The sequence below is a fragment of the Phaethon aethereus genome (genome assembly GCF_964289735.1).
Source record: "Phaethon aethereus genome assembly, chromosome: 5".
Lineage (NCBI taxonomy): Eukaryota > Metazoa > Chordata > Aves > Phaethontiformes > Phaethontidae > Phaethon > Phaethon aethereus.
Window position 1 is genome coordinate 26,887,521 of NC_138579.1, and position 139,174 is coordinate 27,026,694.

The 139,174-nt window shown below is 49.9% G+C and overlaps 4 protein-coding genes across 4 annotated transcripts; 1 reads left to right on the forward strand and 3 right to left on the reverse strand.

Moving 5' to 3' along the window:
* Nucleotides 1–233: 233 nt before the first annotated feature.
* ERG28 (ergosterol biosynthesis 28 homolog) lies at nt 234–2,277 on the forward strand (the record flags this gene model as incomplete). The annotated part of the gene is made up of 4 exons (XM_082000549.1): nt 234–366; nt 550–640; nt 1,904–2,022; nt 2,198–2,277. The coding sequence occupies 4 exons, from the start codon at nt 234–236 to the stop codon at nt 2,275–2,277; spliced, it is 423 nt and encodes a 140-aa protein (XP_081856675.1).
* Nucleotides 2,278–12,357: 10,080 nt separating this feature from the next.
* FLVCR2 (FLVCR choline and putative heme transporter 2) lies at nt 12,358–44,122 on the reverse strand (the record flags this gene model as incomplete). Its single annotated transcript, XM_082000035.1, has 10 exons — nt 12,358–12,441; nt 14,683–14,738; nt 15,167–15,278; nt 15,732–15,837; nt 16,431–16,541; nt 22,929–23,032; nt 23,754–23,821; nt 28,546–28,686; nt 29,946–30,087; nt 43,616–44,122. The coding sequence occupies 10 exons, from the start codon at nt 44,120–44,122 to the stop codon at nt 12,358–12,360; spliced, it is 1,431 nt and encodes a 476-aa protein (XP_081856161.1).
* An 11,443-nt stretch (nt 44,123–55,565) lies between these two features.
* BATF (basic leucine zipper ATF-like transcription factor) lies at nt 55,566–61,906 on the reverse strand. Its single transcript, XM_082000877.1, has 3 exons — nt 60,865–61,906; nt 58,941–59,045; nt 55,566–56,102 (listed from the first exon to the last, which is right to left on the reverse strand). Exons 1-3 carry the CDS (start codon nt 60,928–60,930, stop codon nt 55,896–55,898), a joined length of 378 nt encoding a protein of 125 aa, XP_081857003.1. The 5' UTR covers nt 60,931–61,906; the 3' UTR covers nt 55,566–55,895.
* A 15,531-nt stretch (nt 61,907–77,437) lies between these two features.
* JDP2 (Jun dimerization protein 2) lies at nt 77,438–83,665 on the reverse strand. Its single transcript, XM_082000713.1, has 3 exons — nt 83,453–83,665; nt 78,645–78,749; nt 77,438–77,791 (listed from the first exon to the last, which is right to left on the reverse strand). The coding sequence occupies exons 1-3, from the start codon at nt 83,651–83,653 to the stop codon at nt 77,606–77,608; spliced, it is 492 nt and encodes a 163-aa protein (XP_081856839.1). The 5' UTR covers nt 83,654–83,665; the 3' UTR covers nt 77,438–77,605.
* Between the last annotated feature and the right edge of the window lie 55,509 nt (nt 83,666–139,174).

The following is a 139,174-nucleotide window of genomic DNA, read 5'->3' on the forward strand; positions in this document are numbered from 1 at the left end:
GGCGGGGCCAAGGAGGGGCGGGACCGCCTCCCGGGCGGCGAGGGATTCGATTGGCGGTAGAGGCCGTTACCGTCAGCGTAGTACGTGATGGAGCGGCGCGCGCGCGGCCAATTGTCGTGGCAGGCAGCGGCTTCGCTGCGGCAGCGGGAGGGGCGCCGGTGAGAGAGCGCGGGCGACGCCGGGCGGTGACCGCGGACCGGTCCTTGCGGGCAGGTTTCGTGCCGGCCGGGAGGATGAGCCGGTTCCTGAACGTGCTGCGCAGCTGGCTGGTGATGGTGTCGGTCATCGCCGCTGGGAACACCCTGCAGAGCTTCCGCGACTACAGCTTCCTCTCGGATAAGCTGTACACCGCCAGCCCTGGCCTCGGTAAGGGTCGCGTCGGCCGCCCCGAGGCCTTGGAGGGTCGCTTTCCAGCCATGGGCCTTGGGCCCTCCTCGGGGCCCCGCCTCAGCGGCTGCTCTCGGGCCCGGGAGCCGCCTGCAGCCCCGGGGGGGGGGTGGTAAGCGGGGCTGTGTGTGGTCTCCATGTGCTCCTCCCTTCTTTGCGCAGTGAACGGGCTCCAGGCTCGGACCTTTGGCGTCTGGACCCTGCTGTCATCAGTGATCCGCTGTCTCTGCGCCATCGACATCCGCAATAGGACGTACGTAAAGGAGCACTGGAGAAATCCTTCTCTTTGCTTGCTAGTCACAACCTGAGCAGCTAGCTTAGAGGGCAGTGCGGAGGAGGTGGGGAATCAAAAACTGTTCCTGAAGTTTCTATAGGGTTGAAAGCATTTCCCCAAAAAAGCTTAAATGGCAGTGCAGGATTTGTGTGTTAACTGCTGCTCCCTTCTGCCTCTGTGGGGAGAGCCTGTGCATTTGAGTTCTGTTTCTTAGCTCAGGCAGAAATTGGTAAGATCTGAGAACTTCTTATGTCACAAGTTTCTGAGCTTCAGCTTGGAAAGCATCTTCTGATGGTGTTGCCGCTTTGTTGACATGAAGCAATTGCTAATGCTGTGGTCTGACTGATGCTGGGTACGTCTTTTCCTCTGACAGCTCAGCTAAAGGCTGTGGCAGGTTGAGAGGCCCCTTGCAGTGGTCTTAACCTGCTACCTTCTTCCATACGCTCTTCTCTGGGACTGAGGACAAGGCCTGAGGTGCAGCCTGATGCTGTGGTGAGAGGCAGGCCATTTCTCCCTGTGGCAACAGAGGTATTTCTGAGAGGGATTTCCAAGCAGGCTGACTCTGGGTCTGTGCTAGACAAAGCCTGTGTTGGAAGTTGCTAGAACTCACTCTTTTGTCACCGCCTGCTCCAGCCCTACAGCAGAAGTCACTGTTCACCTGGCAGCATGTCCTTGGATTGCCTAGGCTTGTCTGTGGTAGAGAGGTGCAGGGATTCAATTAGCTGTTTTTAGGGGGTGGTATCAATGCCTATTATCATAAAGCCAGTTGTTTCTTAGAAGATTTTTTATCTTGCATCTCTTGGACCTGCTCCCTTTCCACAGCTGTGGCCCCTAGAGGGTAGCAGAGCACGGGTGAGAAGATGTATTGGGTGATGCAGCCTGGAGTTAGGCAAGTCCTGTCACCCTAATTCTCAGCTCATCCCCAGTTCTTGCCCTCTTTTTGGGTGTGCACGTGCTTCTCACTTCACCGGTGCCCTACCCATGCTCTCTCCTCTTCACCTGCGTTCAGGCCAGATAGTGCCTGTGACTTTCAATGCACCATTTGAACACCCTGCCCCATTCTCCTCTCAGCTCGTGCCCAGGGAGCTTTTGCACCTCACTAGGTAAGGGACCAAGTGCCCTCTGTGCTGCCACAGTAAGGACAGACAGGACAGCATGCAGATTTGCCTCTTTTCCACTCAGCCATGTTCGTGCCCATACTATGGGCTATATGATAACCTGCTTCTTTCTGCTCTCCAACAGCCTGTATTATATCACGCTCTTCACCTTCTTTTTGGCCCTTATTCACTTCCTCTCTGAGGTCTTCATTTACCACACTGCAGCTTTGACAATTGGAGTTATGGCACCCCTCATGGTAGCAAGTAAGTAGAGCTTTGCATCTTCCCCCTCTGCATCCCCCTTGGAGCTATGACCCCCCCAGAAAAACTCTCCATGGGGCTCTGTGCTAAGGGCAGGGAGGGAATGGTGGGAGGGAAGGTCTCATCTCCTGTCCAGCATTTTCTACACAACCTGTCCTGTATCTCAAATCAATCACAGGTTTCTCCATCTTGGGGATGTTGATTGGGCTGCAGTACCTGGAGGTAGAAGCACTGTCACAAAACAAGAAGAAAAACTGAAGCTCAGGGCCCTGTGTAGGTCAGCATTGTCTCCCGTCTTCACTGCCAAACTTCCACTAAACCTTGGCTGAACTTCTCCAGGACACTATTTCTACGGTGGATCAGTGTTGGACTCCATCAGTCATTCTTCATTAGCAAGTGTGTTTTCTTGTCCAGGCAACACTTAACTGTCTGATGTCAAAGACCAAGTCCCAGAGGAGTTTGTGTCAAAGCTTGCTGGGGTCAGTTGGTGACTGCTTCCCTGGAGGATAGCAGGCAATGTCTCAGGTGTGAACAGTGCACTAAGGACTTCTCTCCCAGTGTACCTGTGAGGAGGAGGTATACAGCTACCCAGGATCCACTGAACACTTTGGACCAGAGAGAACGTGTGCTGCCCCTGGCACTGCTGTGTAACTTGCATGTGTGTGTTCCTCAGGGGCCATTTCTAATAAATGACAGAAAATGGCAGGGTGCTATGTCTGTCTTTCTGCTACACAGCAGTGGGTAGAGGATGTACCTTAGAGCAAACAGCAGTTTCTGTTGTGTGTTGCAGGATAAATCATTTCTCTCTACAGCAAACCCACCTTTCCCTGACTCCTTCCCACAGAGTTCCAGGTCTGACAGCTCACACAGTATGCGTTGTTGCAGCTCTTGCTTCCGCAGCAAACTGCATGCATCTATGAGTGAGGACTGAGCTACCTTTGCAGTGAGCTGTAACTTCAGAAGATGGGGAAAACAGGAAGAGGTTGTTTAGACCTAGATGAAATAAGGCCCAAAACAGATGGGCAGTGCACAGAAGGGAGGAAGGAACCAGCAGGATGTCCTAACTAGGAAGACTGCATGTGCAGAAGAAAAATACAGAAGGAAAAGAGCACAACAGTAGCACTGGGGAGAAAGATGACTTTTTCCATTTTAAAAGAGCCAGATGTAGACTGTTTTAACCATTTAATATTAAAGTCTCAGGTTTCACTGTACACTTCAAATGTTTTTATTTTACATAAAAACTTGTATTGAAAAGCCATTTTAGACCCCCATCCTCAATCCTAAACTATCAAAGATAGGACTTGAATTTTTGAATGTGTCAAAAGACTGTATAATTTCACCCAAAAATGTTGTCAAAAATGGTATGTCAGAGAGGACTATTTTTATCCATTCCACCTAGTTGTGGGTTTTCTCCCTCCCTGCCCCCCTCCCCCCCAAATGATCTATGCATAACTGCACCATTTAAGGAGTATAAGGACACTTGATGTCTCTACCAGTGGAGCGATACTGGAAAGAAGGATAAGGGATATAAGGATCTACAATTGTATTTAGAAGATAAACAGCAGCATAGAGAGTGTCTACGAGACACAAATGCTGGTAAGAGGGCTTCTCCTCCTGTCCTCTGTTAATAAAATGGAAAGCTTCCACACTGGCACAAGTCTGGATTCCCATCATACTCAAACCCCTCCCTGTGAAGAGCAACAGAGCCTTGCTTGGTTATCTCAATATAATACTTCACAAAGTTTTTATCTAGTGTTGAAGCATGCAAAAGGCACTTTATCATTAAGAAAGAAAACACAGTCAGCCGAGGGAGCTTGTGGTTTGACTCACTCCTGTTGCTAGTGTAGTGATAAACTGGGCTTAGGCTGTAGCTTCAACATAAGCTGCAGAACTAGTGCTTGCCTCCAGGTAGAAGGAGGCATATTGGTATCTCTCAATAACTCCTAATATATAGGAACATAAGGGCAACCTCAGTGAATCGAAGTAGAGGTTCATCCACAGATTAAGTGCTTCACCTGGGACAGCCGGCACTTGCTGGTGATATGCTGAGGCTTCTACCATCACCTGTGCAACACACAGCATCATGGGCACTGAGGCAGAGCAATCCCTCTTCCCAAGAGCCATCTGAAAGCTCTTCCAGAGCTGCTCACAGAGTAAACATGGTCCAGCTTCTGCATTTCATGTCACAGCTTGCCTGTGAGAGGAGACACAGCCACGTGCAGGGTGCTACCCTCATGTGCTCATGGCTAGCCCAGGACTATGGCTTTTCTCAGTATATGTGCTTTTTCAAGCATACATGGTGGGGTGTTGGGGAGCAGTAGGTTTTCCCTGCTTTTCCTCCCAAGCAGCAAAGTCTCCAAAACAGCAAGATGTAGAGGTATAAATGAAGAGAACAACTCCCTTAATTGTTTTGCTCTTTAACACTCTCCACAAGCAGTTCAGCGGGCTCCTGCCCCGCGGCTGCCCACCCTGCCATGGTGCACATACAATAGGAGGATGGTGTAGGTAGCAAAGATGGGAATGAGGGGGGGCTGCATCTCCCAGCTCTGCCACCCCTCCATTTCACAGCTTTGATTCCTCAAGGACTATGGGATCAGTGCAGGCTTCTGGAATCGCTTTCTGCAAGTCAGACAGAGAAAAACAATATGGTTAGGATCCTGGGTGGCCAGACCCAGGCTTCAGAGAGACCAGCTGGCCAGAGGCTGGCTAATTTGCAGCTCCCTGCTAGTGTGCAGAAACCCCCAAAGAAGAATCAGCATCCTCAGAGAGTGCGCCTTGTTCCCTCCTCCCTCTCCAGACCCTTCTACTGCCCAGACTAGGGGCACTGAGGCAGCAGGGCAGAGCAAGAGTCACACTTCCCTTAAGCTACTTGCTGTAGTCGTCAGACCACAGTTAATTCACAGATGCTGTACAGGCCCAGGTATCAGACCCACAGCCAGCTCACTGAAGACATACTGTGACACAAGATCAGCCTTGAAGTGGTGAAGCAGCAGGGCCAGTTCTCTAGGCAAGGGAAGGAACTGGGAACTCCTCCTTCATGCCATAGGGCAGCACAGTGTCTGTGCAAGTACTGGAGAGAAAGCGCATCCTGTGCACCCTCAGGAGGTCCAGCACAGTGACTAGCTCCTCTCTGTCCTTGCTCTCTCATGTCTGAGGGCCCCTTCAACTCCCAGATAGATTGCTGGTTCTGCTCATCTTCAAGTCTTTTCATCCCCAGTCCTTATTCACAGCTGGCACCCTGTGCCTCACTTCTTCCCTGTCCCCAGCTTGGACTTACAGCTGGGATAATTCTACAGAGTGGTACACGTAAGGCCTTCTTTGAAGTTCATTACTCATATCTTAAAGAGCCATAAGAAATGGGGCAAACATACACAACCTGTTTTCTGCATAAAAATCCTATAGAAGAATTAGCCTGATTACTTGAAGCCTCCTACAATTTCTTCCCTTAAGATGGGGGGAACTGTAGAGTCATTTCCCACAGGAAAAGCAAGGAAAACTAAGAGTGCTGCCCAGTTACCACCCTATCTTGGGCTGCATGAAGCAGTCAAATTTTTGCAATTCCAGTTTGGTCCTCCTGTGTGGAGCTTGATGAACTCCTCTGCTGAGCCTTTCTGGGGTGTGTTAGGATTAGACCCAAGACTTCTTCCCCCAGGGGATTTCAAATAATTCTTCTCAAGTTCTGACTGCTTACAGTGAGACACCCCAGTTGTCACCGATTCAGAAGACAGCATGCAGACTTGTAAGGGTAAATGCGGAGTCTCCCACAGCCTGGGCTCTGAGTTAAGTCACTGTGGGGCAAGATTGACATCTGAGGCAGGAGTCAGAGGTGCACGGGAAGAGAGGTTCACATCCCCAGTGCAGTTCAAGAGAAGTCCAGGCAGCATGGAAGCAAGAGATATGAAACAGTTTCATTTTGAGTAGCCTCTTATACAAACTGCAGGTGAAAAGTTTTTAGAGAGGTCAGCAGCAATTTCCCAAAGCAGAGGAGCGACATCAGGAAAGCTTCAAAGAGATGCCTGGAAGCAGAAGCCAGGATGAGGGGTAGGGCAGTACATGAAGTAGTGCCAGAGGTAGGAGTAAGGGAAAAGCTGCATTTAGGCTTGGGAAACCCCACCATAATGCATCATGGAAACATGCCGGCAACTCTGAACAGGCTCCCTAGGCACCTCTGGGGTCTGAACACCACTCACCTGCTGTGGAGCTACAGTAACAGAAGTTTAGGAGATCAGCCAGCCTGCAGGGCTCCACCGTCTTGGGGAAGGGAGGTTGCTCTCACAGCTGGGAGGCACAGTACTGGGAAAGGGCATGCAGGCGGCTTGCCCATGGCTTTGGTATAGGAGGAGAAGGCTGCTTTGCCACACAGCTAGCACAGAAAGGGAGCAGGGAAGTTTGGGAAGCAGGGGAGGGGGTACACACCATTTGTGCCTACCATGCAAAATACCAGCAGGGTGGGTTTGGGGTTTTTTTGTGGGTTTTTTTTTTTTATTGGCAGTATTTCACTAGACAGTAAGCATGCTATGGCTTGCAAGGGACTCCAGTAAGCTACTGAGGTTGGATGCTTGCCCTAATGCCCTAAGCCAGCCTCTAAATCACACTGGTCTTGGGAGGAAAAAAAAATACCTAAAACATGCTTTTGGGTATTCCACCGAGATCCATCTGATGCATCTTTGATCCAGGCAAACACAGAACCAGCGAAAAAAGGTACTTGGCTCTGAGTCCTGACTTATCCACGACATGGTTTGAAGACACAGCAGAACTTCAGTCCTGTTTTAAACAAATCCTTTGCTGTGGCTGTACCCCTTGAGCAGGTCACTGGTCATCCAAAATCATCCACTCAGCAATGCTTAACCCTGCCAGTAGCATAACACTCTAGACAAATTTTAATTTTATTACAATTCAAAAACCAGGACGAAGTCTGAAACCGCTTCACTGCCTACTTCCTGCTATCAAGAATAGGTGCTTCACGCACAGACACAAATTCAGTTTATCTACCACTATATAAGACCTGAAGTGCCCTGAACACACATTAATCAAATTTCCAAGTTTCAAAGAGGCCTAGCAAAGGCCAGTTTGAACAAAAAGACAGTCCTGCCATTTTGGAATTCTGCACTCTATATGATAGCTACTTTCTTAAAAACCCACAAAAGCTTAAAAGTATTTCCAAAGAAATGTTTGCTAAGACTTTTCTTGAACAATTCACTCCTGAGTCAAAACAAACCATGGAAAATCAGCAAAGATGCTTATTTCATAATGCAAAGAAACAATGCAGGAAAGTTTGCATAGATGCTGGAAACCAGGAGAAGATGAGCACAAGCTGTACACAGCATATACATGAGCATAACGTGTATGCTGAATCAACTGACACTACTATGAAACCTTAAGGCACAATGTTGGAATGGCTTCAGATGCACTTACAAAGGCAGCCCACAAAGAGACTCATTATCATGTAAAATGGGCATTTGATCCAAGTGTCCTGAGATACAGAAAGCTAACCCTGCTGGCACTCTGGGAATTGAGGCAGACAGTAGTAGGAGGATTGTTGGAACCACACTACAGTTTTATTAATAGAGGAGAAGGTGCACAATGCCATTAAGCTAATTCAGTTCCCACTACAAGTTCTACTAATTGCAATGTCTGTTTAATTATAACTGTAAACAGATAAGGGCACTGACAGAAGACAAACTGCTTGTGAACACAAGGCAGGTCTTGTAGGAAGACGGGAAAACATCCTGCAGTGTGGACACAGTGGACAAAAGTTCTGACAAGTAGCTGCTGAAAGGCTGTGATTCCTGGGCAGAGAGTCAAGGATGATAAATGCTGACTCTTGTCACTGAAGCTGTGGCTTTATACATTGCTCTTCTCTCTGCGAAATCAACAGCTCAGCCAGATTCTAGGCTTTCTATTTCATCACCAGGAGCCACTACTAGGTGAAAATGGAAGATCTTTCCCTGTGAGAATCAGCATGTGGCTTTTTCCCTTGTGTGTTTCTTAGTACACTGGGAAATCAGGCTGTTCCACAGTCCTACCCTGCACCAAAGCCACTCAACAGGTGAACATCCAGCTAAAGGTTTTCACAGTTTTCCATCAGATCATTTCTATGTCTACATCAGGAAGAATCACACCTTGTTAGGCCAATACCCCCAGAGAAAGAATAAGCCAGCTGCCTACCTCCACCATGGGACTGCACCTCCATTGGGTCAAGACAGGGGAAGACCTATGTCATCAAAAGGACTACACAGCCAATGGTATAGTGTTTCAGTGGCAAGTGAGGCCTGCGCAACTCCACAGCTCTGCATCCTCTGGAAGCTCACATCTGACTCTGAGTGGCAGTCTTCTTGGAGGAGCCATAGAGTCATAGAATCATTTAGTTTGGAAAAGACCTTTAAGAACATCGAGTCCAACCGTTAACCTAACACTGTCAAGTCCACCACTAAACCATGTCCCTAAGCACCACATCTACAGTCTTTTAAATACCCCCAGGGATGGTGACTCAACCACTTCCCTGGACAGCCTGCCTCAATGCTTCACAACCCCTTCGGTGAAGAAATTTTTCCTAATACCCAATCTAAACTTCCCCTGGCGCAACTTGAGGCCGTTTTCTCTTGTCCCATTTCTTGTTACTTGGGAGAAGAGACCAACACCCACCTCACCACAGCCTCCTTTCAGGGGGTTGTAGAGAGCAATAAGGTCTCCCCTCAGCCTCCTCTTCTCCAGACGAGACAACCCAGTTCCCTCAGCCGTTCCTCATAAGACTTGTGCTCTAGACACTTCACTAGCTGCATTGCTCTTCTTTGGACACACTCCAGCACCTCAATGTCTTTCTTGTAGTAAAAGGCCCAAAACTGAACACAATATTCGAGGTGCGGCCTCACCAATGCTGAGTACAGGGGAGCAATCACTTCTCCTGCTGGCCACACTGTTTCTGATACAAGCCAGGATGCAATTGGCCTTCTTGGACACCTGGGCACACTGTTGGCTCACATTCAGCTGGCTGTTGACCAACACCCCCAGGTCCTTTTCTGCTGGGCAGTTTTCCAGCCACTCCTCCCCAAGCCTGTAGCATTGCATGGGGTTGTTGTGATCCAAGTGCCAGACACAGCACTTGGCCTTGTTGAACCTCATACAACTGGCCTCGGCCCATGGATCCAGCCTGTCCCAGATTGCTCTGTGAAGCCTTCGTATGCTCCAGCAGATCAACACTCCCACCCAACTTGGTGTCATCTGTAAACTTACTGAGGGGACTGGGTACCCAGAGAACTGGTCTTACTATTAAAGACTGAGGCAAAAGCGGCATTAAGTAACTCAGCCTTTTCCTCATCCTTTGCCATTATGTTTCTCCCTGCATCCAATAAAGGATGGAGATTCTCCTTAGCCCTCCTTTTGTTGCTAATGTATTTATAGAAACATTTTTAATTGTCTTTTATGGCAGTAACCAGATTAAGTTCTAGCTGGGCTTTGGCCCTTCTAATTTTCTCCCTGCATAACCTCACAACATCCTTGTAGTCCTGAGTTGCCTGCCCCTTCTTCCAAAGGTCATAAACTCCTTTTTTCCCTAAGTTCCAGCCAAAGCTCTCTGTTCAGCCAGTCTGGTGGTCTTCCCCACCAGCTCATCTTTTGGCACAGCAGGGGACAGTCTGTCTGTCTTCAAGAAAGAAAGATTTCTTTCTTGAAGAATGTCCAGCTTTCCTGGACTCCTTTGCCCTTCAGGACTGCCTCTCAAGGGACTTTGTCAACCAGGCTCCTAAACAGGCCAAAGTGTGCCCTCCAGAAGTCCAAGGTGGCAGTTCTATGCCCCTCCTTACTTCTCCAAGAACTGAAAATTTATCATTTCATGATTGCTATGCCCAAGATGGCCTCCAACCATCACATCACCCACAAGTCATTCTCGCTCTGCAAACAACAGGTCCTGCAAGGCACCTTCCCTAGTTGGCTTGCTCACCAGCTGCGTCAGGAAGTTATCTTCTGCATGCTCCAGGCACCTCCTCAGACTGTTTCCTCCCTGTTGTATTGTAATTCCAACAGACATCTGATAAATTGAAGTCCCCCACAAGAAGAAGGGCTAGCAATCGTGAGACTTCTCCCAGCTGCTTATAGAATATTTCATCTGCCTCTGCATCATGGTTGGGTGATCTATAACAGATTCCCACCATATCTGCCTTGTTGGACTTCCCCCTGATTCTCACCCATAAACACTCAACTCTATCATCATCATGAAGCTCTAGACAGTCAAAACACTCCCTAACATACAGGGCTACACCATTGCCTCTCCCTCCTTGCCTATCCCTTCTGAAGCGTTTATAGCCATCCATTGCAGCACTCCAGTTGTGTGAGTCATCCCACCATGTTTCCATGAGGGCAACTGTATCACCTTTTTCCTGATGCACAATGGCTTCCAGCTCCTCCTGTTCATTGCAAATTCTGCATGCACTTGTGTAAACCACTTCATTTGGGCTATTGATCCTACCACCTTTTTGGGGAGAAGCCCCAATTCCTACATGACCATCCTCAGGCGCTTCTGTGGTTTCTAACACATCAATAAGTCTTGCATCTTTGCTGCTGCATGGATCTCCATCCCCTACCTCCACTGAGATGACAGACCAAAAGACCTTGTTAGCACACCATCCCTCAATCAGTGGCATGCCACCCCCAGGCTCTAGTGAGCCTGGTTTTATCCGTTTCCCCCTTCAAATCTTGTTTAAAGCTCTTTCGATAAGCCCTGCTAACCCCTGTAAAAAGATCCTTTTCCTTCTTTGAGACAGGTGTATCCCATCTGTTGGCAGCAGACCTGGTCTCATGTAAACCGACCCATGATCAAAAAACCCAAAATTCTGCCAGTGTCGCCAGGCTCAGAGACAGGTGTTGATCAGCCGCTCTTCCTGTTTCTTCCCTCATCATTCCCTGCAACTGGAATGATAGAAGAGGACACTACTTGTGCTCCTGATCCCTTAACCAGTTGTCCCAAGACCCTGAAGTCTCTCTTGATTGCCCTCAGACTTCTTGCTGCAACTTCATGGCTGCCTACCTGAAAAATCAATAATAAATAATAATCTGAGGGCCCTACCAGGGTAGGAAGCTTTCTCTTCACATCTTTAACCAGGCCCCACAGAAGCAGCAGATTTCTCTAAGAAGTGGGTCTGGTCTCCATATTGGGCCTTCTGTTCCCTTCAGAAGGGAGTCTCCTATGACAATGACCTGTCTCTTTTTTTTTTTATGGAAGCAGTTTTGATGCAGGGTGTATACAGCAACATGCCTGAGCCTCACAGTGTCTATTTTGCAACTGGGATGTCTGTGGTAACGCTAGCAGTTGTACCAAGCTAGGTCCTCTAACAAAGGCAATGATATAAACTCCAGCCACCAAAAAAGTACCAGTATACCCCAAGCAGGCTTGCCCAGCTCATGCAGCTACAGCTTCTCAACTACTTCGTCCCAAATCAACACCACACATGTACCCTGCTAAAATTGCCACAGACTGCAGCGCAGAGACAGCTTCAGAACCACTCAGCCTGGAGTTAAATCTTTCCCTGCCCATGGGACTCTTCATCACGCTTGCATCAAAGTGTGGCAGCTTCATGCTCCCTGTACACACGCTCTACTCTTAGCAGGATTAAAGCTGTTTTTCCCAATGGACTCACTCTGCTTTAGCCCATTTGTCTTGTTGTCTGTGGCACTATGTGATACACACACCAGATTAACACCTTGAAAAGCAAAGGGTAGCATGGTTAACTTGCCAGATCAGCCAGTCAGTGCAAAGCAGAGGACAGTAAGTAATAAAGCATCACACTCTGAGCAACAGCTGAAAAAATGCCAAGTGCCATACAGATTCACAGATCAGCACGCACAGAGCTTTACGATTTTCAGGCATTCTTATACCAAAAGGCACCAACCCAATGACCCTGTTATTGCTAGATGTTTGAAGTTGGCCATGCATCCTGGCTGTGATCAAAGCCAACTCTTCTACAGGGCTCCTGGTATCACTTCCAGCCAAGAATCTGCTCTGTAAAAGCAATGTCAGAGAAGAGCCTCCAAATGCCTGCACCTCCTCTCCCTAATAACTTACTGACAATTCAGTTCTCCATCTGCTCCAGCACCAGGCTTTGCCTTGTTGCACCTAGTTGAATCCTTATGCCCCTATCTGATGTGAGTCTGGTGGGATCTCCACTCTGTTCTTGAAAGCGGTCTTGTCTTTCCTCTGGGGCAGGTACCCCAGAAGGCCAGAAAGATTCTCAGTACTCTACGGCCATTGCTGTCACCCCGGAAGTGCCATTGGCTTGGTGCCTGTGCCACCCGTGAGTGTTCAGAGAAGCAAATTAGTGCAGTTCTCCTACCTTTGTTTATGAGCTAGTGAGCAGGAATGGGAATTGATGGGGTTAGGGTTACAATTACAGTCCCGTAATCCATGATCTGATTGTTGCCTTGGAGTCTCTGTAACAACAGCCACAAGTCACCATCCCAGAAAAGATGGAGGCAAGTAGGGAGGGACATGAAAGGAGGTAAAATAAAAAAGAGGAACAGGCAAAGGAAGAAACCAGTAAAATCACCAAAGCATGTGTAAGGCCACTGTGCCATGTAGAAAAGCTCCAGTACCTGACTCCGTCAGAGGCCTCCACAAAGGCTGCACACAATGCCCAAGCCCAGCTGGCTGCTTCCCTGAGGCATTCATGTTAGTGCAGAACACCAGGTTCAGCCCACCTTCAGTTGGTCATGCGCCTGGGGTTGTTTGTTAAGCTTGAGAAGTACCCAGGTGAGCTCAGCCATGTGGAAGCCACATTTGGGGGTGTGGTGGGGTGTCCATCATGACTTTCTCAGAGCATGACTCCTCAGGGGGAAGGAGCTGCCAGTGAAGTTTTTGACTGACTGAGACCTATTACTTCACACACATCCCTCTGGTTCTTAGTGCAGTCAGTTCTGGATGCTATTAGGATTATAGAAATGGCACGTGTACCACTTTGCTCTGGACTCAACACACTCCCCCCTCCAGCAGGAAGCTCTTACAATTGTATTGATACTAAAAGGATTTATGCTAAAAATGGCTTAAGCAAAAGTGTACAATTCATCTGTCAAGAGAAGTGTCTGACAAAAGGAAAGGACCTTACTACTACTAGGCACCATGTTAGCTGCCAAATGACCTTGATATTTCTTGGGTCTTCCACATGTGTTATGCATTAACTCACAGTGCCACCAGCACACCCCTCATTACAACCCTGTTGCCTCAGGGCTTGCGGAGGATGATTTGGCCTTACAATTCATCTTCTGCCTTTGACTTCAGCACTGTTAATTGAGGGATACAAGCAGTTTGGTGTATATCAAAAGAGACTAGTCTTTACCCCAGCTCAGCTTAGCTAAGTGTGTTCCAGTTAGCCCCATTCACACCAGGATTCTGGGAGAGCAGCTGTCTTCTAGCTTGGTCCTGTAGACCATGATACTCACCACTGCTAAAATCAGCCAAAGTTGTAAGCCTCAGAGCAGAAAGAAAAGCAGGAATTCTTTTAAAGTTATGACAGTGAGGGGGTACCCCTTGACCCAAACTAGATAAATTGTACAGCCCTCCACCCTGCATCCAGTCTAGAATTATATTTGCAAGAACTACCCAAGGCAGCATCAACTCCTGTTACTTATCCTACCCTCTACATTTGTGCTCAAATAGTTCAGTAAAAATAAATAAAAAATAAAATAAAAATAAAAAAGCATATAATTTGTAATTGAAAATCCACCTTCCTGAGCAGCCGGTCAGAGCAGAGCTGCTTCTTGGACCTTCTGGTCTCTGTCCAGATCAGACTGGTTAGATTATCTGGAGGAAGGCAGCACTGTCTTCTGAAAAGAGCTGACTCGAGCCAGCAGAGAACTGAGCTTATGCACTTTGCTAGTCATGGTCGTTGATGGCTTCATGAACGTTGAGTGGACGTCTCTGCTAACGTCCTAGAAGAGGAGCCCAGAGCAATAAGGACAAGAGCCTCAAAAAAACACCAGTCCCCTCCTTTTCCCTGCTTCTAAGAGTATCCACTGCAGTTAGTCCACCAGAGGCCCTCTCCCACATGCAAACAACTGCATTTATTGCACAGTATGCCACAGGGACATCATACCTCAAGCTCTGGTGTGCACACATGAACTAGCAGCCTTGTCTGCAGCACTGCGCAATGTGTGGGGAGCCAGGCTGCTCAGGCCCTCATTTGGGCTTTGCCACCTAGCTTCCTCCAGTCTGAAACACTGGACCACACCTGGCAGCTGAGGACAGGGAATAAGAGGAATAACCTGCCTCCCTAGGGGCCTGGAATAATAGTTACCCAGCTCTAAACAAGGGCAAAGCACTACATTATCAGAGGAGAGAAGCAAGCACAGCATTGCCCTACATCTGTCCTTATCCAAAACGAAGATGTGTGAAGCCCTGCAGACTCCCAGAGGACCAGAGCCTACACATTCTGTGCAACATTAACAGTAAACAAACAGAGGCCCCAGTGGCTGGCAGAGCTAGGATTACAGCCACCCGTCTGAAAATGCCAACAAGGAGCTTCCCCACAGGCTGGGCAAGAAGTAGTGGGATAAAAGAGAATCACAGCTGCAGTCATAACTCAAAGGGCCAGCCCCATTCCTAGAAAGGAGAGGGGTTAGGTGTTGTCCTGAGCTAATAGCAGGGGCACAGCAGGGATTGAAGAGGGGTTTACTCACTGTCTGTTCATTATCCAAATTGGCCTGCTGTCTTCGGAGATCAGCCTTAATGAATGCTGGGACAGAGGGAGGAAGAGAGATGTGAAGGCAGTTAAGTCACCATGCAGAGCCCAAATCAATTTCCCTGAGACTCAAAGGGGCAGTAGAGGCCCCAGAGGAGACAGGAACGCGTTACGGTGAGCACGGGAAACTGCTCTCTTGGATGAGGCAGAGAGCACTTCTGAAACAGGCAGGATAGAGACTCCTTATTGCAGCATGTAGAAAGTGCATCTTTGAGACCCCAGCCAGCAGCCAGGGCAAGAAGCCTTGGATCTTCTTTGTAACACAGGCCAGATGGTTAAAGAAGCACAGCAGCAATTTTATGGGACTAGTTTATGGGTCCTGTCCTTTCCTGCAGGCACCACTACATGCAAGAGCCCTTCCATTCATATGGCAAGCCCAAGGGTAAGAGTCACAGCAGAGGAACAAAGAAAAATTTAATTACCTGTCATAATGGTCCCCAGGAACAGGAAGGAACAAAGAAAGAGGTTTCCTGCCTTTGTCCCAAAGCGATCCATGATTTGTCCTTGGCCAATGGTGAAGGCAATACCAAAAATCTACAAACAAAGGCAGTGTCAAACTATGTTGTTATTATAAAGGAGCCCAAACAGCTTCCCAGCTTTACTGAAGTATCAGAGCATACAGGCCAGCCAAGCTGTTGGGCTAGCAAGGCTAAAATTTGGCTATAAACACATCCAGAGGCACCTCCTTGCAGCTGATGGGAAGAGAGATGACCCTTAAGGCTGGAATCCCATTTCTCACTGGAGAAGAGCCAGGTCCTAGGCTGTTAGAAGCAATGTTGGAAAAGGCAAGGATGACTGGCATCCTGATGGATCTTCCTAAGCAGAAACAGAATGGGTGCCACTAAAGAAATGCCATGAGGAACACCATTCAAAAAAACAGGTCCTGGGGTGCTTAGATCTGCAGTACATTACAATAATCATGGACAAGAAATAGGAATTTAATCTCTGCCTATAAAGAGGCAAGCAAAGGGAAAACAGCACACCTACCTGTGCTGAGACATTAAGTAGTCCTGATGATGTTCCTTCTGATTCCGGGTATGTCAACTCTGCAGCAAACTCAAAGCCCAGGGGAAGGTATCCTGTCATGAAAAACCTGTAAAGAAACACACAGAAAGGAAGACTCAGCAACTGCCCATATCCCTTGTGGGATGCTTCACTGACTGCACAGGATGTTTCCCCTTGCATTGTCACAGCCCAGGCAGCTGACTCCCTCACCATGGCACAGGTCTTCCTCCTACCCAGAAATATCTTTGCCTACAGCCTCAAGGCACAGGGAGCTGCTGGTTGCTACAAGAACAAGGCATTAAAAGCAGCATCTCCCACAAGTAACTGTTAGGGGTATCATCCCCAACACGGTCAAACAGCCACCCAGGCCCACACGCTTTTCATTCCTGCCCATTGGTCATCTGTGGGGTTGTGGTACTACTCACTTCCCAAATGCTTTCACTTGATTACCTGGAGCATTTAAGGCAGCTGAGGCTGAGCAGGGCCATGCTAATGTCCCTGACTCTAATGAAATACGTACAAGAGAGATATGGGAAGAGCAGATCATTTTGTCCTTAAACCACACAGGAGCCACACACAGGCTACAGCTCTCCCCAATCCCTCCTGTGCCATGAGCTCTGCCTCCCTGCTTATCCCATAGCAGCTCTCATGTAGAGGAAAGCAGCCTACACATGAACTTACCCCAGCATGCCTGCAGTCACAAAGACCACCCAGAGGTGGCCTAGGCTCAGAGTGAAGGTGTAGGCTATCATTCCCACCAGAGACATGATATAGACAACTAGTGTTGTCTGTCTGCAAGGAAAAACAGAGTCAGGGTTTTATTTAATCCAGTGCTCCTTTTTGCCCACAGATCTTGGTATAGTTTGCAGCACATGGTTAAAAAAAATTTATTTTTTTTTAAAGTTGCACAACCAACACCCTTACCCCAGACAGAGGAACTGTACTGACAGAGACCACGGAAGGGCCTACACAAACAGTAGGGCAGCAAGAGAAGCAAGAACAGGATCTAGGAGTTTTCACATCCCTACCTCATGACCAGGGGCTTTGCTCCATGTGGGATCAGGGCATCACATCTATAAGGAGGCACCTATGAGGCAGCGAAGAAGCTCAGATCTCCCTGGTACATACCTCTTGAGGGGGAGAACAAGAGCCAAATAAAGAGATCATTAACCTCTCTCAGGCACTCTCTGTACTATAGCCAGTTGGACACATTTACTTATAAGTGGGAGCTGAGGGGATTTTCCCAAGCAGGAAAGCAAAGGGAAGAGGTGACAACACTGCTACAGTATTATGGGCCTGTATTTTTCAGTGCTATCCAAAACACCTTTCGTTGCTGCTCCTTTCTACTTGGAGAGGAGACATGCAAGCCAGGTTGCCCTCACAGCCTCACCCTTAAGCCATGGGAGTATTGAGCAGGGCTAGTGCCAGCTCCGTGGCCAACAATGGTTGAGCCATGATGTCTCATCTCTGAGCAGAGGCGACAAAGAGACACCATGCCCAGGAAGGACACCGGGCAAATCCTGGGAACAGCCAGACCTGCAGCCTGTCAATGCTGAGGAACATCAGTGGGATCAGTACTGCAGCTTTACCAGAACTGAAACAGTTCCAGGACAGATGGACAGAAGGAAGGGCAAATCCTTTACCTGACTGAAATTCCACCAGGATCTTGAAAGCAGAACAGTTACCAGAGTTGACAAAACTTTTTGGCCATTGTCATTCAGAAGTTAAATGTATAACCAGGAGCTACTTGTGTATTTTCTGCCAAATTTTAGTCTTAATTCACTAAAGAATCAGTTCCTAGCATTCTACTAAAGAAACTAAACCTCAAACTATTTCAACTTTTTTTTTCCCCTTTTTAATGCAAATTACCACTGTCAAAAATCCAACCCCAAACAGGCAGCCAGTATTATATTGTGTAGTAAAATGTTTCCAGTACTGAATTACTATAGATAAAACCAGAATGTTCCATCTAAGGTTCTGTCCTCCCTCACTGCTGCAATGACTAAAATCAGTGAGACTCATGCTCATACATCAATTCTTATCCAAATACAGACTTGAGAAGCTAATTTCAGACTTCAACTATCAATCCGTGCTTACAAAAGTTCACCAGATACATTTAATGTACTGAAAGGCTAAACAGTATTTTGCTGTGATAAGTAATTTTGGTTTGTATCAAAGGGGTAAGCAAATCCCTTAACCACCAATGCTGTATCACTTCTAGAATATGTTCTTTCCGATGTTTTCAGGCAGGAAAAAAAGTCATCTGTGAAGGCAGCGTAAAGGCTGCTTACTTCTGCTATAAGCCATTATAGAGAGCTGCTACATGGCCGGCACACAGCCTGGAGGCTGCAGAAGAAGAGCTGAAAGACTGACAGAGGAGTTAGAGAGCAGCCCCAGAAAGAGAAGCAGGTAAAAGCCTTTTTCTGCTCAATACAGGTTCCTCAGATATCTCCCATGATATTCTCCCCACAGCCAGTATTGGTCTCAGTGCACAGCTCTTAGGATAGTCCCACAAAATCTCATGCAGTTTCCTAGGCTTATGGTTCAAGTATTCTAAGTAGTTTGTATCTGATTCACTCTGTCGTGACAGTTGCCAACAGTTGCACTTTGCCCCTCACCTCCAAGCAAAGGTGATTAATGAGTTAGTGACCAGATGTGGTCAGGACTTTGTTTCACATTGATGCTATATCATTAATCAAGCCACAAGAAAAGTTCACAGAACATGCATCCACCCCACTGAGAAACTAGAGCAGGCAGGCTCATACAAGCAGTCAGCTCTTTAAGGTGATCTCCATTGGAATTGCAGAACTGAATGGGGGACAAAAATGGAGAAAACTGTTTTGGTACTTGCCATGGGTACCTCATCTACCCCACATAGTCTCCTAGAGCCAGCTAACGAGATTTCCTCTTTCACTTACCTCCTTGAATCATTAAGCTCCAGCAGGACAAAACAAATTGACAAATCCTTGTGAAAGAACAAGACCGCAGAGTTGAGCGCTGTGGAAATCTCACAGCAAGCAGTAAACTGCCCTGAAGCCATGCACTGAGTGGCTGCATACTCGCCACAGTCCCTAACTGGGACTTGAACAGACAGTCCTGAATGTAACTCCTGCTGCAGGAAACAGCCTCAAGCACACAAGCAGACTTCTGCTAAACTAGCCTTTAGCAAGACCCTGCTCCCCTGAGCATACCACTGATGACAAAAAAGGAGATTTGGTGCCCAGCAGTCCAAGCAAAACCCAAAATTTTGAAAAGGCTTTAACAGAGACACAGGTAGATGCTGGTGCATAGGGAAACAAAGAAACCCCTGGGGAAAGACACTGGTGCATGGCATTTCTCAGGAAGTGGCCTTTGTCACTATGTTCACTAGAGGACAAGAAGAATGATCTGTGGCACCAGGGCATAGAAGAATGCCCAGTTTTACTTGATAAGCCTCTTATAATAGCCATAAATATCTTATGGGAGAGAAAAAAAAATAAGCAGGAGAAGCAGATTCACAGAGGACATTCGCACAGCATTCTGGTGTTTTTAGCAACCTGTTCCCATGATGGCCCTACAGAGACTGATAATTACCAGTCTGGAACAGGTACCACCAATCTCTTTAACAGGCTGAGTAGCGCAGCAAGGGCAAGCTGGAAGTTACGGACTGGAAGTTACACATCCCACTACATCACCTTAGGACAACTGAGGTTAGCCTACCTCTGTGCTCTGGGGTGTGGGAAGGAAGCCCAGTGCACTGATGTGGAAGCAGTGCTACGAAGGCACCAGCTGCCAAGTCTCTGTGGCAGGCCAGAGTGAGAGCTGTGAAGGAGCTGACATGCTTGTCACTTAGGTGAACCTAAGCTGCCCTGACATTCATCTGCCCTCCCAGCCACATCCCCTACGCTTCTGAAGAGGCAGATTGAAGAGCTCAAACAAGGGACTGTGAGAAAAGAGAGACCTTGGGGAAAAAAGCCAGCCAGAGCCAGCACCAGCAGGGAACAGGACTGAAATGGAGAGCACAACTCCTGCTGTTCAGCCAACTCCAGAGAAAGCCCTAGAGTAAGGAACAGGCATGGCCCAGCCTAGCCATGTCTCACAAGGTCACTTGGACAAGGACCAGACTCACAGGGGATTGGAGCTGCAAAAACACTAGTCAAGCAACATCTGAAACAACAAATGAACAAGGGATGGGGGGGAAGGCCACAGCCACATGCCACAGCTTTAGCTGCTCACTGGGATGTTGTGTGCAGCTCCAGAGCTTTTTGTTGTACAGACTGGGGATGACAGATGGTCTCCACATGCTTTGCCATGAGGACGGCACATTCCAGGCTGTGCAAGACCAAAGGCTTTGTCCCTGTACTCCCAGAAGGATCTCACTGCTGAAGACACTGAAGTGTCAGATGCTGAAGAAGGGAAGAATTGGAGAGGGCTGGTTTGGTTTTCACCCCACCCCCATCCTTTGGCACTCAATTTTATGACACTTTCTTCCTGGATGAAGGTCACAAAAAAGGACAGCCTTGGTAAATCATTTATACAATATATGGCAGGACAGGGTGAAGGCATATCCACTACACAAGGACTAACCTGGAAGAGGGCTACAAGAAGAACACCCAACTTGCAGGCCAGGCTAGGCTGAGAGAACATTCATCTTTCAGTGGAAGAGACCCAAGTGCCCCATTCTCCAATATCCAAATCTTTCCTCCCTCCCCCAGATTTTAACGCACTTTGGGCCTGTACAGACCTAAGATTAAATCATCACTTGGGGTCCTCTGCCCAGTCAATGAAGAGAGATGGACATTTCTGACATCTTGCCTTACAGAGATGCAGCGATGACAGCAGAGCGCTGTCTGGAACCAGCTGAACCCAAGGCCATGCAAACACTGCCCTTAAAAGCAAAGCATGGCCAAAGAGAAGTGCTGATTAATCCAGTCCCCAAATCCCTGATTCTGAGCCAGACTCCCCTACAATACCAATACACCCAGCACTCTCCAGGTGTCACAATCCCATCTCTCCTCTGAGCCAGGAACCTGAAAGATGTACATGGAGCTTCGTTTAACTTGATGTCAAAAACATGTTCTTTCAAAGAGGTGGGCTGTTCTCAACAAGCCATCCCGTTAGAGGCAGCCGCAATTCTGGGACCGCTTGCTCATCACAACGTAACTTGTGTATTTGTATGGGCCAAATCTGCGCCTGCTAATTCCAAAAATAAGAACATCACAGGGGCTGCTGCAGGGACTTGCCTGCCAAATAAAAGCAAGAATGCAAGGCCATTTGGTGCCTGAGCATGACAGATGGGGAAAGCCTGACTTAGCACAGCCTCACCCTTTCAAGGAACTGCTGATGGGACAGTAAAGATCAAACATGCATGTACAGCTCTGCAATTCCTTCTGTTGTTCACCTCCCCCTGCTCGCCTCAATCACAGCTGGATCCCATTCATCTGCTTCCCTCTATCTGAGGGACTGAAAAAGCTGACTGAAAAAAGGACTTGACATCTTTCCTTCCTGATTTTCATGAGCTTACCAGTTTGTTCCTGACACTATCTGAGCAGCGGAGGGAAGGGGGAGGGTACCTACCTAGAACATCTGGCATCTTGACAGTTTTTTTTAAATAGACTTTTAAATGGGGCTAAATAAAGACTCTGTAGCACTCAGAAAAATTTTGCTAGTTCCACAGAAATCCACTTTGTGGGCTGCAATGAAGAACAAATTCCTAGCAGGCTCACCTAAGGCTAAATCTATCCCCAGACAGTCCCTGGGGTCTGTAGGATAAATTCCATGGGTGGCATAGTCCTATTTTTCTGCACTCTCAGACAGTTCTGCCCACTTACGTGGTCCCTCCAAGGAAGCAGGGACCTTTTTTTCCCCTCTCCCATTCTGCCAAATTTCAAGTCCCAGCTCTGCCTGGTGAGCCACAAAGCTCTTTATCCTTCATGCTGCAACCTAGCTCCACTTTGGGAGCATCAGGAAGACCATCCAGCCTAGCAGGGGCAGTTGAGGCTACCTTACCGGTAGCCCCAGGCTCGAAAGAGACACAAGTTACACTGCACAGTTAGCTAGTGCAGTTCATAACAGCTGTGTTTCCATTTCCCAGGACCACCAAATGAGAACTACTCAGTGGCACATAATGATTTGGAAACAGCAACAAGGGACCTGCCAGTCTCTGTATTAGTCATCTGCTCCTCTTTCCCAGCATCCCCAGGAGACCTCAGCTACCATTCTTTCTTGTTAGAGGAGCCCATTTCCTCTCCATTTTTGATCCCTGTACTTGACAGCTAAGGCCAGAGGCCACTTCAGAAGCTGCAAGCCCACAGCTAGCCAGATTCATCTAAGCTGCCCACAATGAGAACATGCCTTTCTGGCCCAAGATACCAGGTAGGATAATGGCAGTGGTATTCCCGCAGGTGAAAAGCTGCTGCAGGGAAAAGAACTCTGAAGTTGCCTTCAGCTCATCACCAGCACACCACCAGTAAAGTCCCCTCTCACCCAACCTGCTCAGACAACAGGTTATAGCACAGTTCTCAAAGCCAGCAGGGAAACTGAAAAGCCGATTACACAAACCCCAACATAAGACAGGGGAGGCACTCTTCATCCCCCAGGACACCCTACAAAGGTCTATCAGTGAGATCCGTGTTCCTGAGGACCGGGAGCTGCAGGATACCCAAAGACTCTTAGCTATGCCTTTGCGGATGACAGGGTATGCTGGCCAGATCTTCCTTCTCAACCTACCAGGCAGCAAACCCAGAATCATCCACCCACAACTCCAATACCCCTTATGCCTGCCCTAAATATAGAAACATGCCCTCACACAATGCCTCTGTGCACTGGATTCAATGCACCTTTCATTAAGCCAGACAAAGATTCACAGAAGCTGGTTTGTAAGGGCTGAGAAATGGTCTGGTACAGTCTTGATTCTGCTTGTGCCAAGAACTCCCTCATACCTGACAAAGCAGCTGCTGGGCCATCTCATCCTCCCCGTATGCCTCCCTAGGGACCCCTAAAACCAGACCTTGTATGGGCCCAGTGCAGACTAACACACAGCTCCAAACTTCACTTTAGACTAACTGGATTTTGAAGAACCATATTTTTTTCCTACAAACCCTCCCAATGATTCAGTCCCTGGACTGCCATGTTGCAACTGCACAGGGTTGCTCCTTGCACAGTATGGGGGAAGAGCACAGTGGCAAGCAAGGGACTTACTTGTAGGTTTTGGTTCTGTCCAACCAGATGCCGGAGACCAGAGCCCCAACCATCCCCGACAGTATAATGGTGAGTCCAATCCTGCCAGCATTCACCTCCTCCCCCTGTGGTGAGACACACACACACACTCACACAAATGTAGGAGCCAAGTCATAGGCAACAAGAAGCAAAGTGTGCAGAACCCAGAGAGAACTAGCTTTTGCAAGAACACTTTTGGGCCCAGTATGAGCCAATGCAGTGCCCTATTCTGGCCCGTGAAGAAAAGTGGTTTGGCACTTCTCTCTGAGCCAGCCCAGAGAAAAAAGTGAGCGTTGGTCAGCATGAACAGACACTCTCAGAGAAGTCAGCATAAACCCTATGAAGCTTGCTGTCCAGTATTAGGATTTGGGCCAGATCGACCAGGAAATATTGGGCCCCACTATATGGCAGCACGGGAAGGAGCTGTCTGGCGCACAGCCCCAGCAGCAAGCTCTACAGTAGCTCAGCTATTGAGGCACCCCACCCTTCTGCCACCAGAGCACGGTGTGGGTAGCGTCCTGGTACAGATGTCCCAGTAGAAATCACTGCCAGGAACAGAGTGGAGGCAATCACTGGAGGAATTTCACAGAAGAAAATGCTGTCATTTAGAGTGTAAAGCAGCTGTCTTTGCTAGAGCTCACCAGCTTTTGCACGGCATGGTGTAAAGAACTAAAGGAACCAATGCTCTCCTGCCAGCCAGCCAATTTGTGCCAGAGCCAGCCGTTGCTTTTCTCACAGACTCTCCTTTGGCAGCCAGCGCCAGACAACTGCAAGTATCAGAGGACCATGAGGGTTGGATGCACTTACTGGGTAGTGATGGATGACCATCCGGTTCAGCAGAGTGGACAGGGCGTAGAAGCAACCTGTATTCAGACCTGAGAGGAGGATAAAAATGCAGCACATTCAGAGCCTGCTACTCTCCTGCTGGGTAGTGAAAAGGTAGAAATGCAGAGAGAGATATCTTTGGGAGCAGCGATCCATAGCAAGGCTGGCAAGTCTCAGGAGAGCCAGCTGGACCGGCTAGACACAGGTTACTGAAAAAAAAAGCAGACCAAGGACAGCCAGATCTCAGCATGCAGGAGGAAGCACCCTGCAGTTTCAGGATGGTTCTTACTTTAGCAGCTAAAGGAAGGGCTGTGCACAGAAAGAAAGGTCTTGCAAGTCCTTCAGAGGGTCTCAACCCGCCCTCACAGCCAGATCCATCTTTAGCATTGGAGCTTTCCCCTCCCGACAGCCAGATAAAAACACTAGAAAGGCACCTGCCTCAGCATTACACCTTTAACAATGACCTGGGATTCAATTAACACCAGTGACATTGACCTGTGTGGTTTCCTCCCAGAGAAGAGCCTGATAGCACTCTCCCTGCTGAGAGCCAGTAAAAAACATCATCTCCAAGCCAAGAAACAACAGAAGGCAAGCATCAGAGCCGATGGTGAAGCACAGACAGCACTTCCCCCAGGCACCTGGTGTGTCTGCATGGGAAAAATCTTGCATTTTAAAAGATATCACTGAAGCCTAAAAAAAAAAAAAAACAAACCTCAACTGTGAAAGTAATTGTCTTTCTGAAAGGGAAGTTAGATTAACTGTTACAGGCATCAGCCACCTGGTAAAGGTTTCTCAGCATCACCCAAGGTGAGAATGGAAACTGTTGGGGTGATACTGGTCAAGCCCCATTCAGACACTCTGCTCCACCTTACATGCAACTCTGGTTGAGTTAAACACCTTCCCAAAGGGCACAAAACCCAAGAGTTTTGCTTAGAGTAGACAAGAACAGCCCCATGGGCGCTGGACCAGCAGTACCACAACGGCTACACTCACCTTGGGTGATACTGAGAAACCCTCCCCAGGTGGATGAGGTCTGTAACAGTCAGTGCAACTTTCTTCTCAGAAAGTCATTTACATTTGCAGTTAGTTTCTCTTCAAGGCTTCAGTGATCCTGATGGGGGAGGGATGGGGACACAGATTTCATCACTGCAGCTCACGCATCTATAGGCTCCATAAGGAGGCATGGGTTTAAAAATTCTGGCACAGATGCCTGAAATCCTGACAGAACAGATACGTGTCAAGTTCCCACTTCCTACTTTTCTTCTTTCAGCCCCAGCTAAAAGCAGAAACGTCACAATACATGATAGAGAAGTGCAGTTTGGCAGGCAGGGCTTTGACAAAAGGAACAAAACCCTGAGCTCCCCTAACCCTGAAGTCCTCCAGCTCCCCTGTCCCCGAAGTACTCTGCGATCCTGCGCCTAGCCCACTCCTCCACTGGGACACTGGATACTTGTTGCCCTACACAAGCACTCTGAGGAGCCACGAGATTGGCAGCTGGAGGGGACATCACACTTCCTTCACACACCATCTCTGACAACATTAAGCAGAGCTCCCTCCACAGCTTCACAGCACAGAGAACAGATGAAGAATCTTATGCAAGTGATCCCAAATAAGCCAATTGCCTGTGACAACCCTGCTCCAAAAGCATGTGTCAGGAGGTTACAGGAGAGGCTAGTAAGCTGAGTGATGTGCTCTTTCGGCACGAGGAATCCACCCAATCCTTTCCAAGAGTTACTCAGAAAGGCTGAACTCCAGCAGGGCCAGCAGCCAGAGAGCAGGGAGAACAACTGGGGATCCCACAGCAAGGAGGCACCCTCCAGCCTCGAAAGCTGTCTCTTTGCAAGGCCTGGCCATGGAAAAACAGCCCACCAGACCCTAATTCAGCTTCATCCAATCTCCACCTCTGGAGCACCCTGCTCACTAGGAGACACCACAAACTGCAGTGCCAGGACATGGGAGTGTGGCAGATCAGCACCATCCCTCTATCTGCTACTGCTTCACTTCAAAGCTGGGCATAACATAGACCCGTCATTTGTGTACCTCTACTTCGCACCCAGCCAAGAGAGCAGCTTTGTGGGGACAGCTCGACGCTGCTCTAGCTCTGTGATGCATGTGATTTCCAAGAGAGAGAAGGGCCCCTGCTCCCAAGCTGGGCAGAAAGCGATGCAGAGTTGGCAGCAACACTTGGCACCAGAGTCAGGCAAAATATTCTAAGAATCAAGACAATATGCCAAATTTGCATTTGTGAGGGCTGGCAAAAATTGTAGGCATTTCACATGTCACAGTTGCTCAGTGCAAATGCCCATAAAACAGACAAGGGTTGTTTACAATGGGGCATAGCCCATTTGCCCATGCAGATAAAGCAAACCAGAACTAGTAGCTGGAAGCAGGAGACCTGAAGCTCCCAGCCCCACCCGATTCATTAGCTAGTTACCATGGTTTGCTTGTAATGTGCTGCAGAAGAACAGTTTGGAGACCTCACGGTGTCTCCTATTTTACAGAGGCCAGAAAGGAGAAGCTTATTGCCTATGGTTCCAAAAGAGGCCCTTATTAAGCCTCAGACTAGAACCCAAGTCTTCTGTAACTAAGCAGTCTATTGCCTACATGCCAGACTATTGGCCTCCCTCTGCCTCATCCTCCAGTACAATAGTTTCTTATGCAGACATCACTGCCCTGCCTTCTCCTCACTGCCACATAGGCTTTCCAAATGCTGATTCTTTGGGGCTGTCTCATCGCTCCCACTTTACCAGCCTTCCCCAGGTTTTCCCACCCTTTTCCTGCCTACTGCCTCCCAGTAGCAACGTGCAGTTGCTCTCCAGGGCAGAGCCCAACCCAATAAACTCAGAGTTTCTTAATGCCCACTCCATGTTATGCCTCAGTTTTACAGAAGCAACATCAGCAGCCTTTGGGAAAAGGCTGTCTGAAGGTTTTCCTGAAAAACAGTTCACTAGCACTAACATAGCTGCAGTACCACCAATGTTTCCAGCACTGCAAGTCTTACCACAGGAAAGGAGTTGGCAGCTGCTGGTAATATCAAGACCTTAGAGATCTGCAGATCTGTTCTGACCTGGCATCATGTAAGGGTTCCCATTCTTTCTACAGCCAGGGGAGATGAACAAGCAGCAGGTTTCCCCCTCTCTCTCCTGACACACACTGTGCTAACACAAAAGCTAAGAGAGGCTGCAGATATCTTTGTGTTAGGCTAGGGAGGATGACTCAGTTGCACTCACGTGGCTGCAGATGTCTTAAATCTTGGCCAACATAACTTTTGACTTGAGTAGGAAAAACTGTCCTCGTTCTAAAGAAACTATTTTAAAAAAAAAGAAGTTTCACTGCATAGTTCTCTCTCTGAGTAACAGTCACCATCTCAAGTCAAGCTGGAGATTGTCATGAGGCTGACACAGAGAGGAACAGAATAAATGCACAGACCAGCAGGAAGAGAAACAGAACTATGAGCCACTAAATAGCCTTTCCATGTTGTTTGTGACTACCAGAAGGATATTATCCCAGGGAGGTCAGATTCTAAACATGCTCTTCATACTGAGAGCTCTCCTCTCTCCTCTAGGACTTGTTTACACATATTAGAACAAATGCCTTCCCCTGTCTTTTCACTGAAGGGTAAGTGTGAACTGAGCAGATGACACAATCCAACTTTTAGAAAAAACTGTGAGGCAGACTGTCTATTTCCACTTTCTGACAGGACATCGTATACTGGGGGGAAGGGGGGGGGGGGGGGGGGGGGCAGGGAACCAACCAGTAGCTGCAATGCAAACCAGCACAGCTTAAGGGTGATCTGAGAGGGGCACTTCTAGAAGACTGCTACACTGAGAAGGGAGAAGAGATTTCAACAACTCCAAAGACCATTAGCACCCTCGGCAGGTACAAAGCCACCACTTCACTCTCTCCAACCTAGCTACTCATCCACCAGGTCCTTTAGGCACAACTGCTGGCAGAATGGCAGAACTTGCAACATTACTTAACTTTCCTCCTGAAGAGCTTCTTCAGCAAGCTGGTAGGAAGTGAGGACAGAACACCCTGCAGACTAGTTGTCTACAGTATATCCTATTAAGCAGCTAGGCACAGACTGCAACGGCCTTACTGCTAAAGAGAAAAATACCTTTCCATATGATAATTCAGCATCAGGAACAGATTCAACACATCACACTGCCCTCTGAGAAACAGACCAAGACTGCTGAAGAGAAGCAAGCAGCAAACCCCGTGTGCAATGACAGACGGCCAAAAAAGATGTTCTCCAATCCTTCCTTCCACTTGCTTCATAGGGACTGCCAAGGAAGCTGATGCAGTCTGCACAGCTGCATGCTCCACATGACCTCCATCGGGATGCCTGGCAGCCATGCCCTTGTCTTGGGAAATAACTTTCACTCAGTGCTGTGACTTGCACTCAAACACAGCTCCATGTATTTCTTAGGTAAGCACTTAGATTAGTTCTAAATGCAAGTAACTAACTGACTAGAAAAAAAGACAACAGGATAAGGAAATCTTCTGAACAGAAAACAAAGACTGGGAGAACAGTAGTGGAGGCACATTGTCCTCTGTGTGCTTGCCTTGGTTTTGTTCTTCCCCAGGCATTTGCTTGTAACCACTGCTTGAGATTACTGGGCTAGAAAGACTCCTGGTCCATGGCAGCACAGCTATCCTTATGCTCCCCTAAAACAACTCAGGCCAGTTACCGCCTCAGTAGAGCAGGGAGAGGGAGGGAGAAGTTAAGCATGTCTAGCAGTGATAGCTGCAGAGAAGAAAGGCCAGACCTTACCATAAGTGACCACAAGCAGCAAAAAGTTGGCATTGCGGAGTAGACGGAAGATTGACTGCATGTAGGAATACTCCTCTGTCGGTCTTGACTGGATCAAGGCCTGAGCTCGGCTCGGAGGGTGTGGAGGCTTCTCCTTGAAGACTGAAACCAGACACAAAGTACACCTGTTTGTAACAGTGCAATCAGGGAGCCTGAGCACACACTGTGGGTAAGAGCCATTTGAGGGACAGCAGAGGGGCTAGTAAAACCAAGTGTACGAAACACACCATTGTCCTTAAGCTGTGATCTCCGTGCATGAATTTATGCAGGAGCAGGAGAGAACAGGGCCTCTCCAATAATAACTCCTGCCACTGGGGAAACACCTTGCCTTCAATTAACTTTTTGTGTAGGCAGTGTCTGGCAGCAACAAAAAGAGTTCTGAGAAGTAATAATGCCTTTGTCTCCAGCAGGATGGCCAGCCAGCTGCAAAGCGCACTGCGTGGAGTTACAAATGCGAAAGTGGAATGGGAAAAGCCACCTGGTAAAGGTGGCCTGGTGCTCTGCTGTGCCCAGGGAGCAATGATGTATGCTAGGTTTTATTTCAGGCCTGGCACTTCTTAGGCTGGCCAAGCCATGTGCTGTCCCCAACTAGCATTAAAGTAGCATCCAGGAATCCCGGTCGCCGGTGATACTGCTGCACCAGGTGCTAGACAGTCATTTTTGTACCTTGTCTGTTCCCTGCCCCAGATTCTTTATAGTCTACAACTGATTCAGCCACCAGGGAACATGAACAAGCTGTCAAGAGGAACCTAGTGGGAAAAAAAAAAAAAAAGTACATGGAGTTCAGCAGACAAGCTCTGCTCTCCAGTGAACATGCCAATCTTTCACACTAAAGATCTGGCTCCCACTTTACATGTTAAGTGGAGGAATTGCACCTCTGGTGTCCTGCTACTGCCCTTAATGCTTCCTTCTCTCCACTCATAACTGGTTACCTTTTTCTCCTGGGAACAGCTTGTTCCTGTCATGCCATATAACCTGCCTCTTGCTCCCTACCCTTAAGAGGTACTTGGGTCCAAGACACAACCCAAGGCCCAGCATCCTGTTTGCAGGCAAGATGACTGTGAAAGATTTCTGCTGGTTTTTAAAGGACTTACTCATGCCAAGGTTTTATCATGCAGACAAAGGATGAAATGAACAACTTGGCAGGCTCACTCACAATGTCTTGTACTCCCTTTTACAGGTGCTATTCATTAAGGGCTTGAAGCAGCAAGATATGGTATTGCATGACCCTGTCAGCTGTGTACTAGGACACATCCCCAGATGACCTCCCCAACCCATTTGCTAGCACGCAGACCCCTCACCCACACTGGCTTATCTTCTCAGTCCCACCTGGTTTCATGTGCACGCTCCCACTCCCTTACCTATGAAGACCAGGATGAATAGGGCTGTTGCCACGCCTGCAGTCATGAAGAACATGATACTGATGTGGTAGGCCAGCTTCTCCACATCCTCCACATTGGGAACCAGAACTGGAGGGACCAGAAAGCCCACAGCAATGCCAAGCTGAGCAGGAGAGAGGACACACACAGAGGTATAACATGGAACCACAATACTGCCACCACCCCACAGCTCAGCCCCCTGATGCCCAGTAAGGGCTCAACTGAGCCTAATGCAATTTCACAGCCAAGGTGAAAACCTTGTTTACAACCTAACAATTAAGAGGTAAAACCCAGATACCCATTGCAGTTAGGCCATAAGAGAGGTCCCCCCAGTGCACTCACAACTGTCAGGATACTCAAGACAAGGTTTTACAACAGAATTGAGCAGAATTAATACCTGCCTCCATCAAAGTGGAGGTTTTGCTTCCCCCGTCCTCCCCCATTCATGTATGTTCCTGTCCATACACACACATCCCACTCCTCATCTTGCACCTGCTCTGGTGCTGGCCTGGTAATCCAATTTGGCTCATGCAAAATGGCAGAAAACAAGACCATCAAAACCCACCAATTCACTGCTAGGTTAATAGTTGAACCCATTTATTTTCCAGCCAGACAAGTGCAAAGGCCAAGACAGAAACCTGCCCACTCCTAATGAGTGAGATATGAATCTGTCTCAGCCACTTTATGACGCTGTTTCCTAATGAGCCCCCTCGGCTCACCCTATGGCCACCAAGAAAACCTAGAAAAAGGTCAAGGTTGAGAGTGAAGGAAGTGCTAACAGCACGTACCCTAAACATCAAGGCTGTGTGATGGGGCTTGGTAACTGCCCCTGGATAAAATGCTTGGCTCTGAAGGGCTGCAAGAACAAACCCCTGCAGCTCTGGCCTCTACTGTGCCAAGAGCCGCAAACGTCCAGCTGAGGAGCTCCTACTGTGGCAGCACACACTTTAGTGAGGACTGTAGAGCTTTTAACTCCACAGCTATTTCTCCAGGACAGCAACAAGGAGCTGTAGCAGCACAAGCTTTGCCACACTGATAAGCAGGACTTACAGTAGCACAGACCTTCAGTGCCACCCTCAAATGGGAGAGAGAAGAAATAGCTGCTTTGGTGCTTAGGAGCACACTCTTCCTAAAGTCGGAGCCAAAGTGCACTCAGCACATTTTTGAGTACTCTGAATACAAGAGGAGCCTCAAAAGCCACTTTTTCCCCCTCTTTGTGTTTCACTGTTTGTGGCTGTATTTCAATCGCTGTTTGGTTCCCAAGTGTTGTGTACTTACCTGCTCCTCTGGCTCTTCCCAGCACTTGCAACCCCCTCAGACATCAGAAAAAGAGCCATGCTCAAGCTCAGCTCTTGCTTGCTCTCAAGCCTCTGCACACTCACCCCTGCTTGGGGCAAAAGCAATTTTTTGTTTAGCAACACCATCCTTTTTGCTATTTCCTGATTTAAGCCTGTTTGCTGTTATGGACAGTGACAAAGCACACACAAGAGTCTCCAATAGATGGAACAACTGAGAAAGCACCCAAGAAAGAGACATGCCAAGTGGCCATGCAGCCATTCTAATCCTTGCTTGAAACAGAGATTTCCAATCTCTTTTTCAGGCTGTACCATTTGCCTGAAGACAGGAAAGCACCAGCAGTACCAGAACAGTGCCAATTGAACCAATATAGACTAGCAGCATAAAAAAAATTCCCACCCACAGTAGTTATTCATGCTACTCCAATACAGCCTTTATAGAACCACTGCCCTCATCACACTAAGAGGAGGCAGGAGTATGCAAAACATGAAAATGATGATATTATGAGAAATGCAATTAAGCCCATTACATTTACTGTTTCCTTATAGGAAACATTACATCAATAGGAATCAATTAGCACCTCCATGACCTGTTGTCCCAGGATAATGGACTGGAGAGGATACCGTTTATGCCTCACTGGTGACTAAACAGCAGCAAGACAGCACCACTAGCCAACTGCTGCCCTGCAGAAGGATTCTGCAATCCTCAACGTCTTCATAGTCCCTGAAAAGGGTCTATTACTATACAGGTATGGAAAGCAAGGACTAAGAAAGGCGAGGACTATGCTGCCCACAAACCACATCCAAGCATGTCAGCATACAGAGAACAACCCAGGAGCCCTGTAACCTGGGCATGAGCTCAGACATGTTGCCTGGGCTGCCTTCTAGCAAAAACTCCTTGTGCTTTCTGCATTCTTTCTCCGTCATATCTCCATGTTTCTGGAATGGAAATGGACTCATTTTGGAAGACCCACTCACTGGCCAGGATCAAGATCACAGAACAAATACATTTTAGGTGCCATATCTGGTAGTTGGGATAAAAATCAGCTTGTACCATCCAGCCCCAGAAAACTCTCCACAAACTCCCTCCTTCCTCCATCCAGCTGGTGGATTTCTGAGACAGAAAGAATGCTTATGTTTCAAACAGAGCTATCTGCTAGACTCAGACACCCTATTTAGCTTACAAACATGTAACTTTCAACCATGGCTCACCAAACCTCCTGTGTCAAACAGTGCCCTCCACTGGGACCTGGAATAGCCTAGGTCAGGATCAGCAGCAGACATCTGTGCCAAGTTCATTCTTGGTGCTGGGACATTACAGGGAGCTGGTGGGAAGAGTCACCAAGAGATTACGGATGCGGCCCACCAGTTCAGGGCACTGTCAGGAATGAGGACATTCAGGGGTTGGTTAAATAGACTAAAGACAGACACAAGTTGTGCTGTCCCAGATAGCAAGTCAAGGACTGAAAGACCTTAGGAGGAAACTTAAGAGGCCATTAGGAAGGTTAAAACTTCCTAACACCCACACAGCACCAGCAGCCTCTGACACAGGACTAAACTTGCCAGAGCTCAACTTTGTTCAGACATGGCCTTTCCCCAGCCTTTGGTCACAGTGGGTCAGGTTTGCTCTCCTACCGCCCACTGACCCCTGAGACTCACTGACTACCAGCGAGCACAACTATCAGCTGGCTTAGAGGCTTCAAGCTCTGATCTTCATTAAATTGCATGCCTTCCCCTTCTCTGCACAAGAGAAACAAGCCTGTAGCTGCACAGAAAAGGCAACTGCACTGAATACAGATGCTCACAGAGATCGCTCCTAGAGGGCAGAAGCCTGTTTTGTCTCTGCAGCATGTTTATTTTGCCCTGCTTGTGGCCAAAGTGCAGACTTGTGGCTCCAGCATGCCTGATTAGGCCAGGACACAGCCACACTGGGCTTCACTTCTATCTCCTTAGCACTCCCAAAGGTTCAAGCTTTGAAGAAAAGACTCTCAACATTGCTCCTTTCCAGTCGAGGCAAGAGTCCCATGTGCCCCTCCACCCTTTACAAAACGAGGTCTATAAACACCTTCCTGGAAATTGCTCCTTTGTCTTATCACCGTTTCATCCTTGGAAGAACGGTGCTCCATTCCTGTACTAGGTGCTTCTTGGCTTCCTGCTTTCTACAATCACATCACATGCTAGTCCCATGAGCTGCTGAACCACAGCAAAACAAAAACAGGAAAGGAGGAGATAGCCATGCTTTATTCTGACCTCTGACTTCAGTTTCTCCAGGACCAGTGTCAAGATTCATTCTTTTCAGGTCTCCCTTTAGCTTCTCCCTCCTGAAAAAGGATCTATCTGATGTATCTAGCAGAGAGGGCATTGAGAACCTGTTTCACAAATTGTTCAGGAATCATTTACTGGGAAGTCCTATAGTCATCGCTTACTCAGATTTCTTGGACAGTGCGCTTGTCTTTTCAGAAGACCTGAACAATTTTTCTAACTATAAATGGATGTTTTGTCTCCTCTCTCCGCTCCCCAAAAAAGGAACCACTTTATCCACTAGGAGTTTTTTAAACCTTTAAGAAAGCCTAGGTGGTAGAAAGGGGGGTGGGGGGCGGAATCCCAGCAATCATAGCAATAGGAGCTACATTTTATATTTCAGAGCAACATAGAATGTTATTAATCCTATGAAGATGAAGCTCCTTGACTTGAGTAAAACTGCAGATTTCCTGGAGGATACTCACAGACCTTGGATTATTCATACCATTTTTAGCAACAAAGACAAGCTCTCAACAACACAATGAGTATTATACAGCACATACTTTACCTTTCACAAGAAGATTTTTAGCCTGGTTCTCAGCAGGCCGACGCCCACATCACCATCAGCCCAACAGACAACACTGTAACAGGTTAACCAGAAAATTTAAAGATGCTTTAGCAAAGGAAAAAAATAACTTTTCTCCTTTCTCCACACCTCTCACATCAGGGCTGGGAAAATAAAGCAATGTAAAAACAAGTTTAGTTCTGCAACAGTCTGTGCTACTCTCCTTACAGAGACCATCAATCATTAGGGTTCATGTGCAGTCCATCTCACCAGCATACAAATTAGCATCTCCAAACTTTGTAAAGGCAGAAAGGTCTCCAAGACGCATATAGATAGGCTCTAGTTCCCAAAATTCAGCACATCATTCAGCACCCCCACATCCAAAACACACAACACTGTCATGATCTTCAAGAATCTCTCCCCAGGAACCAGGTTGCTGGCACTTTATTTCAAGAAGGCTTTGGGGTAATTTTTAAACAGAATACCAGGGGAGTCAACAACTACAGCAGAGTGCACTGTTCAGATGACTTATTCTTTAAAGGATAGAAGCAATGTATTTCCTACCTGAATTTTGTCAGGGACCAGTCCCAACAACAACATGTTCAAAATTCAAGTGTATACAAGAACAGGCAACAAAACCAAGAGCAAGTGGCTAATAAGATGGTATAAATGTACCCGAAGTCTTGAAATGGAAAATGGGATGTCAAATTTAAGTTCAGCTGTTTGTATACTAGAGGTCTGCTGAAGGAAGATAATCAGTGTGGTATCAGCATAAAAACTGTAAATTAATGATCAGTGGAGGAGTGGGTCTCCACATTAAAGAAAACTAAGAGTCAGCAACAGGAATACAGAAGCCCTATAAAATTCCATAAGTAAGCACAAATATTGACAGAGGAGACCACCAAACCCAGAAGGTCAATTAAAGCATTAAAAGATAGAAACAGAGAGATGCTGCAAAGGCAGAAAAAATACAACAGTGAGAAACTTTGACAATACCCTTGCAGTCTAAATAAGCGTCATGACAGGGATGATGCAGAGACTGCATTTTTTGATTCCATAAATACTCTTTTGTAAGGAGAACCTATAAGAGGCAGCACAATTTGTGATTTAGACCTAGAGCAGCACAGTGTGACCACAATCAATATTACAGAATGGTTCTGCACTGTACTCAAATTCAGCTTCCTTGCAGCAGCGACAAAAAAAACACCCTCCAAAGCACTATGGCAATATTTAACTTGCAAAAGGGAGCTGCCTAAAAGTAAAGAAGCTTGTTAAAAGGAAATTAAAAAGAAAAGCCAAAGAAATTAAATGCTTGCAAGTGGTATTAAGACTGTGTACAGACACTGCATCAGAGGCTCAGTGTAAGCCTAGAAAATATTAGAAAAAGATTTTAGAGAGGAGGAAAAAGGAGGAGGAAAAAGGAGGAGGAAAAAGGAGGAGGAAAAAGGAGGAGGAAAAAGGAGGAGGAAAAAGGAGGAGGAAAAAGGAGGAGGAAAAAGGAGGAGGAAAAAGGAGGAGGAAAAAGGAGGAGGAAAAAGGAGGAGGAAAAAGGAGGAGGAAAAAGGAGGAGGAAAAAGGAGGAGGAAAAAGGAGGAGGAAAAAGGAGGAGGAAAAAGGAGGAGGAAAAAGGAGGAGGAAAAAGGAGGAGGAAAAAGGAGGAGGAAAAAGGAGGAGGAAAAAGGAGGAGGAAAAAGGAGGAGGAAAAAGGAGGAGGAAAAAGGAGGAGGAAAAAGGAGGAGGAAAAAGGAGGAGGAAAAAGGAGGAGGAAAAAGGAGGAGGAAAAAGGAGGAGGAAAAAGGAGGAGGAAAAAGGAGGAGGAAAAAGGAGGAGGAAAAAGGAGGAGGAAAAAGGAGGAGGAACTGCTAACTCCACTTTGTTACTAAATACTCAAATCAGGAATGGAGGAAGGAAAAAGTGATGTGAATTTTTAAGGGGCCCAGCACAGGCAGGAGTCCCAGGAAACCCTAAGGCCAGATGGCCAAATGGGCAGAAACTGTAGCAATCAAAAAATTGAAGTTTAATTGTTGATAAACACCAATACAACAGGCTTTTCATACACTATGATTTCAACACCATCTCAGCAAGTTCCCAAGACAAAACTTCAGGAGTTAGGAGGGTACACTCCTTTTTTACTGTCTTTCCTGTAGCACTTCTCACTGACTGGCCTGGGGCTGCCTGACAAATTTGGCCTGACCTAGGCCAGATGCTCCTCTGTTCTGATGTATTGTACCTTTCCAACGGAAAGGCTTTTGGGAAAAAAAATAAAATAAAATAAAGGTCTTCACCTGCTCTCAGCAAAAAGAGCTCATTCCATTTGTCAATGCACCATTTGAGCTACTCTATTTTTCCACTCCCAGAAGAGTGACTTTTAACAAGGCCACCCCAGATCAGCCTGGAGAACAGAAATAGGAGAATCTAACGACTCACTGCAGACCTCTCTTTGAGACACGTTTTTGAAACTCTACCAAATTCAATGTTTTAAAGCATGAATAAAACCAGAACTTCACCTGTGCCAGAGACTTCCCTCCTGGCAGCCTTACGCTAAGCCACCCACACAGTGCCACTGCCAGGAGCCTTCTGAGGGTCGCACCAACCCAATTCCCTCCAGAGCCACCTCTCCATTTCCAACGGAGCCTCCTCCACTGCCTCTGAAAGCAGGGGAGCAGAAAAGATTCGTGTAACTGCTGGGGAGATGCAATATCAGTCTTGAACCACTTATTTACAACGCACAGCACTACCTCTAATCCTTAACATCCACATCAATCAAGGAACATGGAGATGAGGAATCCTCTAGAAAACCAGAGGGACTACCATGCTTTGGAATAAAACAGCTGATATTTCATTTGTTTTAACAAGTCAGCCCTGCTGTATGCACCGATTTACTTGTTTGGTGACAGATCTGTTTAAGATGTTTGTATTTTCAAGATGATGTTCTCCAGACATCTACTATTGTAGAAATGGTTTTGGGGTTTTGTTTTGGGTTTTTTTAAATTATACTTGATTCCAATACAAGTGGCTTCAGCTACCGAGAGCTTACAAACAAATCCTGTGAGATTCCCCAAATGAACCATGAGAACTGACTCGACAAGATTATCACCAGGGAAGCCAAGGTTCTCGGTGAAAAGTCAAAGCAAGCCTGCACACTGCAACTGTTGTTCTTCTAGAAACCCCCATCTCGGATAACCACCACGACAGTAGGTTGTCTCTCCAAAAATCTTACAGACAAAACACACAAGGCACATACAGCAACAACCATGCTGTTCAGTAACAGATGAGACTAGACCAGGCTGTCACGTAGCCCGCACCAGCTACCTTGTAGTGCAAACCAGTGCAAAGACACAGAACGTAACTGGTAGTGGCAAAAGGACACACCTGACAGGTAGGAGGAGGGGAAAGTCACAGTTTGCTGGATCTGAACAATGTGCCTCTTGTTGCAGTAGGAAAACCCTTATGAAGGGGAACAGAAGGGCTCTCCTTCTCACTACATTGCTTTTACGTGTATAAGAGACAGGAGCTTTGAACCAAGCTCAATATATACAGGACCCATGCCAGACGCCTCTCTGGCTGTTCTGCCAACATAATTAAATGCATCAGACCTGGATTTCCATTCACGCAGGGAACCCCTTTGAGGAGGTACCTATTCCAAAGCCCTAGGCAACACAGCCTTTTCCTCTACTCTAGTGTCAAAGCTCTGCCCTTTTCTAACTACAGGTGCCTCCCATGCTATAACCGTGACATTTCACAGGAGCAGCTAAACTTTCTGACCCTACAATTCACATATCTCAATCTGCAGAGAGCGGACAGCCACCCCTTTCTCACACCCTGTGACTCCTACTATGCATCATCTTCCCAATCCTTTGCTATCAGCACAGCTCCCAGCTGCCTTCCTATACAAAAGGCTACAGTAGAATTGAAAATACCCAGCTGAAGAGCTGTGTAAAGCAGAAGCTGACAGTTCCTACCTAGTATACTTTTGTATGGATTGCTGTCCAGAATATGCTTCCTCCATACCATTGCAGCAAAACTAAAAGAGCCTGTTGAAAGCCAGAGAGTCAGAAAAAGTCAACACGCATAAATGTTTGCAAATCACAGCTAAGTCACCTTTCTTGCAGTGTTTTAAGGAGCAAAAACCACCCAAGTTGTGAAAGGAAAAACTGTAATCCAGGCCTTGTGATAGGATAGGGCTTTTTTACTCTCCCACTGATGTGGGAGATAATGTATTTTTTCAAAATGCACTTGCACAACCAAAGCTCTTCTGGAAGCAAAGCAAACTCCCTTCCTCATCACACTTCTGCTTGTCTGGCAACCTCTCATACTGCTTAATATGATGCAATGCCGTATGATGAAAACTACTTGTCTATGCAAGTCATTCAGGGCCTCTCAGCCTTGAATGCACCTTCCCCCAGTTTACTGGGAAAGAAACGCAACGCAGCAAAACAACAGCAGTAGATAAGAGAGGGTAAAGCAGAAGAGCACTTTCAGCTCTGACAGCTACCTCAGCTGCTGCTGGAACCCTCAGCTGGGATATAATACTGTGGTCAAGTACCTACTACAGTTACCTAAGATAGCCAGCCCCTGCAGGGCAAGTGCTGGGGGTGCCATAGGGCAGCCGCTCCCAGCAGTCATTCATTTATTTCCCATGCATCGTCCACAGAACATAACCCAAAAGCCAACTGCTTCTGTGAGGAAGAAGCGGGACGTGCCTTTGGTGTCTGGCTGGGAAGGAAGCACTGGATGAAATGGGTAGAAAAAGTTCATTTCAGGCTCCAATGTCCATTTATAGAAACTTAGGCATTCCTGGGAAAACCACGTTGCTATTTGGTCAGCACACCCTCCCACACTGAGCCATGTCCAGGATCTCGGAGAGCTGGCCACATAGCACTCCTTGTGATCCAAGTGCTCTGATCCACCCTGCCCTTCTTTACAGGGGGAGAAAGGAGTCAGGGCTGGAGAATGTCAACCATTAACTACTGCCAGCTCCTCTCGGTTCCTTGCTAAAAATCTTCTCTATTCTCATAGCTAAAACCCTGGGAGGTACAGGACCAAGCTACAGAGGGGTGTGAGGCAGACCACCACCTGCCCCTATTTCTAACAGGGATCAAATCTCATCTGAAGAGATGGGGAGCCTCCAGCAGGGACAGAATAGCCAAAGAGATCTAGAAGTCCACTCGAAGACAGGAATTCCACAGGACATGCTCCATTTCCACAAGGCTTCTTAGACTTTCAGATGCTGCCTTCCCTGAAAGGTGAAAGGTATGGAGCAGTTATCGGTGAGACATCAAACAGCAGCACATGTGCAGCACAAACAGCACTGCAGGCTCACCAGCACAAAAGCAACTGCCATTCAGATGTTGCAGACTCGATTATTCGGCAACACCCAGCCCACCCACTACTCCATGCAGACTCTTTCCCCCAATTCAGAACAAGAGGAAAGGACCCACCAGGAGAGAAGAGAGCATTTCCCTGAATTTCATTCACAGCTTATCACCCAGTTTGTCCACTTCAAAAGCCATCACCTAATCACTGCTAGACTGGCACTCCCAGCAGTCTGCAGATAACGCCTAAAAGCTCTGCCTCAGGCAGTTTCTGTTATGGAAGCCCTAAATCTCTGAAGTCACATGCCAGCTGCATCAGAACAAGGACAGACCCCACCTGAAGATCAGCAAGGTGCTGGATCATTGTTCACCAGAGGCAGAAATTAATGTGAAGCTGAAGTTTTCTTTCCTCCCAAACCGCATGAACACCTTTTATCAACGCCTGCTAAAAAATGAAGAGGCAAAATTACAGCAGAAAGTTCATCTGACACGCCTGCATCCTCACTCCCAAGCCCATTAGCTGCTTGTTCTTCTTCATCAGAATGGCAAGAGCTGGGAACAAGGTTTATTTCAATCCTAAAAATTAACACCACCAGTGGCAAAGCAATACAAAGTCACAAACTCAAATGTTTCATTGCCCCTGTGGAACAGTTACATGCTTCTCTGCATGCTGCCCATGTCCCTTGCTCATCAGGTGACAACAGGGAGATACAGCAATGAGATACACCTAAAACCAACATGCCTGGAGAAGCATGGCCCAAGCACAGCAGTCCAGCACACACCATGGCAGCTGAAGCAGAGAGCTGGTCCCAGGCCGCCAGGCTCCAGCTTCTGAATCTCAAAAAGCCACAAGAATTTTACTTGTTACCTAAACATCCCCGCCACTGTCTTGGTTCTGTCACACCACAGCACCGTGTTTCCTCATCCCCAAAAGACAGCAGAGCAAGTATGTTAAAAGAAGGGGCAAGGCCCGCTGCGCCAGTAAGCACATACGCCTGCAAATGCTAGTATCTCCGGAGAGCATTTCTTCCCACTGTGGTCCTGTCACCAGAGAGAATGAGGGGACAGTCTCCCTCCGACGTAGAAATCAGAAGCCCGTTTGCTGCAACCTGTCAGGTCTGAACCACAGCCCCAAACAGGGAACCGGCTGATGAATAAATACACCAAAACGGAAGCAGCACAGCCTTATGCAAACTGCTCTCTCCCACCCACCCACCCTTGATATCCAGCGCCGAGCTCATCCACAAGTGACACTGCCGACAACGTAGCAGGCATGCTACTGACAGCTGTGTTTCATAAGCATGTCAGACACATTCCTCCTGATGATACTCGAATGCATCTGAAGGACACCTGTGAACTCTCCAAAACACTTCTGCTTCCTTACCCCAAAACTTCCGCCTGACGAAGAGTCCCCACATAGATTTTCTTCCTAGTCTTTTAAGCAATGAGATGCTAGTAACATTTCAATAACACTAATATTTTAACGCCAAAGTATCCAACAGGCAAGTAAACCCCATTCTACACCTCTCTACACATGCACTTGCAGGGACAAGGAAAGAGAATGGAAAAACTTATGCATCTCCCTGTTAAAATAGAGAAAAGTAAAGTAAAACATCACGAAAACCAGCAGTGGGTAAACAAGAGAATGTGATCGCCTCCTCTAAAGGTGTCTACACTTCTAGAAGCTCTCCAGCATTGATTCAGGAGTGCTCAATCTAACCCTTCTTTGCACTTCAGATACCATAGCCAACCCATGACCAGAAACAACTGACAAGAATCAAATACTCTACTATGTTTGTTTGTTTTTTAAAAGATATTTAATACCCAGTCTGACTGATTCAATGATTTATTGTTCAGGGCTAAATTTGAACCTGAAGGTTACCATTGCTCAGCAAGCAGCCGTGGTGTCCTGAGCAGGCGTCACCCTGGCAGACCTAGATGACCCAGCAGGCAGGGTTCTTCTCAGGACAGAACTGCTTAAGGGCTGCCTAAGGCCAAGAGGATAGGAGCAGAAAAAGGACAGGCATATCAAAGAAGCAGTGACATTGCCCCGCTCCTCCACGTAGTTGGTTGCAATTCTTGATGGACGTCAATGCTTGGCATTCAATAATAATAATTAGGAGAACAACTCATGACAGAGTTTTCCACCTTGAGGATCTGTAATTAAGTGACGTGGCAAGGAAAGGAAAACCATACAGTTTTAGAGGACTTAGCATAGGGAATAATTTGCCACACTGGCATACTGCAATTACAAACCCGCTGTATTATACCCTTTTTTACACTCCCTAAAACACAGTCTTTAACTGCAGAGTCAGGAAAAAAAGATGCCTCTGTTTATTCCCCCTGCCCGACATCACCAGTGAACAAAATCACTACTTTTCACTCACTGTGATTATACACCTCAGGAGCTTGCCTAAGGAAATTAATAGATCCTCCCTATGGAGTATTACTCCTTGCCTTTAATCATTGCCATTTCTGACTTCTCTGATTCTCTAAAAGGAAAGTCTGGGCTTACAAAGCAAAGGCTATGTACTGAGCTGAGGTCTCGTTGACATGCCAGTTCAACCCCCAGAGCAGTGTGGAGCACCAGAAGCATAGCCAAAGTTTGCTTTTCACAACTGTTATACTAACTGTGTCCTTTTAGGACAATGAGCATACCACACACTTATATAGCACAGGCTGAAAACCTCATTGTTTGGATTTCTTATGCACACTGTTGAGTAACTCCACCTGAATAATTAAAAAAAAAGTCTGACAGCAAAATGCTCAGTTACTTATTTACTCCTAAATCAGCAGATTGCTCATGCCAAGTTAAATGCCTTCCACTCTAAAGATTCATTTAAAACACATAAAAACCAGCCCACTAGACTGCGTGGTAAGAGCGAAGAGGAAAGCTTAGATTCACCCAGAGAAAAGTAAGTATGTTTTCTCTTTCCAAAAGACGTAAACCAGAGTCTCCTTAATTCCCTAGCGCTGTTCCACAAACTTCAGTTCCTTAAATACCATCTCTGAGCATTCACCTTTTTTGCTCAGTGGTATCTAAATAAATAGAGAACCCAGGAATGTGGGGAAAGGAGACCTCAAACCTACTGCACACAAAGTTATCTGTGAGGAAGAACTGTGCATTAGAAACTACCTGAATTGCAAATCATTCAGATCTGAACAGTTGCCACCCATATGCTGAATCAAAGATGGTCCAGGATGGTGCACGGTCATGTGTAGGGGGGTACATCGGGTCTCAAAGCAAGGGGCACAGGTACAGCTTAGCAGCTAACACCAGGTTCTGCTTCCCTCTTCTTCGTGTCAGCACTGCAGAGGCGGAACACTTTGCTCATGCCACACTGCACCAGTATTGGCCTATCATCTGCTTTGTGCAACAGGGATGAGTGGCTGTTCCGGTGCAAAGGTCAAGAAGCTATTTCCCTGATCCTTTCAAAGCTGTGGAAAAAATTATCTCCTCTGAGCACTAGCTGGCTAGAGGAAAAGACCATCACAGCTTGAACAAGTGCGGGTCACGGGCCTCCCTGACCTGCCTTGACACAAGAGTGCTCAGGGAGCTTACCTAGCCCCATCCTGATGGAAGGTTTGTTTCTTTTCAAAGCAACCGCTTCTGGAAACTCTGTACTTACTTTTAAGAGGTACAAAAGTGCTAAAGTCCTTTTCCTCCAGGGCTCAGTGACAAGAACTCTTTCCAGTGGATAGCTAATCTCCTTTGTATCATCTAGTTGTCAGCAGGAGGAGGATATTGCAGTGTCAAGTCCAGATGCAACTGCAGACCTGAGGTTTGCGGGACACTCTGCCTAAAGCACGTGTCTCAGCACCGCACATTCCCCTCCAGCCCATCCATAGTTCTACTGAATCATACTCGTGGACTGGAGATTCGCAGACACGGGAATGGGAGGGCACTGGAGAAGACCCTGAGTCCAAGCACCTCTCAAAACCAGAATCATACCCAACCCCCAATGTTGCCCCCAACTTTGTAGACTTCAGTCCCACTTGCCGCTGCCACCACCATCAGCCCACAGCCTAACCTCAGCTGCATCCCTCCAGGTACCAGCCGCATTTCCCAGGATTAATTTCATGTAAGTGCGTGCCTCTTATCCCTGCTGCTGCCCTCCAGGCCCCGTGCATCTCTTCCCACTCCCTGGTTTTCCCCCTTAGCCCTCCCAGTCTCTGGCCAGGCAGGTGACATCCCACCCCATGTGCCCACCCAGCCGGGGGGCAGCCACCCATTACCTGGTTCCCAAAAACAGCGAAGGAGCAGGCGGTGGAGACCTCGCGGGAGCCGAACCAGACCGAGGCGATGCGCGAAGGCATGCCCAGGATGAAGACCTGGGCCAGGGAGCAGACGGCCTGCCCCAGGACGGTGATGGGGAACAGGTGCGGCTTCAGGCTGCCCAGCTTCACCCAGGCGCCCAGGGCGTTGAGGGCCGAGCCGGCCAGGGCAATGAAGCGCAGGCCCCTCCTGTCCAGCAGCCAGGCGACGGGGAAGAGCAGCGGGATGTAGGTGAGCATGTAGATCATGGACAGCCAGTCGATGGCGAAGGCGCTCACGCCGTAGAAGCGCACGAAGACGTTGTTGATGCTGCCGTACTGGATCCACTGGAAGGCGTTGCACAGGGAGTAGCTGCTGAAGAGCAGCACCACGGCCCAGCGACGCCGGGACAGCCGCACCTCGGCGGTAGCAGCGGCCTCCCTCGCCGCCGCCAGCCCCGGCGCCCCGGCAGGCTCCTGCTGCACCATGCCGGCAGCTCAGGCCGTCAGCTCGGCTCCCCGCCGGCACCCACCTGGCCGGCAGACCCCGCCCGGCCGCCCCCGCAGAGCTGACTGGCTGCCGCCGCGCCGGGAGGCGCCGCCGCCGCCGCCGGCCTGGCCCGGCCCGGCCCTCCCTGGCCCTCCCTCCCTCCGCCCCGCCCCGCCGCGGGGGCGGGAAGGGCGTCTCGCCGCCCGGGGAGGACACGGCTTGCCCCGGCCCCGCCGGGGTACCTGTGGAGTCCTGCCCGTGGCGTGGGCACTGCCCAAGCGCAGCCCGCGCCACAGCAGAGGGGCCGCGACCCACAGCCGCCGCCACCCCGCCATTTCCAGGCCCCAGCGAGGGGCCGCCGCGGCGTAAGAAGGGCCCGGTGCAGGAGAGACTTCAGTCGTCAGCGCATAAACCGAAGTGACGCGCAGGACGTGGACTGACCAGAACTGTGTCCTGGGGGGGAGGCTGTGTGCGTGGGGGCAGTGCCTGACCCAGACAGAGGTGCGAGCCTGGACGCCTGGGGGATGAAGCGGTTTGGGGTTTCATTTGGGTTGGCTTCCGATGTTTTTTCCATGACACGGCACACTGCAAAGTGAAAATACCCGGTGAAGTCAAAATTAAAACATCTCAATGTGACTGAAGCAAAAGAGCCAAAAGTGATGTTTGTTTTCATCCTCACAGAGAGCTTGCAGTTAATGAGTCAGCTCTTGTTTTCCCATTACTACTCTGACAGGTTCCTGCCTGCAAATCACTTAGGATCTACAGTTCATTTAATTAACATTGTGTTATCTCAATTGTACAAACATTATGCAGCACAAGCTTTAAAACATGGACTTGGTTGCACGCTAGCGTTGTTCAGCTCTCTTCCAACATGAAACACACAGCTCAAAGTTCACTTGGAGAAATGGGAGCGATGCCCTGTCTTTAGGACATTGTATTCCTGAAACAAAGACTTGGGACAGAGAATGAAAAAGTGAAGTTTCTCTGGCTTCTCTTTACTTTGTGGAACGTTGTCAGAGGTTACTGATGCTGTCCTCTGCGTTATCCACCTGACTACTGCCAGGAGCAAAGGCAGACACTCAGCTTTGGTGCCTTTATGTTATATTTCCCGTGCAAGCCAAAAAAAAAAAAAAAAACTTTGGACAAATTATTCCAAGGAGAGCGAATGTCACTTTAAGTGGTTCTTGCTGTGTATCCTCACAGAGCTCACTGCTTCTCGCCTGGTTTGGTTTCCTACTCCAGGCATAGTGGCCAGAGCACGGCTGGAGACAAGCAAAGCCAGTGCAGCCTTCCCTGTGTGCACTGCTAAAAGCACTGCAGGGCAGAGCTGCAAATCTTCCTACTCTTCCCCTCCTCAGCCCACAGCTGTGCCAGTGAGCCTCCACCTCGGATGCTCCTTGCGATGGTACAAAACAAGCCCTTTTACATAATAAATAAGAAAGGCAAATTCAGACGCAAGAGCCAGAAAAAAGGTTTTCAGTCCCATTTATTATTAGACTAGGTACCCAAAGTTACTCCAAGCTTTGTACTGAGGCAGCAGAAAGAACAGAGGAATTTGTTCTAATAAATTTGTAATTTAAATGTATCATCAGGAATGTGGTGAGTGATAGCTGTGCAGAGAGCGCAGAGGTGAAATCACAGAATCACAGAATCATTAAGGTTGGAAAAGACCTTTAAGATCATCAGGTCGAGCAGGAAAACGACTGTCATGGTCCAACAGCTGCTTAGTCTGAGAACTCTGAGGATATAACAGTAAAATAGTACAGAAAATTAACTTTTAGGTTCATCAGATTTGAAAACATTTTTACAAAATTCTCCACAATATTATAAAGAAATCAAAGTTACCCAGAAGTAATCACTATCAGAGAGTAGTCAAAAAGCAAAGTTCAAGAAAAAAAAAGAAACAGGCAATTTTTAGCAAGGCAAACTGGGTTTGCTCAGAGGAGCTTCATTTATTAATAATCTCAAAAGCAGAGTGAGGAGCAAAATTTGCAGATGGTAAGACATTATTTAAGTTACTCAAGACTAACTTAAATATGTTACCTACATGTTGCATTTAGGTCTGTATGACCTAATATACAATCTGCAACAGAAAGTGTTATCACAGTCCATGGCACCTTTAATTTATAACCTCACATAAATGCCGGATAATGGAGTTAGGTACTGTATGGCCGTCTGGTGTAGTCAAAGGTCTCTGGGCAGCAGAGAGGAAGATATCAGTGACTAACAGGGATTGAACGTCGTTTTCAGGCTTAGGTCACAGAAAGAAAGAGCAGAAAGAATATAAAGAAAAAAATGAGTTGAGGAGACACTGTCATACATTAGGAAAACACTGAGAAATTTCTTTCCATGTGACTAAAAAAAGAGCACACACATAGAAAAATCTTTCTATGTATGAGAGAGGACTAAGAAACACACGTTGGGTCCTCTGCTTCCCACCAGCCCTACTCTGAACTGGAGTCAGAAACAGTTGGTCATCTTGACTTGTGTTTTAGTCCCACCCTCAGCTCCTAACTTTCTCTCAAAAATCCTGTTTTACCCATCACCAACAAAAAGTCTGTGGCAAGTCAGAGCCTGCCAGGCAAGGAGCCCTTTGCTCACACTAAACTGATGTCTTAGTCCAATCAGAAAAGTCAAATGGTAAATCCAGAATGACTAAAACACAGACCCTGCCGAAGATAACAGCTGAAAGCAGACGGGTGAAAGCAGTGCCCGGCCTCTGGTGATTACAGCCTGTCAAGAGAACATGAGCCAGGCAGGGAAGCCACCCTGCCTCCCCCAAAGCCAATTTAGTCAAGTATTTTTCATACCTGTAGGCCCACGCTTCCCAGAACTCCCCTCCTCTTATTTCAGGGCTGTTTCATTTTGTTTCCAGCTCTATGAACTGTTCAATCACCCCTTTATGTCATCTGCCAATTTCTGGACCAAAATAAAACGCCTGTGCTTTGCATTTCTTCCTCTCTCCATTGCCACATCTGTTTCTATTCAGATGAGCCTCTTTCCCTTCTTGAAGCAACACAGCAGCTGCTTTTGGATTTCCCTCATCAGAGCATCTTTATATAAAAATTTCTTATCCATGAAAAATTATTTATATTTCAGGACAACCCGTTGAAGTGGATTTTAAAGCTAGAGGGAAATCACCTCTACACAGAGATTGACACAAGTGCTAAAAAGGTTACAGGATCCTGTAGCCAAAAGTATCTGTGAAGGTTGGAAGGCACTAAACCAGAGGGAGAAGCAGGGCCCAAATTAAATGTAACGGTACAGGCCATCATCTAACTACTAACAGCCAGACTAACATCTCTGGCTTCCCTAATGATCTCAATAAATCCAACTTCTGACACTATTGGAATATAGTCTGCCTTTATGACCAATGAGTACATGCAATTCCTTTATGTTCTGTAAGGACTGAAGAATATGCCTTGGAACAAGCTTGGTTTTCTCAAAGACCACCCAATAAACGTAAACACTAGGGACGATGCTAGCGATGATAATCCAGCTTTCTGATTTCCAGCGGATGGCAACAAGCCTCAGTGACAAGCAAGACTGTAATGAATGGGTGGTGGAAACTGGCTTGGAAAGTGTGTAGAAGGCACATTAGAAAATTATTGTGAAAAGAATAATTTCTTGATGCCTTTTCTCTCACCCGTTGGGTCAGATGTCCAAGGAGTAGGTGGACAAAAGGTAAAGATTGACAGTGAAAAGCGGGTACTCAGGGATCTACTGGATCTTCCAGCCATGCAGTTCCTGCAAAGACTTCAGAGGATGCTTAGGCTCCCTTTAAATGGGAAGTACCTAAGCTCACAGGATCACAGGATGTTCCTTTCTCTCAAACTCACAGCATTGCGATTTGTGCCTCTAAATCTCATCATTGCACTTAGAAGGCCTAGCTAGTGCAGCTCTTAGGTGGCTCTATCACATTTTGACTGATAGGATTAAGGTCTAGAAGAGATGTCAGAAGATCTCCCAGTCTATCTCACACAGCCTTTCACAACAGACATTGCAGGGAAGATTACAAGATCTTTGTTGGTGGAGGGAGAATGTTTTATATTGGGTTCAACACCCAAATTACTTTAGTGGAGGTCTTCAGAAGTCAGATAGGTGTATCATTAGACCAAACGGCAAGACTCGAATAGCTGGCAGAACCACTCACTTCTTCTGTGTCACACCTGGATGCCATGCACAGCTGGAGGCACACCGTGCAGAGCAGGCTGGCAAGGGCTGCCCTGCTGGCCAAAGGCAGTGTTGATCCCCTATAGAGCAGGGAAGGCTCGAGCCCTCTGCTGGCACCTATAGCTTTCTACATCCCAGGAGCCACCAGGAAGCAGGATCAAGTGTACAGTTTATAAATGCACTGCAGTAGTGTATTGCTGTAAGTTAGATACAGAATTATTTTGATACCCTAAACCCTTATGAATCTTTCCTGTTGCATTTCCTGTGTAAAGATCCACAGACATATAAAGTGATGGACAACTACGTTTATAGCAGTGCAGCATGCAGGCTCTGCAGCAGTCCAAATTCTGCAAAAATTACCTTCCCCTACACAAAACATGATGGCTTAGTTGCACAATCTAAAACCTCATCTAGAGAAGACTGCAGACCTCAGAACCACCAAAGCTGTGCAGGGAATAACTCTGAGCACCAAACCTATCCTCTTCAAAGTTTAAGGCCTTTCAAAAGCATAATTCAAGGAAAGGAAGTAGTGTTTTGCTCCCCTTCAGCACATCTTATGTGTTGCTCTCAGAGAACTCCACTGGCAACGCGTCACCTACATCCATTTTACAGGAGAAATGGCACAAAGAGTTAAGGTGATTTGCCTGTGGCCCTGCCAGGGGCAGGGCTGCTTTTCCTGACTACCAGTCCAACATCTTCCAACCTTGGCTGCCAGGGCTTGCCCAACAGCAGGTTGAACTACCACCTCTTTACAAATCTAATCTCTGTGTTCAAAGCTTGGCTTTAACGCAGCAATGGCTTAAATTTAACCCTGTCTGGTTCAGGTGTGATGTTTGTATGGATGAATTATATAGGTCTGAACTGCAAAGAGTACGTGGGAGGGCATGGCTGAAGTGCTAATATTAACAGCTGCCTTCTTGCAGCAAGAAAAGGGTGTAAAAAGGAGTGCACAGCATGGAAGAGCACTTGCACCCATGGTACCTCAGATGTGCCGGTTGTTGGTTAGTGCACACCCCTCAAGACACAAGGCGGTTACGCTACCTCTGCATGGCCTTCTGCAAGTCACATACCAACATGCTCTGCCCCATGCTCTGATCTGGCCGGATGAGAACCAGCTCTAATCCAAAAGCTGTATAACTGTGGTTAGCCTGCTGTGCTGCTCGAGCATCTAAGCCCAGCTCTCAGCCTTTGCTTGCGAAAAACTGTGGAGATACAGACAGTTGTGAGGAGAGCCGTACATAGGCTCTGGTTGCTCTGTCACTGGAGCAAATCCACCTCCCTCCTCTGCTGTGCACCAGGGATGCACATGGGACATAAAGATCTCTTCGCTCAGCTCAGAATAAAAGAAGTGAAAAAAGAGCCAGCTAGACTCAAAACTCAGACACAGTCTAGATTTACATCCCCAGTCCAGATCAGGGTCACAGATTAACCCTAAATACCAAAAGCTTGAAGTATATAAGCCCTTCTTACTCAGCATCCTCCAGCCTCCATCTCAGTGAGTCATACCAGTTCATGCCAATGACACAAAAAAGGTTTTCATCTCCTAATGCTTGCAGCTGGCATTAATTAATAATTAAAGAGCGCTGGAAATGTGCTCAGCTCACTGCTGAACTGAGGCATGTTCCTCTTCTTCCTCCCACTCACATTGCAGCAAAAAAGACAAATTTGGGACAAGTCTTGGGGATCAGGGTACCATACCATCGCTGTTGTGAGGGAAAAAAGTTAATTGTGCCTTAGGAAAGAGTACAGAACTGGTGCAGGAGCTGGGAGGAACGTGTGCGCTCCCTGCGTGGATGTCTCTGAAGCAGTAGGACTCTCAGCAGCTGATGTCTGCAGCCTCAGCTGCAAGAAAAATTATGGTCTTATGTAGTAACCTTAACACACTGGTTGTTACCCTGCCCTGGCAAGAACGACTATACATTCCTTACTGTTTAGTTGGGTAAATTTTTTATTAACCTAAAAAACTTTAAGTATACACATGTTGCTGCCTCCCTGCTCAAATCCCCTCCAGATCATTAATCAATAAGGTGGCAACAAAAAGGCAGAGGAACCCAGACAAAGTGAGCACAGTGCTGTTTGCTAGGAGAAAGTCTCATCATTTTATTCAGTGCTTTGCTTTTTCTCTTCTTGCCAGCTTTTGATTCATAAAAATACTTTGTCTCTTAGCAGTGATTCCTGATCTTTGATCTCTGTGTGCTGAAATATTAGCATCCAGACAGCATTCTTGCATGACAAGCGCAGCTTTGGACACTATGATCATTGTAAGAGGCAGAGAGAGGTTCTCTTTTGTGGACTGCTGCTTTAGTTCAGTATGCCGGAGATTATCCTTTTGCTGATGCAGGCTGGCAGCACTAACAGAAGTGACTTCTGAGAGGGGATTTACAAAACAAGTGCATAAATACTTTGAGGCCACAGCAAAGTGGGCAACAGAGCTGCCTAGTCTGTCCTTTGCCAAACTGAAGACATGCCTATAATTTTCCTCTGACTCCATGCATGCTGCGCTTGGGTATTACCCCTTCTGTCCTTCAAGAGAGAAAATTCATATGTGAAACAATTTAGAGAGAGGGCATCATTGTGATGACAGCTGGGATCATAACAGCCCCATACAGTAGGATGTATGCACCTTCCCCTCGACTGTCTCTGTGTCTCCCCACCTTAGCGCCTGGCTCACTGGGAGCCTGCAGCTGAGCTGAGCAGGATGGAGCAGGAAGGGAATACCAGGCACAAAAGATTGCCTTGGCCTTCTCATCTGGGGAGGTATGTTAAGCTTAAGTCAGCACCGAATGCCATATCTCCATTTATCTTATCGTAGAAGCAGCCCTGAAATGCTGACACTGAGTGCTTGTAAAGTGCTGAGCCTGCGATTTTTGGGGGATGGAAAGGGAGAAAATTACTGCCCCCTGTTTTGTGACTTGCTGTCCTTCTCCACAGGATGCTTCAATACTGCCAGGATGCTTCGATCCATAGGCGGTATTGAGATTCAGTGAAGGCCGTAAAGGAAAATGTAACACTCACGTCCCCCAGTTCCCATCTCCGCTCTCAGATTATATCCACAGATGTTTGCTGCACACCTCTGTTTTGTCTGCAGAGAAGACACCAGCCAGCAAGTAAATGTGGAGGCAACAGTCACTAAAGCTTGAAAAGCATCCATGGCAGCTGCCCCCCAGTGCCACATTCCACCCTGCTGCTCTCCCAGTCCCAAACCATTGGGCTTTCGGCTGGCTTTGCCCGGTATGTGTCCACAGCAGAGCCCTTGGCACAAGGCTGCTGGGCAGAAATCTAGCCCAAGTGCTTCTACAAAAGCTTTCCTGGGTAACAAAACACAGATCCACCGTTCTCATCTTAGGCCTCCCTGAAGGTGATTATAGTTCATCAGGGCTACAAGCAGGTCTATGTTTATTTAGGCAAGTAGCTGTTACCTCTCCATCTGCGATGCTTCCCAGTGCTCAGTCCCCACATCCAGTCCAGCACTGCCTACACAGAGCTCTGTAAGCCCCACAAGAACTGGGAAAGGTGGGGGACACCAAGTCAAGCTCCTCACACGCTCGCACAGCGATGGAAACGCACTGAGAACGCAAAGCAGAACTGGCCTAAGCAACAAGATCCTCGGCCGTGGGAGACTGCAGCTCTGCATTTCCACTTGGAGCTGGACACACCGCTTCAGGCAGCCTTACCCAACCCTTGCCGTCACACACATTCACCTTGAGCCTCCCAGTTCTTTCCCTACTCTCTGGCAACAGCCAGGCTAACCTTCAAGCCAGCTTTGCCGTAGGGGAGCGCAAAGAGGAGGTCGCCGAGACGTGCGGTTGCCGGCTGGGCGAGCTCAGCCTTTGCCCAGCAGAGGCCAGCACAAACGCGGTATTTCGGCAGGCTGTGCTTGCAGGGAGAGTGCTCTCTCTACCTGGCCTTCCCCAGCTCGAAAAGAGTCTCTCAGCCTTCCGTGAGCCCTCACCTCTTTACTGCTTTCAGAGAGCTTCTCACTGAGGGGCTGTGTAGTCCAAGAGAAAGGCACTGGCACCCTACTTAGGTAGGGACAAGCTGCCACAGGCACAGCCATCACCCAATTTCTCAGGGCCCTTATGCGCCCAGAAGCATCCCCTTCCCGTGGACCAGCAAGCAGCACCTGGAGGTGCTCCTGGAGGCTGGGCATGGCCAGATAACACTCACACGACACTTGAGAAATGCCAGATGCAGTGGAAATGAAGTTCTAAAGGAATTGCACTGCGGGTAGGAGCAGACAATTGAAAGCAATCAGGGATGGTTGCCCCAGCCACCACCCCTGCCCTTTGCTCCTCATTTGAGCTCATTAACAGTTCATTTGCTGACAACAGTGAGGACCACACCAGAGGACAGGCACTTGGCTACTTAGAAATCACAACTAGTTTCGTGAGGTGAGGAGTGTTGAGTAGAGGCCAGGAGCCTGGGGAAGGGAAGCAAGAGACAGCACCGGTACAGAAGTGAAGCAATCTCCTCGCACAGCCTGAACAAGCGGCTTGTGCAGTGCTGCAAATAGCCTCAGGAGAAGACCCTTTTCTCAGCGACTGGTTGAAAGGGCTGATGGCCCTGAAAGGATATGGTTTCCCTTGTTGCTTGGGTGATAAGGACGGTCCTCCCAGGGGAACCATTCTTCATAATGAAGAGAGACCAGAGACTGCATCCGAGACACCGAACAATAGCCAGAAGCAACCGAGAAGTCAAAAACCATTTGAACGATTCAGATCATCTTCTGTGATCCAGTTTTTGAGGGCAAGACTGGGACAAAGACAAGTCAGATTGGAAGATGCATCCCTTAGCACCAACATACACCCAGTGTTTGGCCAAAAATGCTGAGCTCAACACTGCTTGGAGGCCTTTCAGCTCACAGCCAGCCATGCAGAGGAAGGGCACCTTAACTGATGATGCCAAGACTATTGTTTAGGTTCTGGAGAGGATGTTGTTGCAAACCTGTCTCCCAATCTCACCACTTACCACTTATTTTCGTTCTGAGTCGCAGTAATAAGTCTGAGACGTTACCAGTGAGTAGTCTAGCAATTTTGTGGGCATTACGCGAACCCCACCCAGCCTGCAGGATCTCAGACTTCGACAGCTTTGCAACAAAAATATTGTCTTCATGTCTGTGTGGCCATAGGTGATACATACACATCAGGATAGGATGTTCCATCTGCAGCTAAAACCAAGCTTAGCATTTTATAGCCATGAGAAAACACAAAGGTCACAGTAAGGATGGAGAATACTTGTTATTGTAGGCAATACTGTGTTTTAAGTCAGCGCAAGCTTTGCTGGGGCTCTGTTGCATCCTCCAGTGAGAAGCATGAGCCTGTGGTGCCCTGCACAGCAAACCCCAGGAGAGGTAGCAGTAGCTTTTCTCTCTGATCCTACATAACCCAGGAAGCATGCGAGTATCAGAGCCCTAAGGAACAGCAAGTGAAAAATCCAGGAGCAAACCCACCAGAAGCTGAAGGAGCAGAAGCAGAGCCTGTGAAAACAAGCTCCTCTAGAGCTGCAGCCAGTTGTATTTCCCAGGTTTAAAGGGCGAAATGCTAGAGAAATGGAGTTTGGGAAGGGCCTTTGTAGCCTGGGTGGCTCAAAGCATGGCCTATGTGGAGGATCAGCAGCTCTGGTTGTTGTACCAATGGATGGAGTGAAGACTACTGGTGTGATTTCTAGCAGAGGGGAATGGTATAAAACACTGAAATTGCTCCTGCTGCTTTTTTGTGAATGTGGTTAGAAACTTTTTGCTATCTGTAGATGTATTCTTTGTGCCCTGTATGAAAAAACCCAGCTGCCCACCTGGAATAACCACCATCCTCCCCTATTTGTGAGCATCCCCCTCAGGGCGGCAGGCAGAGCTGCACATATGAGGGCCAGTGCAATCGCCCATTGCCTCAGCGCTGCTTTTGTAGGGTGGTGACACCCAGGCCGACATGCTGACAACCAGGCATTCCTGGCCACAGTGTTTCCTGTGCTGGCACAGAAGCTGGAGGCAGAAGGTTCACCAGCCTCTTAACAGGCCATGGCAGGAGAAATCGTGGCACTACCTGCACCCCTCCTGCGGACAGCTTGCTGAGGCATGGCAGTGTTTGCTTATCATCACTCTGGTGCAAACCAGAGAGAGAAAATGGGTGCAGCACAGCACATTACAGACTTTTCCCAACTGCTTTTGAGGGCTGTGATGGATGGACCAAAACCCATCTGGAAATATGCCACTCCTCTGTGCCTGAAAAAAGGGTATCTACAAATTGGGTCCATTTAGCTCAGTTAAAAGCCTATGTCAGCAGCACTGCTTGTGGTACCTTGTGCTGAAAAAATTGCAGCTGACACTCCTTGGAGATGGCAGCAGTCCTGAGCCAGCATTAGCAACAGGACCTGCACTGGCAGGTGGGCTTCAACCTTGTGTATAGAGTGGGGCTGATAAGGTGAACTGCTGGCTGGTGGGTTGTTAGGTAAGAGACCCTCTGTATGGACCATCTTGTGTTTCCATTAGATCAGACCCAGCAGAACCCCAGAAATATACTCTTCACTGACCTTTCAGGTTTCATCTGCTTCAATGCATGAGGTAGTGCAGCAGCCTTTTGTGGAGCTGTGACTGCTGTGTAGGCTGCAGCCTTTTAGCAGGCTGCCTTGGAGCAAGGGTGCTGCTAGGTCCTGCTTCCCCTGTGCACTCCAGCATAGCATCACCAGCCCCCTACGCGCTGTAATGCTCCTTCCTAGCTGTGCTGCTGGTCAAGCTGAAGGGTCCACCAGCCCAGCAAGACCCCCACATGAGGTGATATGATATGGCAGTGCACCTCCGTGCATGCAAGGGGAGCGTGTGGAGCTCTAGCCAGCAGCAGTAGGGAGCTGAGGGCGTCAGCAGGGAAGAGACCTGTGATGCTACGTGGTACGATGGTCAGACTTAGGTCCAGCCTTGCAGTAGGGAGGGTCCCATCTCCCCCAGGGAACCCATCACCCCACAAATCATTGCTCCCCACCTGCCCAACCCACATACATGGGCCCCTCTTCTAAATGTGGGGCTCCAGCTGCAGGTCCTGGACTAGATGTCAGCACACACAAGGCTGTTCCCTGGACTCCAAGCTCTCCCCTCCTGCTGCCTGCGTCCTCACTGTGTCATTCCAGGCCTTAGGATTGGCTCAGGTCCTATTTTGGAAACAAAGAGGTAAGCATTTTCAATCTTTATTTTACAAAAATAAACCAGTTTTGCCCTGGTACTCTGTGGCCCCCAACCTTCCCCTCTGCCCCTGCTCCCGTTCCTCTCCCTGGAGCTCTGGCTGCTGTGCGCCGCAGCCAGCCGCTCGCATGGAGGCTGCCGGTGCCGCTCGCTCCTGCGAGTGTCCCCAGGCAAGCACCAGGGAAGGGGGTTGGTGCCCTTTTGGGAATGACTCCTCTTCCCAAGTTCCAAGCTGGAAACTGCCCGAAGATGCCTCCTGGTGGCTCTGCCATTTCTGCACAGGGAGCAAGTCTTAGGCAAGTCACTCAGAGTACACACATTGAGAAGAGGTGTCCGTCCGTCCGTCCCTCTCCCTTGGATGGAAAAGCAAGCCCCACGAAGTTGCTTCTTGCCGTCGGTGGAGCCAGCAGGTTGCCGTCTCGCTGGCTGGCTCAGTGCTGAAAGCGTGGAGAGCTGATGTGGGGCTGGTGGAAGGAGTGTGTGGCATAAAGCACTTCTGGAGGAGGCGGAGGGGACGTCAGGATGGAGCAGAGCGGTTCGTGGGAGCTCAGCATCGAGGCGAAGTGCTTCATCTCCTCCGTCAGCTGCTTGATCTCCCGGCGCAGGGCAGCATTCTGCCTTTCTAGGTCTTCGCTCTCCTGAGGAGACAAAACCCCAGAGCCTTCCTCAGCGCGGGAGCCGCAGAGATGAGCTGGGGACACGGGGGTCGCTGTCCTGCACGTCTCTGCCCCGCAGAGTTTCCAGAATGACACATTTCTGGTAAATTCGGCACAGAGCTGCGCCGGGGCAAGCCTCCCTCCCCCAGCCGGCCGGGCCGGGCGCGATGCTGGCGGCCCCAGCCGCGCTCCCCGGCCCTGGCTTACGAGAAATGGCTGCGGCGTGCTCCCGCCCAGGCTTTCTCGCTCCCTCTCACGCACACACATGCTGCCCGGCCGCTTCCAGGGCCACCCGGACGGGGGGGAGGGCGTGCTGAATAACCGCCGTCTTTAACCAGAAAACCACCTGCCACAGGAAACCTGTCATTGCCCTGGAAAGAAAACACTCACTGCTTCCTGCTAGCAGCCGGGGAAACCAGCGGCACGGTGGGGAGGAGGGGGAGATGCTTGAGTCAGAAGAAAAGAGAAACCGAGGCCTCAGAAGAACAGAATTAATACTGTTATTAATAAGAGTAACAACAAAGGGGTTAATAATGATGATCAGCCTTGTCTCGACGAACCTGAGAGCATCACTGCCTTTGCTACAACTACTGCTGCCAAAGTGCGGCCAGCTCCCGCTGAAGCATCCCAGGCACTGACGAACCATGGAGCCAGCAGCCTGGGCAGGACCTGAGGAGGGAGGAAGGATGCGGTGGCAGGATCTGCAAACTTAGCCGAGACAGCTAAAGCGGGACCCAGCACTTTGAGGCCCTGGAAAGCTGCGCTACCACCTTGGCAAAGTGAACCTGTCACCTCTCCGCTCGCCGCTCCTCTGCCACACTGACTTCTGACAGTGCCCGCTCTCTGCGCACAGGTTGAAATGCACCCGTCAGCTACAGCGGCTGTCAGGGGAGGAGCTCCCACAGCAAACATGACTAAATGCTTTGGAAATCATGACTGACGTCGAACTCGGGAGATGATGGGAATCACCCGGGGCCGGGAGCCCCAGCCTCCCCATGACTCATTCCCCTCAAAACACAAGCTACAAAGCCCTGGGGAAGATGGAGCTGCTCACTCCTTTCATACAACCATAGCTCAAACTGCTCTTCTGGGCAGAACCACATCAGAGAAGCAAAGCCCCTCATGCAGAGCCAGCCAAAGGCAATGAGCACTCAGGGAATGAACCCAGGAGCAGCAGGGGGTCACTGTTTACCAGGAATTGGAAAAACATTAGCAAAAATTCACTATCGATCCTCTACTTGCCTCCCTGAATTTCCCCAGCTGCCTGCCAGGATACTCGCTGTCTGAACCAAACTGGGCTTAGCTCCCCGGCTCCCGTCCCCGTGGGAAGGCAAGGAGTGAGTGCTATCAGTGCTAGCTGAGCAATAGTAATCTCATAAGCAAGTGGTTTGTCACCTGCTCTAAGAAGAGCAGCCCAATTCTTCTTGGTGCACAGCTAGGCAGGATTTTCCTGGGGGAGGGTCAGAGCCCATATCTACCACTAGGATTACCTTGGAGAGAACACCCACTCCAAGGAAAGGGTGTCTCTTCACCCCTCTCAGGCACAGTCGCCCAGAGCCATCGCTGCTGAAAGAGGTAATGCAATCAGCCTAGACCCATGTCAGCTCTAGAAGGATCATCAGCTACTGAGAAAAGAGTGAAATCTGTGTCTTAAACCCGGCTCCAACCATGGACTGAGGGCACTATGTAAGGAGGAAGGTTCAGGACCGGCTTCTCAAGAATTCTTCCCCAAAATGGGGGTCTGGGGGAATATGAAGACCATTATGTCAAAGGATAGCTTTTTGAACATGAGCCCAACCACCACTTCTCAGTGAGCCTGACTACCACTTTTCAAAGGGCAGCCATGCACAGTGCAGGGATAAAGATGGTTTAGGGGACATGGTGGTGCTGGGTTAATGATTGGACTTGATGATCTTGAAGGTCCTTTCCAACCTTAGTGATTCTGTGATTCTGTGATTCTGCCCACTGCAGGCTGCACGTTCTGCGTCCTGCCCACCAGTGGTCCAAAGCACATGGGACTGCACTTACCAATGTCCAAAATGCAAAGGAGCCCAGACCCTGTGCTCCAACGCTGACCACACACTCCTGCCCAAACACACACAGCGAGAAGTGACCATCCCTCTTGAAAAGCAGATGCCTAATTCTTCACAATGGGAAGAGCCGCAGGGGTGCCCACAGGAGGAGAGTGGGACAGCAGGGTGAAGTCAAAGGAGGGGAAATCCATGCTAAACAACAGGAAAAGCCTCCAGATACTGTACAGTGTTCAGATGTAGAAAGGGATACAAGCAATACAATGGTGACATTAAAAATATTAGACAATTATTGATATTTATCTATGCTGCATAGCATCTCAGGGAACAGACCAGAGGAGATGGCCCGTTTGGCTCCATGTTGCACCATCATCCACACCAGGGAATACAAAGTGCTACCGTCTCAGAAAAGCATCCTTGTACAATGTTGCACTGCTGCATAAGCGATGGCATGATGCACAAACCCCGGGAGAGCCAGCCTGGGTGAGCCTGTGCTTTCAAAGAGCTTCTGACTGAGCTGGTCAGAAGAGGTTAGGAAAGGGAATCAGTACTGTCAGACTGAGACATATATAGGTGGATTGAAAACTAGCTGCAAAACTAAATGATGCAGTGGCAGTCACCCTGGGCTGTGCGCTCTCGCAGCGAGCACGGACTCCTACACCCCGCCCTGGCCTCACTTTTTCCTGTCCTGCCTCAGCTGAGCATCTCCGCTCTGAGTCCCCAGGGAAAAGCACCTTGTCCCCTATGTGAGCCCTCAGTGCCAGGGACAGGGAAGGGTGGGAGCGCTCACCAAGTGCAGCGTGTCTGCTTTCTGGGTCTGCCTCAGGCGGCTCTTCTGGGCAGCGATGCGATTCTTCTCCCTCCTTTGGACTTTCCTCATGTCATCAGAAGAGTCCTAGGGAAACAAGGCATGGAAATGACTGGGACATCCCCTCCCTCGTCTTGCTTCTGCAGGGCAGTAAGTGGGAAGGAGACACAACAGATAACATCACTGAAGCACAGGACATGGGATACACACCCTCAGCACCAGTATAACGCCATACCACAGGGATGTGTGATGCATTTGGCATCCCAGTTGCCAGGAGGGGCAAGTCTGATACCCTTGGGCATCCCAACACAGCTGGGAAGTGACCACTCTCCCTTCACCAAGACACAGGCCAGGGATATGGCTTGAGGGGCCAGAGTAAGGACTTCTCTCCAGAACAGAGACAATTTGATTCCTTGTGCAGAAAACCTTTCCCTTCCCCAACTCTCTACAGGGATACTGCACTGCCGACTTTCCAGCTCCTTGGCTAAACCATCTGTCCAGAGATGCAGCCCATGTTTTCCTCCTTTCATCCCTGTAGGTCCCATGCCCTCTCCATCATCCTTCTCCTCCAAGGCTTTATTTGTTGCAGACCCTTAGAGTGCAATGCGGCCCCCGCTTTGTTTCACTAGAAAGACTCAGAGCTTTTGGTTTTTCCCCAGATCTCATTTCCTCCAGCTCTCTGGTCTCTGTCCTTGGTCTTTTCTGGAGTCCCTTGGTAGCAGTGCCTGCAATGCTGACTGCAACACTCCCAAGCCCCTTGGGCAGGGGGGAGCACAGGTCTCCAGGCTCCATGTCATGAGCTTCATGCAGCAGCCGTACCCTGCTGAGATCTGGTCCTGCTGCTGCCTTCTGACAGTTGAAACCATCACGTAGACTCTTTCATCTTCTATTTTCATATTGCACTGCCTCTTTTGTGGACTCTCTAACATTCACACTACTGCTTCTCCACAGGGCTACAAAACTCAGCCACAAAAGTTATCTTCCCAGCCCATCAATCTGTCCACATCCTCTCCCCCCTCCACCCCACCCAAGATCTTTTCTTTTCTCTGAACTTAACCATTTTATCCTTGCCTTCAATACCCTACAAACATCTCAGATACGGCAGCTCCCACATCCTGCACCAAGACCAGTCCCCATCCTTTGGCAACTCCTGTGCTTTATCTCCTTCTCTACCAGGATGCCTCCCCATTCCTGGTCACAAACCCCAAATCATCTGCCCTGATCATTCCCAAGATTTCTCAGCAAAGTCTCAGGTACTTGCTGTTGTTGCCAGCCCTAGAGAAGTGGCAAATGACAGATACAATAAAGCTTAGCCAGAAAAGGCAATGGAAATACCTTGGACTTGGGTCAGTGTCTCCCAGCAAAAGACCTACCATTTAAGGTACTCTGTGCAGCAAAAGAAAATCCCTCTGTCAAGCAATACTGAGACGAAAAACCTCTGAGGCTGAACAGAAAAGACAGCAGACCCAAGGTGGCAGGGCTTTTCTGGGTCCCAAGTGCTGTCCGCAGCAGCAGGAAGCCGGCTGGCTGCCCCTGAGCCGTCCCGGACCATGGCGAGGAGGTGCACGCTCAGGCTCCTCGCCAGAGCACCGACTCTCACCCCGAAGCTTCCTGCCTGCCTGGCGTGTGTCGCAGGGCTCACCGTGCCCCGGGGTCCTGGCCTCCTGGTTCTCCCTGGCACAGCCCCAGGTAACCAGGCCCCCTCTCTCCACCCGTACCAGCTCGGTGGCCGGGGCTCCTGCCTGGGCTCTGGGCTCAGCCCCGCAACCCTCTCTCCCCACAGCCGTTCCTAGAAAGCCCCACCATACTGTGCTGTGAAAACGCGAAGGGTGGGTGCCACCCTTCCTCCTGCCCACCCCAAGGGACTCCCCAGCTGGGGAGAGCTGGGGAAGGGTCCCCGCTTTACCTGCTTGCTGGGAGGGGGAGACTGGCTGAAGGTGCTGGAGTCACTGCTGTCTGAGCTGTGGGGCATGGCTCCTCTTCAGCTTCTTTTGTGCTCTTGGTGTGCCTGCCTTCTCTCTCGCTTCCCTCTCCCCTGCCCTCCTCTCTCCCCCCTGAGATGGCCCTTGGGTTCCTGGCTCTCGCCCGTCCCAAAGGCACGCTGTCCGCCTGCCCCGTGCTCTGCCACTTTCTCTGCCTCTCAGCGCCTCTGCACCTTCCCTTTAGGTCTCGGCCTCCTGTGGTTTCTCAGAACCTTGGGGATGTAAGCTGAAAGTCACGTGGCCGGAAACTTTAAGGCGCAGAAGAAAAGTTACAGAAGAAGAAAAAAGAAAAAAAAAAAAGAAGAAGAAGAAGAAAAAAGCACATCTGGGAAAAATGAGCTTCAAAATAGCCTGAAAAACCCCCGAAAAACACCTTCAGGCAGTTGAAAAACAGCGAGATGGGTTTTCTCTGAGACAAACAGCAGAGATGGAAAGGAAGAAAAGCCCCGGCTCTGGCGGTGAAACCTGGACCCTCAAAGGAGGGCAGTGCGGAGGAGGCACTGCCGGGAGCCCCAGAAATTCCAGCGGCGCCGCGTGCCGCACCAGCCCTGCGCGGGCAGGCGGTCGGTCCAGCCCCGGGCAACCTCTGCCACCCCAGCCCAGGCGGGGAAATTCCCAGGCAGCCACCCACCGCCCCAGAGCCCACCAACCTCCTCCCGCCGCCCCCGACACCATTGACGCTCGTCCCGGGGAGGGGACGGCTACCCTCAGCAGGTGCCACGTAAACGCTGCTTGTGCGGGTGGCTCGCGGGTGTGCGACGAAGCACCAGTCCCACCTAAGAAGAAAGGCTTGGGATTGTAGAATGTATGGAACAGTTTTGGTAGGACTGTTATTTTCTATAAGGCAAAACTCTTCAGCTCTTTTAAACATTCATTAGTACCTCACCACTGGCCTGTAAGGGGAATAGCAACCCTGGCACACAAATTAAAGTGCTGTAGAAGTAATGGTCCTACAGACCCAGAAGCTAAACCTGAGACCTAATTCTCACTCTACACCATGGTATGAGCTTGTCTATACCCCCAAGGATGTGATACTGTCCTGCCTGCCTGCCTGCTCCCCTCTATCCCCCTCTCACCATAGCTGGCAGCACCAGATGTGGGACAGGAGTATGGGGGACAGGAACATTATGGCTGGGGGTTGTTTCCTTGCTATTGTCCCTCTGCCAGCACCCAACTTGGACATGGCCCATGCAGACGACAGCAAAAAGAACCTGCTTTACATCCCCTTGTCTCATCCTTGGTCTGTGCTGTGTGGGACTGCTTCCATCCTTAGTACGAGCCTCAGTAGGCTTGCATGAAGACTTGCAAGCAGCTCCTGGGACAGCAGTGCTTCAGGAGCACCCTCAGGATACCCCACACTAGTGGCTCTGGAGCAGGGAGTGCCAACGCAGGAGCCATTTGCTTTCTGCTCATGTCACCAGAGCCGGTGGGATGAACTGGGGCCACGTGCCAACAGGCTCTCCATCCATAGACAGGAGCACACGTCTTCAGAGCAGCTAAGTTCTCGCATGTGCCGTGAGGAACAGATACAGAAACAGGCATGAACCCACCCACAGTAAGCCACTCCTGTGGAAAGCAGCAATTCCCAGCTCCCACTTACTGGTTTTCATTGCATATTGGTGTTTTGGGTGAGTTTCTCCTGCCTTGAGAAGGAGTGGCAAGCGAGTCTCAGCAGTAGGGCATCAGCAAGGGCGCTTGAGATGCAGTTGTCATTAGGGCAAAAGTATTGGCAGCTTCGGGTTTGCATCCCAGAAAACACACGTGCAGAGGAGCACGTGCTTGGAGCATGGTGCAGATTTGCGTGGGCATTGCTGGCATTTCTTCCCAGCTCTCCCACCCATGGTGCCAACACAGGGGCAGACATGGCCAAAAGCAAGAACTGTGTGGGGCTGGCTAGGGGTTGGGCGGCTCAGGGAAATCGCCAGGCCTAGCTCCAGTAGCAAAAATGCTCTGTTTTGGCCCATTTCCCCTCTTTAGAAACATCTTGTGGTACTGATGTGCTACCCTTGGCCCTGTTATCTGAAGATTTCACAGCCTTGAATGTATTTTTAGTCCCGGTGTGCTGTGGGGAAATGATAGGATCCTCCACACTTTCGAACGTGGCTGCGAGGGTTTGCTTGCTTGGCATGAGCCACCCTGAGGATCCTCGTCTTCTGGCGGTGCAGCCCCCCTGTAGCTGGCAGGGCTCCTCTGGCACGGCCAGAGGCTCCTCATGGCTCCTCCGGGAGCGGAGCTGCCGAAGGCACCGGTGGGACGAGGGGCTCATGGGGCGTTGAGTTCAGGCCTCCCAAGGCACTGGCTGGCAGCGCAAGCACTGAAGCATCCATTCGCTCAGCTGCATCGCTACACTTCCTCTGACCTCTGCAATCCCTTTCCAGGAAGCACGCCGCTGGATTCCGGCTCACCTGAGGAAACCTGTGTTCCTCTGCCGGCGAGCGGGTCTCAGAGACCGCCTGGCCCGCCCTGCTCTACCAGCTGCTGTTTCTCAGGGCAGGACGGAGGGAGCTCCTTCTTCAGGGAAAAATATCCTTGTTCCATTAGTGGGCAAATAAGCTGAATTTCCTCCTGCTGTACTGAGGGGAGGCGATCGGGACGGCAGCAGGTGCGTTGGAGGGAGGCGGTGCAGGTAAGCTGGGTGTCCTCGCAGAAGCTGGATGGTCAGTGCAAAACTGGCCAGAATTTGGCTATGGCAAAGGGTATTCTTTGATCCACAGGAGGAAAGTTTTGAGCTGCACCCTGATTTGCCCAGAGACGGGCTTTTATTATTAACAGCTGATGGAGAAATCTCAGGAGAGAGCGACATTACAGGAGAGGGTTTCGACACTTGGTTTTGCTGAGCGGGAGTAAGAGAACATCTCTCTTCCCTCCCTGCCCAAACACACTCTTCGCCCTCAAGCTGGCTACGATGCTAATGAATTCTGGTCACTTATGAGCAATGAATAAGCGTAATGTAAATGAGACAGTGTCTCCTGGCAGGAAGGTGGGCAGAGCCTTCAAAGCACTTCTCTGGGCTAGGCAGGACCCATGTTGCGTCCTCGCAGGCAGTGCCCCGTGCTGTCCCTCCAGAGAGAGCTGCAATCCCCCAACCCAGAGCAGCAGAAACCACCAGTCTGGCTCCACCAGCATCCGCTCACAGCTCTCCAGGTACTGCCCTGGGCACCTGCTGCCAGCGATATCCTGCTGTCCCCCCCCAGGCTCTCCCTCTCCACTGCTATCAGGGAGAGCCTCAGGAGCCAACCTCCTAATCTTTCTGCTTGATTTAAGTGGCTAAATTTACACCATGAATAACATCCCCTGACTTTCTCTCTGGGATCATTTAGGTTCCTTGATCTTAATCACAGTAGCTGTGAAATCGCTGTCAGTGGCAGTGGATGAACTCACAAGCGTCAGGTCACTGCTGTACCGGCAGCTTGACAGAGCAGGGATATTTCCAGAGGTGGTTAGGGGAAGGATGGGGACATCCACTTCTGCGTTTGTCCCTTCTGAACAACAGCAGGCACTGCTGAAGGGAGTCTGTTCTCTCCGGGACCGGGTGGCTGCAGGGACTCTGGAGGTTGGGCTTTGTGTGATCTCGACTGCCAGAGAAATGGTTTGAAAGCAGCAAGATGCAGTTCAGCAACAACAAATGCAAATGTAAAGCAAAGTGAGATGTAGGTAGAAGAACTGGGGAATAACCGACTGGGCAGCAGAATGGCAGGGAAAAATCTGGGGGTTGCACAGTACCGTAAACTGAAGCTTCGCCAGCAGCGCGGAGGTGTCGCAAAGGGGCCGCGTATTGGCCTGGGGTGCTGGGTGCAAGGCAGAGGAGACGACATTCGGAGTCCCAGATCCAGAAGCGGAAAAGTCCAGAAGAAAACAATACAAAGGATAAATACACAGAAGTCTCACACTAAGACAAAGGAGTGAAGAAGTTGGGTCTATTTAGCCTAGAAAAGAAAAGTCTTGGGGATGGGAAATGGGTGGGGAGGAAGGAATAGTCTTTGGTATGTTGTAATGGAAAGGGTGGTCAGATGTTTTCCGCACAGCCAACACAGGGTAAGAAGCACTGGGCTCCAACTGCAACAGGAAAGGTTCAGGTCTGAGGTGTGAAGCAAGATGAGGTTCGAAAGACCTTGGGATAGGCAGTTCAGGAAAGTTATACAAGCCCCTTCCTACGAAGGGGGCTGGGAACAAACCTCTCTCTGAAAGGGTCCGGGTTGAATCTTGCGTCTGTAGGATGGGTTAGAGTTCCCAGGGTTTAAATAAGGGAAAAAAAAATTTAAAAGGCTACTAAGATGGGCTCCTCAGAGCCCAGAGAGCACATGCAGCATTTCTCAGCCTTAACTGCAGCCAGTCCCTTTGCCTCAAAGCCCAGAAAGTCCTTTATTGTCCCACCTGCGCAAACAGCTTCCTCAGCACCAGCGGTTGCTAGTTTCCTCGTAAACCTGCTGCTCCAGCCCTCTCACCTGCTGCTGGCTTACGGTAGCAACGTTCAAAACTGCATCTCACCCCATCCATCTCACCCGTCTTGTTTGCATGACCATTCAGTGCATAGTGCTATTTAAAAATCCAACCTAGAGCAGCTACCAACTACAGCCTCCTGTAAACCACTGAGGTTGTTTCTGCTTCGCATGTAGCATTTTATGCAAATAATTTCTTATGATATTTGGACAATCGCAACAATTTGCTTATCATTCCCCACATGAGTTTGAAGACTTTTGTGTGGGATTCGGTGCTGATAAGAGATGTTACGTGAATGGTGGCATTGCACAAAGTCCTTGCTCTCTACCAGACAAGCTTCTGCTGCGACCCGCTCTGTCAGCGCATATTGGTCCTGTCTGCGACGTGGGTGGCTTCCCCAGCTGGTAGGATGGCTTGTCTCCATCACCAGGGCTATTTCACCTCAGCTGAGCTGAGCGAGTGCGAGAAACGGTTTGTGGCAGGAGAACTCCTGCATAGTCCCACCAAATTCATCCCACCTAGCAGAGAGCAAACACCCATTACACCAACACTTTCAGTCCTTAGTCAACGCAACCTGCCAACGTACAGGAAACAGCTACTTAACACCCCAAATGTCTGGTAAATGAGAAGGGCCGTCAGTCAAGCACACAAAAGTATGGAAAACCCAGAATTAGCCCCCTTAAGCACCCTGCATTTACACCCTCGTGCCATGTAACGCCTTGTGCTTTATAACTGCGTGACCCACAAAGGTTTCTTCCCTGGGATGGCTGTGTTACCTTCATCGCTGTCCTGTGGCCAGAGCCTGCTGCCACATCCTGCTTTTCCATTTCTTCAGGGACTCTTTCTAGTGCTCATCACTGCAGCGCTGTGTGAGTGCTTCAGGGCTATTAGTGAAGCTGTTTTCTCAGCCGCCTATTTCAGGTGCAGAGGTGGAGTTATCCCCGTTTAACAGTTGCCAAACAAGAGACAAAGAGAGATTTAAGTCGTAAGTACTCATTCATTTGGACACACAGTTTGAACCGACTAGGATCTAACTTTTCAGTGGTTTTGGCTCTACATAGCACTTCGTTTAACCAAACCCCAGCTCCTGATGTCTCTGACTGCAGCTGCAAACTTTTAGCACTTCTGTAAATCAGCTCTGGCAAATGAGGAAGACGCGGCTGCTCCTGTGAAAGCTCGTGCTTATGCAGCTCACCAACCCACAGAGTAACTTCGAGGCAGGGGCAGACACAGACCCAGCTCTCCAGGGAGGCAGCAAGTGTCTACCCAGGAGTGACTCCTTCCTTTCTGCGGTTCCTTGCTTCACCAACTGGATAGGAGTTTCCCAGCCCTGCTAAGAAAGGAGGCAGCCTAGCTGACCAGCTCCTCGTTCCCTCCGACCAAGGTCCAGCCGGGGTGCTGAAGAGGTGGCAATCCAGGGCAAAACGCAGGAGGCGATCATGTGCATGAGACGGCTGAAGCTAGGTTGCCCAGGCAAACCCATTTCTGGCACTTTTTTCTAGCTCTTCAATGCTTGGCTTTGCCACTTCTAGTGTTGTTTTTAATGTCAATAGTAATGCTTTTTATGTTTATATTTTAAAAGAAGAAAACTATAGAAAGGAAAGGGCAAATGTGCCAGCTTTCCCGATATGGACATAGAGCTCCAGGTAGCTGGGGTCCATCTGACCCCAACGGAGAGGGAGTGCAAGCCTGGCCAGAGCCTCCCAGCTGAAGCGCTGGCAGGAGGTTGTCAAGCTCTGACCTCCAACATATACGGGAGTTTCAGTCTCAAGACACAGATAATTAGAGTTTACCCCAGGCTACTGAAGGGATGAACCACAGCCTCCTCCTCCTCCTGTCCTGTACATATTGACTGATTGGGTAATTAGTTGAGCAACCTCTAATCTGTTCCTGGCAAGGATTTAGCAGCTCATGAGCAAGTACTCAGATGTGTACTTACATGACTCTCCAGGTCAGCAGATCCCAAAACCTGGTAGAGTACATCCATTCAAGGCCAAACTTTATCTCACTGCTGTCTTCACAGGCCCTGTCTAGCTTCTGGGGTCTGGTCAGAAATGGACCAGACCACCCAGCCACACTGGATACGTACTCGCTTGGGGCACCAAAAAGGCTCGGTTGCCAGATGCACCCCCAGTCAACCAGGCCTTCTCTGCTTCCGCTGCCTGGGCTGAGCCCACCGGTTGAACTATCCAAGCGCATGGATGGGGCGTGCAGAGGGTGCAGATGTTGTCTGACGGTTTGACTCATCTCGGTGGCAGTCTCGTTCAGTGGTGATGGGGAAGGCCCAAAGAGGAAGGGCAGTGACCCGTTTAACCAGAAGGGCTGATCCACTCAGGGGTAGACTTACCGGTGCTGGTAAGGGGCCATAGCCCCAGCTTCCTTCGCGCTGCCCGGCGTGCGCATTTCCAGGCTACGCAAGGGCAGGAGAGATGCATGGCTGTCCAGCCCTGCCACTGTGGCAGCAGGACCCAACCTTTGGCCTCTGCTAGTGCTGCTGCGAATCCAACCACAGCAACCAAGCAGCAAAAATTGTGCTCCCAGGGGATGACCACAGCCTGATGGGGCATGTGATGTTCACTGGGCATTGGTTGCAGCCATGCCCCATGGCGTGGGGGTGGAGGGTGAACGCATTACTTGTCTCTTAAATTAATACATGACTCTTCCGTGCATTACGTGGCTGCTCCATGACTCCATTCAGAGAAAAATGTTCTTCAACACCACCCATCACCATAAGACATATTCAAGCCTCCCAAGGGTTGAGTACGGCTTATTTAGGGCATATTCTTGCAGCTAGACTCCGAGACACCCAGCTCAGCATGACATGATGGTGAACAGCACCCATGCTAGTACTGTACTCCCACCCCAATGGGATCTGCTTCACTTTTGGCTTAGGGGGGTGTTTACACTAGTTCTCCCTCCTCTTCCCCCTCTTTGGTGGGAACAACTGCTTCCCAAAAACTTTGGCTCATGCAGTGTGGGTGGAGGAGTTTTTCAGCACAAGTGGCTATGCCGATGGGCACACGTACAGTGAGCTTGTGCCTGGGGCATGCGTGGCACTGGGACAAGCAATGCTGGAGCGCAGCGTGTCGGAGGCAGCACGGGGAAGGACAGGCAGCGCGGAGCAGAGCGGCTGTGAAGGAGAGGGCAGAGGAGCTGTGCAGAAGGCGCCCATGCTTGTAGCGCTGATCAGCAGAACCGCACGGGCAGAGTTATCGAACCACACAGAAACGTGTCTAAGCCCCATCTGCCCGGGCGCTGCGTTGGCACAAGCTGGCGCGCCCGCCGGCTGGCACACACAGCTCGCCCACTGGCAGCTCTCCAGGTGAGAGCCCGTCCCAGAGCGGGCTGCTGGGGCAGGCAGCGGCAGAGCTCAGCCCCTGCCCCACGCCTGGTCCCTGCCCTGGAGCCCCCGGCCAGCTCAGGGTTCCTCAATGCCTTTTCGAGAGAAACACAAGGAGGGAGGCCCGTGGTTCACACCATCCGGAGATGAGGGAGCACCTGCTTAGTGCTGGCTGTTTCAGAGGGTTTGCAAACCCCTGCAACGTTCCCAGGGCGCTCAGAGCAGCAGATGGAGGGAGGGAGAGGGGACAGTTACAGACGACCACCAACCCTGTGCTTCCCACCCTCACATTTCGGCGCCCCAGCATGACAGAAGTGCTCCTCAACCAGCCTCCCGGGGCATGGCTGCTTTTCCTGCGGCTTTGGCAGTGGCTGCCAGCGCCAGTGCCCACACACAGCTGACCTGCGGGCTCCCAGCAGCACCTCATCCCCAACAGGGCTTTGGAGGTGGGACGAGGGAGAAGTGCCGCACCCTAAGCCGTGCCAGCAGTGCTGCTGCAAGGCCCTGGCTTGAAAAGCCGGTCCTCCTGCTGTCGCTAAGAACTGCCAGCACCGGCTTCAGAAAGGGGACAGAAGAAAGACAGAAACTCCTTCCCGCCTTTCTTTACCTGAACCCCAAAGCAGGTGTCTGAGAACCGTCCCGTCTTCTTGTCTTTTTTAAGCCAAACTTTTTGACCTGAGTTTTGGGTACCCTTGTTTTTCATATCAATGCCCGATCCTTTGTGAGCCCCTGAAACTGCTGGCCGACAGGGCATCTTGTCCACCTGCACAAACCAGTTTGCTGCCTCTGTGAGAAGTGTGTCAATTTACCAGTTTGAAATGAGTTGTCTTTCCATTTCTTTGAACATCTTGTGAGGGGGTGAGCAGAGGAACAGACTTATCTCTAAGCCAGGCATTGCTCTGCACATCTCTATCACGCGGCATTTCACTAGTTTCCGCTCTAAACTAGTGGGACTTTTAGTCTCCACATAGGGAAATTTTCCTGCAGCCCTAATTTAGGTCAGCACCCATCTTTGGATGTCTCCTGTTTTCACAGCGGGACAACCAGAAGCAAACACAACACCCCAGGAAAGCTGCCCCACAGCCATCTACGATGGCATTACGGTTATAAAGGATGGACGTACTCTTCTTCATCCCATTCCTCATGCAGGCTTCCTCCTTTTCCCACTGCTGCACAGTGAGTGGGACCACCAGCTCTACCCTGAGTTTGGAGCACAGCCTTGAACGCATTGGCACTCCCCTCTAAACCACCCAGGTGCCAGCTGGCGCTTAGGCGTGCTCCAGATCACGGCTGGGAGAAATGCTGAGGGGCTGCTACCCCAGGGTACAAACCCAGCAACCGAGCAGCCCCGGCCCTTGCAGCCACGGTGGATGGTTGCTATCAGGTGAAGAAATGTGCCCCAAAGCCCTGCCTGAACAAGGCTCCACGTCACACACAGGGTGGCCCGGCGGGGTACACTGGCAGCTTGCATTGCTCCTAAAACTTGTGCGCGTGAGCCGATGACCTGCAAGTGTCCTATGGGCAGCGGAGCTGGTGCCTGCAGCCATATCTAGGTCAACTCTGCACCTCTCCCTTGCAGACACAGCGAACACCCTGTGCCCACACCCGGGGGATTTTGCTTGAACCAGTCGGTTTGGTTTTGCCAGGCTGTTACGCTGGCAGCATGGGGTGCCTCGTCCTGCTCACACAGTGGTGCCAGCACGCACCGGCACCTTGACTAGCTTAGCCACCCATCCCTCCTCCGCTGGCTGCAGCTGGCGAATGAATCGGGTTGCTTTGCTGACAGGGAAGGTCTGCACAGAAGAAAAGGGATGCCTCACTCCATAAACGTCGACGTAATGCAGCAGTGACTCTGCCTGGCACCCACGGAGTTTGCTTCTGTCGCAGAAGCTGGTAGCCCACGTACTGAGAGGCACTTGCCCGATGATACCCACACGTTAGCTCCAGCGCAAACCCCCACTTGCTGTCCGGTCACTGGGCGTTCAGCGTCACCTTGCAATGAGCTGTCAGTAGCCATTTTATCCTCAACCAGAAACTACGTGTTAACCTGCCTAAAGGCTCCACTGGATTTGGGACCCCACGGGCCTGTGGCAAAGCCTCGCTGCCCACTTCCTCCTGATGACCCCTGGCCCCTTCAGCACAAGCAGGTGTCCAGCAAATCCAACCAGCCCAGACGACACTGCTGGAATTGGGGCCATGGCAAAGCAGCAGCAGGAACTGCAGTGTCAGAAGTCAGGACTTCCCCTGACGGCACCACGGATGACAACTCAGCAAGTTCATTCTGCAGAAACTAGATAAGATCAGCACAAGGTGGTGGTTACTGGCAAAGGATCCTGTTCCTGAAGCTTCATCTGAGACGTGACAGGCTGCAGTGAAACCTCGCCATCACACAGACCTAAACTCTGCTTTTGCTGAGACCCAGGCGGGCTTTTGGAATTGGCTTCTTGCTGGTATTTCCTAGGAGCTCCAGCTCACAGCGCTGGGAGCCAGGGCTGGGAAAGCCCATCAGCCTGCTAAGATGGGGCCTTTGTGTCTAGCAGAGCCCCTCGAGCTGGACAGGGATGTGGAACTGTCAGTCCTGCCCATGGTGACCCACCTCCTGCCTCGAGTAACAAGAGTTTTTCCCCCTCCCCAGGGGCTAACCATTCCCCAAACCCCATGGCACCCCGCTCATGCTCCATGCATGGACAGCTGGACACAGGGCTGGAGAGAGGAAAGCCATTCCTTTACCACTGGGGACCTGAGAGCCTGTCTGCACAGAAACATTCAGAATGGCTAAGCTATATTAAACTTGGTAGCGACTGAAGTGCAAGAAACCCCTTGGCAGATGCTCTTATTCAGAATTAAAGCAGTTTTGGTACAACTGGACTCACCTCCTCCCCCCTGGGCAGGTTTGCCTACAAAGAGCTTATCTGCCAAATGCATGCCCCAGCCCGGAGTCTGCTTGAGTTGGTCACTCCACTTAAAAAAGCCAAAACAAAGTAAACCCACTTTAACTCAGCAGCAGGGTATCTGGTGGAGGAGAGTTTTACACCACTAGCCCACCACTTTAGCTAATTTTGATTAACTTCTCATGCGCCCTGACAGACAAACCCAAAGGCTCCGTGACTTTAAGCTCTCTCACCCCACAACCACATGCTGCATCTGCAGCCAAGCTCTGACCCAAACTCTGCCTCAGGAGGTGCTTGGGATGCAGAGTCCAGTTTTGGCCTGCGCAAGCTGCTCTGTGCCTCCCTACCAGCCCCAGCCAGAGCTCCAGCCCCAGCTCCTCCTCTGCCTTCCTTAACCAGGGACGAGTGACCCATCCGGCTCTGCCCGCTGGGGCAGTTTCCCGAGCCCAGCAGGAGCACAGTGCCTCCCCGGGGCAGGTGATGCCCATGGTCCCATTCCCACAGCTGGTGCCTGCCTCCCACCGGCTGGCCCCCACGCTCCAATCACCAGCAACCACTGATGACAAATAAGCAAAAAATGCATAAAGGCACAGGGAGCCAGGTGATATTTCCAGGCTCGGGGCAATGGCAGTCGGTTTTTCTAAATTTTCTGTGATGATCCTGGTAGCACAAGATGTTTCCCTGGCTCCGATCCTGCCACCTGGCCATGGGCCGTGCCAGTGCCAGCGCCGGTGCCGGCACAGTCTGTCACCCATGGTAATCAAAGCAGTTTCTATGTCTTTTGGTAAATATCAAGGCTGGGGATTTTTGGGGCTTGTTTTCCAGCAAGTTGAGTAGAAGAACCAATAAGGACAAAGATAAATGAATACCTGCTGCCCTTGGCTCAAAATGAAACAAGAGGGGCAGATCACTGACAAAGGTTAGTTAATACCACTTACCGCAGTGTCACGGAGTCACCCTCGGCCCCTGCTTACAAGGGCAGAGGAGACAGGTTTTCAAACACAAAGTGAGAATGATACTATAAAAAACCTGCAAAGTAATGGCCTCCAAACATCCTTTGCCCCAGACTGTCCGTGGGCTGGGGGGGCTGGATGCCCTTGTCCCCAGAGCAGGACACTGGGGCTGGCACCTGCGAGGGGAAAGGGGCAGCGGGTGGGGAGAGGGTGAGAAGAGGAGGAAAGGAAGGGAGCCATGACAAAGCTTTGGGGAGCACAATGGGCTGCTTGGCTGCTCCAGGATGAGCTGATTGCAGGAGAGAGGGGTGAGGAGCTGGCAACACTGGGGACCCTTGTGGGGAAACCATGTTCCTGCTGCCCACAGGCCCTGCCACTTTCCAGGCATCTGGGGAGAAGAAGGGAGTCAGGCATGGAGACTGGAGTGCTCACACCATCCTACAGTGGTGGCCCTCAACCCATCACCCCAGCACTGCCTCAGGCCTGGTGCTTTGGAACAAAGTGGCACCTACCTTTCCCTGGGGGAGAAGAGGTGTGAGTGGCTTTGCAGAGCGAACTGGGGGTATTATGTGAAGGACACCAGGGAGCTGGGACAGGCATCTAAGCAATGGAAATGTCTTCATCTGCCTGGGCTTCAGGAAAAATGTGGTATCATGACCTGGGCAAAGCACCTGCCTGAACTGGTGAGTGTGGGGAGGAGCACAAGGGTTATTACCTGAATGTGGATCTCACAAAACAGGAGACGGGGCATGTGCTGGAGGGGGCTGCTGGCCTACCCCAGGAGTTACTGCTGGTGGTCCCAGTTGTCGAGCCACCTCAAGTATCTTGCAAGCAGTGGGGCCCGCAGGTGAAATAGCCGGGAAGCACCAGCAACACAGAGCAGGCTCACATCTCTGACAAGAACCATCTGACACTGCAGGATGGCACCATGAACCACAGAATCACAGAAAGGTTTGGGCTGAATGGGACCTTTAAAGATCATCTAGTCCAACACTCCTGCCATTGGCAGAGTCATCTTCTGCTAGCTGAGGTTGCTCAAAGCCCCATCCAACCTGACTTTGAACAACTCCAGGGCTGGGCCACCTACTACAACTTCTCTGGGCAACTTGTCCCAGTGTTTCACCACCCAGATCATTAAAAGTTTCTCCCTTATATCCAATTAAAACCAATCTAAACCTACTCTCTACCAGTTTAAAACTGTTGCTCATTCTTCTGTCACTACAGGCCCTGGTAAAAGCTTCCTCTCCATCTTTCTTATAAGCCCCCTTTAAATATTGCAAGGCTGCAGTAAGTTCTCCTTGGAGCCTTCTCTCCTCTGGGCTGAACAACTCCAGCTCTCCCAGCCTTTCTTCACAGGAGAGGTGCTCCAGCCACTGCCCATTCCCCTGGGCCTCCTCTGGACCCGCTCTAACAGTCCATGTCTCGTGCTGGGGCCCCCAGAGCTGGAGGCAGCGCTTCAGGCGGGATCTCACAAAGCAGGGCTGCGTACACCTGGACTCCCTGGCACAGGCTGGCAACGGCTGAGCTGGAGAAGGGCCGGGAGCGCAGCCTGGCCATTGCTCAGAAGTGAGCAGCACCCACCAGGTCCTGCTGTGGCAGGAGCCCAGCCCTGCCCAGCCCAGCAGAGCTCTGCCTGGCCCAGCCTGGCCCGGCCCAGCCCAGCCCAGCCCAGCTCAACCATGCCCAACCCTGCCCAGCCCAGCCCACCTCTGCCCAGCCCAGCCCACCTCTGCCCAGCCCAACCCTGCCCAGCCCGGCCCCGCTCCTGGCTGCAGGCGGCGCCCCGGCCCCGCCGCTCCCGCAGCGCCGCAGCACCCCCTGCCGGCACGCTGAGCTCCCGCCGCCGCCCGCACCGGGCTGGGGGCCCCGCGCTCCCCCCCGCGCCCTGCCCCCTGCCCCGCGGGAGCGCACGGGCTGCCCGGCCCGGGCCCGGAGGGAGGAGCGGGGCCAGGGGACAACACCGGCCGTGGGGTGGAACAGAGAGGTCTGGCGCAGGCGGCTGGCTGCTCCGCGCCCTTCTCTGCTCCCCAGTACGTGAGCACTGCAGCAGCCTACCGACGTCTCATGGAAACGCATTTCCATCTCACGTGCAGGTTTACGTCAGCACAAGCGAACTTCAGGCTGGACCAGCCAGCGAGGCAGATGAGGCACGCGCATCCGGGGCGCCCGTGCCCTGCGCCAGCCACTGCGGGGACCATCTAAAACCATCCGCGGGAGGTACCCACAGGCCTGTGGTTGTGCGTGCACCCAGTGGGAGTAGGGGTTCAGCCTGACGCCTGGCTGGACCGGGGGGATACAGGGCTGGCAGCCAGGACTCAGATAGCTCCTTCCTGAGCCTCGGCTGGAGTAGCTGAGCATTAAACTGATGTAGATGCATCACTCTGCTCCCGCTGCCTTTGCTAGCTGCTTCTAGCGTGCTTGGTTTCGAAGGGCATCTTACATTTCTCTTTCAAGCCAGCTGTTCTCATAGCAGGAAGTTTTACTGCAGTGTGGCCACTTGCCAGAGAAGGGCACTGCCGCTGCTGCTGGTGGCAGGTGGGTGAGAGTTCCCCCACATGGCAATGAGCACACAGGCTCTCCAGGTGAGCAAAAAAGCACAAGATGCCTGTGGCTGGACCACCTGATGTCAACCTGGGGAGCTCCCGCTAACGACCAAAAGGAAACTGATATTTGCAGGAGCCTGGAAATTCATTACCATGTACGCTCTGCAGAGGGAAATGTAGTCCTGAAGAGAGAAGCAGGCCCAGAAAGGGCTCGATGAGAGGCATTGTGTTCCTCAAAGTATAAAGATTGGCTCCTGACAGCAGCTGAGAAATGGGTCAGGTCTGGGCCACTGCTGCAGGGTGTGGGCAGAAGGAAGAGCAGAGGGACAGCCGCTCAGCTTCGAGGGCTGCACAGCAGGCGGTGGGAGCCAAGCCAGACACGGCTTTTCTCCACCAGCTTTGTTTCAGGTCCTGTCCTTGCACATCCCTCTAGAACACCTCAGGCAACAAGTCCTCCCAGGGTAAAAACTTTGCCTGTAACAGATCCAACATGCTTCACACTAAATAAGGCAGCTGGCAGCATTTTGTAAGGTCCCAGAGACAGAAGTTACACAAAGGAAGGGGAAATCCAGGCAGAAAGTATGAAATAGGGAAAGGACTAATGTCAGATATCCCTGGAGTTTAGGGGTTGGAAAAGGAGGCTATGGAGCGAGAAACACACACTAGAGAAGCAGTCGTGCTCAGGGAAGTCCTCCTCCCATGCTGTTGTAATGTTCAGGTCAACCTCATCTTCTCCTCAACACCACTTCAGTGCTCCCGGCTGGAGTCTGCATCTGTACAAGATGCTGAAAGCTTCTGTCACTTGCAGTTTGGATCAGAGTAGCCTTATCCACACTGGCACTGGGTAGGACACCGACTGGGAGAAGACTGGGTCCACCACTGCTCCTGTGAGACAACACTCAGTGGTGCACACATGTGAGATGAAATCTGCTCCAGTCCAGACCAAGGCACCTTCCCACCGCCTTCATATCTAAGAGTCACAAACACAGTAAAAGTGTCAGGTCTTGGCTATTCATATGGGGATGCTAACTCTTTCAGTCCTAGCATCTGAAGCACACCTGGCTGATGATCTTTTCAACCTCCACACCCTGTACTCAGCACCAGCTGAAGTCCAGGGCAAGCTTTAGGAGCTTTTCCAGCACTTGTTAGCAGCAAGGCTAAGACCCAGCAGAGACGCAAAGGAACTGTTGTCCACCTCCTTCCATGAAGCAATCACCACCACAAGAACATTGTGACAGCTCCCCATCTCTTTCTCATCTCTGAAATGAGTTCAAGCTGCTGTATTCAGGCTTGAAACAAGAAGGACCAGGTAAGGATGAGATGGTCTCCCAGTCTCTCAGGGAGAGACCTTTCCAGCTGGCAAGCCATGCCTTGCCTGCCCTCTTCAGTGCAGCACTGAGCTACTTCTCACTTGACAATGGTCAGAGCTGCCTCAGAGGTTCCCAGCTTCCCCAGGGTGAACTCCCCTGGCCCACAGCTGCTAACACAGAGAACCATCGCAAACAGCTCTGGGGTCAGCTCCACCATCCCACTCAGCCAGGAACACACTCGTCACATGCTGCCACGGTGCCGAGCTCTGGCCAGAGCCCACTGTGGCCTGACCCAGACAGAGCACAGGAGGATGGCGTACATAACGGTAACATTTACTGAGAGATACAGAACTGAATATTATGAAGGACATACATGGATGGAGAGGGTAGTGACACCACTGTGGAGAGCGGCTTGGACGCCCTTCCCAGCACGCCGGGGAGGGAGCCAAACACTACCAGACAAGTAACACAATGGAGATAACTGTGGCATATGCGTTTGTAACAAACAGACCATCATAACATACATTTCTATGGGATCACATCTAGTGATTATATAAATCCATATAGAGATCACTGTATAAAAACTTTGTAAAAAATACTTTAAAAAAAGTGTAAAAATGTGCATTCAAAAGCACGGCCGACATGGACAGCTGGGCTGTAAACATTATACTGAGAGTGTGCTCGTGGGGGGCGCCTGCGCCACCGAGCCCCGACAGGCCTGCCCACCAGACGGGGCTGCGTCAAGTGTTTGCGGTTCTTGGGTTCGGGTTTCCCTCTGGAGCATGCGCCAGGAGCGGCGGCAGCCTCTGGACAAGGCGCTGGCAGGAACGGCGCAGCCGCCGCTCCTCCGCCTGTGGCCCCTGCTCTCCACGGGACGTGTGGTCCTCGCGGGACGTGCTGCGGCATCGTGGGTCCCTGAGGCCACGAGCAGGCTGAAGGGCTGTGATGAGGTATCACGGGGAGGTCACCCTCACCGGCGCCGCTAGCCCTGCTCCTGGGTTCAGCCTCAGAGTACATGGTTGACAGGTTCCTGATCTTCTCTGTCCCCATATTTGTTTGGTCCATAGTTCCCAAGGAAGCCCACTGGGTCCTGGCTGCACCAGGCCTGGGTGCACAGTTCTTCATACAGTAGAAGAGACCCTGGAAGACCCTGCGCCACTGTCTCCTCCTCCTGGCCCACTGCCACCTTCACTTCTTCTCTAGCTGCTCCAGCAGTGGGTTGGCTTCGTTCTCAGGTGTCTTGATGCTGTCTGTCCGCACGATGCAGGTGGGACGGTGCCGATTCAGCATCAGGATCAGCTGCTGCCTTTCCTGTTTCAGCTCTTCTATCTGGGCCTTCAGCTCAGCATTCATGAGCTCTAGACGCTCAGACTCCTAGCAGGGCAGAAATACAACCACGTGACTTTACTCCAACAGGACAAGATACAAGGAGAAACAATTTGGCCAACAATCCATCTTGGCTCAGTGCTGCCCATCAGCCCCTGCAACACAGGAGCTGCCTGAAGACTTGCCAAGGTACCAGGTCCCTCCAGGCAGTTCATCCCCAGCCCCACTGCCTTGCGTTACCCTACCGCCAGCGTGAGGAAATACACAGTCACCTCCTGGGACAGGTCTCTGCTGCACCACAGCAAAACCCCTGCCTGCCTGCTTTCTACAGTCTGGAAGGGTGTTTGGAAACAAACCCATGTTTAAGTTTTCACCTGCCATCTGTAAGGATCTGCTCCTTGTCCCCTGCCTGGTCATTTGTCCCACCACCCCTTGCAGAAAAGCAGCAAGGTGCTGTGAGAGTTTTTCTGCCTTGGGGTCACAGGTGAGAGGGCATCCAGCCTCTGAATGAGGAAACCTTCAGCAATTTGGGCAACGGGCCAGCACACTGTTGGCCCCTGTCCCATGCCACACTCACAAGGGTGCTCCTGCTCCAGCACTGAGGCAGGGACACTATCAGCCCTCCTCGCCAGCACAGAGCCCACCTCCAACCCTCTCCATCCACGGTACCACGGGTACAGGGATGCCTGTGAGCTTTGCCTGGGCATGCACATGGCCACCACCTTCACAGCCTTGTGGAAAGGGAGGCAACAGGCCTGTATTTTCCCAGGTAAGGGCTCAGGTGCAAGGGGAAGCAGAGGGGCAGTTCAGGAGGGAGCCCTGCCCACAGCTGGGGCACCTTTCTAGGGAGGTGTGCCCACCAAGGTCCCCGCTGCACCCTGGCACAGGTCAGGGCACCCACCCGCTGCAGGAACTCTGTCCTCTCCTTCTTCTTGTTACGACATCGTGCTGCTGCTACTTTGTTTTTCTCCCGGCGCCTTTTCCTCCTCTCCTCTTCCTCGTCCAGCTGCAATGAGACAGAGAAGTCCACATCAGAGCCATCACATGAGGGGCAGGGCAGGAAGTAGGGGTGGGCACCTGGCAGCCCCACCGGTGGCAGGGCAAGTAGAGGGTTGGCAGCCGCCTGTGCCAGTGGCCACCAGCAACACTGTCTAATCCTCACCAGGAACCAGTTGTGCTACTGCCACAGCCCCTAACTCCACTCTGCGGGGACACAGGGCGGGGGACGGGACGACACACACACACGACGGCGACAATGGACACCAGTGTGGTACCTGCAGCTGGGGACCCAGCTGGCAGGGGACATACAGCTCTTTGCAGGGCTGCTGCCTCCCCGAGAGAGGGCAGAGACAAGGGCAATAGAGCCCCATCCCGCAAGGAGGGGCACAGTTTGTCATACAGACATCTACATGCACGGCTCTGAGCACAGTCATTCAGAGCATCACACACGCAGCCAAGAATGAGAGGCAAAGAAATCTGAAAGATCCCCCAGCTGCGCCCGGCTGTTCCTCCACTTCTAGTAGATGGGACTGCCTGTGGCAGCTTCAGCGCTGACCGAGTCACAGGGCCACTGCAGTAAGGTGGGGACAGGTCCTGCATCCACTGTAAAGAAGCAGGACATGGCAGTGCCTGCACTGCTCACCATGACTCAGTTGTTCTGCGCTGTCTGGCTCAAACCACACAGGCCAAGCCAATAAGCACTATGGGTTGGAAACCCGTAATCAAAGTATTTAGAGATATTTACTACAAAGCCTGTGTAAATGTCCTATGGCATGCTTACATCCAAGAACGCAAATCAGCTCCCTCAAGAAAAATCCGAGTGCTGGAAAGCCCTGAGAAGTCAGCATCCAGGTTACACTTTGTAGCATGGCTAAAGAAGAAAAGGTCCCCAGTGCCTTCATCCACATTTGGCCTGAGGCTTCAAAATTTGAGATGTCAGACTGAATTGCCTTGTTCCTGTCAACCGATACCTGACAGCAAATGCAGTGGCAGCAACATTTGCTGGTGCAGCCTATTTGCACTTTTTCTAATGCAGCTCCAGTCTGATAAGGCAGCCGCATCCTTCCCTTCGTACCTCCCCTAGTCATTGAGGTTGAGGGACACATCTCCCAGACGAGCCTCTCGCAGCACACACCATCTGAACAGCCGTGTTACTCTAGTGCCTGGGCTTAGTCACCTCAAAAGCAAAGTCAGAGACTCCCAATGCCAAGGCCACAAAGTGGTGGTGGGGGGGTCAACAGCTTACCCCACACATAGGTACACCGGTAGTGCCTGCAGGAAATGAAAGCTGCAGGTGCCATCACCCACGGAAAACTGTGCACACTGCTAACGTTCACTGAGCCCAAAGCCCACTAATCAAAACATCTCAACGTGATGATTGGCTCAGCAGAGTTAAGGTGAAGGGGTACCTTAAGTAAGCTGTATGTCCAATATGCAGCATGTAGTGAGCTTTAGAAGACAGTGTCCAAGTTTTACAGCACTAACAGCTTTTGCATCTTCTCTGCATTATACCAAAGTTGCTATTTTAGCTAGGACTAAAACATTAAGCCAAGTCAGCACAAGCTATGTACAGCTTCCATAATGCCAGACTGACACCATTTCTTTGCCAAGGCAGTGCCATGGGGCATCATGCACCACACTTGGGAGAACCAGGATGGGAACTGCTCTGATGCCCCCAAGTCCAGTTAGAAATGGCCAGCTCTCACTACACCCACATAACTCAGACGTGGCAGGTGTTAGCAGAGTGACCAGGAAAGCTCTAACTCCCTGCTCTGCTGCCTTTTCTGACCAGGAAAGGCACAAGCAGCTCTTACAAAATTTCCACGGAGAGTTTAAGGGGAGGTGGACATCAGGGTAGCCACCATTCCCCTCCACACATTTACCAACCACTCATCTACCCCTTAGATAGCTTCTCAGCCTTTTAGTTCAAGGATTATTAGGAGGATGTAGAGAGGGGACATGTGCTCACAGCTCCAAAGCTCAAGAAACACACTCCAAATTTTCCTGCAAAGTACATCGTGGGTTGTAACAGGAACTAGAAGAACAGCCAGCAACTGCACAAACCTCACAGTCTCCCTGAGAACTGCCTGACACATTTCCATGCCCTGTTGTTCCATTCAGTGAGGATCAAAGAATAAGTGACCTATCCCCTTCAGCTTCCCGTCCACCCCACAGCAAAGGGCTGTGTCCTTTAGAGGGGGTACAGATGCTCAAGGAGGGTGGCTCAGCACAGATACCGGCAGCTTGAACTCTTGGCTCTGCTTTTTGACCACAGCTCCAAACTTCAAGAAAACTTCTGCTTGATTTGAGTTTAAAAAAGTGACACGGCCCTGGTGCTGGGGTTAGGACTCAACTCAGAGGCATGAGGAACAGCAGTGGTATATCACACCATGGCATGTGTCAGTAGCCAATCTCCAGGGCAACCCTGTGGGCAGAAGCTCTGGGGTTGCCTCCTGAATTGCTTCAGTCAGCAGCATCAGCAACAGAGGCGATCATCAGCACGAGGGGCAGGGCTCTGTCCCGAAGGGAGCATCCCAGGCAGGTTTCGATAGTGGAGGAGCCCGGCAGCACCTGTCTCCAGCTACCCCAAGAGGAGGGCAGCCTGCCCAGCAGGGCTGTCCACCACCCTGCGGGGAAGCCAGAGCCCAGCACCACTAGGTGGGCTTTGTGTGCACTCCCGGAGACAAACACCCCGGTGGCAGACAAAGCTGCCTGTGCCCCAGCTGGCAGGGAGCAGCCTGCCCTCCCAGGCGTCGCGCAGAGCATGGTGTGCCGGTACCCAGCGTCCCCAGGCACTGGCTCCCTGCAGAAGGAAAGCAGCTGCAGGCTGCATTGCAAAATTATGCGTGGGCAGCTTCTTGGCTACTCCTGGGATAAGCAGCTACTGCTTCAGCTCCCCCAGGCTTTCGCTGCAAAGCCTGTGCCAGGGGCAGCTCCATTTGCTGTCTTCAACTCCTCGGCTTCACAGGCCATGCAGGGGAGGAACTGGCTGCAGCAAAAGCGGCCATGTGGGGGCTGCTAGTAGATTCCCCCTTATATTTCCTCCACATGGTGTCTCGGCAACTGGCTCAGAGGACACTGCACTTCCAGTACCTGCTGTGAGGCAGAGCTGCCGCATCCCTGTTACAAAGAGGCTGGTAAGACCACATCCCCCATGCCCACCAAGCAGAAGAAGCTGTTGCGGGGCTGGCCCAGAGGTGCCTGAGACACCCCAGGAAAGGAGCTGAGCCTGGGAAGACAGCACAGCTACACACTCCCTCTTTCATCCCTAATCCATTGCACCCTGTTTGCTGCATGACACCCAGGCCAAGAGCTTGGACAGCATTTGGCTTCAGCTGCCAACCCACAACTGCTTTGCCCATAGAGGGACCAAAGCCATTAGCATCCCGCAGGCCCTTCTGATGGCCTCCTGCAGCATCCTAGCCTCAGTGCCAGCCATTGCGGAGCTGCCCAGTCCTTCCCCAGGTGATCTCCATGGGATGCTGCATGAGCAGATTGGACATCCCCTTGGGCACAAAGCTCCTGTGCAAGATGTTCGGATGGACTCCATCATACCAGTTCTCCCTTGCAGGAGTCCACTGCAAGGAGTTGGGGGCAAGGAACAGGCCACCCTCCCCACAGGTGGGCCTGGGTGCTGCTGAGCTTTTGCCATAAGAGTTGGGCCAAACTAAGTGTCAGCACCATTTGGAGAGTGGGCTGCTCCCTGGAACTGATGTTTTACCCCCTTCAGCTCACAGCTCATCACAGGCAGCTTTTCCCATCATCTAGCGCATCCTTGCTGACATCTCCAGAGAATGCCTGTCACCCCATCCTCACGCGGCATCATCTGAGGTATCCTCACACAGGAGGAAATGCACTACTCAGAAGGGTTGTTTATCAGACCTCCTGACAGCAGCCACCACCCTCACCAACGTGGGGCCTCCAAACTGATGGGTTCTCAGCTCCATCTGCAGGCAGTGGGAGGTGCAAACACTCACCACCAGTACAGCAAGGGTCAAAGGGTCAAAGACTGGACAACCAACACATGAGACAACCACACAAGGAAAGTGCTGTGCAAGTGTGTCCCAAGTCCCTGCAGCCTGGTTCTGACATGCCAGCCTGCAGTAGCAAGCAGCAGCTGCCCACCTTCCCCATTCCAGGAGCCCCAAGGTGAAGCCAGGCCCCCCCCAAGCAGTGGGGCAGGGGCAGTCCTACCAGCAGTGCCTGCGGCACCAGCTGAGTCACTGCTGCCACTCAACACCGCTTGCTCACGCGCCTCATCCCCGTAGGAAAGGCAACGCCAATGCCAGCAGCACCAAGGGCTTGCTGGCACCAGAGACAGGATGAAAGCATCGCACAAGCCCCCTGACGGGCTGCGCAGCTTCTCCTTTGGGTGCATGCCCCAACCTAGGGACATGTTGGCTGTGCCAGACCCCATTCCACAGGCAGGGCTTGAGTTCAGCCGGCTACCAATGGCTGTGTGGGACCAGTCAGGTCTGGGACGCCAAGGCCACCGCTCCCAGCCCATGCTGCAGGGACGGAAATTCAGGCACAGGGAAGAGGCAGCCAGTGGAGCAGCTGCCAACACATGTGCACATCACCAAACAGGCAGCGTGAGATGCTTATAAAACACCCTGGCAGGAAACCCAAGCACAGGCAGGGGTGAAACCCAGGCAGGTGCAGGCAACAGCCCTGCAGGGCCATCTGCACCCAGCAGTCCCCAAGACTCACCTCACTTTTCACAGGCTGGGGTCTCTTTCCAAGCTTCACCTCCAGGAAGTGGAGCGGTGAGATCATGGCCCCGATGTTGCGGATATCGGCGTACTTCAGCTCCTCGGTGGTCAGGGCTGTGCCAGGCAGTCCCGTCAAGGGGCCAAGCCCAGGCAGCGCGCCGGCTGTCAGGGACAGGTCAGGGATCTGCCCTGGCATCATAGCAGGGGAAACAGCTTCGTAGGCTGGAGGCAGAGTGAGACACAGCCTGTTACAACCCAGCTACAGGGCCTTACAACATGGCACAAGCCAAATATATTCTACAGTCCCATCACCTAACCGGGTGTGAACCAGGGAAAGCAGCCGCTCTTCCTCAGGGATAGCAAAGGCAAGGACTAAGCAGAACCTGGGTGACAGAAACCAAAATATATGAATCCTGCTAGAAGGGATACACTACTGGTATGTAGACCAGGAACAGAAGAGACCTGAAAGGCAAAGCACCAGAAGAACAGGAACTGGCTGCAATGACAGTGACGTGGTCCCATGAGCTACTGGGTTTGGCACACCTTCCTTTAGAGTCCAGAAAATCAAGGTTTGATCTTAACCAAGTTTTGATTAATGTGTAGGTTATTAGGAGAAGAAAATGGCACAAAGAGGACCACAATATGCCTTAGGCTGGATTTTCTCTGGGCAGGCTCAGCCTGCTGGTCAGGGCTGGTGCACAGGGACCAAGGATAAAACCACAAGAGAAAAACCTGCCACCGAATAAACATTTCCCAGCACAGACATGACAAAGCAAAGGCTGGAGGGGAGGAGAAATTGAGCAAGATGCAAAAGGTTTCTTCTATGAGGAAAGGAAAAACCTGCAGCACAAGTGATGCCCAGAGCCTGGAAAAGGATCACAGGTCAGCAGGAGAGCACCTGAAGAGCAGCACAAAGGAATTGCAGCCACTCCAGCCAGTAAATCACCTTCACCGGGCGCCCAACTTAAATGCCTCTATGCAAACACATGTAGCATGAGGAATAAACAAGAGGAGTTAGACACATGCACACAGCTGCAGGGCTATGATCTTATTGGCATCATGGAGACGTGGTGGGATGGCTCCTGTGACTGGAGTGTTGGAATGGAAGGACACTCGTAAGGACAGATGGAAGAGGATGACACCCCCTCCTTGACTATGTCAATGACCAGCTGGAGTGCATGGAGCTCTGCTTGGGGATGGATGAGGAGCCAACCAAGGGCTTATGGGTCAGGATTAAAGGGAGGGCACGGACAGGTTACATTATAGTGGGGGTCTGCTACAGCCACCCAGCCAGGAAGACTGAATGGATGGGGCCCTCTATAGACAGATAGGAGCAGCTTCCTGTTCACAAGCCCTGGTCCTCATGGAGGGACTTGAACCACCCCAATATCTGTTGGAGGGATAACACAGCAAAGCATAAGCAATCCAGGAGGTTCCTGGGATGCACTGATGATAACTTCTTTCTCCAAGTGATAAGAGGAGCCAACAAGAAGAGGTGCTGTGCTGGACCTTGTTCTCACCAACAAGGAGGGGCTGGTGGGGAATGGGAAGCTCAAGGGCAGCCTTGGCTGCAGTGACCATGAAATGGTGGAGTTCAAGATCCTTAGGGCAGCAGGGAGGGTGCACAGCAGTCTCACTACCCCAGACTTTGGGAGAGCAGACTTTGGCCTCTTCAGGGATCTGCTTGGTAGAGCACCATGGGATAAAGCCCTAGAGTGAAGAGGGGCCCAAGAAAGCTGGTTAATATTCAACGATCACATTCTCCACTCCAAGCTCAGGAGCAATTCATCCCAACAAAGAGGAAGTCAGGCAAAAACACCAGGAAGCCTGCACAGATGAACAAGGAGCTCCTGGACAAACTCAGACACAAAAAGGAAGCCTACAGAGGGCAGAGGCAAGGACAGATAGCCTAGGAGGAATACAAAGAAATTGTCTGAGCAGCCAGGGATCAGGTTAGGAAAGCCAAAGCCCTGATAGAATTGAATCTGGCCAAGGATATCAAAGGCAACAAGCAAAGCTTCTGTAGGTACATTGGTAATAAAAGGAAGACTACAGAAAACATGAGCCCTCTCCAGAAGGAAACGGGAGACCTGATTACCTAGGATATGGAGAAGGCTGAGGTACTCAATGACTTTTTTGCCTCAGTCTTCACCAGCAAGTGCTCAAGCCACACTGTCCAAGTCACAGAAGGCAAAGGCAGGGACTGGGAGAATGAAGAACCACCCACTGTAGCAGAAGATCAGGTTTGAGACCATCTAAGGAACTTGAAGGTGCACAAGTCCATGGAACCTGATAAGATGCATCTATGGGTCCTGAGGGAACTGGCAGATGAAGTTGCTAAGCCGCCATCCATCATATTTGAGAAGCCATACACTGACAGGAAAAGAGGAAACATAACCCCCATTTTTAAAAAAGGAAAAAAGGAAGACCCAGGGAACTACTGGCCAGTCAGTCTTGCCTCTGAGCCAGGCAAGATCATGGCACAGATCCTCCTGGAAACTATGCTAAGACACATGGAAAATAAAGAAGTGATTGGTGACAGCCAACATGGTTTCACTAAGGGCAAATCATGCCTGACAAATTTGGTGGCTTTCTATGACAGGGTTACAGCGCTGGTGGATGAGAGGACAACTGACATCATCCACCTGGACTCATGCAAAGCATTTGACACTGTCCCACACAAGAGACATGAATTTGATGGATATGCCACTTGGTGGATAAGGAATTGGATGGATGGTCACACTCAAAGGGTTGTGGTCAACAGATCAATGTCCAAGTAGAGACCAGTGACAAGTGGCATTCCTCAGGGGATGGTATTGGGACTGGCACCATGTAACATCTTTGTCAGCAACATGGACAGTGGGATTGAGTGGACCCTCAGCAAGTTTGCCAACAACACCAAGCTGTGTGGTGCAGTTAACACACTGGAGGGAAAGGATGCCATCCAGAGAGACCTTGACAGGCTTGAGAGGTGGGTTTGTGCAAACCCCATGAAGCTAAACAAGACCAAGTGCAAGATACTGCACATGGGTCAGCACAATCCCAAGCACAAATACAGGCTGGGCAAAGAATGGATTGAGAGCAGTCCTAAGGAGGACTTCGGGGTGTTGGTTGATAAGCTCAACATTACCCAGCAATGTGCACTTGCAGCCCAGAAATCCAACCATATCCTGGGCTGCATCAAAAGAAGTGCGGCTAGCAGGTCGAGGGAGGTGATTCTGCCTCTCTACTGCATTCTCATGAGGCCCCACCTGGAGTACTGCATTCAGTTCTGGAGCCCTGAACATAAGGGCATGGACCTGTCTGAGCAAGTCCAGAGGAGGGCCATGAAAATAATCAGAGGGATGGAACACTTCTCCTATGAAGACAGGCTGAGAGAGTTGGGGTTGTTCAGCCTGGAGAAGAGAAGGCTCCGAGGAGACCTTATTGCAGCCTTCCAGTACTTAAAGGGGGCCTATATGAAAGATGGAGAGGCCCTTTTTACAAAGGCATATAGTGATAGGACAAGGGGTAATGGCTTTAACTGAAAGAGGGTAGATTTAGATTAGATATAAGGAAGAAATTCTTCACTGTGAGGGTGGTGAGGCACTGGAACAGGTTGCCCAGAGAAGCTGTGGATGCCCCATCCTTGGAAGTGTTCAAGGCCAGGTTGGATGGGGCTTTGAGCAACCTGGTCTAGTGGAAGATGTCCCTACAGCAGGGTTGGAACTAGATGATCTTTAATGTCCCTTCCAACCCAAATTCTGTGATTCTGTGAGAATAGGATCGAGACAAGCTTTGGCAAGTCACTGATACACAGAAGAAAGTGAGTTACCAGGAAATGTGAAGAGCAAGTGGCTAAGAGATAGAGAAGTAATTATACCTAAAATGGGCAGCTCAGAGCTGGAGCTATTATATCAGCCAAAAAGCAGAAGGAGCAGGTGGTTGTCATCTACAGTGCAAGTACATCCCTGCTTGTGTAACTGGCCTGGGACACTCACAAGTGACCGAGTTACAACATGCAGAGTCAACTTCTGTCCACACAGCAACCATTTTTCCCCAACCACATGTCCCAGTGTTCATGCACTGGTCTCCTTGCTCTGCCCAGCCAGACCAGTCCCAGCACACTCCAGGAGCCTCCAGGCATCCACCCCATCCTGCCCCCGTGCCAGGAGGTACCCATGCAGCAGGGAGAGGGATCAGCAATGTCAGGAGAGAGAAACAGGCTAATGGTGTGGACCCAAAATCTCACTGAGCAGCTTCCCGCAACTGCTAGAGCCAGTCACAAGGCAGGGTTCAACCAGCAGGTGGGCAAACTCCTGGAAGAGAGGTCCACAAAGGACACTCAGTCTGCACAAACTCCTGGAAGCTCTGACAGCACTGACTGCCAGAGCAAGGGATAACATGCACTTGCCCTGCTCTTTCCAAAGCATCCACTCTCAGTTGCTGAGAGACCAGGTAATAGGTGATGCAGGCTTTTGGTCCAGGCAGTACAGCTGTGCTCACCTGAGGCACACACACATTGTCAAGCCAGCTGCCACAGTTGCTCAGCACTTGCCATCTGGGATGACAAATCTATGTCAGTACCAGGCTGAAAACTTGACTAAAGCTGTACATAAGATAGGACTGTTGGATCATGGAGTCAGAGAGCAGTTCAAGTGGGGAGGGACCTCTGGAGATCACCCAGTCCAACTGCATCACTCAAAGCAGTGGGAGCAGGTTGAACAGGGTTAATCATGACAAGCAGAGAAGTTCAGGATTTGTTAGCTCTGGCACATCTCTTTATCCAGGAGATTATTTGGTATGTTTGTTGATGTGAAGGAACAGCAGATGAGCAGCGGAAGGGAAGGAAAGCCAATCATACAGGTTAGTCAAGGGCAGAGAGGCTAATACAAGCTCCACAGCTCCCAGCACGTGTGCTGTGCAAGCCGTACTGGTGTGGCAGACAAGGGATTTGCATCAGAGAGTGCCTACAAGCTGCAATATGGTGTGAGCTGTCATACACTCTAATCTGCCACCAAAGAGGTCCAGGTCTCAGCACACGATGTCCCCTGGCAAACCTCGCTCAGCAAACAGGAGCAGTGACCAGCAGGACTTGAGAAAGAGTGTGGAAAGCAAATGCAGCAAGACCATGACCGTAAAGAGGCAGCAAGCAGGAATCAAGCCCTCTGCTCTGGTCCTCCTTCAGGAGGAGAGACTGGAAAGGGGAGAGAAGGCCAGTGCTCAGCAGTGCTGGTATGTGGGGGGAGGAAGCTGAGCCCAGGGGAGGTGATGTGCACAAGGACATTAAAGCCTGAAAAGGAGAAGATGGGAAAGAGGAGATAGGAGTAACTTCTGAAGCAAAGTGATACTACCTGATGAAATGGACTCCTGCCCATTTAGTGACAGAAGAGAAAGAAAATACTTGGTAATGATACTTGACCTCAGAAAAGACTACACGTCAACTTGTTGACATTGCAAGGACCTAAACTGATCCAAAGTACTCATTTTTCCATAGCAATCTCTAAATCAGACAGCTGTAATTCCACATCTGCAGTGGTTGCCTTGTACAGTGCCAGGAGGTGCCCACTCACAGCATGGCTCTGAAGCAAGCACACTACGTCCTTCCCCTTCCTTTCAGGCCAAGATGCTTCCCTCCTCCAGAAACCAGGCACCATCCTACCCTAGGCTGCACTCCAGACAGAAAAAATGAAAAAAGTTACTTGGGGACTGTGCATAGATGCCTACCATCTTCCCTCAGAGACTTGAAATAGCCTCTGTACCAGTGTGACATCAGGCACACATCAGAGTGAAGGAGCTGGCCCAGTACCTAACACTCTAAAATCTTACCCTGGATCCAGAGACCACACTGCCAAAGCCCACATCACAACTGCATCAGTGTCAACTAAATATAAAGCTGTTCAAACCAAAGCACCGAGAGTCACCTGGAAGAACATGAACCCGCACATTAAGATGAGCTGAGAACTAGGTGGGAAGGGGGAAAGTGACTTCTACAAGCAAGGTCTTGCTCAGGGGTCAGGAAGCCCAGGAGCACATTGAGAACTGCCAAGAGTCAAGCTGAGTTAGACCTTGGAGAGGAATGTAATTTCTGGCAGGGCTATAATCACAGAAATTAAGAAGGGAACGAGGAGAGATGCCGAGAGAGCAGGGGTGCAGTGACAGATCATCCCAACACAGCCCTCTATGCCCCTCAGCCCCAGGCACTGTCACTCCTTGCTGATCAAAGGGACTCTCTTGTCCCACTCCTTTTGCCTCTTCCTCCTGTAAGAGAGGTCTTCCGTTCATCCCAAGTCCCAGACACTTTCACCTTCTTTTCTGGTTAACGCTAGCAGTAAGAAGTTGTACTTTGATTGTGTCAAAAAAGCCAAGGCATGTAATTCTATGTAATACTTTGGTCTTCTTCCCAAGGCTGTTACCCTGGAATACATTGACATGCCTGTCTATAGCTCCAGAATATTTCTACCACATTTGCACGGTAGGGCAAAAATAACTTTGAAGTTCAAGATCTGAATTTGACCTTTAAGTTGCAGTTTTTCAATAGTTTTGCTGGATGGGGTGAATACAAGCTGGTGCCTTGCCAATTCCTAATTTCTTTCTGGATATTCCCTTGCAGTGTTTGTTATTTCTAAGGCACATGAACCAACTCACTTCTGTATTCTTTTACTTTCTAACACAGTGCTTTAGCTGGGATTCTTATTAGGTTTTTTTCTTTTCATAACTGATTATTAACACAGTCTTCCCCCCCCAATGCCAGGCAGTCTTTCAATGTCTCCTTACATGAGCTGAGAAACATTCTGTCTTCAGTAAAACCTAGCTTTCTGGTGTCCTATGGCTGAACCACACAATTCCTGCATTGTATCAGCTATGCTTTTTCACATGAAGCCAACAGCAAAGCAAAGCGGCGAGAGGAAAGGGAATGTGCAGTCTTACATCTGACACTGGTATCTGCGTGACACCAGCTGCTCAAGTTTACACTCACCGTAGCTGTGCCTTCTGCACTGATGCTATTCATCATTTTGTGCTATGCTACAGCATGAATTAGGAGACAGAGAAGGCTTTCTTAAAACTTCAGTTCAGCAACAAGCAGCTTGTGTCATTCAATGCTCTCTTCAGCAACTATCCTTACAGCAAAAATCTGGTTAACACCCGATTTCATGGGTCAAAATTCAGTTTGTAATTCCTTAGTTTTGCCTCTACACTCCCCTTGTTCTGGTTAAAATGCTGTAACACAGGACTTGACCTCTTGCCGAAATGCCTGTAAACCCTCCTAATTATTGCAGTCACTTTTGCATCCTTGCTTTGGTACTGTTCTTGTTGTGGTCTCGGTCAACCTCAGGTCAAGCTCAGTTATTTTATCAGTCATCCCATCCCCAAAAAGCTGACAACAGTACAGCTTCCTTTGCTCACCTTGGTTTTGCTGCATCTCTCCCATCAGTAACAAGTGTTTCTGTGCTTTGTCCCCAAATTATGTCCTTATGGTCAACAGTCTGTGCCACTGGTTGATTTAATATTTCTTAAAAGCATTAAATCTTAAAAGCAGTTCCTATTACTCAGTTTTTCTCCTGTTGCTGGGGTCTGTTATCTTCTGGAACCCACAACCTAGTAGGAAGAAGCTTTACCAAGCTGATACTGTCCCATACAGCTGCTCAGCTTCCTTGGTGACACTGTCCCTGCATACCCTCCTATTCTTTCCCCTGCAGTTCTAATCTTCATTTGCTTCGTTTTGGGGGTTTGTGGGTTTTTTTCCCCCTTCCCATACTGATTTTGCTGCTACTTTTTCTGGGGACTCTGTTGTTTTTGAAGGAGCTGATGTTTGCACAGCAGTTACAGCATAAATCTAACGTGCGTAGGCATAATCCACATAACCCAGTGCCCCTGGGGGCTTGTACTCCGATTGCTAGCCTGTATTCACACCCCTCCTGCCACCTCTTCAGTGCTATTCCTACCCACAGACTAAAACTGACACAAGAAGGCCTACTCATGTTGAAATCATACATGCATTTCTCAGTCCAGAAACTGCCTTAGTTTGTACCCACTGCTCCCCCAGGACCATCCTATGCATCCTTGGTGATCTGGTGGTGCTGTTTGCTTCTTTATAACCCCAATGCAGTTACTGCTGCTGCGTCAACAGCATCATCGTGTAGAAAGGACTACAACATCCCAAAGCAGGGTCTGACAGTCACACTTCAATTTAAATTGCCATTACTGTCTTATCTCTGCTGTCAGCTTCCCTGGTGAGAGTGAGGGCTGTTTGCAACCTTATTTTCAATTTTGCTGTCTATAAATCACAGATTCTTCCAACGTAAGCTATTTGACATACTTCCGATGCTCAGAGAACCAGTCGAGCATCTAATATTGCCAGCCAGCAGATTCTGACACGGTAAATACCAGCACATTTCTCCTCTACTCATGTTAAGCACTGCACTAAGGCAAAGTCTGTCCTACCAGCCCTTCTCCATGCTGCCTGTAGAACCAAAGCCATGCTTGCCTGTTGTTCTCTCACTCCAGGCTCAACCTGGGTGCCTGCCATTACTTGTCAGTTGCCATGCATCAGAGCACTGCCAAAGTATGCAAGCCACCACACAAGCAATCTTTGATCTCTTCATCAGTGTGTTAGCACTTAACATATATTGCCATTTGTCTTGGAGCACCTAAGTCACAGTGATCAACCTTTCATGTGGTCCTGGCCAACAGGCAACAGTTCTGCTTTGGAGATCAGAAGTAGTGTTACCGTCTGTGAGAAGCAACTTCTGGTTCCTCAGATTTTACTATGGCTTTATTTTCCTTTTTTTTTTTTTTAGCTCCTGGCTATCAGGTTTGCTCAGTCTGTATGTCCTACATTGCATCTTCCTAGTTCCTTCTGTTGGCAGAAGGATGATTTATATTAAAGCCCTTTCCTGACATGCCCAGCTTCTCGTACCTCCAAAATGTAACTTCCTGAACAAAAACAGGGCAGTGGGCTATCACTCATTCTCTGAAGCACACACCCACTTGCTTTTTTGTATCTGGACTCTTCTGGCTGGGGAGACCTCAGGGTGCTGAGGGTCACTGGAGCCTACAGAGCTTCTTCCACTTCAAGGTTCAGCCCCCAGTGAGTGCCAAGTAAAGCATGATGAAGCTGAAGGCAGAAAGTCACTACCCCATATTCCCAGTGCCACAAGTACCTAGCCATTCAATTACAGTTTTCTTCTGTTGACCAAAATTTGCTACTCTCCCATTCCCAGGCAACTGTTATCTGCTCTAGATGAATCTGATGCATTTAGTTTCAAGTAATACCTTACAGCAGGTCACCCCACCTCCTGTCTAGCTTCTTCTGGTCTGTATTGTTAAAAGCAGTAACCCACAGTGCCAGTAGCAAAGGGCACACTGATCACTATCAAAGTTATTTGCCAACCATCGGATCACAGCAGCAGCCAAGCCCTTTGGTCATAACTGGTCTTTGCTGGCACTGCTGCAAGGGTATCTGAAAACATGGACTTTAACAACAGCCACTGTGCATTCATTCATCTGCTCAATCTGTTGATGTAGAGGAACCCACCACCTGTGGTGTACTAAGAGCTGCAGTGACACCCACTGGGACAAACCTGTGCATCCCCCCTCTTTACCAAGGGCTTAACATTACTTCTTGTTACACAGCATTCAGGGAGATTCCCCTTTATTTAAAGGCCAGTTTAAGGCACAATCACAGTACAGCTTATCAGGTTCACTGAGCTGCAGCATGCCACCTCTGTATGCTAGACACCATAGTACTTCACTACCTCCACACTCCACTTCCATCCCAAGAGGGAGAGACAGCTCCTACAACCAGGTCCTGGGTTTGCAGGGCCAAAGAAGTATCTGTGCTGTTCCCACAGAGACCCTCCAGCTGCTGTCCTTGCTGTTCCCTTCCTCCCACAGGCAACCCCACATGGCGGGAGAAGAGCTGCATGGTTTGTAAACACCCTTACATATAATGTCCCATCGCAAACTCCTGAGATCCAGTAAGTGTACTGCAGGGCCATAATGCTAAAGAGAGGAAGGAGCTCTGGAGGACAGTTCCTCAGGTGATGGAAGTCTAAACCCATTTATTGAGTGTCAATGGTCTGGCTCAGCCCTGCACATCTAGTTTCACACAGATGGCAGGAGGAACGTCCAAGTCATTCACAGACAGAAGATTGTAAAAAGTTTTCCGAAAACAGGAATGCAGACAGCTTTGCTGCCTCCCTCCTCTCGTCCATCAGGAAGGCACACAGCTCCCTACACTGCACTCACAGGGCAGGATGGAGCAGACAGCCTCTCCTTGGCAGAACTGCAGTTCTGCAGCCCCCACCCCTGCCTGTCCAATGCTTTTTTGTCCAGTCCTTATCCCCATTATGAGGAGGGGAGATAATGGTCCTCCATACCTCAGCTTTAGAAATAAACCTCTTTGCCATTAAGCAAAGCAGTCAGCTCACAGTCCTTCTTGTTCCCCGAGCATTTTTCTCCATACCTTCACAGGGTAGCAAAAAGCTCTAGTTTAGCCTTACACTGCCACCACCACTGCAATGCAGTGATGGACTTGGAAGCAACCTGTGACAGCAGGGTTTTGTACGGCACCTAGCATAGTAAGGCTCCTCTATTGCAATAATTAATTGCAAAAAAAAAAAAAAGCAACTCATTATCACAGTATTATTATTAGAGATTACAATTAATTATTTGTGGCAGACATTTAATAATGCTGCACCACCCACTGGATGGCAGTCCAGAGCAGGAAGGTAAAAGCTATCCTATTTCTGCCTGAAGCAGTTCAAAGGGATTTGGGGAGGACCAGGAATATCCTGGTCTGAGCCAAGCTGCAGCTCAGACATTGAGGTTAACGACTGATTTTTTTGAAATCCCCCAGGACCTTCCATGACCACATGTGGTCAGGACTGGAATCTTCTTCAAGATGACAACCCTCCCCCAGCACAGAGCTCTACCCTCAGGGGCCAAGGGTGGCCTCAGAGATGAGAGCCCCCCGCCCACCTCCAAACTCCTCAAAATTATGCCCTGAATGCCAGGGTCATCCACAAAGACCTCCAATCCATATAAAGACCAGCTCTGGCTAGTTTGCAAGAGCCCTGCTCAGCTGAGAGGCCCACACGGACCTTCAGCTCCCTGGCTGCATGTTAAAATAGCCTGCAACGTTTGGATTGATACTCTGGACAGTCCAAGCAATGGAGAAATCCATGCAAGCAGCCAAAGACAGATGGCATCAGGCTTGCTGTGCCCCCTCCTTGCTGCACAGGCGCTGCATGACACATGCAGGCTTGGCAAGGGGTCCCTGCCACACACCATGTCTCTGCTTCCCTCACTCTTGGTGCTAGGTCCACTGGGAGCAGCGTACTGCAGTGAAAAGAGCCTCTCAACAGCTTCACACTCAAGACACTGCGTGCTGCCAAGTACCTGGCCCAGGCAATGCAGCTGAAGTAGTAAACACTAGCATGGGGAAGGAGACCGCAGAGCAGATGCTCAGCGCTGCCTGTGCTTGAGCAGCCTAGTTGGACATACTGCTTAGATGGAGACAGCAGGAGGAGGCAAGAGGTGTGAGGGAATATCTACTCTTCCTCATCAAGGATGGCACCACAGAGACCTTTGCATCCTGTAAAGAGGGAATCGCTCAAATGAAGAGGAAGGAGAAGCATCCATAGATGTCTATGGACATATCTCCATCTCTCCAGCAAGGAGACAGAGGCAGCAACCTACATGTTAACCCTCAGCAGATCATGTTAATCCCCCAGGCAGGCCCCAGGAACCTGGGACGACCAATCCCTGCTCGACACAGAGACGGTTCAGATGGTGGCTCCTGCACTCACTCGCTCATCCCCCAGAAGGGCAGGTTTTTGCTTTTTGAAATCAGTAGGAGTCACACTAAGAATCTGAACTCCAACAACTGGTATTCCCAAATGTCCCCAACGCAAGCACTCACCAGCAAACTCCAGCAACAGCCTCCAGATAGAGTTTTTCATGCAAGTTTTCCCAAAATCAGTTAAAAAATCCCAGTCTGAGCTGCAGAAGCATTTGTTTCTGCTGAGCTCTCAGAGTCCAAACACACACACGCACACACACAGTTTGGCAGTGGTTGTGTTCCAGGGCTGGTAATACAAGCCATGGAGCAGGCTGCCAAGACAAGCAAGAGAAAGAGCCAGGCTTCGTTTCATTGGCCACCATACGCTGCATATGGCCCTGGAACCAGCCAGCACAGTGTTCTCACCCTCCTTGAAGGCATAGGAGACCCTGTGTTTTCAAATACACCTCCACAGGGCCTTCATTAAAGGAAAATGGAAACATAATGTGGCTCTTGCTCTCTTGGTATTTCTCCCTTTCCCCCAATTTGCTCTCAAGCCTATTTCCCTCCCATGGAAAAAGAAAAGTGCCTCCCAGAGCAGACCGTGCAGAAGAATGCAACTTCCATTCAACTCCATGCCTGACTGCTAAAGCGGACTTGGGACCGAGCGCTGGGGGAACCTCCGGGGCCCCTTTCCCCCCGCGGCTGGAAGCACGGCTCGCCGCAAGGCCAGCCCTCCCCGCGGCACACCCACAGCGGCCGGAGGGCGGCAGGGCCCCTCACCTGCGCGCGTGGGCGACAGGTGAAGAGGAGGCAACGGGAACACCCGAACGCGGCGAGAGCCCGCTGCCCCCCGCCCCGGCAGCGGAACCCTGCGGGGCTGGCGGCCCAGGGCCAGGCTCCCCGGCAAGGCAGCCCCCCCCGCGCAGCCCGGGTGCGGGGGTAGCGGCCCGGCTCCGAGTCGCCTGTGCGGCACCGCGCCCCCCCACCCCCCTAGTCTCCCCACATCCCCGCGGTGCGCCCGACCACCGGACACCCGCCCTGCCGCCGTGGGGTACCGGGATGCTTCTCCGGGCGCCCCCCGCCCCAGCCCCGCCGCAATCCCGGCCCGCCCGGCGCTCCCGCCGCCCGCGCCCGCACCCACCGTGCAGGGGGACCGGACTGCCGGGGTGCCCGGCCGCGGGCTGCAGGCTCAGCCCCGCCGCCGCCGCGCTGCCCCGACCCCCGGGCCCCGCCGGGAGCCGATGTCGGTGCCGGCCGCCGCCGGGGCGCCTCGGCCCGCCGCCACCCCCCGCCGCCCCGGTGCGCGCCTCCCGCAGGCTGTGGCGGGCGGCGGGGTGGGTTGCATCAGCCCCGGTTATATAGCGGCCCCGGGCTGCGGGGAGGGGTCGGGAATGCGGAACCGGCCAGGCTGCCAGCGCCACACGTCAGGGAGGGCGGGGGAGCGGGGCCGCGGGGCGGGGAGCGCCGCGCAGGGGTGGGACCAGCCGGGGCACCAGCACCCCGACATCCTGCACCCGGCACCCCACAGCACGGCATCACCGCACCCTGCGCCCTGGGACTCCGCAACCGCCCCCCCGGGCACCCCTCTGCCCTGGCAGCCGGCAGTCCCGACACCCTCAGACTGGGTGCGGGCCCCCCCCCGCGCTCCTATTTGCGCCCCCCGCCGGACCTAGTCCCGGGCAGCCCCGGCGACCCGGCCCGGTGCCGCCGCAGCCCTGCCCGGGCCTGCTCCGGGCGGAGCCGCCACTCCTCAGTCCTGTGCCTGGGAAGAAGGAGGCAAAGGACCAGAGCGAGCGGCCAGGGCGCCCCTGAGCACCGCCTTCCCGCCCAGGGCAGCGGAGACCCGGCGGGCAGCCCCACTGCCCCGTGGGAAGCCAGCTCCTTCTCATCCCACCCCAGCCCGGCCCGGCCTGCTCACGCCCCACACGATGCTGTCTTTCCCCCGTACACTGGTCAAGGGCTGTCAGCTCCAGCTCTGCCAAGCCTTTTGCCTGGGGTGGAGAGGAGCCAGGAGAAGCTGAGGGGTTCAAGGCTCCCCTGCCCAGCTGCAGCCAGCTGTGTGGGTCTTCTTCCCTCATCATCCCTGTGACATCCCAGGAGGGATGTTGCCCGAGGCATAGGCACACCCATGGTGCCCCCCCTGCTCCAGCACCCTTATGTCAGGTGGAGATGGGGGAGCAGGTGGTGCAGTGGGGCCTTCCTGATAACTCATTTGCATGGATTTGAATTGTCTCCTTCCTCTTCCTAACATCGGCCTCTTCCCACCTGCATCTGCCAAACTGTTCTGGGAAGCAAAGCTCTGCACAGCCACAGGACCACGCTGGACCTGCCAGAGGTACTGGATGCCCCAGGGCTGTTGCTCCTAAAGCATTTCAGGACAGAAATGCTCCTTTTTCTTGGGAAAGAAAAAACAGTGGAGTGGTTAGCAAAACTGCTGGCTGAGCAGCACTAGCCAGGTCCCTCTGCCTGAGCCTATGCCCAAAGTAAATGGGGAAAGAGATGACAGGTGTCTCCCATGCAGGATGAACCACGGTGAGGACTCAAGACCAGCAAATTCCTCTAAGACTTCTTGTGTGTCCTTGGGCCCTGCAGGCAGGTCATTACAGACAAGAGGAGTCTGTCATGGAGCTGAGCAATACTGCCATCTCTTTGCCCTATCCTCCCCACCCACCCAGCTGCAGAGAGGGGCACCATCCACCATACCTTGTTTTCCTTCTCCTGTCTTGTCAGTCATTGTTTCTTTTCAGCATCCACCAATTTAGTTTCTTTTTCACCACTGACAGTTCATGCTCTTCATCATCCATAAGGTCTCACCATGAGCACTTCCAGCCGTGTTCTCTTCATCTGTGTCTCAGCAGGAGAAAGAGAATTCAGCTGGGGAGCTGGGACTGAGAAGGAACAGGGGGCCAGAAACATTCAATATAGGATATACTTTGCCCAAGTTGTTCTACAGAAATAGGTAGCAGCCTGACTTGGCAAGACACTATACACGTATCCTCGTTCCTACTCTCCTCATGCTGTTGTGCTTTTATCTTTTTGTATTCAGAGGGGCAGAATACTTCATATATACCTTCACATACAACCCCAATATTGCTTCAATCTTGGCACCTCATCTTGGGGGGAAGGGAGAAGTGGGAGCTGAGATGTATTTTTCCTATATGCATTCCTCCACCTTCCTATATCAATAGGACAGGCTTTTCTAGTGCCTTAAGCTGGAGAGATCCCAATGCGGTTGACAAACAATGTACCTCTCCAGCAATTCACACAAGTTGCCTTCAGGGCATGGCAGCTCCCTCGCAGCCTGCATCCTGAGGGAAGGGAGAGGGAAAAACAGGGGGATTTCAGAAGAGGCTGATGACCTGGCTGAGCAAGGTTCAGCTCAGCACAGTGGTTCCTCCTGCAGCCCTGCCCTACCCTGCCCTGGGGAAGGTGGGAAAGTGCCATTTCCCCTTCTCTGCTGGGGGCTGGAAGAAAGAGAGCTCTCCCTGCTCTGTCTTCCACTGTTTTTCTCTTTTTTATTTCCCTTTCTCCGGTAGGCAGAGCTGGGAGATCTCATTGCAACATAGACATCTACAGCCCCAGCCTCGAGTACTGACCTCTTCATAGGTGCTCTTCCCCCCAAGCCAGACCCCACGGGACGGGAGCAGGGACCCCACACCTACAAGTCCATATATGACCAGCACTCACAGCATGTTTGCAGTGCACTGAATTCAAAGCTGTGTACCCAAGACTGGGCTGAAGAAGGTTGGGAAGCAGGGAGAAGAGGGTATAGCTGAATCCCACCCTTCAGCCTAAAACTGTCTTTCCTCTCCTGCTTTCCCTCTGCAGGTCCTGGGGGCAGCTGAGCCTCCATTATTATGATAGTCCAAGTTAGTCCTAACTGAGACTTGTTTAACCTAACTGTTGAGGACCTAGTTCCAGGGAAGCATCCTTGTTTGGGACTGTGCTTACGCATCTGTTTAAAGGGACAAACTTGCATCATTCTTTCTTGAGTTGGGAACTCTTGTCTCACAGGGGAATTTTCCTCATTCTTGCAGCCGCCTGTGCTCGAACTGTCCTTTTCCCAAGCTGGGTTTTGCCTCATGTAAACACCAAACATGTTTACTTTTCAGATAGTTTCATTCGGGCTAGAAAAGTCGTAAGAATTCATTGAGAATTTGTGGCTTCAGTGGGTAAAAGTGAACAGAAAAGTCACCAACAACAGGCTGCTTGCCGAAGGATGCAGAGCAGTCGGGTAAACAAGGCTGGCCTGACCAGGGCCGGTCAGTCTTGCCACTGCTGTGGAAACATGTGCTGACAAAGACAAATAAACCAAGTGGGAATGGCAGTATTTGCAATGGAGACAGGAGCAGATGAGAAAAAAGCAAAAGTTCCACTGCACAGAATATAAAAAGGTGTCGGTACCTCGCTGCTTGGAAGATGGCATTCTCCTCAGGCAAAAGGGATGATCTGCATATTTTTGTTCAAAATAAAGTGTGTGGAAGGTGAAGGCTCATGGATGTGGAAACACAGCCCCTGCAACACAACACAGGGCCAGAAAGTTACCAGGAACAGAGCGAACTCTAGAGCAAAACAGAGCTGCACCAGCACAGGGCTTTGATTGCAAAGGAGTTGCTCTTGGTCCTTGGGAAGTCTTTGCTTTTTGCCTGCCAGCCCGCATTTCTCTGCCTTCCCCACATGGATGAGTTGTGCGGCTCATCGTCAGGAGTCAGGCCTAGGCCAGGATGCCACGTGACAGCAGTGGAGCCATCCTCGTCCTTCTCACCCCTCTCTTCTGGCTTGTCTGGTGTCCCTCTAGCAGCAGGAGTGGATGCCGCCTGGGGCAGGCCTGTGTCCTCCAAAGGTGGGCAGGGAGGGCAGAGTCAGTACTGGTCCATCTTGCCAGTCTTCTCAGCATCACTCTTGATGTTACAGCTCCATCCACGGCACAGCGATGAGAGCCAGAGTGCTAACAAGGCTCCTGAGGGTCCCTGACACTTAATGTGCCGTGTCCTCCAAGCACACTGAGAGCATGTTTAAGACCCCAGCAATGACAGTCCTTTGCTTGTCCTCTGCACCCTCCTGACGCCACCCTCAGTGGAGATGAGCTCACAGTAACCTCCCTGGGACATTCTTGGCCAAGAAAGCAAATGATACACTAGATCTAAAAATCTCTGTTGCATGTTCAAGCACAGTTTTATGTGCTTGATATTAATTAATAGTCTAGGTCTAATCAGGATGTTAGCCACTCCATCTCCTTTCTGTAACCTCTTCAGGGCTGACTAGCACAACAACATGCATGTGGGACGTGCCTGGGAGACATAAAGCCACATTAACCTCCTATGTGTAAAACTCCCTCCTTCATTACCTCTCCGTGCAGGCTGACAGGGTTAATGATTCCCCTCCCACCCTCTGAGGCTCAGAGAGCTGTGCTGTGGCTCTGCTTAACTGGGATTCCTCAGACTGGCTCCTTGCTCCCACACTTGCCATCTAACATCTGCTACATGAAACGGTGCTTTTCCTCTATCACCTATCCACCTAAATCACCCAATTTTTTCCTGATCCTTACCTTCAGTATTACGATTATCTGCAGTCCTGATGGTCAATACTGAAAACCATCCACTGAAGGACACAACCTAGGACTTGCACGTTCAAACTCCTGTAAGTCAGAGTACAGTACCTATCTGCAGCAAGAAAGAGCTTCAGCCTGCAGGGGAGGGTGGCGGTGATGCAAGTCAAGACGTAGCTGCCCTTCGGCCACCTCTGGCTCCACATCACACCACTCCCACCAGCCACGACTCAGTTCTGATTTAGCTGTTCCCTTCATGCAACCCTACCTCATTTCTAGTCTTATTTTTCATTTTAAAAAGTTACTTCCAGTCATTTCACAGAATTGGGCTGGGGAGCGAAGAGACAAATCACACAAACAGTAGGAGTGAGAGAGTAAGAGGCTTGTAAATTGCCCCCGAGTCACTGGGGTAAAGCAGCTGGGTCTGCGCTGATGGCAGTGCTGAGGCCAGCGCAGTCACCACCACAGCAGTCAGACAGCACCTGAGTGGACATGACTGACGGGCTGATTGATCCCCAGGCTGCCTGTTTATAAAAACGGGACTGATTAGATATCGGGGCTGGCAAATGCTGTGCAAGAGCTTGTCTCTGACAGTGCAGGATCCTTAAGTTAAATAATCTTTATGTTGGATGGTTGTGGAATAACCTCTCCAGAGAAGAATTTCCTCCATATCTTTCTCAGTTAGGTATTGGCTTAGACTTTGAAACATATAGTCTTTCATAAGAACACTATAGACCTATCTAATTCACATTCCTTCCCCATTTATCTTCTCTATAAACTGACATGTTTTGTTCCTTGCAATCCCTGCTCATGTGGAAGGGGCTTCATCTTTTTAGTAACTTACCTTATCTGCCTGTATCTCCCCTATTTTCCCCAGCAAGGGTGATGAGAAGTACTCAGAGTATTCCATCTGAAGGTCTATCCCAGACTCACACAGTGGCATTACAATATGCTCTGGATTAGCTTCCATCTATAAAGCCGCCCCTGCATGGCTCCCAGAGACGAACCACTCTGAGCCTTCAGGGCCTTTGGTTTCTACTTCTTTGGAGTATTTCAGCAGTGCCAGCACAAATCACGTTGTGGCCACTTAGCCTCGTTGAGAAGTTCCTGTGACAGACAATGCTCCTGGCTTTTTGAAAATCCATGTCCTGCTGTTATTTCCTACAGCAGAAAACACTCTGTAACTTCTATCAGCTCCAGGAGCATGGTTTTCCTTTGCAGAGGAAAGCGAGCTGCAGATTTCTCACTGCAATGGTAGCAGGTCAGGTGGGTGTGCAGAGGGGACCTGCAGACCCTTAGTGAGCATCCCAGCAATTTAACTGGGATGAAAATAAGACCCGTGTCTGCAATTCCTCGGATCTCTCTGCCCTCCCCTATTTCTGCACACAGCTGCTGGTCTCTTAGCACTCTGCTCCTCAGGTGCTGTGCCCAGTCCTGGGGACTGTTGTTTTCTAAGACACCAGCTTTTGCTTTTAAAAGTTCTCACTGCCTGAGGGTGCCTTGTCTGTAGCAGCTGAGCTGCAGTATTAGGGGGGTTATCTTTTTTCTTTTTGGTATAGGAATTATTTAGCTTCTCTGCAGTGCCCTAAGCTTCCTTAGCTGCTCTACTTTCTTCCAGGTTCCCAGAAAACCCACCAGCTCTCTCCCAGGCTTCCTACTTCTAACAGACTGAAAGAAGGTCCTATAACTTTTTCTGAGTCTTTGTACTTCACATTCTCTCTTTACACACCAAATTCCTACCTAACATTTTCCCTGCTGCAGCCTGTGCTCCTACTGGCTGCTCTAGGCTTGGATGTTCATTTTCTGAAGGATCTCTTTGCCTTGAATAACCTCTCATGCCTTGTGTCCTAGGCAGATGGGGGGGGTTCCTTGCCTTCCTCTGGATATTGCTGTCTGCTGCAATAGTGTTATTAAGAAAAGAACCAATGAAAAAGCTCTCCTTGATATTTATCCAAAACTCCTTCTCTCCACAATGCCCTCTATCCTCCTTCCCTATTTCATTCCTCCACCGTCTCTTCCTTACCCCACTCCCCTGTACACTTTGCTTTCTCACTTTCCTGACTTTCTTCATCCCTCCCCTTGTACTCCCTCCTTCTTTCACTGCCTCCCTTCTTCCCTCCCTCTCCTTGGCTCAGTATTCGAAATCCCTGCCCATAGCGACGAAAGGAAAAACAACAACACAACACTCCAGCCTGAGGAGGCCAGAGCACGGGATTCCTTCCGAGAAAACTCAGAAACCAGGGAAAAGAGGGAAAGCAAACAGTGAGACCAGAAAGAGGTCTGAAGAGAGCAAGGATATTTCAAGGGTGAGGGATGAGCTGGTATCTCAGGGAAACTTGGTGGGGTCTGAGACAAACACAGAGACATGATCACAGGTCCAACCCAAACACAGCAGAGCAAGTTCTGCTTTCTGGGGAACGGAGCTGGGTCAGGAAGCCCAGCTCCCACAGAAAGAGCCCCAGTGCACAGTTATGCAAAGGACAGTGATAACCGTACAGATGGAGAGGAAAGAGAAAACCGTGACTTGCTCTAAGGAATAGATGGGCCAATGCCCTGGGCCACAAACAGGAGAAAACCCTGCAGCAGAGGGAGAAGGGCTGATTTCCCCAGGGATCATGGGGAATTCTCCATGCCAAAGGGAGATTGTGGACCCGGGGCTGAAGGGTTAATACCCCACAGGAGGGCCTTGGGGAATCCACTGTAAATAGGTGTGGTTTTCTCTGCAACTCCAAGAGGCATTTTCTCTCTGTACCAGTCTGGACAGGTGAGAAATCGGAAGAAGTTGGAGCCTGTGCTTCCCACTAACACAAAGCAGGGCTGTTAGTACAGGCCTCGCTGTTTGTTTGCACACTCCAGCCTGGCTGCTTAACTCCGTAGTACCCGGTGCCAGGAATCTCTGGCAGTCAGCATGGTGGTCCCCCGGGTACAAGCACCTGCCTGTTAATGGAAAGCCACAGATTAATGGTGCAGCACAAGGAGCCTTAGTCAGCTACTCATTGCAGAAAGGATAAATTCAGTGATAACAAAAAGAGCCAGATACGGTTATGTACAGGAAAGGCAACCCTCTTCCTTTCTCCTCCCATATCTCATGGGCCTGCAGCCCCTACCTGAGTACTGCACTTGGCCCTCCCTCCTTGCCCCATCACTTGTGATCGCCCTCCCCAGGGCTCTGCCTTGCCCTCCCCATGCCACATCTCCATGTTGAACTACAGGAATTTTGTTTCCTTCCTCAAGCCAACCTCTTCACTTGCCCTGGCTCTGCAGCCTGCCTGCTGCTAGGCAGGGATAATCAAAACCCAAAGTTTTCAATTGCCTCTGCTCCATTTTCCATTTTAATTCAGAACATTTGAACCTTGAGGATAATTTTCCCTTCTTCAAAAGAATTTTAAACATAACTGGCTCCCAGAAAGGTAGAACTGGAGGAGACACTGGATCACTAAATCAGCCACAAACTCTAACAGCATCCCTTACATAATCCCCTTCATAAACTAACCAGGCTCAATCTTGAAACCAACCGGGGTTTTGCTCTCCCTGTTCTCACTAGAAAGCTGCTCAGGGTTCCTACTGCTATGAAAGGAAGAAATATTCTGTTAATCTCCAGCCTAAACTTACTCATTCCCAGCACCCAAGCAGCAAAGTGCTGTGTAGGACACAAACCTCAGAACAGAATTCAGACAAATGAGATGATTGAATCACAAAGAGTAACTCCGAGGAATGAAAGCAGAAATATTTGCAAAGCAATTAATCTCAGGCTTGGAAGTGCTGATTCCCCCAGGCATTTCAAATCCTGAAGGCTCCTCAGCCCTATAGAGTCCCCACATCTCTGATTCCCCAAGTGCATATTAGAGCCATGACCCCACTGTGCCCCTGTACCACAGAATCACTAAGGTTGGAAAGGACCTTCAAGATCACCAAGTCCAACCATTAATTCAGCGCTACCATGTCCCCTAAACCATGTCCTGAAGCATCACATCCACACATTTTTTGAACACTTCCAGAGATGGTGACTCCACCACCTCCCTGGGCAGCCTGTTCCAATGCTTGACCACCCTCTCGGTGAAGAAATTTTTCCTAATATCCAATCTAAACCTCCCCTGGCGCAACTTGAGGCCATTTCCTCTCATCCTATTGCTGGTTACTTGGGAGAAGAGACCAACACCTTCGTCGCCACAACCCCCTTTCAGGTAGTTGTAGGGAGTGATAAGGTGATTTAACGCCGTTCACCACAGCTCTCTGGGCTCGGCCATCCAGCCAGTTCCTCACCCAGCAAAGAGTAACCCCGTCCAAGCCAGGAGCCGCCAATTTCTCCAGAAGAATGCTGTGGGAGATGCTGTCAAAGGCTTTACTAAAGTCCAGGTAGACAACGTCCACAGTCTTTCCCTCATCCACTAGGTGGGTAACCTGGTCATAGAAGGAGATCAGGTTGGTCAAGCAGGACCTGCCTTTCATGAACCCATGCTGGCTGGGCCTGATCCCTTGGTTGTCCTGCACATGCCCTGTGAGCACTCTCAAGACGAACCGCCCCATGATCTTCTCCGGTATAGAGGTCAGGTTGACAGGCCTGTAGTTCCCAGGATCCTCCTTCCGGCCCTTCTTGTAGATGGGTGTCACATTGGCAAGCCTCCAGTTGTCTGGGACCTCCCCTGTTAACCAGAACTGCTGATAAATGATGGAGAGTGGCTTGGCAAGCTCCTCCACCAGCTCTCTCAGTACTCTCAGGTGGATCCCATCAGGCCCCATAGACTTGTGGGTGTCCAGGTGGTTTAACATGTCCTTAACTGCTTCCTCCTGGATTATGGGCTCTTCTGAAAAATGCTTCCAGGAAAAGACATTTGCATAAAGACCTAGCCCCCACCCAGTTCCCTGAGTCCTACCTGGCACAGCTGCTGCCAAACTGCAGCTGAGCTTCAGCCCAGGAGAGCTGCAGGAAAGGAGAATATCAGTGTCTGCAGGGAGTACAAGGTGTATTTTGTTCAAAATTCAACATACAAAACAGTAAAATGAGCTTGCAGAGGGCTGAAAACTTAAGGAAAGATAGTACAAAGCCCTGAGAAACAGAAACTGCAGGTGTTGAACCTTCCTTCTGCCCACGACTCACAGACACCACTGAAGTCAGCGAGAAGTTCTTTATTTTAGGCTTTTGGTCAAGTTCCATTTGCAAGAAGCCAAAATGGTGATGCTAGACACAAAGGCATGTCATATCTCAGCAGAAACATGGCTGCCCATCTTACATGGGTAGATACACTCAGGCCACAGATACTTGCACTGAATCATAGATTCCTGTCATCCAACTGTGGATGAGAATAATAGGAAATACAACAGAAGAGAAGGGGGAAACCATCTGCTCCTCTCACTTGATTGCACTGTGAAACTGTAGGCTCTGTTTGGGATAAAACAGCACTTATTTCCAAGGCAACAAATTGCAGTATCATAAACAACAGAGGACCAGGAGATGCCTACAGGTTGGAAGCTGAGAGAAAGAATGTCCTTCATGGAAGCACAAGCGGACTTAGCAAAGATGAGGCAGGACTCTCAGCTCTGGCCCAGGGCACTGGTTTTGACAGCGTCACCATTCAAGACCTCTTCCCTGCTCCTCCCAAGTACAAGGCATCCTTCTGGGAGGGCCCCCACCGATGACACCGTAGTCCAGCTGGGTGTTGTCACGGCCACAGAGGGGCTAAGTTGCCTTTCTGACTTGTGGGCATATTTATCTACAACCTGACTGAAGGAACAGCCATAAAAAACAGAGATACAAAGGGTCCTTTTGGTGCCCAGTGCCTAGAGCTACAAGTGGTTGTAGCCAAGTCACAGTAGGGAAGTTGGTGGGACAAACCCCATGTATTCTGCTGCAACTCCATGTCACAAGTGTTCAAACCCAAGCAGGGGATCATAAAGCTGGCTCTGACAGCCTGACATGAAGAATACAGAGCTGGACAATTATAGGTTAAGGCCTAAGGTAAACATAAGCAGAACATGTTACATTGGCATGACTTGCTGTAGGATTGTCCCCCCTCCGGTGTGGTGACCCATATGGAGCATAGTTCCCAGGCTGGTGTAGAAGACAAAGTGCAGCTGGACCTGACGGAGACCGAGTTGGATAAAAGCTGGAGGAATAAAACCACAGCAGAAAGAGAAGCCTTCTTTAGGGGAGGAATGAGGCTGAGCAGGAGGAACAGGAGTGAGAGGCTAAGTAACACTGATTTGGGTAAGCCACTGAGTGCTAAAGAGATAATGCCCTGCAAAAGAGCACAACCAGTTCAGGAGAAAAAGATAAAAAGGAGGAGAGCTGGGCTATTTACTGGGGATGGAGCATGTTCTCTGTGGGGCAGGTGGACCAGCTAAGCACACATAAGTTCAATTCATGGGGCTAAAATGTGGCAAGCAATAAAGAGAGGGAAAGTTAGTGGGTGAAGAGAGGAAAGCCAAACCAAGAAGAGGAAATAGGAGTGAGACTCCAATAACAGACAGCAGAAGCTGTAATCACAGGAGATATGAGCTGCAGGGATTTTGACAGCTTAGGTGTCTGTTTAAAATGCAGACTTGGGATCCAAAAGATCTGAGTAAATCGGTCTCTGTACATCCAGCTGCAGAACGGGGATGCCGTATATCCCAGAGAGCTTGAGGACTGGTGTGCATCTCTCCCACAGCACCGCTGCTGCAGTTCCTGAGACGCTCACCCCGTGTCCTCCCAGGACTCCTGGGAGTCTCAACCCTAACATACAGCACAGGCATAGTCCCACAGTGGGGCCAGGGGAGTTCTGCACCTACACGGCAGAGAGCAGACCACAGAGCTGAGGAAAGACACTCCGTGCACAGGGCAGGAAGAGAGGTAGCAGTGGGGCAGGAAACCTGCTCTGGAAGGGTGCTGAAGACCTGTAGGTGAGAAGAGGGTCACACGTACGAACAGACACGGGAAGAATCCCAGGAAGTGTCAGAGTGAAATGGAGAAGGGTGAGGGGACAGAGGTGCCAGAGCTGTCCTGCTGAAGCTGCAAAAGAAAACAGAAGAAACCCAAAAAAATAGACTACAAGAGAGGAAAGTGCAGGGCTTGCAACTGCCCATGGAGAAGGAAAGACAGCTGGCCAGGGAGAAGGTGCAGTTGCTCACAGGCAACTTTACTGAAGGCTCCTCTGAAAAAATCATTAGTAGCTGAGTCTCAGAGTGAGAACAGTTAATGAATCACAGGAGAAATCCCAAGGCAGAATCCGGATGGGGCAAGCAAAAGATCCCATTGTGCAAGTTTTCAAACTCCTTGATGAGTTTGACAGTGGAACATGGGGCAGAGGAGAGAAGCAGAACGCCATCCCTCAAGACACTTCAGCAATCTGCATGCTCTGGAGTTAACAGGCTGCCAGTAGGGCCCGCATGAGCCAGCACTCTTGTACAAGCTGGACTGGACTTTCTAGGAACCAAGGAAAACCACAAACTGCCTTTGTAACATGGACGAAGCATGTGTGGAGTGGACAAATGTCTTTGCCCATTCCACTTGATTACCACCAATCAGTTCCCCCAAAGGCTGGGGCAGATACATCCCATGTGAGATTGGATTCTTCACTGCCACCAATACATAGGAATCATGAAACCAACTTTAGCCCATGCCAGCAAGAAGGACTCACTGGCCACTTAGGAGTTTTTCCCCTGAGAAATGCAGTACCTCCATTTTAGAGTAGGAAAAGTTTCTGCCCTTCCTTTCCCTGGTCAATTCTTCCATACAAACATCTTCCTCTGTGCGCTCTATGACTCCATCAGGGCTTCCTATTAACAGAGACTGAGAAAAAGGAAGTCTTCCTTTTGTGCACAGTCAGCCCTGTGTCACTGCTGGTTGGATTTGTGTTCCAGCAGTCCTGAGGAAATCCAGCCTGGGATGTGGCTAGATGCTGCACGGTCGGATAACACGGCACGCAGAGCCAATATACAGCTTGCCCTCAGGTGTGTGAGGGGTTAAGCCCACCAAGAAAATGCTTCTGCTGCTTAAACCAAAATTACTCTTTTTCTTCTCTTTTTTCTTCTCTTCTTTTTTTTTTTTTTTTTTTTTGTTGAGGAGTTCATGAAAAGGGGGGAAAAAAGCTGCTATTTGTTTTGCCCCTGCTGGAGCCATGAAGGGAGCTGTGCAGAGTGGACAGTACAGTCACTGTGGCATTGCAGCAGTGAGGGAGCTGAACCGGGAGCTGCAAGGTGAAGGTCCCTGTTTAACAGCTTTCCGTTTGTTTACCAAAAAAATATTGTTCCATCATAAAAATTCCCAAAATAGTTCGTGTCTTGACAGACTGACTGGCAGCTGCCCAGCTCTGCAGGATCCTGCTAAATGAAAGGAAATAAAAAGAGCTAATCTGGTACCCATGGCCCAGTGCTTGCAGCTTGGGAATCTGGACAGTCTCAGGGCTCAGCTGCCCCAGTAGGTGCAGGGTAGGGTAGAGAGTCCTCCGGTTAAGGGGCTGGGTTTGCTGATGGCAACAGCTTTTCCATGGGTGCTGGGCAGGCTGATGAGGAAGGCAGCACTCGCCTTGCAATGAATGATCAGCTTCTGTTTTATTTTTATACCAAGTATTTTTTTTCCCCTCCATCCAGCTCTGTAAAGCTTTACCTTGACAAGACATGCTGCTCCACACTGATGGCCGTATCTCTCTGAGGTCTTCAATTCCTAAGAGCTGTCAATGGCTCCTTTGGGTAAATTTTTCATACAGGCATCGTTCCGGACCAGTGCCAGCTAATGTATTACTTGTTGCTGAGAAGATCTTAGGATGACAACCTACTGTTGCTGCAGATCACGGTGATCTTATTATACATAAATGGAAAGTGTCAAACAGCACATGGTAGCCAAGTCAAAGAGAGTCATCCTCTCTAGGAAGAGCAGAAGGCCACTGTGAAGTCCTGCAGCCTGCTGCAGTGACCAAAGGACCGTGAGCACTATGACTCACAGTGCAGAGAAGCAGCAAACCCAGATTAGGTCATGCAGAATTAGCAGCCTCTGTGGAAAGAACCTATCCTCGCCAAATCACAGATGTCTCCCCAGATGCGGAGTTAACTTCTCCAAGGCCCTCATGGCGCCCAGGGCAGGTCTGCTTTAGGGAGGGACAGGGGGGAAATTTGCACTCCAGATCACTCCCAGCATTGGCCTTACGGGACTCTCCATTCATCCCTTAGACATTTTAGTACCTGGCCTCCAAACCAGGCCAGGCTCTAGCAACAGCGTTGGAGGAGGGTGGAGGGATGACCATTCCCCCAGTGATTGCCCCATTAGTGGTCTGCAAAGCCAGGCTGGCTGGTGCTGCAGGAAGGGTCAAGGTGTGCAGGGCCATGCTGGCTATGGTGGTTCCTCTTCCTGTGGCAAGATCAGTTTGGCCTCCTGCTGTGAGACACTTCTGAGCAGTGTCACACCAGCTCAGCAGCCAGACGTGTGAGCCGTTTCAGTACACGTGAGCTCAGGGCTACCCACATTTGCTTTGTTTAGCTACACCTGTCACAAAAGAGAGTTGGGGCTGGTGGGAATGGGACAGCTGGTCAGCTCTCAGCCAGGCTGTCCACAAGTCAGACAAAAGTGATAGGTGACATTGCTGATGGGTTTCACATGACTCTGAGGTTCCTTTCATACTGCACATGGTGTGCATGCTGCTGACTGGGGCTCCCTTCACCTACCCGTAGCACCTGGGAGAATAGCTGACCACCAGCTTTCCATTGGAGGTACACTGCCATTACAGGCTGGCTCTGTCCCCTGTTGTCCCACTCTTTTTGGCACTTGCTCTTATGGTATATGATCCATTTCCATGTATTGAGCTTGCCTTAGGTGAGCCATGTGGGTTATTATGATGGAAAATGGACCCAAGGGCATTGCATATTGCTTCTGTTCTTTCAGCCTCAAGGACACAGGGAACTGAACCCTTCACAGGAGAAAGATGAAGAAGGCAGTCCTTAGCTGAGGAAGGGCCGTGGAGGAAAAGGAGGTATGGTTTACACATCAGGGCAAGCTGTAAGCATCCTTGGAAGCCCCTATAAGCAATACACATTTTGAAGTCATCCCACGTACCAGGCCAGGCTGTGCTGGGTTGAACATGAGGGAACAGGGAGCCTCCATGAGCTTCCAGTTAGATCTCCAAGCAAGCATGCTGTGCTCTTCCTGCCCAGGCTGGCCATCCCTGGCCATCCAACACAGCACCCACTGTTCACCCTCTGCGCTTAGCTCCCCCAAGCTCTGCATGGAAGTTTAACAAGTTCCTGGCAGGAGCACGCTGGGAATCTGGATACTGGGTGAAGGCAGCCTGACTTGGGGAGAGGAATTGTCTCTGCAATGATGCAGCCTCTTTTGGGATCACTCTGGACAACAGTCTTGCTGATCTGGCTGTTGAAGTGCCAGATTCTTATAGTTCATTTTCTCTTTGTGCTTGTTTCCCTATAGACTATGAGAAGACTCCTTGTGCAGATGTGGCTGTATTCCGACAAACCTGCTCCAGGATAAAAAGCGAATTCAGCCACCAGCCCCTTTCCTGTCTTTCTTCCGTGGGTTTGCCTGTGTCTCACATTCACACGGTCAAGTTCCCTGTGCCCTCTGGTCTGACATTTCCATGAGGTGTGGTTGCTGTAAGGCCAGGCTGGAAACTCCTCTCCCTCATTGCTTACAAAATCTTGCTGGGGGACAGAGGCAGACCCCTGTGGATAGCATTCAGCTACTCTCAGCCGGGACCCTGTAAGGCAGCTGCCACCTCCCTCCTGCTCCTGCTGTGCTCCCAGGCCCTGAGTCACCCATTTCCTCTTCCACTGGTGGGGCAGGTGATGCACAGGACTGGTGCAGTTCTCCCAGCACGCTCTCAGTCATATTTTCCCTCTTATCTTATGACTACCACTTAGGAACTGATCATCGACAGACCAAGTGGGCAAGGGCACAACCGAATGGTGTTCCCCTTTCACATTTTTAACCCTTCAGGACTGGCACTACAGCCCATCCTAAACAAAACCAAGGCTTCAAGTTTGCAAAGAAGACAAAATGCTGCCAGCTTGCTCCAGGGTTACCAAAGCAAATCAAGGACTCATCATTCACCAAAACCAAAAGTCCCAAAACACTACAGAGCCCTGGTCTTAGCCCCATCTTTTCGAGTTGTGTATGAATAGGAGATTGTTACTAGTCTCCTTCCAAGAAACTATCTGCAGAGGAACCTGGGGGCTTGGCCCTATAATTTGGGTGTCTGGGGCTCACTTGGGCCCATAGACCCAGTTGCTCTTCTCATCTACAGCTCTGCTTGCTTTGTGTGGCAGGGCTCCCTTTGGCCAGGGTATCCAGGGTCTTGGCCATATCTCAGAGGAGATGCTTCTCACATAGTCCTGGATGTGATTGTCCATTTAAGACCCCACTCCATCCCTTGGCTTATATCACAGAATAGCCCCATCCAAAACATGCATTTGCCTTTCTGCATTCCTTGCTGGGAGATCCTCCCACTCCAAACAGCATGGGAGTGAAATAAAGCTGGGAGGGGGACCTCTGGAATCCCACTGCCAGCAAATAAAGAACAAACTAATCATTGCTGTACCAGACTCCCTCTCCTTCAAATGAATAACCTCAGAGAAGGGGCCCAGGAATTGAACTTACCTCTGCTCCAAAGTACTGAGGGAACAAAAGCCTACATACAGGCTTTACAGCTCAAGGATGTCAGCAGAACTCCCAGGTGCACCCTGCCAGCATCAGAAACCCCCGAAGTCCCACCCTGCTCATCCCCTGGCTTGTGCATTTGGTGGTTAAGAGAGAACTCTAACTCTTCATCAAGACTTATTTTACATTATTTGTTATCATTACATGGCAAGTACTTAGGCTTGTTATTACTTATTTCTGTTCCCATCTTGCCAAATATGGGACTCCCACCCGCTCCCTGGGGAGACACAGTTCACTTCTAGGAAGTACTTTCCTGATGCTCGGTCTAATTTTTCTCCTTTGTTAACATAATCCCCATCTCCTCACAGATGTTTGGAGACAACAATGCTTCCCCTACCTTAGTCATCTTTTGGCTAAACCGGTTAGCTCTATGCTCAATCTATCTCCTCAGTCTGTCAACAGTTCCAATATCCCCAATCCAGATCACAATATTTGGTGAGCTGTTCAGAGAAAGACTCTCACTCCACTCCTCAGAGAAGAAAATTACACTGACCTTTCCTGCAGCCATAATGCAACACAGACCCCCTGCCTGACTTGCTCCCCACTGTTGTCCTTTGGGCTGCATTCCAAAAATCAGTGAAAGTTATTGGAAAGTCAATTCCATCTCTGACCTTTCTGTTTCCATAGGGTAGGACCACGCTTGCTACCAAGCTGATGTTCACAAGCATAAACAAATTAGCACAGTCCTTTTTCAGCCAATCTGCAGACAAGTATCTGTGCTGGAATAGGTGACCCCAGGACAGTTTTATGAAAGCTGTAGGGAAGGGTTGTTATCTGCCTTGACCCTTCCTCGAACTGCCCACGATGTTGGCTCTTCTGCAAGCAGGAGGGTGGGAGCTCCATGCTGATCTCATCCATCACAGATGGCAGAAGGAAGACCAGCCCATGCTCCTGAGTGCTGGGGAAGGGGGAAAGCAAGACTCTGTGCATTGGCCATGAGCAACTGGCTAAAAGAGAAAGCTCTCCCTGTCAAAGCATCTTAACAGGCCCTGCTTTCACTTGTTCTCAGTACGGCACACCAGCAGGTCTGCAGGTCTTGCCACATGAAGCTCTAGGGGAAAATATTTCACACATGTTCTCCACATTTTGGTTTGAGAAAAATCACAAAGATAATTGCCTAGTTTATGCAGTCACTGGTTGACATCATTCTTCACGTTCCTTGTGCCGTGCGGGGTATTGCTCACTTAATTCTACAACATTAACTGGCTCCAGCTTTGGGCTTCTCCTTCCCACCCTCCCAAGGATCCTGTGACAGTGGGTGTATCATGTTAAAGCAGCATGAGAGCAACTAAGCAACCTATGCATGGGCTTGCTCCCTACCTCCAGAAAAGAGATGCCTTCTTAAGCAGAGGGGCTGTGCTGTGCTGGCCCTGGCCACAATGAACAGGAAGCTCCTGCAGAACTTAATCTTTTTTTTTGCGTGCTCTGTGGCAGCACTGAAAGCACCGTTGCTTGTTTATCTCTTCTGGAAGCGGATTGAGCAAAACTGCAGGATGGTATGCAGAGTTCAGTGTCCTCACAGGGAGCTCGTGCAGAAGAGCCACTGCTCTCACTCTCTGCCTTCAGCGCTCTGCACTACATGTGGTAGAGAGATGGCAGCAGCAAGGATAAGAAAAAAGAGAAAGAACCAACCGTTTTGACGCCTGGTGGTGAACGAAAGCCATTTCCAAGCAGAGTGGTGAGGATGGGAAGAGGGAGCATTAATTCCTCCCCTTTACAGATTTGGAAAGGACTTGTGAACATTTCCTTTCCTGCACTCTGCCGTTAACAGTTCTGCAGGGTGATATCATTGGGGCCTTTTCCAAATTCAGAGCGTCTCAGACATTACAACACCAGGTTTTGGCTGCCTACACATATCACCAGCTACACCCACTCCAGCGCTGTGCCTGCAACACCCCCAGATGGGTCAGTGAACCTCCCACTGCCAGACTCACCAGAGCTCTGCTCAGCATCTCAGCAGTCACAGGTGCCCAAGAACTCATCCCTGGACACTGTACCTATACCTACCCAACTGCTCTTGAAAGCAGCTCAGCTAAAAATAGGCCCTAATTATGCTCCAAAGAGTCTAACACTCTGAGCCCCACTGTCATGAGAGCGAGCAGGCACCAAGATGCTGATGGGTGGGTTTGGAAGTGGAGGGAAAAAGGAGGAGAGCGCGTGCCTCTGAAGAACATCTCCAAACAGGCCAGGGTCAATGCAAAGGTCTGTTTCCCTTGTGCTGTAGAGCACGTACTGGGGAAATCAACAGCCCCAGCTCTTGGTGAAGCCACTTGCAAGCTGGAGGAAGGAGAGCTGCTCTCCCTAGTCCCCAGCAGTCATACGCTCATGTTCTGCATTCCAGCAAGCTCACCGCTATTGCACAGATCTTGCTAGCTGCAGCAGGAGACAGTTGCAGCTCTCCTCTATGTATGGCGGGGGCTCACATCCAAACTAGCTCTATGCCAGCGTAAAGAGGAAATGTCTCCACTGACATTAATGAAATTACTCCAAAGTGTCAAGTTAGGCCAAGTGAGAGCAGAATCAGGGCATGTCAATATGTTGGAGATTTGCAACCACAGAGCAGCCTACCAGCACAAAAGACAAAAACAGTGTGTCAGGGAAGAGGTTTTAGTTTCAATTTGTCCAAGAATCACACAAAAGCAGCAGTTATTTAAAAAATGTCTGAGCTGGGTTCCTCAAAATAGTGGGAGTTTCATTTAGTGCTTACCCTGAGTGGTGTGTTAGCAACGCACTCAGGCGTTCTTCTGTAGAGAGCAAAAGCGCCAAAGGCAGAAGAAAAATAAACAAAGCAAATGCCTGGGCTGTTCCACTGGCCAGCCCAGATGTCAGATTTACTCTTAATAATGCAGATAATTTGACCTGCTTCCCCGCCTTCAGTCATGTCCAGGAAGGTGTGAGGAGCCCCTGGAGATGCAGACAGCATGTGCTTGAAGTGTGAGACGGTACCCCAGTGGGTTTGCACGACAGCCTGGCAGCTCTCCTCTACAGATGTGCTCAGTCAGTATAAAACCTCTCAGGGCTGTCAGCCTGCTCCCGGCAGCCTCATCCACTCCCCCTTATGCTTAAGGATCACAGAACTGCAAGGCTTTCTTCTGTTTACTGTAAGGAGATGTTGCCTGGATCCTTTTTGGATGGAAACTCTCTGCTACTTTGCTCTCTAGCAACCTTGGTCAAGGTTCCCCAGAGCTTTTTCCAGCCCACCAGACAGTTTAGTTGCTTCAAAACAGGACTGCTTTGGTTCAAATCCAGTATTTGATCCAATGGCTCAGCTACATTCCTGCTAGGATACTGCCCCCAGTATCACCACTCAGCCTGTTTAGCAAGCAGTCCACGGGTGAGAAAGACAAGTACATGCCAGCGGTTACTGGGTTCACCAAAGCAAACTAACCACAAAGGTCCAGAGCTGGCAGCCTTTAGTCAGGAAGAGATCTGGTCCTAAGGCTCTGCTCTGCCATCGCTCTGGAAGCTTTCTGATGCTATTATTTCCCCTCTCTTTCTTCAGAGATTTATTTTGGTACTGACAGGGACACTGCAAGGACCGTTCTTTCCTCTCACCCTTCTAAAGCACTTTCTTTTCACCCTCTCCCGCCCTCTGTGTAGATGAGAGAGCCCATTTCCCTGCAGTGATTAATTCCTTTTGGCCCTTACAACTCAGAAAAGATTTTCTGTTACTGCTGGTTTTGTCCCTCTCTGATTCAACATGCATCTTGCATCACATAAAATGTCTCCAAGCACTTCCCTTTGTGAACATGGGTTAAAATCCAGCCTGAGTCCTCACAGTAGATGCTCAGAGAAGGACGTGGTGGGTAGGGGTAAAGGAAGGTACGTGACACCAGTGTACAGCACTGGCAAAAGCATTACTTCCCTGCTTTAAAAAGAGATGTTGACCACTGGGGGTTGGAGAGGGAAGAGATACTCCAACGGCTGAGAGCTGCACTATTTGCCCCATAGTAAATTCAGCCTGTTTAGCCTCTCAAACAGAAGAACATGCCTTTACCCCACTGTAATCCCAGGCAGTAAACATGGGGCACTCAAAAACTCTTTAATCTCCTGAAGAAAGGAAGAATGGGAACCACAGCCAGATGCCATAACCAGGCAACTTCTGATTAGAAAGAAAACACGGTCTTGTAGTGTATGGCTGATCATCCCTGTTTCCATTTGATACTGCACTGAGGCTGGTTAACTTCCCAAAAGCACTGCTGGCAGGCACATATTATTGGGTGTGGGGCAGGGATAACTACATGAAATGAAGGGGCCAGTCTTATACAAGAAGTGAGGCTGGATTATTGCCTGTCAAACCCGGAGAGCCTGTGAATTACCAGAGCTCTCGTTTTGCTTGTGGCATTTCTGTAAACCTGCCACTGGTGCTGGTTCAGTGCTGGCACATGTCCTGGAAGCACACCTTCTCCGAGCTGCTCGTTGTTCCAGGTCTGCTGGAGACTGAATTTGCTCCCTCGCCTCTGGGAAGAAAGTTTCAGCTTTCCTTGTATAACCTTGCAAAAGCAGGGGGCATGGCGACTAGAGGGGGCTGGCTGCACCCTCAAGCCACAGACAAGAGGCCATGTGCTCCCAATTCAAACGGAAAGGAGGGTGGCTGGTCAAGGTGATCCCAGAGTCACAGACCACACGAACGAGCCAGCAAATCAGCCCAGATGAGAAGCGTTGCAGTGTGGCACAGATGAAGGAGAAACCCTCAGGGTGTGCGGTTAATCACGAGGATCCACTGGCATCAGTTGTACGGCAGGAGATCACCTTGCAAAACAGAGCTACAGCCCTCCCAGAGGAATGTGGTAAGATACTCTGTAAAGAAAAAACCACGGTTGGGTACGAGGTTGTTATTTTATGCCAAAAAAACCCTGTAAGGCTGTGGGCCCATGAACTTTCAGCATAGGCAGTACCCAAGGAAAACTTCACCTGCCATGTAGCATCCCCGTAGTCTTTGTTGTCCCGTACACCTGAGGCAAGGGGAGAGCATATATAGACCAGGAGGCCAGGACTTCCGAAGAAGAGAAGCCAGGCCACCTTGGAAACTTGCCAAGAGCTGATGGGCTGCACCTAAGTCCCTCCAAAGTGCCTCGGAATGGAGCCACAGTTTTCAAGTTTCAAACCTGGTTAAAGGGGAACTTAGGATGCAGACAACCGAGTGAGTCTCACACTCAGTGCGTGAAGCTACAGATGTGTATCTAAATCTTCACTCATGAGCACAGACTGTCTAGATTTCTTTCCAGAATTAAAAGGCACAAGCCAGTCTGGATAAGTGTCTTGGAACAGAAGAAAACAACTGATGAGCCAATTTCCACATTGGTGTCCTTTGCCTTTGTACGCCTCTCCTGTAATTAATTAATCTTGGCTTTCTCTTCACACCCCTTCCTATCCCCTGCTCTGGATAGTCCTGACGTATGTGTGTGCTGGCTGTCGTACCAATGCACTCTCCCTGTATATATGGGTTACAGCTGCCAGACCAAGGTCCATACCAGCTGCACTCTCTGTGCCTCTCCCATGGCCTGGCAAAGAATTGGGCCTGATTCTTTGGTACACCTGTAGAGCATCACAAAACCTGTAGAGATGTAACAAGTGTGGAAATTTCTACTCTTCTCTTGAATTTCGTTGAAACTGTCCAACATGTTCAAAAGTTGCCAGAAGGGCCCCATGGTAAACAGCATGATTACACAGGCTTTGACACCTTAGGAAACTGGCCAGAAACAGCTGAGAGGCCCACACACTGCATCCACAGCCCCACAGGTATCTTGCTGCAACAGGACATGGCGAGGAGGTGCCCTATGTACACAGAGCACAGGCAGCTGCTTGCCGGAGGTGCTCTGCAGCCTTTCCAGCTCGCCCGCACATTGTAACTTCGATGAGAAATAAACGGCTTATTAAGCAGCGACCTCAGGTTTGGCTGGTCTTGTTGATGGTGGCTGTCAATCCTCACTGAGATGATTCATGACTTGACACTACTTTCTGTGCTCCCCTTCTGTCTCCAGGGTGCAGGGTGAGTGTCTTTCACTTGTTTATAGCAGGGCTGGGGGATGTTTAAATGAGGGTGGTGATGGGAATCTTGGGAATTTCACAGCAGACATAACTGCAGCTACAATCCTCCCTGCAGCTGACAAGCTCCACTCAGGGCAGAGTGCATAAAATTCTGTATCTAAAGACAAATCCATTGACCAGCTACTTCTGGAAATGAAGGCACTCTTAGGGATCTTACTAGTGGCAGAGCAAATTCAAAACCCATAATCACTCACGGCCTGATCTCTAAAAGGCAGGAGTCCAAAGCAACAGGAAAAACTGTGCGTGCAGCTGCATGCTTAGTTGACACATGGAGCTATCATGACGGCCTGCACAAAGAAACACTTTGATAGGAGAGAGAGAAAGAGTCTGTCCCAGCCTCTGTGGCAAAAGCCCTTTGGAAAAGCAGGTCCATGTCAAACCGTGCAGACTTGGTGGTGACGGCATCAGAGTACAACCCCAGCTTTAAAATAAAAAATTCTCCAGTCATTCATTTAGTAAGGAAGCACTACAGATTATTACTAAAGCTGAAAGAATTTGTTTAGATCCATGCTGTGTTTCACTGCAAATGTTTATTTTCTTTCAGCACTTCATTCAGCTTGGACAATGACACCAAGCTAATTAGTTTCACATTTGTCCATACTTTTAAGCCCTCTCCTTTGCAGGATTTCATGGCTGCAATACCAAGGGTGTAAGCATGATGAGCAAAGGCACAGTTGGGTTTTTTTGGAGAAAGTCTTCACTTGATCTTTATTTTTGATCACCAAGTGATTCCAGTAAGTTTGCTACTTGCTAAAGCCTACACCAGAGGTCCAAAGCTGACCTGATCATCTTTCCTTCAAAAAAATAAAATTACAACTGATGCCTAGAAAAGCTTGCAAGTAGAAAAGCTTTTGCAATCAGAGGAGGAGGAATCAACTCTGACATGTTACAAAATTATTTTTAATGCTTTCCTTACTACTTGAAGGCCAGTGGTATACTTGATGCTTGGAAGAGCACCAAATGCCAAGACCCAGCAACACCACTTCCATCTATGTTTCCAGTTCAAGGTAACAAACACATGCAGGGTCTCGGAAGGACTGTCTGTTAATGATCCTTTTCAAAAAAACATTTGGACACCTTACAGGACACTCTCAAACACAGGAGTTTGGGGAAAACATGGACAAACAATGCATTGGAGTGCCTGAAGCTCCTTTTTGCATGGGCAGTTCTGTCTGCAAGTGCAGCTAAGCACTGCTTCAGTGCTAGGCTGCTTATTTTCTGGGGATGCAGCACCAAGCACAGGAGGCCCAGATCCATCACTGGCCATGAGTGCCTCGTACAGTACCACTTAAGAAAAGACAGAACCTGAAAGGCAGAAGGAGCTGGTCAGCAGCGCACTCTAACTCTGCTGCATGCGTTCCCTGCACTGGCACCACCACCACTGGCAGGAGCAGTGGCACAGCAGCCTGGGTCCTAAACCCTGGGTCACTTTCCAGGGTCTTGGGTTCACCTTGCCAGGGACCTGTCATTGCTGGGGAACTCCTGGAGCAGAGCTGGGCTCCAGCTACCATATGGCACCCTCAAAGTGACAACGTGGATCAGGTTTAGTCCAAGTAATTCTGCAGGACAATAGTGTTCTCAGCTGCCTGCTCCTCCCTGGACACACACCACGGGGGTGTACTCCCCATAAAAGCCAATGTCACATCTCCCCTGCCCTCCTGCAATTACCCTGTGCCAGCCTTTTGAAGAGGAAAAGCCCCATACAGCTGTATCACAACCAGCCAGAGATCCTACACTGCATACATGCAAAATCTAGAGACCAGCAGTTGCTGCTGTCATTACGCACATCACGAGAGCTGATCCATGCACTGGCAATAGCCATCTGCCTGCATATCAGCATGCTGGGGGCTACCACTGCTATTGCTTCACTGCATTGCCTGGTGCCACAGGTCTGGCCAAATCACTCTGCTCAACAGATTACTCACAACAGCAGTAGGGTCAGCAGGTGTTACCAGCTGATGGCACAGGATGATGGGCTGCATGGGGAGACAAGTCTAAATTTGTAACAGCTGAGATTGGGGCTAAATTGGAAACAAAATCTAACCTGGAAGTCACAGTGGTGAGAATCTGCTGAAGCTCTAGAAAAAAGGGTTCTGCTGACTTGACCGAAACCCCCTAAATCTTCTCCTCTGCAGAAGGCTAAAATAAAGAAGAACAAGAAAGTGTGTTCCCTATAGCACAGAGCAAGAGACAAAATTCCCCCTAGAAAAAGTGCAGTATTTTCCACACTGGTGGCTGTCTCATCATGGAAAGACATCTGAGCCACTTCATTAGTCACTGCCTGCAGCTTGCCTCCTCAAACATGTCCCCAAAGCAGTACAGACCAAAAATACAATGAGAAAAGGGGAATCTCTGTATCTCCTCGAAAATGTGGAAATAACTGGAGTGGCAGATTAGATGCCAGGCAAAGAATTTACTTTGTATATTTTATGGGCCAAACTCTGACCTCTTCTCCAGTGCTATTTTCATCTGTAAGTAACTCCTCCAGAACAGGGGCCAGGTCCAGAACTGCACTACTAAAAAAGTCCAGAAGTCATTTTTTCAAACTAGTGTCTTTACTAGCCAGTCCAAATCCTGCAAATAATTTAAAGCTGCCAGTTCTCACTGGAGCGTCTCTCACAAGTTTGGCAATGCACTAGCAAAGAAGCCCACATGCTGAAAGCTAGGCTGGATGTGAATACTCAAAGCCCTGCCAACTGTCCCCTTAAAGGGGGCTGCAATTCTTCACTGGCAGGGGCAACGGAGACCACTGGGAGAAGCCAGAAGAATGGAGAAAGCAGGAGGGATGGAAGAAGGTACTTCAGTGCCTAAAATACTTCTTTGCAACTCTGACATATATTTTATTAAAATGTTAAGAACCAGTAAGGTACAGGACAGATATCCCCCTTTCAAATCTGCCATAGACCCTAGTCTGCACATACAGCATTGATCCATACATGAGATAAACAAAACCACCAAGTGAATTATGGAAAATGGCTCAGTATCTTTTCTGAATTCCAACAAAGGGCAAAATCATGATGCCAAAGTCTCTCAAGCTCCCTGGCATTCTGTGGTTCTTATCTGTCATGCACTCATCGCTTCAAAATCAAGCAATAAAATTGGACTTGTCCTTCCAGCTCTGGCAAAAACCACATGTGAGGTTGCTGCCCTGGGAATCACAGAATCATTAAGGTTGGAAGAGACCTTTAAGATCATCGAGTCCAACCATTAATCTAACACTGCCAAGGTCACCACTAAACCATGTCCCTAAGCATCACTTCTACAGGCTTTTAAATACCTCCAGGGATGGTGACTCCACCACTTCCCTGGGCAACCTGTTCCAATGCTTGACAACCATTTTGATGAAAAAATTTTTCCTAATACCCAATCTAGACCTCCCCTGGTGCAACTTGAGGCCATCTCCTTTTGTCCCATTGCTTGTTACTTGGGAGAAGAGACCAACACCCACCTCACCACAACCTCCTTTCAGGGGGTTGTAGAGAGCAATAAGGTCTCACCTCAGCCTCCTTTTCTCCAGGCTAAACAACCCCAGTTCCCTCAGCCGCTCCTCATGAGACTTGTGCTCTGGACCCTTCACCAGCTTCGTTGCCCTTCTCTGAACATGCTCCAGCAACTAAACATCCTTCTCGCAGTGAGGGGCCCAAAACTGAACACTTCAAAGTATTCAAAGTGTGGCCTCACCAGTGCTGAGTACAGGGGGGCGATGCTGTTGGTCTTCTTGGCCACCTGGGCAAACTGCTGGCTCATGCTCAGACGGCTGTTGACCAAGACCCCCAGGTCCTTTTCTGCTGGGCAGCTTTGCAACCACTCTTCCCCAAGCCTGTAGTGCTGCATGGGGTTGTTGTAACCCAAGTGCTGGACTTGGCACTTGGTCTTATTGAGCCTCAACTGGCCTTGGCCCATGGATCCAGCCTGACCAGATCCCTCTGTAGAGCCTTCCTACCCTCAAGCAGATCAACAGTTCTGCCCAATTTGGTGTCCTCTGCAACCTTACTGAGGGAAGGGGTCTCCAGAGCCAGCCAGGACTATCAGAGCAGCCAGATGACTTGGCAAGGGAGAACCAAGTCCCTGGTTTCTACAACAGGTTAATTCATCTATCCTGGCAGTCAACCCATGCTCAGCTCTTGCTTGGACATCCCTCCCTGTGACCGATACAAGGAGAATTTCTGTAGACCCAAGCCAGGCTGCAGAGCACACTGACAGAGCTGACAGGAGGCAGCTGCCAGCCCCTGTGTTTTCCCCCAGGTAAGGTGGGTGCAGTGGGCAGGGGGGCGGCTGGCTTTATCCATCCCGGGTGCCGCCGGCCGCGGCCCGGTAATGCGGCGGAGCTCTAGCTCCAGGAGCGCTAACACCCGCCCAGGCCACGCCGTCACCCCGCGTCTCCCCGCGCTGTTCGCCACGGCCGAGTTGGGCTCGATCTGCGCCAGAGCCCGGGTGGGAGAGGTGCCGGGAGGCGGCCCGGCCGGCTGCACCCTCTGCCGGCCGCGGCCCGCAGGCGCCACCGGGGCGGCGGCGTCCGCAGCTCCCGCCGCCCGGGCCATCTCGTCTCGGGACTCCGTGACGCCACTGCTAGCACTAAAACGGGCTAAAGAGGATGGCGGGGGGGTGTCTGATTTTCAGGCACCGCGGGCGTAACCGCGCCCCGGACACGGCACGCTAGGGCGCCGCTGGCGCTCACGCCCCCGGTCCGGCCCCGCGCCGCCCCGCTGGGCCGGCAGCGCTCCTGCGGGCAGACCGCGTTCCTTCTGCCCGGTCTCCCCTTCTGGAAGAGCGACTCTCCGCAGCCCCAGCTGTATCAGACCAAAGGCACTGCTTTTGTTCTCACAACCGCTGCAGGCTCTCAGCTTTTGTCACCAAATCTTCATTGCAGGGTGCTCATCAAGCACAAAACCAGTGTGACTTGCTAAACCACAAGGCCCGGAGCTCACTTACAGAGCAAACATCCTGCCATCGGACCAAGCGTGTTCATTTTGGTATGACAGCCTTCACCAGCGCAAAGACTAAACCTCCGCTTAGGTACCTACAATGCCCTCAGTCCTCTGCAGCCTCCAAACAGGATCCAAGGAGCTTCCAGAAAGGAAACAGGGCAACAAATATTCCAGAGAGGGCACGGGAAATGGTGATTAATCTTTTTCCTGGTGACCTAACACCCATTACTTGATCAGCTCCAACTTTTTGGGGTGGTGAGGCCCCATACAGGTGCACAGCACTCCCTGCAGCTGGCAAGCCACAGTCACTGCAGGACATCATGCTGTGATACACACATCAGCCTCAACACAAAAAGATTTGCCTTTTTCCTCACACCTCCCCACCCCCTGCTTCTCCCACAGGACAGCTTGTAATTCCCAGATGCAGCTAACAGCAGAGAGTCAGTAATCTGGAAATGACTGGTTGTGGTTTCAGGCTATGATAGATGGCACTCACTGGTAATCCTTCCCTCCCTCTCTCCATTAATACTCCTCCCTCCAGTTACCAGAAAATGCAGCAGTGCTCCCTTCTGCCCGCCCATCCCTCCTCCCTCAAGGCTACTCCTTTGGAGAATTGGCTCCACAGCTGGATTGTAAAATAATCCAGCTGTTCCTATGACAACGTGCTGGCAGTGGGCAGAGATGACGCCAGCACACAGTGTTGGCCCATTCACTACCAACACCCAGCTCTGTTTGTTTTGGTTTGGGATGCATTTGTTTTTCTATGCGGGCAGCTCTGCTGAGTACATTTCTGAAGGCCGGAGGGGCAGGAGGAACCACAATCCCAGAGACGCCAAGAAAGTTGCTGGCTCTGTGATTTACCCTTTTTTTTTTTTTTTTTGCCCTGGCTCCATCTGATGTGAAGATAAAAACCCCTCCAGCAGTCTTGCAGCTGCACCCAATCTTCGCAAGACTTGATCCAGAGCCTGAGTTGAAAGGCACAGTGCAAGACTTTGCGTGTAAGGCTTCCACAGAAGGAAAAAAAAAAAAAAGCCTTGGGTAGAATCAATAGGGGCCACATAGACCTTATTTTAACATCTTGCCTGTCAGTAGAAGGATTGCAATGTAGAGGGAAGCAAAGGAAAAACTTGCTCCTTGTGAAGCGTTAGCCAAACACCTGGCTGGACTCAGCCAGCCTCTCCAGCTTTGATAGGAGCTGGCTCACGCACTGAGGGATTTGGGCAGAGGCTATTAGCAGGAGCAGGAGGACCTTACTGTCAGGCTCAGCAAAAGGAGGTGGGTCCTCAGGTACTGCAGTTATTAGAGCTCCTCAGCAAAGCACACTCCTTCTGCATCGTTGAGATCATTCTGCAGACACCATCTATGGCTCTACAACTCCAATGACAGGGCTCCCAAAGGGAAGGGCAGGAATGTGTTTGACAGTCCTCAGGAGAGGAAGGCAATTTCCCCAGGACTAACACCCTTCACTCACAAGGAAACTCAGCACACCAAAACATCCCTGCTCCCAGCATCAACAAAACAAGAGACAGTGTTTGTTACTGCCTGTACATTTCACTGTGTCTCCATTTTTATTCTGAAGGTCTTAAGAACAGATCAGGGCATTTAAGACAGGCAGGATTCTGTAGCTGCATAACTGCTGACAAACTGTTTCCTTTCAAACCTAGGTAATTAACCATTATTACAAGCACAACAGTGGCCATTTCTGTTGCATGGCCGATTGCAATGACCAGGGTTCCCACCACTCTGGAGCTCCACACTCTGACCACTCAACATGTTGAATGTCAGCAGATAGGGGTGAAGAAAGATGGTCCTCAGTGAGGAAAAAAAATCATTAAATTAGTTGAGTTGTTTTTGCAGAGAGACTTCCACGGGCCACTCTGGAGACAGGACACAAATGGCCAATTAACCCAAGCAAGTGCAATGAAGGGAATGTATCTCAAACTACACAGGGTTGGTTCTCTGACCTGGCATGGTGAGCAGCTGGACATAGCAGACTGTCAGGTACAAGGGAAGCCAAGAGATCAGATTAGCTTAAACCTATAAATGCTTCCTTGATGAGAGCAAGGAAAGAAGAGCAACTAGAAGCATGACTGTTTCTGGAAATGCCTTAGAAATTGCAGACCAAAGCACTGTAGCACCTATCACACAGTGGTCAGTTGGGTTTGGACAGACCTTTACAGGCTCGGGAAGATGCACTTCTAATGCTGCACCTGGCATGTCTGTAACACTCCTGCTTCGGGGAGCCTCACCTCCTCAGCTCCCCACAGCCATTTCCAAGTTGCCCTCAGCATCTGTTCCCTTGCCCACTCTTCAACCATGTAAAAGTCCTGGCCATCAGAGATAGCAGCAGCAGTACAGGTCAGTGCTGGATTCAGAAGTCTTCTAACTTGCTTTCCCTCCTCCACTGTGCAAGGAGTGAAGACAACCTAACTTTTGAGAACCAGCTGCAGTGCTGGTAAAGCCCAGTTTGGGTAAAGCCCAAACTTTTATCCAAGTCTTACTCCCAAATTCCCTTCTTGCCACACATGGATTTCTGTTCTGGGTTCAAAAGATCAGAAATAAATATCACGAGCCATATGTGGACAGGGCTTTTTTCTTGCTATCCATTTGCAAGGACATAAGTAATTTAATAGCAGCACAGAAAGTTTTGAGGTACCTTTCACCAGGGCTGTATTTTCCTACCTTTTAACCTACTTTAGAAATCACCCCCAACTTAAACACACAGCACAATGTTTGAATCCAACAAGCTCTACAGCCTCCTCTATATCCAAAGAGCGCTTCAGCCTCAGTGCCACCTGAACATCCTCTGCCAGCACAGTAATTACAGTAAGACACTCCTTCAAGGATCTGACCTCTATCAACCATTCAATATTGGGCTCTCTCACTGGCTTGAGACAGGCTTAGCCCGAGATCTCCCTAAGTCCTTCCTGCAGAACATGGTTCAAAGAGTCAAAAAACAGACTTCGCAAAATAAACAAAAGCAAAGCTCTTCCCCTGACTAGCCTAGCCTGTGGGAGTCCAAGCTCCTTGTGTGCTCTGCTTTAGTCTTCAGCACTTTTCACAAGTTCCAGATCCCAACCCCACAATCTCTCTTTCAGACTTTTTACTATTTCCTAGGGCAAAATCTGATAAGAGGTTGCCGGGGGCCCCTGACCTACATGGTGTTTACAGGAACAGACCACTCTATCCAAAGCTTCATTAGGTAAACTCTACTCAATATCAGCACACATACATATTTGAGAGGATTAAGAACAAGATTTCATCAAAAGGTATTTCAATTATCAGACTGCACAGCAGATACACAACAAGGCAAAGGTTTCTGAGAGCAAGTCTGGCCATGTATCAACAACCTGTCCGTTCCATTAAAAGTCTACCTGCCTACCTGGTCCTGCCCCAGGAAGCGCCCTTGTGAAGCTCAGCAATTGCTGGAAAGCAGATGGGCAAGAGCGAGGAGGGCAGCCTGAGAGCAGTGTCAGTGCAGACAGGATCAGGTAAGCGACTGGAGTAGAGGTTTTGTGGAGAGGACTAGAGGGTCTGTCTGGGGCAGCTGGCAAAGCAGGCTGCTGCACTGGGGGTGGAGCATCAGCCCTTTGGTTCTGATTGAGCCAGTAATTTAGATTGACATTAGTGAGGCTCTTAATGACACCCCGCCTAGCATTCTTATAGCCAAATTAGGGAGCTAGTCACTGGGTACATAAATAATGAGGTTGGTTGAAAACTGGCTGGACCGCCAAGCTCAAAGCTGACCAGCAGTTACAAAGTCCAAGTGACAACCAGTGGAGTTGAGCAGCATCTCTCAAGGGTCAATACCAGGGCCAATACTTTGTGATGCCTTTATTAACATCCCGGATGATGTGACAAAGCATACAGCCAGCAAATTCACGCACAATACCAAATCAGGAGTAGTGGCTGATATACTTAGAGAGTAGGGCTACTAGTTAGAGGAATCCCAATAGGCTGGATAAATGGCTATGAGGCTAGGAACATCATGAAGTTAAAAAAAAAATTAAATGCAAAGTCCCCCACCTGGGAGGGAATAACTCCATGCAACAGTACAAGGTGCTGCCTGGCTGAGGAGCCACAAGCTGAAAAAGTGCTTGGAATTTGTAAAAAAAAATCTTCAAAGTATGTCCCCAAGATCCTGATTTTTTACTATGAGGGTGGTTAAATGCTGGACCAAGCTGCCCAGAAAGGCTGTGGAAGCTCCGTTCCCAGCGACATTCAAAACCCAACTGGACAACGCGGTGAGCAACAGACTCTTGTTCGACCTGCTTTGAGCCGGGGGCTGGAGTAATGACCTCCGGGATCAGGGCATCCTGATGCAATACTCTTCAACTAGAACTGCTCTTCTCCCCCTGCTCAGCCTGCTGGAGACCAGCAGGGAGCAGTGAAAGGCGAGGAATGAACACGTACCCACCGGACCAGCAGCATTCCTGCAACGCTGCAAAAACATGCCGGGACTGCCCAGGGCTGTAGTTAGGAGTGCCCAGCCCAGGGAAGCGGGGCAGGGACCCGGCCAGCCACCGGCCAACAGGGACTCTTACCGGGCCGGGAAGGGGCATGGCCGGGAGAGCCCCGGGGGAGCGTGGGTCTCCGGAAGGGACTTGCGTGGGGACCTGGCTGAGGCACGGAGAAGCTCGGGGGGATGTTTTCCTCAGCTGGGAAGTCAGGTAAAGGGGGCGGCTGCCCAGCCGGCTGCACCCATGGGTGCCAGCCCAGTGCCGCAGTAACTCCCGAGATCGGCTCGATATTGCTGCTGTAAGCGCTGAACATTGCTTGTTGCTTCAAGCATCTGGGGCTACAGGGTTCATATTGCCCAATTCTCCTCCTTGATCTTGAGATCTAAACACATGCTTAACAAAAAACGAAATTTAAATTCTTACATAACCACATGACTCCAGGCATTGGGATGACGAAATCCTAAGTAGCACCAAAACTCTTCCACTGACACAGGACCTGGAGGGGACTGCCAAAACCCAGGAGACACAGGCAGCCCTGTGCCATTTTAGTGGAGAGCTTTGCTACCTGGAGGGGACTGCCAAAACCCAGGAGACACAGGCAGCCCTGTGCCATTTTAGTGGAGAGCTTTGCTATAGCTCAGGATCTTGCTTACATCCATCATGAAACTGAACACCAAGGCCACAAAGACATTTGCATGTTCCTGTCAGTTCCAGTAAAAACTATAGCATACCAGTTTAAGCTATGGCACTTTATCCACAGATGACACATATGGAAAATCAGACATGGGGGAAAGAAACCCCAGTGAATTGAAGTGTCAGGACCCCAAAGACCTGGGTTTAGAAGCGGCTGAGCCTAAAAGCGCTGCCTCAGGGGTCTGACTCGTGCATTGATGCAATTAGCTGGGGTGGTTTCAGGCATTCCCATGCCAAGTCTCTCCACCCTACTCTCCCGGCCTGGGTTAACACACCTGTTTCAGGGGAGGCAGAAAGGAATGGGAACTTCAGCCTTTGCACTGGGCATTGAGGAGCTCTGCACCAAGCCCCTTAGTCGCTTGGTTCACCAACAGCAGTGGGGACAGGTGAAGGTTATGCACAAGCTCCTTTTTGTCACTTGGGAGATCTAGCTACCCACCACAGACAGCAAAGATGGTATTTTAAACTGCTAGTTACATCTGTCAGAGCATGTCATCCAGATCCTAGAGATGCTCATACACATACATAGAGACATTTCATACCTCTGGAGTAGCTCCTTGCCACAAACCCTGTGCATTACCACTCGGATGTTCTCACACACATCACCAGTGTATTACTCCTCTACTCTCCCTGACCCAGCTGATCCCACCGATCATAGACTCAGTCCATCGCATAGGTTGGAAGGGGTCTCTGGAGGCCACCCAGCCCAACACTGCTCAAAGCAGGGCCAGTTAGAGCAGGCTGCTCAGGGCCTTGGCCAGTCAAGTGCTGACGACCTTCAAGGCTGGAGGTTCCACAACCTCTCTGGGTGACCTGCTCCAGTGTTTGACCACCTTCAAGGTAAAACATTATGATTTTAGCACATGCTCTGAAGAGTCATCTCTCCAAACTGAATTTAGGCAAATCACTTATGCCCTCAAGATGCTGTTACACAGGAGTCTATACAGGTCTGTCAGCTACAAGATCCATTCTTCCATCTGGTATTAGCATTTGACTGATCCTGCAGTAACTTTGGTCAAGGACTCAGACCAGCTGCAACTCAACTCTCCCACATAAATGTTTGTTGTGCCAGTGTAACTTCCTGAACCATTTCATTGCGAGGTCAGACTGTGTAGTAGTTACAGAAGTAACTGTGTAGAAGCCAGGAAGGAAACAGAATCACATCGATGGGAGCGGAGAAGATAGCAGGACCACACACATAGATTGATTTAAGTTATCCTGAAACCGTAGTTTCAGTGCCTCGATTTACCTGCCTATTAAGATGGGATCACACTCTTAACCTGCTTCATACCATTCTGGGGGACAGCTAATTAAGTCAGTGAAAAGCTGAGGTTGTCACCCTTCAAGGCACTCAGTGGCCTGACACCAGCACATCAAAAAAAAAGTCTGTTGAAACACCAAGATCGACTATAGGCAACAACTCTGACCCTCTGGCACAAGACAACTCTGCAATAATGTATGCTTGCCTGTACAAGAGACCCCATTTTCCAAGGACCTGTCCAAATTTGGAGAATGAGCCCCCTAGGGACTAAGGACCCTGCAGTACCTGCCCCTCCAGACTGCAAGCTATGCTGCTTTCACCCATAATGCAAACACACTGCAACACAGAATCTGCTGGGGAGAGGAGAGGGGAACAAACCACACATTTGCGTATTAGTCACATTTGAGGTTAATGGGAAAGTACTCAGATGCTGCTCTGGATGGCTCATGGTAAGCTGCAGAATAGAACAGAGCACTTCAATCATTAGTGCCCATACAGAGCTCCGAGATCTTCTGCTGGAAATCATTATATAATAAATACTTTGTCTTCATAAACACAGATGATTATTTCAGTGCATGATGTATCTTAAAAGGAAATACAAACCTTTGGTTAAGAGTCAGAGCTGGTCTTTACCACATTCTGTGCCTGATCACCTGCAGGGCACAATCTGTCATGCAATATCCAGTAATTAAGCTATATTTATGACAAGATTGGAAGCTGTGAGATCATTCCCTGTGCAACTACACGTGCCTTAAATTAGCCGGGATAATCATTCTCACATGCACGCAACCGTTCAGGCCTTTAGCAGCAGCCAATGTCTGATGTTACAACAGCAAGTGGTAATGTAACAGAGGGAGGAAAAATAATGCAGACTTTGGTCATGAAGTGGTTTGGGAAAAGGAGATTTTGCTGGGGTTTGACTGCATGGCATTATACTCAATTCCACATATACAGCAAATGGAATTGGTTAGCACTTTGATCACAAACACACAAATATCGCTGACTGCCGACTCCAGAACTGCCTTCTTGATACCTGCTCTCTATAAGGAATCAGCAAATAAGCTGCATTTATTTTTGGTGTGAAAATACTTGCACAGTAAAATGTTTTTCAAATTATAGGTTCTAAAAATTATGAAAAAATGAAACATTTCAAATCTGGAGTGCTGAAGCCCTCTTGGCAGAGATGAATTATATGACAGGTTTATCAAGAAGCCGTGTTAATCCTGCTCTGGTGTAACGAGTGAGAGTCTTGCACTCCCGTAGTACCTTTCCACAACAAGTGCTAAAGCTACAACAAAAGGACTTTCATTAGGAAGGCAATTACAAGTTCAGGTCTCGCCTAAGTGTGCTGGGACCAAGAGCCAGATGCCATACCCAGTGAAGCATTTGCCCTCAGTAGGGTCCCTAGGAACACAGAGATATAGAGAGTATATATGAAACTTTTCTCAAATTGATGTTCCTAATTGGGAACATCCCTTCTGGGGGACGTAGCTGGTGTGAGTATGATTCTGCAGTTCTAAAAGCTGTGGAAATCATCCCATCAGTTTGCCATGCCCCTCAGCTTGCAGACCGAAACAAAGATCTTGAAGATAAACAACCAGGTAGAGTAATATGTTTCCTTGTGTGTTATTCCACTGTATTTGTCTCCAATTAGAGCTACGTATCTACCTTTCAGTGAAAAAAATTAGTTCATGTTTCCCTTACATCCCACCCAATATTTAGGATGCTTTGGGGGTAGTTTACCAAACACTGCAGTCATCAGGGTTCCTTTTGGAGCACTGAACACCTTAACCCTTACAGCGAGGTAAATCCTCTAAGCTGGCAGAGCTCATTTATAGAGTGGTGACACAGGCAGCATCTACAATACCAAACAAAACAGGGCCAGGCAGTGTTCTGTGGTGGAAGGGCCAGGTAGCACGCTCACCACAACCACACTACACAGCACTTGGCCTGTAGTCCCTGTAGCCCTTATACCTTAGGTGTAAGTATTATTTGAGGGGTGTTATTTCAAACATCCAAAATTGAAGAAACGAGGGCTGTGCTCTAGGCCAGAGGGGTGATTTACAGCATGAAGCTAAAGGACTTGTCATAGGCCAAAGCACAGAGGTGTGTTTGACAGGACGAAACCAGACAGGATATTGCTGGATGACCCCGCAGAGAGCAGGGAGCCCAGTTTCACGCAGTCTTGCCCACTGCTACCCTCTGAACCATGCCCAAGCACCACCTTGGAGATTTCTAGTTGACACAGGCCAAGACTGTTTCAGGGACCAGAGTTATTACTGTGTAATAGGGCAGGGTGGAAAATCAGCAGGCCAATGCCCAAACTTGCTACCTACCCCCTTTGATTTAGCAGCACAGGCATAGCCAAGGAAGCCAGGCTTGTGGCACACGGAGCTCACTGGCAAACAGCAGGGGAAAAAAAAAGGGGGAGGATCTGAGACGCCCATGAATAGTTAAAGCTGTGGAGAGCTGAATTCTTTGAAAGTCTCAGAGTGAAACCCTTATCTGTGCCGAAACTCCATTCTTGGCTTTGCAGTCAACTCTTATGTAATGACAGCAAATTGCTTTGGTTTATCTTCCTTAGTGTCCTCGAGGTTAGTGACACATCATCATTAGGTTATGTTACTATTTTAATTCAATTGCCATACCACATGCTTAAATGCTGTAACAGAGCTTGTCCTTCTTTCTACAGTGTGCTACCAGCAATTGTCATTTCTCCTACAATTAGAGTTCAAATGCTTCACAGTAGCACTTGCATCACTCCTTCACAATACTTCAGAGCAGTGTCAAAATAATGTTTTACTTTAAAACCCCAATAACCTGCTAATATCTGAATCCTGCACATTTCAGATTATATGCTTTAGGACTCACACTGCTACTGTATTTTATGGTTTTTGCAATACTGTTACTTATTCAAAACAAATACTTAGTTTTGCAAACATAAACAGATAAATACTGTATTATAGTTGGTTTCACTTCCCATATTCCCTAGCATAAGAAGATTCAAGATGGGTTATTTAAAAGGAGCTAAATCCTTACCAAACGGAAGATGCGATGCAATCAGAGTTAAAATGATACCTTTAATGTTGCAGTTGGTTGTCTTTAGCCAACAGGATCAAGTTACAAAACATTTGTATAAAAACAAAGCTCAAAGCAGCGAAGAGGAGCTGAAAATCTGTTGTTCTGCAGACCAAAGATGCAGGGCAGGGGGAACAGAACAAGAGCTCCATAACTGGAAATAATAAAGATAGTTTGTCCACATGCTAGTTACGACCTTCTTTTGTTTTCCCATGATATCCTGTTGATATAATATCCAGGTCCCTTGTGGACATCCGCTGTTTCCAAATGAGAAGAATGAGTGGTGTTAGTTTCACTTCAGCACCTCACCAGCCTACCTACTATGTCTGGAAAGCTGACCGGAAGCAGCGTCAAAGAACAACCTTATCAGTAAAAGATCTGAACGGATGAGAAGCACGGACATATGAGATCACATCTTGTGGTAATTTAAACAAATTTCAAATACCATTACAATAAGGAAGCACAGAATAAGAGCAAAAGTTCAGCTAAATACTTAGAAACCCACATAGGGATGGTCATAGTTGATCAGATCAAGCACACCTTTCCGTCCCTCTCTGCTACCAGCCACAGTCTTCTGACACTACCCGACAGCAACCACACAAAGAAGGTTGTAAGAACAAAGTCTGGGTGTAGTGCTGCCTCCCTGCAGTATTCCCCGAGGCCCCAGAAATTTACAGAAATCAGGACTTCCACAGCCAAAGGGTTTATTTTTGTATTTGATAGCCCTCATTAGCTTTTTCTCCTGTTCATTTTCTGGACTTCTTTTCAGCTCAAAAGAAACTTTGTAGTATCCACAAAATCGTGCAACACGGTTTTCCACAAGTAACCACAATATGGAATGAGTTTGGTTTTATCCCACATTCTCCCCAAGTTTCATTTGATGCGCATCATTCTTATGTTGCAAGAAACCTGCCCTCACTCGTATCTCTGTAAGGCTGAAGAGTCCTAGTTATTTTATCTGTTTCTCACCCAGAAGCTGTTCCACACCTCAGAATACCTATTTATTTCTCTGCACCTCTTAAGGTGCTCCGCGTCCTTCTGAAAGTAAGATCAGAACTGTACACAGCATTCAAAGCACTGGCACACCGCGGATTTACTCCTTGCCACAACAATGCTCTCCGCTTTGTTCTCCGGCTCTTCTTTCTTACCTCCTAACCTTTGATTTGCTCATTTACCAAGCCTTGAGCTGCGATTTTCACAGAAAATCTGTGCCAAGGTCTTGTTCCTAAGTGATAAATCAGCTTCTAGGCTGTTCCTGGATATTTAAAGTTAGGATTGCTTATCTCCCATTTGAAACACTTCACATTTACATACCTCAAATTGCATCACGCACTCACTTTGTATTGCGAAGTTTTACTGAAGTTCCACTGAAGTTCCTCTCAGATCGCAGGCTCCAATTCAGATCCTTCCACCAAGAAAACATTTTCGCTCTATCCTACAGCAACCCATCTTCAACCCAGTGTCATCTACTCATGTGAAAACTTCTCCTCCATAGTTTCTTCAGAAGCTTTTGCCAATAGATTTTGTTGAATGCTTTTTAGAAACGTTCTAAATGCTGAATCTCTCTTGTCCACATGCTTTTCTGATTCCTCACAGGACTCCAAACGACATGTGAGGCCAGGACTACTCTTCAGAAAAGCTCTGCCAGCACTCTTGGTACACCATTTTCTCCCTATGCCCACCAGTTTGCCTTTTTAAACACTTTTCATTAACTTGCCTGGTACAGATAACAGGCTCATTGCTCAGCAAATCTCCAGAACTTCTCTAGCAACTTTTTTTTAATTGGCATATTAACTACCTTCCCCTTCTCTGTTACCAAAGCGCTTCTAATTGAGATGTCACACATAACCATTAGTAAGCAGCTCAGCTGTTTAAAACTTTACTTCTCTCGGAACACTTGGATGAATACCATGCAGTCCAACTGTTCAGCGCTTTTTATCTATTTGTTTTATAACCTTTTCCACGGACACTTCAGCTTGAGACATACCCTCTGCTAAATCTTCCACAAAATCAAGTACAAGCACAGGAATGCTTGTAAGTTCCTCTACAGTGAGCACAGAGCAAAATACCAATTTAATTTTTTTTCTGGAACCTTATCTCCTCTGAACAATCCATTTATTTTTGACTGTCCACTGGCTCTGATGACTTTTTTGGCAGGTGTCCTGTTCTATTTTGACTGAAAGCAGAAGAGCCAGATTTATTGGCAAAGTAACAACAAAACAAATGACAAGAAAACCGGCAGAACAATTGTTCAAGGGTACAGACAGGTGCCAGGTCACCTGCTACTTTTAAGTCATGTTTCATAGTGTAGCTCTGATACTGCAAGAGCCGTGGGCGGGGGGAAACACCTCACCCCCCAGAGGGGACGACAGTGCTGGAGGAGGGGTAACGGAGCCCACGCAGCCTCGTCAGCCCACCACAGGCGCTCACCCGTGAAGGAGCCCCGCACGGAGCTCAGCGACGGGCTTCCTGCCTTCCCCAGACAGAGACACGGCACGAAGGGCAGGCCCGGCTGTGGCGAGGCTGAGGAACACGACCAACAGCCCCGTGCGCTGGCCGTTGGGCCAACGGCCCTGCCCTCGCGCTCTCTCTCCCCCGCCCGCCTTCTGGAATTTTCCCGCCGCAGAGCCGCACGAGCGAACCGACACCCAGTGTTCGCCACGGGAAGCGGGGCGCCGCCGCTTTACCATATATGGACAAGACCGGAAGTATCTGCGTCATGGCGTTGGCTCGTAGCGTCTCCGCGGGGAGCGGGACGTCACGTCCCTGACGCGCCCGCCGCGCGGCGCCCTGGCAACCAAACAGTAAACACGGAGGCGGGGAGGGGCGGCGGGCACGCAGGCGCGGTGGGAGCCCGGGGCGGCGGAGGCGGCGGAGGCGGCGGAGGCGGTGACCCCCGCAGCGCCGACCGCGCCGGGGAGGGCGGTGGGGCCCGTGCGACCCACCGGCCGCCTGAGGGGAGGGCGGCTGTGCTCGCGGCGGGGCGGGCCCGGGAGATGCACCCCGGCCCCCGGGAGCGCCCCCACCGCCCCCGGCCAGAGCGGAGGGTCCCGGGGAAGGCCCGCCTCGGCCCCGCTCCGCCACCCGCCAGTCACCTGGCTCCGTGAGAGAGCCCCGCGGGGTCGCGCTGGGGCTGGCCCGACGCTGGGAACCTCCGCGGAAATTTCAGGTACCGGCAGTGGTGCCAGCTCGGGTCCCTGCGCTTGGGCCTGCGGGAGAGAGGCCGCCCGCCGCGGCCCGGGCGGGAGCGCTGGAGGCGGGCGTGAGGGGGGGTGCTGCACAGGAGCGTGTCGGGACTGCAGCTCCTGTCAGTATCGAGGCAGTCCTGGACCCGTAGCACCCTCCTGTACCGGGGCTGCTTTGCCATGCAGCCCTTCCTCGTTCTACTATAAACCTCTTTCATGCTCTTCATGTTGGTTCACAGCTCTGCTTTTTTGTAATTCATAATAACACTTCCCCTGTTCCTTGCGTTGTGTTGCAGTTTCATTTCTAAGAATTAATTACACTACCACCCTCAATGGGATCAGGAGCACAGGAGGTGTCAGAAGTAACGCAAGCATTACCTGCTTGTCTTATCTCGTTCCATTGTTTTGTTTCACAAAGCTTTGTACCAATATCTGTGTGATGTATCAGATACAGCTTATAATAGAGGTACATGCGTGTAATCCGTTCCAAGTAGAGATTGCTGCGTTACTCCCTCTCATGGCTCTGTTGAAGTTAGTAGCAAGATTCCCACTGATTTAAGTGTGATTTTGCTACAGAGTTCTCAAATGCTAGGAAGCAGATAATCATCTCCATGACATGCCATAAATTTTACGTAGCATGTCCTGAATTCTGGATCATCCCTGGCTGAATGCAAGGGAGTAGGGCTGGAGCCTGGGATTAAACATAATGTTTCTCATGTAATGCCGCCCCTGAGTTTGACATCATTGCATAACAAATGCAAAACCTGACACTTAACACTTGGCACTTGCTGTCACTGCTGTTGGAAGGAAGAAGCCTCAGCTGGGCTGCAGGACTGCTGTCTCTCACAATTCAGCACGAGATTTTGCTTTAATCTGTTCCGTGATCATGAGAGACGATGGGGGCTGGGATCACTTCACCTACTTTGAAGGGACTGAGTGGTATTTGGGACTCTGTAGACCCCTGCTCCCTTCCACCTCTCAGCTGAATGGCTGGTGATTTCAACAGTGTGCGTGGGCTCTCTGAGACCTCTGAATTCTCCAGGTCTGAACCTAATGGTCTTTCAGCAGAAGGCACGTTGTGATTCCAGATTTACTGACTTCACAGGGTTACTTGTCACGTAAGCCTCACTCTCTTGCAGCTACACCTACATGACTGCTTCAGGGGTCAGCACTACTGTGCATGTGCTGCGCCTGGGTGTTGTCCTTGTAAACTCAAGCTGCTTCTCAGTGGGTGGCATCTCGGTAGCAACTGGGGTGATTCTTTGTCAGGTGTCAGCGCTGCCTCCAGCTTCATGTTGAAAGAGGGGAAGCCGCGCACATAATACTTGCTTTTGCACAGGGCAGGCCTTGTTGAGCAAGCCGTGAAGCTGCAATACACGCTGTTGAGATGAGATACATCCTGTGCGTGTTCCGATTAGAGAAGGGGTGAAGAAAGCAGAGCCTGCTACAGTGACCAGGAAATGTGGAGTTACACAAACCCAGCCCTGAACACCAGAGACACCTCCAGCCTGCAGAGATTTCCCGAGAGCACAGTATCCAAGGCAGCCTTCAGCCGGCACGGGTGGTGTCTTTGTCCCTCACCTTGATAAAAGAGTTCTCAAAAACTGGAGTGACAGGGCTGGAGGCCATCAGGGAGGCTTTGCTGCTCTTGTGGGAATCTTCACGTGCAAGCAGAATAGTGCTCTGCATGCAGGGACAACCTGCCCCAGCTGCTGCCTTGCTAGAGAGGGGCATGTGTTTCACTGCGCAAGCAGCAGGAACAACAGAGTAGCAGTCCCTCTAAGCTAACTGAGGCAGGAGAGGCCATGTTGTGCAGGTCCCAGGGAGAGAAGCACATTCTCAGAATGTGTGGGCTGTTTGCCATAACTCATATTCATTCAAGGGCTGGGCTGGCTTTAATAGAAAAGGAGGGGCAAGGGACAGCTCAGCATTTTGCTTTATGCCACTCAGCCCTGAGCAAGAAGAAAGCGTGTGAGCATTTCTCCTGCCCTTGTGGCCAGAGGGCAATAGCTGCTCCTAGAGGTGCTAGACAAAGTCAAGGGACACCCAGAGCCACCCCTCCTCAGGCAGGAGGAAGCTGGGCTGTTAGGCACATGCAAATGATAGGGTGGGCCCCAGCCTGGAGATGGCCTCCCTGATTGAAAGGCATGAACTTAACTACCCTTTTTACCTCCTTTCCCAGTGAGGCCTCCAGCTTGTCACTGGAAGGCCACAGCAGACAACACACAGAGGCACAGGAGGGGACCAGACCCAGACAGCTGGGTTGGGGAAGGGCATAAGGAATGACCTCACTGCCCACTAGGATGGGTGGGAAGGGCATAGCCACAGCCAGCCCTAACACCAGGGCAAGGACAGATCTGGCCTTATTGGTATTCCCACCTTGCTGCACACTATGCCTCAGGCAACTAGCATGAGCTTGGAGTTTATAAAGCCCAGCCCAAATTAGAGGCTAGGGAACACCTTTAGGGTCACAGGAAAATGATGCAGAAGGTAACACAAGGACAGCTCTAGCAGTCAACTTAAATGCTTTTATTGACAATGTCTCTGAACAATAATAAGCAAACAATGCTTAAGTTTCATCCAAATTCACTTTCCACATGTCAAAAAAGACCTCAAGGTAGAAAAAAATAAAATAAAAATATAAATATCTGAGAATCCATCTTAATAAATAAATTAAAAACACAATAAAAACGTTTTCATGGAAAACTTATGTCAACATTCAGACCACCTCAACAATGCATGATCAGTAAAGTTACAATGAACATCAACATAGAACTACAGTACATGGATATAGCTATTTATCTACCTACTAGAAAATAAAATAGTCTCTTTCCCCCCCACCTAAGATGGGTCATTGCGAAGTCATCAGAACACGATATTGCCAGGAACACAGTAGTTATTGTTAATCAGCTGCACTAGATACAAGTTGGAGATACCCAGCACCAGGTTAAATTCCAATCATTTAAAACCAAGAGATTAATTAGTTAATGCTAGTGATACTAAGGAGGGGAGGGAGTCACCTACCCAGCCATGTGGGACATGCTACAGACTACCAGCTCTCATGGATGGGCCACTGGGGACGAGACAAACTCCATGCGATTTGCTACATCT

Coding starts and splice junctions, on each gene's coding strand:
- BATF (XM_082000877.1), bottom strand. CDS start 60,930: ATGCCCCACAGCTCAGACAGCAGTGACTCCAGCACCTTCAGCCAGTCT. Junction 59,046..60,864: donor CTCCCCCTCCCAGCAAGCAG/GTAAAGCGGGGA, acceptor TTGTTTCCCTAG/GACTCTTCTGATGACATGAG. Junction 56,103..58,940: donor AAGCAGACACGCTGCACTTG/GTGAGCGCTCCC, acceptor TTGTCTCCTCAG/GAGAGCGAAGACCTAGAAAG.
- JDP2 (XM_082000713.1), bottom strand. CDS start 83,653: ATGATGCCAGGGCAGATCCCTGACCTGTCCCTGACAGCCGGCGCGCTG. Junction 78,750..83,452: donor CCCAGCCTGTGAAAAGTGAG/GTGAGTCTTGGG, acceptor GTCTCATTGCAG/CTGGACGAGGAAGAGGAGAG. Junction 77,792..78,644: donor GGACAGAGTTCCTGCAGCGG/GTGGGTGCCCTG, acceptor CTGCCCTGCTAG/GAGTCTGAGCGTCTAGAGCT.